At 38.3% G+C, this 121,896-nt stretch overlaps 1 protein-coding gene across 11 annotated transcripts; it reads left to right on the forward strand.

Moving 5' to 3' along the window:
• Nucleotides 1-11,996: 11,996 nt before the first annotated feature.
• On the forward strand, nucleotides 11,997-121,608 carry PEX5L (peroxisomal biogenesis factor 5 like). 11 transcript variants are annotated; one of them, XM_021293103.2, is made up of 17 exons: nucleotides 11,997-12,123; nucleotides 12,808-12,910; nucleotides 75,573-75,638; nucleotides 77,366-77,470; nucleotides 78,876-78,914; nucleotides 92,137-92,248; nucleotides 94,081-94,290; nucleotides 95,419-95,545; nucleotides 96,667-96,763; nucleotides 101,747-101,842; nucleotides 108,198-108,314; nucleotides 109,233-109,376; nucleotides 110,225-110,295; nucleotides 111,489-111,686; nucleotides 113,482-113,647; nucleotides 114,013-114,170; nucleotides 114,849-121,608. In XM_021293103.2, exons 2-17 carry the CDS (start codon nucleotides 12,890-12,892, stop codon nucleotides 115,051-115,053), a joined length of 1,932 nt encoding a protein of 643 aa, XP_021148778.1. In that variant the 5' UTR covers nucleotides 11,997-12,123; nucleotides 12,808-12,889; the 3' UTR covers nucleotides 115,054-121,608. The 11 variants fall into 11 exon arrangements, with proteins under 11 accessions (XP_021148778.1, XP_064929004.1, XP_064929006.1 ...); XM_065072932.1 differs by lacking the exon at nucleotides 75,573-75,638; XM_021293102.2 differs by lacking the exon at nucleotides 11,997-12,123 and having other exon boundaries at nucleotides 12,453-12,910.
• The last annotated feature ends 288 nt before the right edge of the window (nucleotides 121,609-121,896 follow it).

Here is a 121,896-nt window from a genome sequence, read left to right on the forward strand (position 1 = left end):
ACACCAGCTGACTTTCACATTAGTTAGCAAAGTCTTCCCTGTTAGGAATTCTTCGGAGGCCAAATCGTTCATCTTAACATCCCCACAACACAGCAGGTGAAATACTCCAATGCAGAAAGCAGTACAAGACTTATTTGCCTTCTAAGATGTTTATGTAGGATTTACTTACTAAGCCTACAACAGAGGTGGTAAACACCCTCCTGCAAAAAGTTGAATTCCCCCTCAGAAGAGGTGGAGTTTTTCAGTAAGGAGGAGCCCTTTGGCAGGTAGAAATTATCACAACTCTGTTGTCATGGAGCTGTGAGAATTTATCCCTGCTGAGGATCGGCTCCAGGATTTTGCAGCTTTTATTACTGTGTATGTATTCTAGTAGCGAAAGGTTGTCTATCATGACAAAAGTAAGCATAACACTATGATTTGTTTGTATTTATTACTCTATGTTTTTATATCTGCTACTCATTGCCTTTTTTTTTTCCTAATCACATCTGCGCCTCGTCTTCCTGAATCTGAAATCCCCCATTAAGACGAATTGTCAGTAAAAGCCTTTATCACTCTCTGCTGGCCCTGGGACATGTGCAGCTAATTACCTGCACGCATCTCTGCCCCAGTTTACACTGAGAAAACAGAAGCAGGGAGACTGCGTTAGTGACAGTTTTAAAGAGAAACAGTGCTGGGACAAGATTAGAACATACAAGTTCCTGGTCTAAGTCCTCTGCTTCCATGACGAGACAACATTTCCTGACAAACTAAGGACATGTTTCTTTTTGAAAATGATGCAAAGACATCGTTACTGAGAATTGAAAACTCAACTTTAAAGTGAAAAACAATGAATAATGAAAACTTGCAACAACAGTTAGGAATAAGACTTTTTGAAATGTTCTCTAAAGCTTTATTTTTGTGCTTTATGCAGTTGCACACCTCCACAGAACCACTTTTATATAGTTGTTTGTAATGAGCATGCACATTTTTTGGAATGAGATTTGCAGAAGCACCAAGAGATCTCTGAGCGCAAATCCCATGCCTTCCTGTGAGACTTGTGTTATTGTATCGCCTGTGTTCACTTTGAAAGGGTGACTCTTTCAAATCCAGTGGGGGTTTTATTTTGTTTTTGACAATAGGGACAGAGTTAGTTAAACTGGCCCAAAGCCAAAGTAAATTCCTGCCCCCACCCTTCCCCAACTAGAGTCTTTTCACATGAACACGAACAAAGCCTAAAATAAATGTGGTTTACCTGACACAAACTGGATTCCAGCTTTGAAAGAATCAGTTTATCAAAAGACAGACTTCAGAGCCCACCTGTGCACTTCAATAATTTGTTTCACAGGTGTGAAAATAGAGACACTTCTCACATAGGCATAAGACATAATTGGTTATTCTTGTCCTGTCTCAGCCTGTTAAACTGATGACTGCTGCTGTTGTTTCAGATCACAGGATGTGCATTCTTTAAAGAACTTTAAAATTTACGGTGAAGTTTTTCATTCTGTCTATGTCAAAGGTCCTCAATTACTTTTGTCTCTGCTACCATTAACACGTCCCAAGATTTTAAGATAGCTATTTTGTTACTAACTGAAGATAAGATGCATTTTCCCCTCTGTGCAGTTAAAATGAAACCTCTGTTACAAATATGCTTAGAACCATTAAAACATGAGCCTGAAACACAAGGTATATGTGAACAACAGAAAAGCCAAAAGGAAAGATTCAGCAGAGTTTGTTTGTGGCAGACTAACCCTACATGCCAAGTCTCACATTTAAAAAGTCTCACCATTTAAAAGTTACTTCCTTACTGTTAATCATGTCTGGCCATTTCTGTGACAGCAGAAGAAAAGGTGAACTGAAGCTGGAGTGTTCACTAAACTTGTGACTCTGTGGCTTTTCCCTTGGTAGCTCCCCCCGCCAGCCTGTGCTGGAATCAAATGGGGATCTGTTCTCTTATCAGCTGGGTGATGTACATACTGCTCTGCACAGTTGCCTTTCCTGCTGCGAAATGCTGTAAAATAGAGATCGTTCTGCTGGCTCTCCGCATGACACTATGTCAAGCATAAAGAAATAAAGAATACCAAAGGACTTAGAGCAGTGACATTGAATCACTCAGGGACTGGCCTGGTTGGATTGAAGAATTTAAGAGTACCTCTCAGAATCAGACATCTGAGCAAGGACAGGAAGGATTCGGCCAGCTGAGCGGGTGGGACACACACACACGTTCAGGATCCCACTAACTCAGGTCTCAGAAACAGTCATTCCCTATGTGTTCCCTTATGTGTTTTCTGTGTATCAGAACCAATTCCTGATCTGTGACATGAACTCTCTAACCCTTATAGATGTTTCAGACCAAAAAAAAAAAAACAACAACCAAGCCAAACAAAAACAAACAAACAAACAATCAAAACCACACCACCAACAAAAAATCACCATCATTCATAAAAAAGTATTCTTCCAGGTTTAAACAGAGCACGCATTATGAAAAAACAACATCTGAAACATGAACTTCCAGCTCAGCAGAAAAAAAGTAATGACTTTGGGAGCCAGCAGAGCAGAGGGAGGCCAAAAGCTGTAATGAAAAAAGGTTTGATGGCTCTAAGGGCACTGAGGAAAGCACATTCTCCATCTGATACAGGGTCTATGTGGGAGGCTGGCCCCAGCTTCCCAAAAGAGGCTTCCCAGGGTGACACCAACTGTCTAGAGGAATGGGACGGAGGTTCAGGTTGGCCATGTGTGGGGTTTCAGTGTTGCTGCACTCACACAACAAAAAGTACAGCTTGAGAACTGTTTCTGAGAAAGGTGCACAGATGGAAAAAAGCCTCCTTTGATCTCCCACACTGAGCATGAAAGCAGGAAAGACACATGCATGTTTGAAGAAATATATATTTAAGAAATCCCAGCCTTTCTCTTATTAGTAGGAAGTTGTGCGGTATAAAGGACAACACTGCAGCTCAGGAATCAGTAAGAGCAGGTACTGTCCTTCTGCCGGCGTCCTACTAGGCAATCTTTAGTAAATCAGTTTAGAGATTACAAAACCAGTAATCACAATGATCAATTGTTTGTTCCCTCAATACAACTATAAATCCACTCTAAATCAATTCCCACTTGAAGTAGAATATATTTTTCAGAAAAAAAAATACTCCTGATTCTAGAAATTCCAGACAGAAATTCCACAATGAAACTTTAAAAACAAATTCCACAGCTTATTACCTTTATTACAAAAATGTGCACCCAGAGTCCACTTCTGTGTAACTTCGAACTTTCCAACATTTTATTATTTTATGAGTGCTATGTTGAGAAGTTTTCCATTATCATATTCTGTGCCTTATATAGAAAAGATACAGGCTGGTAAAAATTATCTTCACTGAAACTAAATCGGTTCAAGTGCTTGAGTATCTTGCTGCACAGAATGTCCAATCCATTAATCATTCCCTAAATCTTCACCAATTCTTAATTCTTTTTTGAAACATGAATCTGAACCTTCACACGTACTCAGATATTTAGGAAGTCGTGACATCACCAGTGGCATAGAAATAGCATAAAATTCATGATTCCTGTTTGAAGTTTCTCTTTCAGCCTTTGGCCACTGTGTGACAGTGAAATCCTACGTTCAACCAATTATCTCTCGTGATCTCCCAAACACTTTTCAGTCGTTATCTCTCAGGATTGGGTCATTCAGCCTGTAAATGTAAGCTAAATTACTTGTTTGTATATATGAAAATATATACGTATATGATTTTACCTTCAAGTTTTACTGAAGCATATATGATTTATGGATCACTTCATAAGTTAACTTTATTTCCAAAGTCCCAAACTTCATTCCATCTACATAAATTTACCATTAATGATTTTTTAATATTTTTCCAGTCATTAAAAGAACTGGGAAACAGAGCAGAGCCCAACAATGCCTAAGGGATCCAATCAGATAATGATTCGAACTTTGCCTATTAAGACTACCAGATAAGTAGTTTTAGGTCCTTTTAATGTGTTGCCCAGTTGAATTTGCATTATTATTATTTCTTAATCAAAGGTTGTGTGATACCATGACAAATGCCCTAAGAAAGTCCATTACATCAGCATGGCAACATTCATCAACCAAACCTCATATATCACGAGAAAGCTATTGAGTTAGTCTGACACAATATATTTTCCATAAGCCAATGAGAACTGCCATAAATTACATTATTCTTGATTATTACTTTACTAATAATGTCCCATAACAGTCTTCCATTATTTTGTCAGGGATTGGCACCAGGCTGCAAGGCCTGTAATGACTAAGGCATCACATTTAAAATTCTGGCACAGTATTTGCCTTCCCAGTGCTGTATCAATTAATAAAATACACCATTAACAGTTCAGAGACATTCTTAAGCGGTTCCTTGAATACTCCCCGATGAACGTTATTGGAACTGCTGATCATAAAATGTCTTAACTTGAACAGTAGCTGTTTAACAACCTCCACAGTTAGCAATGAAATGAAAGTAATTTCCTAAACCCTATCTCTACCTGTACAAAAAGCAGATAACAGCACTTACTCCCAAAATGCTTTGAAATCAGTAGTTTAAACACAATTCCTAAGAGCTTGGCATTTGAATTTTTAACTCCTCTGTATTGCTGTACATCTCCAATTATTAAGAACATTCATACTGCAACAAAAATCTTTCTTTCTTCTGTATTGAATAGGATCTGAGGTACAAAGTATTCTTGTATCTTTTTCGTGCTGTCTACCCAGAATTTATACAGCAACATTAAACCTTTTGTTGCCAGGAAATCCCTTATGTAACTGCATGCAGTCACTCTCAATGGATGTTTCACTGAATCCAGTAAATTCTCAGGGTTTCTCAAGTACAGCAAATAACGAACCAAGCAATATGGTAAGAGGAATATGTCTCACCTGTATTATCAGTAATTACAAGAGCATAAGATATAATAAAAGAGTATAAGTTTTCACTTTGAGATCCGTAGAGCATTTTTGTACTCAAGAAAAAAGGATCAGAATAATATCCTTGCAAATCATTCTTTCATTTGAAGCCTTGCATATTTTAGGTACTGGTACTAGGTAAGCGTTTTTTAGCAATATTAAACCATTTAAACCTGATTTTCATTAACTCTATAGGTATTCTACATAAGTAATTTTTCCTAACTTCAGGGTAAATTGATATGTTTACATTGTACTCACTGATGCGATGACAATGTGGTGCAGACATACCAAAGCTAGCTTTAAACCAAAGCCAGCCCGGACATTGGCACCCATCTGGCCGCAGACATCACAAGCTTGGAGTAGGTAAAACACCTGCATATTCATGCAGCTTTAAAAACATGTTTTGGAGCCCACGGTGAGCTACATGGTGTAAAAATAGTACTGCTATCTGAAAAAAAAACCAACCTAGATTTAAATTACCTAAGGTGGTCAGCTGTGACCAGAAGTCTAACAGACCTAACACTAGTCTTGGGAAGACACAGGCTTGAAGGCATTTAGGCAAGTTAGTTGTTTTCAGACTAACTACACCTGATCAAATTCACCCTCAGATACTTTGAGCACATATTGAAACCATTTCAGAAGCTTTAAACACAACTTGTAAACACATACAAACTTAGCATTAAAAAGAGAGCACAGAAAGGCCAAAAAGCTTACTTTAAATTACAGCAAAAATACTATAACAATTAATCAAACAAACAATTTAAGCATCTAGAAGATAAGAGGCTGAGTAACCAGCAATGCAGACTGTTTTCTCTGTACAATAGAGGCATTACAGACAGGCAAAAAAGACTAGATACTTTCGATAAGAACTTTATGACACTGTAATAAACACCTGGGGGAAACATGGTTTAGAAAAACTGCTGTTAGGTGGCTGCTAACTCTACTCAGAAAACAGTTCTTGATCATTTACCTCCAAACTTGAGGGGTTTCCCAAATGGCATTCCATTAAACACCACATAATTCAGTGTTTTGATTAATGATTTGGCTCAAGGAATAGAAAGCATATTTGTTAAATTTGCAGGCAACATGAAGCTGGAAAAGCTTGTGAGAACAACACAAGGATGTGATCAGAATTTAAAAGCAGTTAGATAAAGTGAAGAAATAATTTTAAATAAGTAGGATACAAGTCAATAAGTATGGTGGCAAAATTTTACAGTTAGGTAGAACTAACGAACCACAAAAACCACAGTGTGTAAAGTACATGATTCAGGAACATCACTAAAGGTAACAGCAGATTCCAAGCTGAACATGACTCAACAGCATCATGGTGTTGTGACATCATATGGGGGGACATATGAACAGAAATACTGCCTGTAATACACATGAAGGAATTTTTCTAGTCAACTCAAAATAATAGATTAGAGTACTTGTCCAGTTTTGGACATTACTGAAGTAAACCAATCTAAGGCAAGTAATAAGAAAGATTATAAAGATCTAGAAAACCCAACCTATTTGACAAGGCTGACAAGGAACTGGAATTACTTTAGTCTAGAAAATAGAAACTTATGGATATGCAATAATTTTCTCGAAATATGTATGAAGAAGCTACAAAGGGAAAGGGAAAACATCCTTCTCCACATCTATTTTGGCTAAAGCAAAAAGGGCATGAAGTTCAGCAATGCGTATTTAAGTAAGGTCAACAGTAAAAACTTTCAAACAGTAGGATAGTTCAGGACCAGAGCTAATTATCCTGGGGGTTGTGCACTTTCCATATTTTGAGACTTTCGATAAGACGTTGCAGAATCAACCCTAATCCATTCATGCTACACTGCAGTCATGGTAACTGCAGTACATGTGTATGCTTGGAGATTCTACATCTTCCATAAAACATCTTTCTACCTGATAAATGAGGAATGGTGAGTTTACAAGTCTGCAGCACTTACACACACTCTGTTTCAATTGAATCAGTGAAAAGTTTGTGTTTACTTCAGCATAAGCAACCCAGGGTCCAAATTCAAGAAAACTTGAAAGCATTGGCCATTTGGCCATTGAAAAGTAGTTTTCTTGGAATGTGCAACCCGGTGCATGAGGAAGTGGAGAGACAATTTCTTCTCCTTTCTTTGTCTTTCTTTTTGTGTAAGGCACTTCTGTGTGGAGAACAGTGTTACTACACAGCCTCCCGGCAAACAAAGAAAATCTCTTCTGCTAGGAAACTGAGTATATGGCTGGACAAACAACAGTAACTATGGTGCTAACAAATACGACCACAGAGGATAAAGGCAGGACAGATTACCAGGCAGCCATTCCCCGTTGTTATGACCCGATGTGGGTGAGATGTTAATGGACAACCACGACTTGTACCCTCCTTCAAGCAGGCCACATTTGGCCATGCTGGCTGATGCCGAACTCAAACAAGTGCATGTGAAAGCCCCCTCAGAGCCCACCTTTCCCAAGGAGGTTACGATTTCTCCACAGCACTTGTGTCAGGTCTGGGCACGAGTGGCACAGGCTGTGTAGCAGCAGTAACCCTGCCCCATCACACACTGTACTACAAGTAAACCACTACTAACAGAGACACAGCTGGACTGCTCCCCCTCTGCCCATTCACAGCACTTACTCTATATACAAAATCAGGCTAACAACAGGCATACTATATGTAAATTAGGGTAACAACAACTGAAGCTTCAAATGAAATAGGACTGTGGACTTCCTAATTATGCTGGTCAAAATTTGGAATAACGCGGTATTTTTCTTCATTCTGTTAACAAGTTCTACATTGGTATTTACTGACAGAGCAGAGTTACAGGTGAACAAAACCAATGCAATTCCAACATAAAGAAGAATTACCCTGTTAGTATTCTACTCAGGGTATTTACAAACTAATTGCTCTTTGTTACTGTGACTTGTGCTTTCTACACTGAGTCTTGTTAATTAAATGTTTATATGCATCATTAGGAAAAAATTTAGCTTTTAAAAATTAATTTAGGATTGTGTGTTGCTCAAATTTATTATTCATTAAACATATAAAGCACCTCAAACACCTCTTTTATATGCATTCCCTAAACACGTACAAATCATGTCAGCATATAAAAGCAATGTGTAAATACACATAATGTAATTAGCACTTTCACTGATGTGTGGTTGCACCATTCATACCTTACAATGGCAACTAGAAAACGAAGTATCAAGTGTAATTAGAACCTGTCTGAAATAACATTATGAGTTCTTTATTCTATGTTATAAGATTTAACACTATTAATACATTAACAACTGAATTTTCACAGTATTTGCACCTCACTCCTGTCTAAAAATAAGCAAGGGTATTTTTGGTAGTTAATTTTTAATCAGTTCAATGTATTCACAAATTAGGCCAATCATCTTCAGTTAGCAGAAAATATTATTAATAAAAGTATTTGTTAGTGTTAATGTTCATAAGGATGTATTTCTTACTAAAACCCAGGCGTTAGGCCTAAATGAACCCAAAATTTTCCATGTATGCAAATTACTTAATATCTTCATGGCTACATGACCTAATAGACTGATGTTTTATATAAGGTACATACCTCACAACATGACTCTACTATTGAACAAAGCAGCAAATCTGTGTCTTTACGACCAAACAGATGCTACTATTGGATGCCTGCAATACAACCTGTTGTCATACGTGAGAAACACCAAGAGATTCAGGGCGATCTGCGCAGCACAGTGAGCAATGGAGACAACAACCTGCTGTGGCCCTGGAGGGCTGAGCTCCCCGAGGCGCTGTTTCCAGGTCTTGCTCCTGAGTGGCAGGAGTGCAGTACATCACAGGCAATGGCAGCCTCCCATGCCAACAACCACCCCCAGCTGCCACTTTAAACTCTTCCTTGGAACACTTTGTTGAGCAAAAGTTACAGCTATGGAAACTCATTTTCCTTAGAGTTATCTATTGCCCACCTTCAGAAAAGCATCCCTATCAAGGAAGAGCAATTAACTCCATGTTTCACACTGAGTATATATCCACTTTTCTGACTCGGAATGCACAGGTTTGTTCACCACTGCATGATTTCCCTAACAAAAATCATTACTTACCCTAGACATGTGGTTTCTTAGCATGGAAACCACAGACTTTGCCATTCCAATCACCTTTTTAACAAATATTATGATAACTGTTAGTAACTTGAAGTCTATATGTGTTGTCTTGAGCAGTTTCAGGGTCAGTGATTTAAAACTATTTTTTTTAAATTTGCAAGATGACATAAATATCAGTAATGCCTAAAGGAATTAAATATCTGCCTCTATTGAAAATCAATAGGCCTCCCAGTGGGAGTTAAATGTCAGGGTTTTGACAATAACTCGGTAGTTGCCAGATTCTCCAAAACACCAGTGCACCTCTGTATTTCTGAACATGCCCCTCCACTCCCATGACTACCTCTAGGCTTCCTAATAGTCCTAACTGACCCAGAAATGTATTTGAAAACAAATTCTGAGCATTTATTTGTAAAATAAAGGATTCTTATTTGACTTTTTACAAAATTTCCCCTGGCAATTTTATATTAATTAAAATCTGTTGAGCCATATGGTGACTCTTCTTTTTCTTAACAAACATTATGACTTTCATATTTTCTACCATGATTTTTTCCATTTTTGCCATAACAAACAGCATAGCTTAGAGAGCTCAGAGGACACAGACATCACTGGCTCAAACAGCAATGCAGCTACAGAGGCAGACCAAAAGAGACCACAAAAAAAGCATTTTAGGCAAGTGAACCTTGTGCAATTAGATATACTCTGTAACAAAACAGACCTTCACATTCACAAATAGAGCAGACTTACAAGCAGCATGGGCCCTGGCACACGCCTTTTGCTAAGCTGTAAAGAACTCGCCTTTATATTTATGTTACAGAATTGCACACTGATGCTTTCTGTCCCACCCACCATCACACATTTTCGAAATTGTACTATAACTGAGCAATAAATATCCTGCATTGACTCCAGAGTAGAACTAGACAGAGAAAGAAATAATCTTGCTGAAGCTTCTTCTAGTGAAGAGCTAGAGCAAAGGCAGAGTTTCCACTTGCGGAAGCACAGCGCCATGCGAGCGAGTGTGGCTTGCAGTGAAAGATATTTAAAGATCAGCTCCTTAGGAAGAAGCCACTGCCATCCATCTATCTCTGCATCCATCTCCCCACTGCACTGGTGGCTGCTTTGCAGCCTTCTTACTGATAGGGGCCAAGTGATTTAGGCTCTGCTGAGGGAAAAGGTAAAAGCTGGATCTACCTGGCTTTGCTGGATCCTACTAGATCCTGCCAAAATGTTCCTGAGTGTGCCACTGCATCAACAAATTGCAAAATGAATTCACCTTCTTCGGATGCATTAAGAAAAATTCCTATTCCAACACACACTATACTATAAAAATCTCATATCTAGCATTTGGATCTTGCCAAATTCTACCAATGTTTGTCCCTCACCCACAAATAACATGGCATGAATAATCATTCCTCCATTAACAATTCTTCTACTATAAGTGTAGCTCTTTCTATCCCATAGGAAAATTTAAGTCATTATTTAGATTTATATATATTTAGATTTATATATATTTAGATTTAGAAATATATATATATACTGCTACACGCTGGCTTTGACAAATTTACCCCAGCTTCCACTCTGAGAAAAGTAAAAGAGCACTGTACTTAAAACAACAAAAAAGAAATATTCACATGCCTTTTAAAAATTCAGCTGCTATACAAAACCTAACCCAGGAAAGGGCAATCTGGATCTACTGCAGCCAAAGTGAAAAAGTGCACCTTTAAGATTACTAAAAGCTTAAGAGTCTAATATATCTATCTCGGTTCTACCAACTGCAAAGACACCAAGGCTCCAAGCTTAAATAGGACTTGCTTTTTCTCATCTAGACCTAAACTTTCTTCTAAATTGAGCACAACAGCATCCAGATATTTATATCCCAAAAATCTGTACTCCGTATTTTATATTTTAAATGAAACCACGATAATTCAAATCTGATCTTTTCATCTATGTAAGTGCAGTCGCCGTTTGTATTACACAGTGGAGTTTTGCAGTGAGGTATGTCTAACATGTATGGACAATCCCAAAGAAGTATTTTAAGCGTATCAGCTCTTAATTGAGGTTTTCAAAGCGGCTTAAGGGATTTAGACAAAAAATATTCATTTCTTATTTCCTTTTATCACCAATACATGGCTAAACTCCTAGGCTGCTCTGAAAATCTCAGTGAGCTGGATACATATTCATCGGATGTAAGAGAACTGTCACTTTTGCTATGTATCTAAAAGATAAAATTCCCAAGCTTAAGTGAAAAAAATAATTGGCTAGATTTTGCTTGTGCCATCACTGATGTCTTTACAAACTTGTGTTCTGCAAAACTCCACTTTTTTAGCTGAGTAGGAACACTTCAAAAAGGCATATTTAGGCAGCTGTGATGATACAAATGTACCAGTTTCAGGAATAAGAAATCTGCTTTGAATTGCTCTAGTACTGGGACATGCTTAAGGTTAGATTGCTCTGATCCATGAAAAGCATCATAAAGTTTTGTGTAGTTTAATAATAAGACTTGAGAACCCAGAGCCGAGAAATTATACAATTTAGCAAATTACAGGTGCTAGATGTTTTCTGTATACTGAATATAGATACACTGGGTGGGACAGAAATTTGCAATGAAATTGAAGCAGCTGCTCCTATTAGTAGATTAGAAGTTGGTGGTGGGGGGAGGAGAAAAAAAGCTGGATCCCAGATGACGCAGGTGGCACTTGCAGGATGTAGCAGGCCTGTTGTGTCTGTTTACAAGGTCAGATTTTTGCAGGTAGAGGCTATTGTCAGATTTTTCTTCTGTATAACAGTATCTTTAGTAAAAATTACTGAGGAATACTACCAAGCCAGAACAAGAGTCTCCTAGTATTTTCTGTGAATCATGACAGACCACATGTGCCTTCATTCACAGAGCACAAGATAGAGCCCGGCACAACATATTCGTAAAATTCAGTTCTATTACAACTACAGCCTCTACACCTCTCTCGTCCTGCGATGCCAACTTTTTGAGCGCTGCAGGCAGCAGCCTCCTCAGCTGCGGCAGCGGCGGGGAGGGGCTCTGAGCCGGGTGCTCCGACCCCAGGTGCGGGGGCGAGCATTCCCCGGGATGCACCCCTGCTCCTTCCACCCCAGGAGCCAAGAGCCGCGGCCATGTGGGAGGCTGCGTGTGCCAGATCCAGGTTTTGCTGTCCTCTAGCTCTGGGACGCTCGGGGTTTTTTGTTGTTATGCTCACCATTTTATTTATTTTGTTTAATTGCTGCAGAGTGAGTCGCCAGCCGCTGGCAGGGCGGTGGGGCCGCGGTTCCCCCGGAAACTCGTCCGGGCCCCGCCCGGTGGCCGCGGCCGCTCCGCGGGACTCCGCGCGTTCCCCGGATGCCGAGCGCTGCCTCTGCGGACGGAGGGAGGGAGGAAGGCTAGAAGGAGGGAGGGAAGGAAGGAGAAAAGAGGGAGGGAAGGAGGCCGGGGCTGCCTCCGGGAGGCGGGGGAGGGCCGGCGGGGCCGCCAGGCGGGCAGGCCGGGCCAGCTGGCAGCGGGACGAGGCGCGGTGCGGGGCGGCGGGCGAGGCCCGGCAGCGGGCGGCCGCGCTCCGCCCCACGGCGCTCCCCGCCCGGCGGCCCCGCCGCCGCCTGGGTCCGGCCCGCCCCCCAGCACCCCGCGAGGAACAGCTCCTGTGCAGTTCGCAGCGCCGCATTGAAAAGGGAGCGGGAGGGAGAGGCAGAAGGGAAAAGAGAGGAGGGAAGAAAGGAGCCCGGATCTCTGGGCTATTGAAAGCAGTAAAGGAGCTTCCAGGACAAGCTGAATCTTCAGCAAAAATAGCTCTTCCAGGGTTAGGCTTTTTTTTTTTTTTTTCCCTTTCTTTTAGTCGAGTGCACAGGAGAAGTGCCCCCACCCCAGCGCACACCCAACCTCTCAGCCTGAGGGGCACCTGAACCAGCCAAAGCAGAATGTACCAGGGACACATGCAGGTAAGAGGCTGTCAGCAAGCTGGAGAAGCCCTTTGAACGGGATCTGCTGAAATGTGGTTCTGTGAAGTTCCTGTGGGTTGAGCAGAGGGGAGATGCCACCTTGGCACCATGCAACAAGTGAACTGGTGCAAGGTGGTCATGGCACTCCAGCACAGGGCTGAAGGGAAGAGCTGCCCTGGGGTTAGCACTGCTCAAGGGGGAGGATGGAAAAGGGGTTCTATCAACTTTGTAACTAGGTGAAGTTTTGTGTCAATGTATTCATTTATTATGCCTGCTTGTTCAAACAGATTCTATAGAGCATTCCAGGGCAAACATTGTTATGGCATGCTTTAAGTGACACATGTCTCCTGCCATCCTCTTGATGCATCTCTTCCTGTATGTCAAGTGAAGGGCAAACAATAAAGGAAAAGACAGAGCACTTGCTTTGCAAAATCTGCAAAGATTTCATGCCACACTAAAGCCATCGATTTGCACAGTGTGTTGTGCTTAAAGGTGATGGATTTCTTCCCTCCCAACACAGGGTAAGGATTGATTTTGCTAAGCCCTAGGATGACTTTGTAGAATGAATTCAAACACATGTCTAAGTGACTTCAACATTTTAGGCAGAAACCTTGTCTCATGATCCTATCGATCCACATCACCGTAGCAGCAAATGCCTCTGCCTGATAAAAACATACTAGTGCCTTGGACGTGATGACTTTAACCTTGACTCCCGCTCTCCTTCACATGGCTCTTCCTTGGAAAGCCAAGGATATTTTGAAGGAGGAGGAAATGCCAAAGTAGAGTAAAGGTTTACACTGATCTCCCAAATTCATTTTGCTTTTTGATCCAGTCTGGCTTGTGTTCATTGCCAGGAATGATCAAATGCTTTCATCACGTACAGTGGCACCAGCCTTGCATGTAGTGTTGTTAGTACTAAGGTTGTTTACAAAGAACCTGCAGTTTCAGTAAGTGTAAACTGACCACTTCTCGTGGGTGTGATTCTGCACAGCATTTAAAAATCTGCTGAATGGTTGTCAGGGAGAGTAAATTTAAGTCAATGTCAAACACATGGTTGTGTACAATACAATCTAATACTTGAGTTAAGCAAGGACTCTGATTCAGCACTCTCTGCTTTCCAGAACTGAACGATACCATGTTTGTGTTATCTGATCAACAATGATAAATAATGCATCATAATATTGCATGTGATAGAAGAGCAAACAGGTTTTAACAAGAAATATAATGAATGGAAGGAGTATACGTATTACTATTTACTTCTGACAACAAGGTTAAAGTATGTATTTTTTTATGGTAACACAAAAACCAATCCTGTAACTAATGACACTGAATTGGACATTGGCAAATAGGGACTTATATCCTTAAGAGAGCAGAAGTTCTTTGCTATGACTAATATATTGCAAGGTTTCAACAACTGTACAACACTTAGTAAATGTAATGGAATATTGAGGTGTCTGCAGCACTAGATTTTCTGAGTCATTAAAAGGTTGAAATCAAATTTGCAACAGAAAAATCAGGTCAAAACATACAAATATGTTGTGACTAATCTGATTTAAATCCTTTTCTTTCAAAATATTTATATTTTTCTAGCCCAAATGTAATCAAATTCTTACCAAATCCTATTAAAAGGATTGCTGAATTCATATTGAGTATACTTGACACTGTTAAAAATAAAAACCCACCTGAGTTCATCAACCAAACTTTTAAATATATTTTTGTCCTGACGGGAAGCATTAATGATCTTCAGATAATACCTAAAATGACTAAAGCATTAGGAGAGATTTTCATGTTTACTATATCCTTAATTAGAACTTCTAATTGAGTCAAAGACAATAAAGAGGTGATTTCTTTACAATAGAATAATATACTGTAATGTTTATCAAACCACATTGGAACACAAACTGTCAAAGTTACCATACAAGTACAGGATCAAACCACATCCAAACAAAAATGTAGGCACTTCCTAAGCTCTATGAGTCCTTTCTTAATATCTCCAAGACTTCTGATAAGATTTCTGCTAATTTACAGAAAACTATTTACAATTACCTGCCAATCTAAAATAAAAGTGAACCATAAAACCATCGAAATTTGTGTGGATTAAGGCAGGCACTTAAGTCAGTACCTGGGCTCCTAAACAAAACCAATCTTGTTTGAGCACTCAGAGCTTCCACTTCTTTAAGTGAAATTGGAATGTTTAGCTGGACTCTACCTGGGTACTTAAGCATGTAACTTTATACACCCAGATTCAAAATGATGTGCCAACATACAATGCCTGATCCTACAGTTTTCAAGGCAAAAGCTCTTCTGAAGTTACTGTGATCGAATGTAGGATCTGATTTAGAATGCCAGCCATCATTTCCCTTTTTCCTTGTGTTTTGTTCTCAGATGTAAAAGTAAAATCTGTAGAAATAACTCCTTAGTCCAATTCCTTTAAAAGATGTTTAGAGAGACAATGTTTTACTAATAACCTGATGTAACTCAGCTAATTCTGGGAAAACTTCTGAAATATGAGAACATTAACTGTAACAATGTAATAAGCATAATTACAGAGATTGAGAATTCACCTATCTTGAAGAGGCATCAAGCATTATCAGCTTGAGTGGGGAATTTCTGATTAAGCTCAATAAATTCTGTAAGCGTAAATGAAATCTACTTTATATTTAAGCACTGCTGAAGTCCAGCAAGCACCTAAAGTACTTTACTACATCAGGCCATAACATGTGTATCTCTTAATTTTTAGTTTATAGCATGGATTGGTTTTTATTTTTTCTGAATCCCAGAAAATCAGTTTATTCCAAAGATCTAGGTTGATTTCCCTCTTACTGGTTTATAAGTGAATCCTCACAACACAGAAATACTAGAGAGGTCCTATGCTGAAATTCCAAAGACAGTTTAAAAAAAATTCTAAAAAATAAGGTCAGTTACCAGTTCAACCTCTGCCTCTACATTTCCACATACATTTCTACAGGTCTAGCTTTTGCATTACTTGTGCACCGCATGCTTCCACATAAAATATCAGAAGAAAGGCAAAGTGGACTCCCACAGAGCCAGCACCACAAACACAAGCTCTTTCAAAGCTATTTCACCATCATAATGAGCATAAGAATTCGATTTAGCCATATTTACCAACCTACTTTTGTTTACTAAACTAAAACACACCAGGGACTGGTGTAGGTTCTAAGGCACATTGCTACCTCCTGAAGCCTGAGCCTTTAACGTGGGGCTTTTGCATGGGAAAGAAAACTTCTAATGAGGTGCACAGACTATTTGCCTACAAATGTACAACTTTGGTTATATAAGAAGTCCTGTTTAATTCAGTAAATTTAAGCTCTAACAGGATAAAACCTGATGGTTACAGGAGCACACCCTGGGATTGCACACATGTGGCAAGAGAACTGAATCTAAGTGCTCAACTACACAGGTGTAAGAGAAAGTGTTTCTCTCTTAGGACAATGTGTGCAACACAGCATGTGCCGTTTTCCATCTTCTTCAAGGAAACATTAGCAGGCCAGATGGAAGCAGAACACAAGCTGAGTTCATTCCACAGTCACTGTTCTAAAATATCTGTAATTTTGACAACCAACAATAAGATGTTTTGAAGTTTTTACAGTATATTATACACCTGGTACCAGTCTCTCCCATTGGCTTTTATGAGAGTTCTATAAATGGATAGAGGGTAAATTACAATCATGGAATAGGATTTTCAGCAGCATTTTGCTTCCTAGGAAATGTTTTAAATGTTTTCAAAACTGTTTGCCTTGATGCTGTATATAGTCAGCTTGCTCCAGCACAAATGCTTGAACACAAGTGTTTTGCCAAATGCTGGCAGGGGATTTTATGTATGGCAGTGTTATGTTTTGAGATGGCTTAATTTAGACAAAGCAGATATCTTGACCTCACATGGCTATCAGAGTTCCTCTGGCACTTTTTCACAAGAACAGGCTTATTAGTCACGATGCCTTGGCCAAGTTCCAGGTCAGATAGACTCCTAAACTTTTAATTGCATATACGATCAACTTCATGCCCTGAATTGTTGTTTTCTGTACTATTAAAGATATTTAACATTCTATCATTGGCCTTTCATGTTTACATGAAATGAGATGTATTAACCATTTAATTTTCAGTAAGATTCCAGTTGTCAAACACATGCCTAAATGATCGTAGTGGGTTTACAGAAAATAACTATGTATACATGAAAATTCTTGCAAGATGAAACCTGAAGGGCTTCATGTATTTTACTGGTCCCAAGAAGTGTTGCTAAATATTTCAGAAGTTATAAAAAACACTTCTTGCACTAATTCCCCAACACTTAAGACAGAGCTAACTCACTGGCAGAAGTGAAGCAGAACTGTCTCAAGATTAGCTGCAGATGCAAGTCCCATCTTTGCTTATTGATAACCTATTAAAAATACTGTAATGGTGCTGGTTACACTGCCAAATAATATAAACAATTATGAATTTACAAAAGCAATCTATCAGCCATGCAGTTTGTACATGAATAAAACTGGCCATAAAGAATATGCACAACAAAAAATTGGATCTTTGTTCAGCTGTTACGATCAGCATAAACAATAACTTTAAGCTACAAAATTCTAAAAATCTGGGCACATAACTGGAATACTAACTGATCCCTAGGGATGTTGATGAATCATAACTCCCAGCCTAGCTGAAAATCCATTCTAATAAACTGATAATTTTTCATTATTACAAGCCTTTTCTAAAAGTACTCACAATACTAGGACAGTGTTTATGGTGGTATGTTTTCCATTTTGTCTTGATATTTTCCAGTTTTTCACCAGCAGCTTTTCAAGTTTCAAACAGCAGATTATGAGCTGCTTATTAGTGAAACAAGCTAAAAATAATGAGCTCACTTTCATTGAAAGAAGTTCATTCAAAGAAAGTAGGCGATATACTGCTTTTGCCTAAGACACATACCGAAACTGTACAAATTGTGAGTATTTGTGAAGCTGGTATAGAGAAGCTTGAAGCTCTTAGGCAGTTTTACAAGAACCTAGCAGAAAATCTTGCAAAGGCACGCAGTGAATTTTTTGCTGGATGCAAATTAAGCGGAATTCTTACTAATTAAATAAGAATTCATCTTTATATTCTGGCATTAAATTCCTTCAAAACATAGAAAACCAGCAGTCCCTAAGACTGTCATTAATTTTTATAAATATGGTAGTCTAATTCCAGTATATAGCTTTCACAAAAAGGGCACTGTTTACTCAAGAAATCTTGCTGTGTTTTTTATTTAATCTACACTATTGCCATAATTTATGACAGCATAACGCAGTTACTGGTTCTTTAATGTGCGCATCTAGAAACCTGCATTTAACCTCTAGCTTCATCACACAGCTTCAGCAAGCCCCTTCACCTTCCCGCACATCCATTTCACCCCACTCATTACCTAGCATGTATGCTAAGCTTAAACAGCACTTTTTTTTTAATTATGTTTTCAAATATCCTAAAAATGCACCTGCACAACTCAAAAAACCAAGGGTTGATGATCAATAGCAAAACACTCAGCTGCTTGAAGACCTACAGAGAGAGAGATTCTATTTTGATCACTTAGCTTAGACTTGTTGGGAAGTTTCGGCTTATACGTGTTCAAGAACTAATTAGTTTTAATGGGACCCACTGTTAATATATCAGAGAGAAAAAGGCATCCCAGCAGTCTCGGAATGGAAGGATGTAGATGAAGCTGCTATGCAAAGGAGGCCAAAACGTTGGAAACAATGTTCGCAAGATAGATCAGTATGAAATATCCAAGTAGGACAAAGCACATGGAAGGATGGGAAAGATAAGCTAAGCACATACAGAAATTTAGAGTTACATTTAGGAAATGCAGTCTCAAACATTCATCCGTAGAAAATAATTCCTAATTTATAATCACCTTGTTTCTAAGCAAGATGATTACCCAGAAATAAAATAAATCAAAACAAAATGGGTTTGATGTCTAAACCAAGTCTTTTTAAAACCATCTGTCTGGTTTAATTTGCTGCCCTTTTTGCAATACTTAGGAATTAAAATGGTAAAGACATTGGAATAGTACTTAGAATGGACCTGCCCAGCTTTTTTGTTTACATACCCAGCATGGGAAGTATCTACAAGTTTGTCTCACAGAATGCAAGTTTGCACAGTCTATTTCTGAAAGAGCTGATACTGCAAAACTGAGGGAAGTACTTGTCTTCCAAATCAGGTGTCATGACATGTAAACTAAGAGCTGACTCTCTGTACTTATGCATTATCATCATTGTCCAATAACATTGCTAACAAAAAGCCTAAGGTTCTTAAAGACCATCTTCAGCAACTTCTTCTAACAGGTTACACTTATTATGAATAGTATGATATTTCATTGCTTTCTTCTTGGTCTTTTGAAATTGAGTCATTGAATTTGAGTCATCAGTACATGAATTTCACTACCAATGGTCTATTTGCATGTAAATCAATTAAGTGAATTCTAAAATATAATGTAATTGAAACTTATTATACTGAAAAAAAAACAAAGTCTTATCAGATTACCTATCCCTGTGAACAGAAAACACTACCCACAGTTCAACGTTAGGTCCTAAATGTGGTTTTTCCAAAGTTTACAGAGTCATAGAATGAGAGAATCATTTCAGTTGGAAGAGACCCTCAGGATCATCGAGTCCAACCATAACCTAACTCCAGCACTAAACCATGTCCCTAAGAACCTTGTCTCAACACCTTTTAAACCCCTCCAGGGCTGGTGACCCCACCACTGCCCTGGGCAGCCTGTTCCAATGCCTGACAACCTTTTTCATGAAGAAGTTTTTCCTAATATCCACTCTAAACCTCCTGCAATTCTTCCCGAACATTCTTGATTAAACTGCTATCAGGATAGCACAATAGATAGAAACCCCAGGTTTCCTTCTGCCGCTTCTCCATGGCCTGTCAAGGTGCTCAGATGGATTTGCTGGTGTTTCTTCTGTCGCTCTGTCCTAGTTGTTCATTTTCTCCTCCCTATCCAGGTTCAAAGGCTTTCTTGAAATGCTTTGCCTCCAGCCACGTTCACACTGCAGTTTCATTTGTGCTGCCCACAGCAGTGCAGCCCAGCTCACCCCTGTCATGCCTGCACGCTACGTGAGACGGGGTCTCGGTCACCTCTCAGCAGTGCTTGGTCACAAGGCAAATATGTCCCACAGCGAAGTTACTGCCACAAGTAGAAAGAAGCAAACTGATGGCTAAGGACTGCTCTGCCAGCAGAGCGCACTGCTCACAAACTACATCTAGATTAGGAGACAGTAGGGGACCACCAAGAAAAGGAAAGTAGCTAGCTCTAGAAGAGCAACCTGACTTTTTACCTACAGCCACTACAACATGTCTGTAGGTTAGATCAATGTCAGTGAACTCTCTTTTCTCACATGCTCATCTATTTGGGCAACCCCTAGGTAAAAAGAACCACGTTACAGCCTTTGTGACTTTCTCTGTAAAATATGGGAACACTCTACTACTACATGTTCACTTGTCTTACAGCAGACTACTATCTTCTGGTAACTTGCCACTGTTAATTTCATATTGATCCCTTAAAAAGCCTCTTGTCCTAAAATGGATGTTGAATATAATACAAGTCACATGAATACAAAACATCTTTGGACAGCATTTTTCAATTAACATACAAAATAACAGTTATGCATTTAGAATCTGTCAGCATAATAACAAAAGCATATATGATAAGGAAAGTATTGTGCAATGAATTCAGACAAACAATCTTTCTTGATTACATTAAGACTTTGTTTTCTGTTATGAGATCCATAAAAGAAATTCAAATACTTTTATCCACTGACATTTAGAAATGGCAGCCTCACAATGATCTTGACATGCATTTATTTTAGGGCCAGTCAAATTTTTCTTTGTATTTTCTTTTCCTTAGCTCAATCATATGGCTTTATAGACTAATTTTCAAAAGTGAAGAAACAAATTTTAAAATTTGCCTTGCCAACATTAGAGGCAGCAGTATTTATCTTTACATAAGTGAATGTAGGTGGAAATTAAAGTAATATAAATAAGACAATAATTGGCTTCCAAGCCTTTTTCACATTAATTCTCGTCTTCCTAAGGTCACCAGTTAGATTCCAAAGTTACAGTGTCAAGTGGAGACTATAACATCCCCTGAATAGGGGCAGAAAAGCTGTTACAAATTGCATTTTTTATGGCAAAATTTTCAAACATTTTAAAAGTTCATAGCTGGTATTTTTCACAGAAGAACAGATTAACATTATTTGTGTAAAGTGGGAGGATGGTCTTAGTCTTCAGTAAGGCCTTGGACACTATTGTCATAGAAATAACGATAGAACTGTCATAGAACTGATTAATTAAATAACGTCAAGTGTAGCTTGACATGTCTCAAAGTGACAAGTTATTTCTGCTGTCATTCATGAAGTTTAGCACGGAAGAGAATTTTCCAGTTATAGGCTTCAGATGTAGATGAGATCTTTCTTCTTTTGCCATTTGTTATCTAACACTCATTTCAAGAACCAGGACAATTTTAAGGCTTCAAAAAGGAATACAAGGAAGAATGATCAGCAGCAGTAATATTTTGCAGAGAAAATCTGTTAAAAGGGCAAGAAACTCATTCACAGGGAAATGAAAATTATAGTATTAAAGGAAGGACTGTCAGACTGAAGAAAGTTTAATAGGGAAGGTCCTTGTGCATGAGTATTGGAACTGATGTCTGATGTTTCATCCAGAAACCTGCTAGAAACAGGAAGATGTTGATTGCATTTGTTGATTAGTCAGTGCTGGGAAACATCATCGGTATTGGGAAACGTTGTCAGTACTGATGAGTTTCAGGTCACTATGCAGAGGGAGCTGTGTGAACTTCAACAGTACAAACATGATTAGATTTAACAGCACAATATGCTGTTGAACATCAATAACAAAAAATGCCTACCCTAAGCTGCAAAATATCATTTAGAAATGACTTTCACATAAAAGATGACTATAAGCCATTAATACGATATATCCATAAAAAAGACAGATACAGTTCTAGTTTTAGAAGATGTTTTTTCCAGAATAATCAGGAAAATAGCAATGCCAGTTTACAATGCCACTCATAAATTTTCAGTCGAGCATCTTGTACAGATCTGGTCGAGAGGCATGGAAACAGGTCCAAAGAGAGATCATCAAGGAGAAGGGAAAGCTTATCTCATGAAAAAAAGACCAAAAGATTTTGGCTTATTTTGTCAAGCAAAATGACAGATCAGCAGGAGCATAATCACAGCATGTAAATGCATCAGGGAGATAAACACCAGATACGGAAAAACCTAAATTAGCCAAGGACAAAACTGGCACAGGAACAAATGGATATTAACCGTCTGTGAATAAATTTAGGTTGGAAATTAGAAGAAGGTTTCTGATCATTAGAGCAATCAAGATTTTCAATAGTCTTCCAACTGGAATAGTGGAGGCAAAAAACCTAATTGCTTTAAAGATGAAACACGGTTTATGAAAGACTTAGCATGACATGCTCCCCTTGAGAGCTGAAGACTGAACCTCAATAAGCCAGCAACACTCTCCTTGTTTTCTGAAATTTCTCTGACTTCAGCACAAACAAACCCCAACTCTTGTTCAGTAAGACCAAAACCTTCAATGTCAAGAAGTCCAAAGTCTTCCTATTATGGCTGTGGAGGGCTTGATTGTCTTCACAGCTTCAGGAACCTTCTGCTAATAGAGCCAGACAGGAACTGACAAATGAGTGTCACCTCCTCCCACTGCCCAGCCCGAACCATCGTTCTGACTACTTGCATAGCTGAGCTCTATGGTTTGAATACTCTCTCTGCCAGCCTCCTTATCGAGTCTCCCACTCAGCTGAACTGATAGTTTTGCTATGTATAAGACCTTAATAATCAGAGGAAATGTATTGCACCCATACAGCTAAACTCAATGGTTCGTGCTAAAAACACTGGAGCTTTTCCACGTCTTGTATTCATGTTCCCACAAGCAGGCACAGAGGACTTGAAATCACCAGCTGAGTTAACAGTGTGTAACAGTAAGCTTAGATTTATTTTACTAACAGCCAAAGTGTGTGTGCATGAGGATCTAAACTAGAGCCTATTAGAACCAGTAGGGATATCTTCCCAGACCTCAGAGCTAAGATACAGCTTTTGCTCTGTATTACCACCGCTCTTCTCTCCTGAGCTACAAAAATAAATTTGATAGTCATTATTTAAAGCATATGCTCTTACATAAGAGGACTCGGTGCTCTGTCTTGCAGTCCTAGTCAGGAAAAACTACTGAACTCACTTTGGACTGTTCTCTTGGAAAGGATCATAAAATGACACCTTATAGTCCCATGTCCCTTCTAGCAGCCTGAGTCATAAGATGATTTTGGGGTTAATTCAGGCTCATAAAACTACTTCAGGATCTGATTGCTGGAGTTCCTGTCCCATTTCAGATCACGATGGCTGTGATTTACATCCCTCAGTGTATCAGACAGGCAGATGTCCATGAAAACTCCATCACAACTCGATAACATCATTACAGCCTTACAGCTCTTGGCTGCTGGCATTTGCTGCGCTGCAGTTTACCAAGCATCACTATTACTCATATTTCAGAATTGCAGGAGTCATGCCAGCAAAGAGTTTCCAAACAGGTGAGATCACTGCATAGTGACCAGTCAAAAGCATATTGCTGGATTTACTGAGCAAGGAAATAGGACAGTCATTTGATGAGTTAAGTAATTCTTCTTGCCAGTACACAAAAAAATGAACCCTTATTTCCAAAGTGTTTTATAGTTGTCAAAGAATAACAAAATTTTACTGCCCTCTTCTCAATAGTCATTGACAAATATCAGAAATAAAATTTCAAATAAAATTCCGAGTAATTAACTCAGACTCATTAATAATCATCACAGAAAAAAAAATGTACATTCAGGTTGTTGCATGTATATTTTGTGTATTTGCTAAGCACCAACCTAAGTAATTTTTTTGTGAATTTACAAATGTGAGTATTTACTATTGCTTCTTGCACACAATCCTGCTGAAGTTCCATCCCATATAAGCATCATTTGTAGAATTAGAGAGCAGGATTACATTACTGAAGTGGCCAACCAGACAAGACAGACACAGACTAGAAAGACTACGTACACCAAGACAAAGTTTGTCAAATGGCTAAACTGTGTGTAGCTAGTGTGCCCACTGAACAATTGCAATTGGCTGAAGAATTGCAAATAGAAAATATGGGAATAATAAGGTTTTTTCTAACTTTTGCACAGCTCTTCACAAGGATATAGAGTGCTTGGCTTACACTAATAAACAATCAACTTTTTTGATTTAAACAGAGTTCAATGGCTGCATGGTGCTTTCTTTCTTGCTAAATCATCAGTTCTAACAATTAAAATCCTACCTAGCATTTCAACAGACAAGAAAATAGTTGCTTCAGCTGCATAATCATTTGGACAGGGGTCAGAGGAATTGCAAAAGGAACACATTTACACTCATCTACAAGTGGAACCTGAGCACAGTTACTTTTTTCACTATGACATTTATATAACAGATGCCAGTCAATGTTTTATTTTGAAACCATTGAGATGATGGTTGAACTATCATTCCCACTTCAGCTGACAATTAAATACATACCTATCAAAGACCTGCTAATGCTTTACAGAATACTCTAAGTTTACTAGTCAGAGGCAATTATGCATCTATATTTTTGTGGGTTCTTTTGATTCTTTGTAACTGACACTTCTTGAAAAGCAATAGAGTCACTGCTTAAGGGTTCATCTACCCTTGTCATTTGTTTGTCCTCAAATAATTAAATAGTTTTCATAAAGGACAAAATAAATATATTACAGATAATAAATAAATTCTGCTCTGGCTTATATCCACAGGCTTTCACTAAATAACAGGAGAAACATTTATTTAGTGGATCTTGTTACCATTTCTTTCTCCACAGTTTCAGTTCTGGGGAAACCATTGGAATTTGTGTTTACGGACAGTAAAATAGTTTCTGGAATATGAGAAGCATAATTTCAAAACAGTAAATTCATCACAGATTTCTGTCTTATGTCACCCTCTTATCAATACTTATTATTGGCAGAGAATCGTGGCATTATGTACTCATGTACTACAAGATTAGCTTAAAAAGATGCTACTCTATGTTCATCTGCTCCTCATCCAGTGTAATCCTAGTTCCAGTAAAAATTGGTGAGAAAGATACCATTCATTTCAGTGCAATCGGCATTTTGTTTAGAATCTTTCAGTGGGAAACATTGTTCCTTGCCCCAAGGTAGTTTTAAAGGGATATCATCATTCTGTGAACACTCAGCAATAACTGATACAGAAGTAGGCTAAATTCTGCTTTGGGGACTTGTACTTGTGCCACAAACAAATGGAGTGTCAACATTATCTACTTTCTGCAGAAATAGTTGAAAGATTAAAATACCTAGTGTACAGTTTGAAGGCTTTTAAACATGATCTCCTGTCTATAAGAAAGACAGGTTGCATTGTTTGCAGATAATTTCTTCCAATAGGTTAGATAAGAAAAGCATTCAATCAATTACACAATTTTGTGAAACTGTTATTTACTGATTGGATTTGAAAGACAACATCTGGCTCAGATGTGGGGAGAAAGTTTGAAGTTTGAAGCATAATCAGCTGCTGTCAGTTCAGCGTGTGGGAAAGGTCCTGGCACGGCCATTACAGGCACTGAAGTCCATTTGCCCAGCAAAGATGGAATCCTCCCAAGTATGCATGTGCCAGCTCTTAAGTCCTTCACTGGCACTGCTCGGGGTTTTATCAGCTACTTACAAATCATTTACACTGGCAGCAGCCCCAGATGGATTGGATTTCTATTTAAAAGCAAGTGCTGTCCAAAAACATTCTGGATCCACATGCACAATGAAGTAACCTCCAGTGGTTATGGCAGTACTACACAGAGATCTGGGGTTACGTTCCTTTTTTGCCACTGCCACAGATTTTCTACATGAACTTGGGCAAGGCACTTATTGCCTATGTGCCTCTGTTCTCCATCAGTAAGACGGGAACAAAAGGACTTCCACCATCACAGAGTGTTATCCAGATGTAATAAAACATATAGAAGCACACAGTCATGCAGTTATGTACACTACTTTTTTTTAGTCTCCTTAACTAAACTCGGATAAAACACTCTAGCGAACATAGGAATTTAAGATTAACACCTTTACATCACCTGGAGCACATCCTCGGCCACATGATTCTTTGTTACAGTATCAAAAAGCAGCCATGAGAGTGGGCCAGCCAGTTAAGGTAGCTATGAGAGACACATCCCAGCCATTAGAGCACTTCTGCAGGAGAAGGAATATGCCAAAGGTGTCCTAAATATCACTGTGGTTACTGGCTGCTTTAACAGCCTTTATCTGCAGAAAGACACTAAATCTTCAGAATAGGTATAAATCTCAGTCTGCCCCATGGGTAAAGGAGGATACAGACATTCTCTCCCACCCTCATTTCTTAAGCTACACTAGGAAAGACAGTTTCAACCAAACTTGCTGTTAAGAGCCATAGCTTTTGCTTTAAGTACTTCTCAGTTTTGAATGCACTTCTTTATCATTAGACTGTGTGAGCTGTAAGCTGCTGCTTCTGGAATCGCAGACCAGCTCTCCAGGGAAGATCAGCAGCCTCTCAAAAAGATAAGATACTTGGATCTCAATTCCCTGTGGAGATTCTTGTTTAGGAGAAGAAAGCAGTCCTGAGTCCTATTCCCTCTACATGCTGCCTCTTTAGAACTATTACTACTAATGATCATACCAAAAGTTATCTGTCGTGGGTCAGAAATGGAAAACAGAACAAAATCAGATAGATCTTGAGTTGAATGAAACAGATCACTGCAAGTTTCTGAGTTATACCCCATCTCTGACATCTGCAGAGACTCTTATTTTGAGGGATGATACAGAAATAATTAAAAGAAAATCTGGTGCAAGTTATTAGAAAAAAAAAAAAAAAAACAAACAGATAAATAATGTCATGGATTAATATTTAATATTGCTATTTAGCAATAAAAGATTTTTTTCCATCAAATGCTGAAATACAGAACATACTGAAAACATCCAGAAACCACTAAACCAAATTGTTTTAAGAAGAAGCTACATGGCTTTTTAGAGAGGGAATAGGAGAAAACAAAAAAAAAAGAAGAAGAAGAGAGGGCACTGCTGCTGGCTAAGTATTTGTTAATTTTTCATGTGAATTTATTGCATATGTAAGTGATTGAATTAGTAGCACTGACAGGAACCCAGGCACAGTAAAAGCTTCCTGCTACTGACACAGCAGTGCTGGAGCTGCACAGCCCTGGCCATTAGCGATCCCGCTGCCCGAGCCCTGAGCCTGGCTCTGAAACCGAGTCTGCAGAGCAGACTGGAACCAGCCTGAGCGAGGCATCACTTCTGCGGTGGGAATTCTCAGACATCCATAACAAAGACTAGGATGAGACCACTACACTTTTTTAGGTTAATGACCTCATTTGGACTCTGAGGCCAGGCTCCAGGGAAGAAAGTCCAGTGCGAGCTAGTATCATGCTACCAAAATACTGCAAGGTAAGTTTTGGGGGAAAATGTTAAGAGGATTTTGTGTTTTATGGTGAAAAGACTCAATGCAAAAGGGTGTCAGAAACAGCCAGCTTGCAGACAGACTGTATGGTACAGAAATCAGAATGATTTCCCACTTTTGAGAAACGAGGGTCATTTCCAGACACTCAGAGGCTGAGCCGTGAAGTCTGGATCTTCTACCAGAGAGTGATAGATCGCTTCAGAACAGCGAGGCTTTGAGAGCAAACTAGGGGAATGTAAATTGCCTATCTGCTAATCTAAGCATGCAAGTCTATTGCCAAATATTACCATCTAAAAGGAATATAGGTATCATGGCTGCCATGAAGTCCTTAGGGAGGCTCATAGCCTTTTGGAAACCCTTTCGGAAACCCTTTCCTCCTTCTCTGCAAGATACTAACCTTTAGCCAATGTCGGTGCTTCAATCTATGTAAAGAAATTGTATGCACAGTAATAGTTGGGGAGTGGTAGAAACAAAACTGTGCAAAACATCAGGGATGCAGTGTGTTGTGCGAACTGTGTATGAAAACCCCATCTCCAAGAATAGATACAGATCTTAAAAAAAAAAAAGCCACACAGTATTTCAAATGCATTATGAATGTGCAGATGAGCAGCCATGGGGAAACACTCCATCGCCGTCTTATACATTCCTGTAGCGTCAGATTGTGACAACTTAGAAAAAGCTCATATTACATTCTTGTAAGAGTAACGCTGCTGGATTTAATGGTACTGCTAATGGGGTAAGATTTTTCTTTGAGTACGAGTGCATTAAACCAGCCCTCAGTCACCACTTCCTGGTTACTGCTTGTGGTTTGTTCTCTAGAGCAAACATGTATTTCTCTCACTTGAAACTTCTGCTTGTTCTGAAAAATAATAATTGCTTAATATTTTCCTTTTCACTGCATTCAGCCTCATGGAAGGAGGATTTCTTTTTAAGCAAATCATTTTACATGTGGAAGAGTGAAAAAGAATTACTGTTCTTTGATTAGCAGTGGTAGAGCTTCACTTAACGCATTCTTTTTTTCAGTAGGTCTAGACAGTCTCTTCCAAAATTTCATTTAGATATCATTTGTAATTCATTTGAACAATTTTAGCCACTTAGTAAAGTTACTTCAATATTTTTCTTTTTATTGAAAGTTATTGCACTGCTGCAAGCAAGGTATTTTGTGTGATGAATTTCTACATGGTTGATCCCAAAGGACAGGAAAAAAAACACAAAAGACCCCCAAACTAAATTCTAATCTAATTTAACAATAGCTGTAAGGGAAATGAGGAAATATTAGTTACTCTAGAGTCTCAGTCTCATGGTAACACGAAAAAATGAAGCTGATTATCCAGAAGTTTTAACTAGTGTAAGTTTTCACCTATATATACAAATGTCTGTGAGCAACTATAGACAAAACCCAGCAGAAGCTCCCATTGAATAATGACATTGTACCAATGACAAAATTCAGGAGCTAGGATTGAGATACACATTATAAATACAGACTGAGGTGCACATCTAATAGTAAAACTAGCAAATGTTTTTGACATTTGGACCATACCTGAAGTTACAAAATGTGTTCTAATACACTGACAGATTTTGAGTCTAGAAGCATCCATTTATTGTCATCTCATATGACCCATATCATAATACAGGCTGCTAAACTTCACTTACTGATTTTCAAGATCAAGACAGCTTAAATGAGAATAGCATTTACTCCGGTAAAGCATCCAGTTATAGCTTACAGACCTAAAGCAATGGGAAATCTACTATCAATTGCTCGAAGTATTCCAGTAGTGATTCTCCAGATTGTTCAAAGTATTCCTAGTGAGTATTAGCAACTTATTATAACATTTCTTTCACACTCATACAGAATACATTATAAACTATCTTACAATAATATAATAAAGCAAATAATATTTTTAGAATTCTCAGGTAAGATGAATTATAATGAGAAGGTGTTTAATTATGTTTAAAGGAATGGAGAGCACATCTGAGTCAGAACCTGTGTAAATAGGGACGTGAAAGAATCAGTTTAAAGTCTGTATCTTCTTGTTCCCAACACAACGTTTCAGTTCATTTACCGTGGACAAAAGCGGCAGTTGGAGGAGTCAGAGGAATAACACTCAAGGCAGCAGCTGCCCCTTGCTGTATAAGGCACAAAATGATCTTACAGCATCAAAGTTTCCATTGCTTTTGGAAGAACTAGGATTTCACCTCTAGTCTCGTGGGAGGGAAATGTGACCAACTTTTAGAAAACAGCTGGGTCAAGAAATAGGAAGGCTGCTTTGTAGAGTGAACTTAAAATCTAGTCACATGTGTGTGTCTGGAGTGTGTATTCCTGTACATCATAGTAAGGAAAATGTAAACTGCCTACTCTGAAGTAGTGTGAACATCCACCTATTTTAGAATATTCTCAGAAAGTCCCTGGTAATGAGATTTTTTACACTCCAATTAAGAGAATAGGATGTGATGGTCTCTAAGCCTGGAAGCAATTCCCACTAATGATAATCTGGACACGGCTACAGATAAAGAACTCCTCTCTTCCATATACATGCAAAGAAAACAAGGTTATTCAACCAGTTGCAAAAAATGGAAAACACATTTTTATCCACACTTGGAATGAAAGCAAAAGACAAAGGAGTTTGAACTTGTCAGTAAAAGAAAGATGTTAGCGTATGTCCTGATTTGGGAAGAATAATCAATATTTAAAGACACTAAATAGACTCTAGTTGGAGACAGTCATCAAGAGAATGCTAGAAGCCAAGAAAAGACCAGAGGAAAGCTGAAAGGAGAAATGACATTGTGCTGGTAAATCAAGGTAACAATAAACACAGGTTAAAATAGAAAATGTGTTGACTCTACTAATAAACTCTTCTTTCCCTATTCAGTGGAAAGGAAAAATATCACATGCATTATCACCCACCCCCACTGCTTATCATTTATGATAACCAATACCACCAGCACTTACAACACTAACTCTGTTCCGTGCTTTCCAATTACATTCACTGGATTCATTTCTATCCTGTTAACTCCATGAAGACATCAATTTCTTGTATTAATTCCCTTCTCCCCATCTATTGACATAAATAGAAGTCATTTCTGTACAGCTAATACCAAAATGAAGTGCGCTGATTTGGAAATCTACTGTGTGCGAGTGGAACAGAAATGGAGTCACCTTGCATGCAAAATACATTTTGAACATTCACCTGAACTAGTCAGTTAGGAACTACTATAGAAGCTTATATGTTTTGAACAATATGATATTCAATTTCTTTCAGAAATGTCTCTATCTCATTAACTCAAGCCAAAATACACATACCATGTATTTTTAAGGATGGATTAGGATTGAAGGGATGTTTTCACTATTCCCTCAGGACAATACAAAGGCAAAAAAACCTCTACAGGGACTCAGTAGTTGAATCAACTTGTTTATGAAGCAAAGCCTACTTGTTTTTTTTAGAACAGTCTCAGCAGACCTCAGGTAGCGCAACAAATCTCTACCTGGATGCTGTCAGCCTTAGCTAAAGCAGCTCTTTGCCTCGAATTTCTAAGAGGTTGACCAATTATTTTTTTCCTCTCCCAATTCCTTTAATTGTATCTATCCAGCAGCAACAGTTGATACTTAATAATTCACTGACAAGATTATGTGCCTGTACCTTTCCCTTGCCACTGTATTTACTCAAAACAAAGCTATTCAAATAAGCCTTAATCAAGACAGAACATTCTACCGCCCTGTGTTTGCACAAATCTGCTTGGATCCCTTCAGCTGGCAACACCACCAGTGAAGCCCCAGACTGGCGGGGCAAACCGGGTTTATTGTGATGGGGCAGTGGTGCCACATTTAGCTGACTTAAAGTCACCTGGGTTCCCTAAGTACTCAGCTACTGAACAAATAATGCAGGTGTAGGGCTTTGTCCTGCACTGTAATTGTTCAGAGCTGGTGACTGTAACTGTACATGGTGAGCAGTTCCCTGGCAGCGGTGGATGTAGAGAACGTTGTCAGTCGTTAGCTGGAAATTCCCAGGGAAAGGCACCCTTTTCTAAAGCTCACTTTATCACAATTAGGGGTTAAACTGCAGGTAAAACCACTGGAAATAGAATTACTAAAACATAAAGTAGTTAAAAGATTTATCAGTAACTACAGAGCACTGAGCCTTACTTAACTGAGGCACATCTCCTGAATACTATCTCAGCATTATTTAAATAACATTTTGACAATCCAACATATCGAGTTATACTGAAAAGTTTTCCCAGAAACGGAATGTGATGCATTAGTGACAGCATTTGAAGCATGTGCAATTCCCCCCCTTATATCAGCCTTGTGGGATCCTACCACACTAGCCCATGTAACTTAATTAAAGCTCACTCTCATGGACACATGCAGTTGTCCTTTGGAAAAAGGAGATCATTTTACTGAGTAACGGTATGTGTTCCTTTAATAACTTTTACTCCACTTTCACTCCATCATGTTCCACAAAAAATAGCATTTAAAGGGCTTTCTGCATGAAGAGTGATTATGAGTTGAAGTTAATTCAGTGCCAAAGACTTACCAATACATCAAACAGTGACAATACAGTGGAAAGAAACAAAGAATTTCAACAGCTCTAAGAAATAGCTTGAACATCCTACCATGAGACAGAATCTTCTACCCTTCGATTTGAAATTGTGGATGCTGTATATTTTATGCTCTAAGCACTAAAAAAGAATATAATGAGCAGATGCGAAAGTCAAACAACTGTTTTTAAAAACATATAATCATGAAAACATTTGGATTGGAAAAGACCTTTAAGATTGTGTCCGACCATTCACCCAGCACTGCCAAGTCCCCCTCTAAACCACATCCCTGAGAACTTCGTTGACACACCTTTTAAACACCTGCAGGGCTGGTGACTCCACCACTTCCCTGGGCAGCCTGTTCCAATCCCTGGAAACCTTTTATGTGAAGAAATTTTGACATGTAAACACTTAACAGTAAACTCTTTTAGCCAATACCTGTTTGTGGGAACTTTCTGTTAGTCAACATCAACCTGCACATCTGAGTCCATGACAGTGAGCAGGCAAGGCCACTGTGGTTCATGCTGCAGAGGTTGTACCCTTCTGGAACTTCTTAGAGTATATTTTATCAGTACAGCAACCTGAAGTTCAAGCATCTCGAACAATTTCTGGCTTTATCTAAAATGTGAAAGGTATTTAAAAATAAAGTTTTCCTGTAAAACTAGCACTTATAGCCCAATTACTGCAAAAGATAATGGGAGCCTTGTGGGAAATAAAACTATTTGTGTAAGATGATGAGGGACCTTTTCCAGACTCTATACTTTTGAACATATGCAGCTCTATAGCCATATTTACTTGAAAAAGCTGCTTTTAACTATGTCACTAGTACTCTCCAATGGTAGCTTTAAGAATGAACTATACAAATCAATCAAAATCTGATTACACATGAGTTTTAGATCATTTATATATACAAGAAATACAGATTTGAACTTTTCTAAATAAGCAACCTGTGTAACTAGTACTTCAGGCAAAGAAATTCAGAATCAGTTGGAAGGTCACAGAAAGAGACTGAAAAAAAAATTTCCATTTTGACTTCTTACCAGGCTTATAATGAACAAATATTTCATGATATTGTGAAAATGGGTAGAACTGTAACCTCTACATAATAAGAGCACTCTTGTCCCCAGAAAATCAATAGCTATGTCTTCATTAGATTTAATAACTAAGGCTAAATTTCTAAATGCATTTTGACAAAACAAGACTTTATATCTGTATTCTATATGCATAGCCAGAAAAATAAAATGAAAGGAGATACGACATTAATGCAAAACTGCCAGTAAACACCAGAATATCATATCCAATTAAAAATTCTTGCTCTGTGTCTATGGACTTCAATATTTTCTTATTAACTCCTGTACCTTGAATATGAACATTATCACCATCCTGGAAACCCTCCCATACAGATCACAAAGTCAGCAAATCAGCAATAAACATTTCACAGCAATATTTATTCATAAGTTGTCAGCCTTACACATACCAAAGATCCCTTAGTAGGATTCCAAGGTATTTGAAAAAAATGCCAGCACTCTGGAGAATATTACTGGCCACATGAGTCACTGTGCCTATAAATACGGTCCTCTGCTTTCCGAGGTTCTCTGTGCCTCAGGTTCTCTCTTTATGAAAATATTTTAGGGACGGTACCAACCTACCTTACAGAGATCTATCATGTGGTTGAATTCACTGACAGCTGTCAGGTGCTTCTAGATCCTTGGATAAAAAAACTGAAACAGGGCAATGGTACTGGAATAAGCATTTGCAAGTCAGGTGTTTTATAAGGCAGAAAACACACTAGCTTCCCAAAATGCAGGCAGGGGGAAACGGGGCTATCCTCTTGGATGCAAAGCACAAATGTATTTTTTTTCCATATGTTGACAATTAAAGTTAAAATGAGACTCCACATAGGGGCAAACGAAGTTTTTGTCATGTTTTCCGGTTTTTCTCCTTTTTGTGTCATCACCTACAACGCTTTTCTGGCATATCACAAAGCCCTTCATCTGAGAAATAACTTTCTCAGCTCCACTCTCTGCCCTCCAAACCTACGCAAAATGCAGAAATTACCTGCCTCATTCACTGTTCTAACCACATCGTTTTAGGAGTGTTTTTCTTATGACAAGCTTAACCATTCCACTTACTGCATGCATATGAAAATGAGATCAAGACAAAGCCTTAAATTGCCTGGTCAGTGAGGAATCACACTCAGAAGACCATTCAGACCTGCCATCACACATTTTGCCCATCGCTATCCTATCGTAACTATCTAATCCCTTTAGCATTGCATTTTAATACCATGGCATTTTAACGTATAGTGAAGTTTCAGGCTGCTACATTCCAGGTTTTCATTTTATATAATCAGGATCTTGAAATAGCAGGAATTGTTAAGTATTCCAATATAGCAAATTATTTATTTTTGAGGCATAAGACGGGAAAAACTAAATCTCGCACCATTAAAATTATTCTGTAAATACATAGCCTAAGTCCAAGAACAACATATATACATATACACTACAAAAAATCTATTGTTTCAGCACATCCAATGTGGGAACACAGCTCAACCTGTTAAGAAACAGCTCACATCAGCACTTTCTGCAGTATGACCCAGCTACTTCATCTTATTGAGCTTCAGCATATGTTGCTGGCTGCAAGTGGTGAGCAAAAACATACTGAGAGAGAAAAGCAAAATGATAGTTGGGGTGAGACATTAACTTGAGAAAGCTGCAAAGGGAATCTCTTTATCTAACTCTGTTTCTCCCAGAGTTGCAGACACACACCAGGAAACTGCAAAAACTTGCTTTTTTTCTACATATACATGCCAGAAAAATTAAATTGCATAAGACTTAGTGTCTTTAAAAAACACATAGAGAGTCTCAATCTAGACTCTAACTAATTAGAAAATTATTGTAAAACTTCACCTGAGCTGATAGAGTTATAGACAGAAGACTGGGCTCTACCAACGTGTGATCTCTCCAAGCTGTTTTAGGACTGGAACTCTTGAGTAATGAGAAGAAAGCCCTCACTGGTTCTGCTGTTCTGCAGATGCGTTATAAACAGGAGTTTTCCATGCCTTTAATTCTTCCATTTTTACCAGTATACCCATATAAGTTAGGAAAAAAATTACAGACACAGTTACTAAATAAGCATGTCATGTCATTCAGCTGCAGGCAGGGAAGTGCAAGCGTCACAGTGGTCACAGAGCTGTGCCCTAAAATACTCACTGGAGTAAGGGGTGAATGGCAGCAGTGGGAGCCCCGCTCTGGTCAGCGGCTGGTATCCAACCGCCCAGCCACACTGAGGTTGGAGCAGAGACAAGTGTACCTACTACCTTTCTTACATACACAGTGGCTTTGTTAGTACAATATGTACAGACTGTAATTGGAAAGTTGGGCATTAGTTTTATCTCTGTGTTGCAAACAGTGAAATGTAAAGAAAGAAGTCACTTTTCTGTGACAGGCTAGAAGTTAAAATGAAGCAGAATTTTTAAACCTAAATTTCAGTCTCTAAATTAGCTCCCCAGCTAATCAGCAGGGTCCCTGGGAGAGCAGCGTGGGCTGTCCCTGAGTTAGGCAGTTAGAACAAGTGGGTTATCTGGACGCTGGGTTATCTGAAGAACCATCCACTGACTGCAGAATCCTGCTCACTAACACCACCTTTTTTCTTCATTCGGTTCTTTCCCTCTTCCAAGAGTCAGTGCCCAAAGGAAACGCGGCATTTGCAATTCCAGTGAGCCCATGCTGTCTGTGTGTGAGGCTGATCTCCAGAAAGCTCCTCCTCCTGCAGTCCCCCATGAAGCAACAATTTGTCTGACACAAATTCGTGCTTTTAGAGCACAACTAGAACACAAACCCAATTTGCAGTCAGCAATTTTAATCAAATGAACAAGTTACATTTTCTATTGCAAATTTTAACATTGATGCCTCTTCATTCTGATGTTCCAGTATAATATAATTGTACCAGAAATCTTTATGAAACACATAGTCTGTCTGCTTTAAAACTGATCCACACCTGAGCTGTGAGGACAGGAAGTGGCACAACTTGCTGCTTTTTTCCACTCCTTACATCTAGGAAGGAGTAATATTTCAAGTAGCCTCAAAGAGCTTTCAAGTTTTGTTTCTTGAAATACCGTTTCTTTTTGGAATAACTACTCATACATTGCTAACAACCTACAGGCAGCTATGTCAAGCACAAAGTCTGAGAACTTAAGCTAAATGCTGTTATCCTACAAGTTTTGTTTATCCTCGTAAGAAGGTTGGGGAATGTTCCTGGGCACTGCACTGCAATTGTCTCTACTGCTAGATTGCTGTAATGGTCCCTGATGTGCTTTTGGCCCATGTTAACCAGTGATCTTCCAAACATTGTGTGACTCAGGATGTAGCAGAGAACAGCGAGCACTCCTAGTAGCAACCTGATTGCAGAGCATCTTTGCAGGAGGGTGAAAGTTTGTAGTATGTTCTATGTCAGTTGTTCTATGCCAGTTAGGTTCAACAACGAAGAACAGACCTAGGTATGTATAATTTCTTAGTACAAATGTAAGCAGAGGAACTAAGGAACCCTCAGTTGGTTCCACTTCTGGGTAAATCCAAACAACATGTACTCCATGAGAGGAATCACTTTTGGCTCCAAATACTCACAGCTCCCTCCTCCTACTTCAAACTGTTCTTCTGGTCTCAGCAGAAACACAGGCTTGACATGCGGGTTTTGCATGGACTGATTCCAGCCATATGGCACATGTAGCTTTTATCTGTGAGAGACCACTGTGATCATCCAGTCTGATCTCCAGCGATACAAAGCAAAGAATATGACTCTAATTCCTCAGCTGAGTCCAAGAGACTGTTTAGAATCCATCTTTTAGAAAGCCAAGCCATCTTGACAGACAGCAAAAGACAGACAGGATACTGCGTTCTTCAGTGTACTCACAGTTAAACAATATGCAGCAGTTCACTTCAAATGCACATGGCTAGTGTATTCAGCACTATTACCTGTTTTGTCTAATTAGTTTTTCCTAATTGTATAGCCCAACGCTAACTCTATGGTAATAATGACTAAGAAGCAGCTTCTTGTAGCCAAGAGAGAGAATGCATTTTGCTTAAAAAAAATCTCAAAGTTGAAAAAACATTAATAGAAATTATAGCATGCCTATTATGCAAAAATATGCAGAATTGCCTGAAAATGAGCAGTCAGCAAAGGGCAGGTAGGCTGTGCTGATGCCTCTGGGTGATATGTACATTTTGCTATCTTTGCTATTCTCAGCAGTTTCTTTTGTCAAAAAAATAGGTGATGCTTTCTGAAAAGAATCATAGGCAATCTAGTGCTTGTTGAGGATTTGCAATGAAGAATTTTTTGACATGTCTTTTCTTCAGACTAGGATACAATGAGATTTTATTCTCTACATAATTCTCATCTGGAAAACACTGATATTACATGAATATTGGAGATTTAAGACAGAGAAAGTTTACAAAAAATTGTATCTGTAATAGACTACGTTTATAAAGAATGATTGTATGTATCTAAATATCTGCATAAATTACACCATTCAACTAAAGACACTTCTTTTTTTTACTAGTCAGCATTATTTTAGCCTTTCTATGGCCAAGTCCTGTTCTAAAGGCATGTAAAACAAGCAAACACTTAGAGATTACTTCCTTGCAAGACTGAATCTCACTCTCAATGAACAGATAATCTGGACATCAACCCGGTCTTCTTTTAAAAAAGTCAAACAACAAACCAAGCAGCTGTCCAAGGGGTCCAATCTATTTAACATTGTAGGGAACATTGCTGCTCTCAAAGCTACTCCTGCCAAACTCGCTTCCCTACTGATGCAAGTGGTTGGGTTCTTTCAGTGCCAGCAGCATGAAATAATACAACTACTCTAGCGTGGAGCATGACATCAGATCTGTCATTGCAAGCCAGAAAATCCATCAAATTGAGACTTTGTTCCCTCAAACAGTCATTTACTGCAGATCATTGAGCTGCTTATTCAATATTTATGCAAACTCTTCATGATATTGTACTTGACCATGTATAAGAGGAGAATCCATGCAAAGACAACTTATCTCCTAAAGAGGTTAAAAAAAGCCCTAGATACAGAAAGGAGCATTTGCATCTACTTTGGCCATAATGCCAGCTTCAGGATACAGCTGCTTTTGAGGGTCCCACAAGTGGTATTTTCTAAAAGCCTGCGTGAACCCAAGGGCCTACCACCGTTGCTAATGTTTAGACTGGCACAGAGTGCTCCAGATCTTTGGATTCAGAATCAGTGGTCTCCTTGAGGTCCTGAGGAGTCCAAGACTAGGACATGAGCAGGTGTGTAGTCCCGAAGCCAGAGCAGACTGCACACCAAAAGATCCCTGAATGGTTCACTGCAGGCAGCGCTGCTGTGCAGCAGCTCAGGGAGGGCACAAGGAGCTGGACACAGAGTTTGAAACAGGTCGGTGCTTCAGGCTGAGCTCAATTTTTATTCCATTGACCAGTAGTATTGCAGACCAGTTCAGATGTACAGTTTTACAGAGGACAAGAAAAAGCAAAGGGAAGTCCTTTCCCTTCACATTCTCCCCAGTCCCCTTAAGGAAGGTTGTCTACAAATATACACAAAACAATCACCTAACTCTGGCTTCTCAATTAGACTTTCCTCTCCAGCACAATCCACTGGCATATTTCTAAACTGGAAGCACAGTACAAACCCAATTGCCTCCCAAATTCATCTGCTTGGTACAGCAATTAAAAAATAATTAAATAAATAAAAACAAACACCAAACAAACAAACAAAACCCACCACACAACAACTCAGATGTCACATTGTTAAGTAACCTGGTCTTTAAGCAACTATTTCAACTGTGAGCTCCGCTCTTATATAAAAGTCACAAATGCCATAATTAGTATCAGCTCATGTCATAGAAGTGGATCAAAATCTTTGTTATTTGATAATTTGATTTTGATGAGAACACAGTTTTGAGAAAGTAAGAAAGATAAAAGAAATAAAATTCACTTTGATCAGAACTTATTCTACATAATCTTGATTACAGGACTTCATTGGTATTTGCAAACTGTAACAGTGGTAGCTGATTTACAGCTTGCATCCCAAGTAATTAATAAAATAAGCATAGAGTTAAAAATCCCCTTAACTCTTGAAATTTTAAAAGTATTTGAGATATAGATAATGTTTAACTAACAGTTTCTCCCTTTGAGTTATTACATTGATTTTATCATTCCTGTCATGTTCTGTCTGTTTAATTGGATAATAACTGCAGTCATATTATTGCCTTGGAAGTATGTACAAGCACCCAACAGTGTTTATGCAAAGAACTCCGTATGCCTTGCTGGTTAAATATAACATTATATTTTGAATGTGCAGCAAAGGGTGGAAAGTTGCTTTACAAGTCCTAATCACAGAGGAATGAGCAAAACAGAAGGTGAATTAATGAGAACTCTGATATCTGCCATTGAATCATTGCTGCTAATAACACAAGCGAGGACTAATGCTCTAGCAGCACAATGTCACCTGGTTTCACCTACAGTCACTACCCATGCTCCATCTTTTCCTTTCTTCCCTTGTCCTCATTGGATTAAAATAATAGGGAAAGGAGAGGAATGAGTTATTTAAGTAATAGGCATCAATAGTGGAAGCTTTTATTCACAGCACAACAGGTTTTCCAAGTCACTTGCAAGGGAAGAAAAGTCAAGTGCAGCTTTTTGCTTCCTCGTCTGGCAGAATTCACAGAAAACAGGGAGGTGAAGTACAGTGACCTCAGGCTTTAGTCCAGCGGCTTATCATAGGTCAGATTCAAAGCTGAAATCAGTCAAAATTCTCTACAATTCCATTGATTTATGGATTTATCATTAACATCAATAATAGTAGATGATAAACCTTTCTTCTATTACCATGTCCTAGACTCCGAAGAAACAGGGTGCAGCCCAGGACAGCACTTCACTTACCATCATTTATAATGAAGTTAAGTACAATCTGAGAGCAATGTCACTGAAAGTTCTCACAGAGCAGTTATCTGATGCTCACGTTGTATAACTCAGTATAAGCTTGATAAAGTGACTTCAATGGTCAATGCAAAATGAAAGTTAGAAAAAGTCCTTGTTTGCTGATTTTAATCCTGGCTACTTACACTCAAATGGTAACCCCCATAAATGTGGGTTCTTAGGTACCAACTAGGGAAGAAAAAGTAAGAATTTCAGAATTAGAACACCATATGTAAGAAGGGTACTCTATCTCAAAATCAACACAAAATCTCAATAATAATTATAATGATGATAATAATAATAATTAGGGAGGTTCAAAAAAATCTTGAATATTTTCACTACATTGTATTAACAAATTCAAAGGAATGGTGTCTTACTACCTGCGTGAATATGGCTTAGTCAACACATCATTAAGAGATATTAAGATATATTTGCTTGAAACCCTCCAGCAAAATATGCTTCTAATCTCTTTGCCTGCCATGCATTTCATTCATTGACAGCAATACCAAAGTGTCCAGTTGAAATCAAGCACATATTAATGAGAGTAGAGCATGAGAGTAGTGCTCTCAGAAAAGGAACCACTTTTTATGCCCCCAGGGTTCAATAACTAAACACAAAGTCTTTTCTTCCTAACAATTGTCCCCCAGAAGAAATACTACTGAGCAGATACATAGCCAGATTCTTGAGGTGTTTTACATGGTATGCTTGGGAACCTTCCACAAAAACAGCCCAGTTTATTTTTAGATTCCCTTAACTTTATTTATTGATTTAGGAGGATATGAGGAATGGGCACAAGTGAGGAGAGTTTTGTAAAAATGGTACCTTTATTAGATTGGCTGATATAGCTTGAAAAGCAAGCATGCTTTTGGGCACATGGTGCTGCCTTCAGCAAAATCTAACTCAATGCAGGCTATTTCAGTTTAATCTTGTTATATCATAATAGTGTTGTCATCAATATAACTGGAACTGAGTAAGAAGAGTATGTTGAGTTTGAAATTTCAGACTTCCACATGAAGCCAAATGAAAATATCTTGGTTGAGACTGTGGGGGAAAAGAACCCACAGGATTTCTTCTAACCCACTCTTTCTTTCACCCCCATGCTCATCACTGCTCAGAAACCAGGCTCTGGTTGTTGCTGCTAATCTGAACTCTTACAAAAGCAATAGTTATCCTAAAGTTTCTGTTCAACATTAAAGATGCTATTGTCTGTAATGTTCCAAATTTACTAGATACATAAAATAAATGGTGAAATATCATCATCTTTACAGTCTTGCTCCTCTCCCAGTTCCTGTTAGAAAAAGACTATGAAAACACAATGTGGGGCACATCCGAGTGTGGATTGTTAGTGCAGCTGCAACAGACTGAGAAAAAGTGCAGTGAATAAAAGGCCACCACGTAGCTTCGCTATTTAAAGGTCTAACAATAACACAGAACCTGCAATAAAAATGAAGAGAAGGAGAGACTAGGGAGAAACTGCTGAGGCCAGCAGGGAAATGATCAGGAGAGAAAGCAAGCGTGAACATTAAGATGTGTAACAAAAACTTATAAACTGATGACCATAGAGAAAATACCAGACAGCAATCCCGTTAATAACTGGAGACTGGCCTCTGTGGTGACTCCTGGCAATGCCAGTGATAGCTTATGATTAGATTTTTTCCCCAGCAAAACCATAACTGCACAACTAAGCAAAAATACACATTTTTATAAGCAGCAGAAAAACAAGTCAGCAGTGGCAGTCAAAATTATCCTAATTAATTTACAGCTAATTAAATGTGAAAGTCCTGAAGAACCAGGCATTTATTAGATGAACTACAGCAAACAAGTTAAGTGCGGCACTGATGATTGCACCAGTGCAATGTTTTTAACTCATCTGCATCAAGACTTCACTTTCTTTTAATTCTTTCTGACTCTGCTGGAAAACTCCTTACTGAGAGCAGGACCATGAAAGCAGCATTTAGACTGAGAAAGTCCAGAGGCTTTGTAACCTATCTCAGAAAGATCAATCTAAGCACACAGAGCTACAGAAAGGAAAATGATGCAGATGGAAGAAGAAATGGTCCAGTGAGACATCAAAGCTGATGTCTGTAGGACTGCATGGGTGGAATGTGGGGACTGTCACTGTGCACAGAAAATGACGCTTGTTCTCTATTTTTTTTCCATCCTGTCCAGGCTTCAGCTTCCATCAATGTTTATTAATAGAAAATATTTTTATTCCGTATGTATTAAGCAGAAAATTAATAGGGAGAAAAGCCCCGACTGGTTTTATTCCTATCTCTGGTATTAGTGAGCTGCAGAAACTGCAAACAAGTTATTTATCACCTTTTAATAAGGCACTGCCTGAAACACGGAGGGAGAATGCCATGTATTTCAAGTATCTCTAGAGGCTACTGAGGAAAAAAGAAGAATGTCGTCTCTAGATTGAAATAGAGAGAGAGGTTGACTCACCTTAGATAGAACCAGACCTATCTGGGATTACTGTGGAATGGTACCAGAAATGGCCACACTTCACAGCTCTTCTCTGCCCTCATTGCCATACGTATACTAGGATTAATGGTAGGGGGATTAAAATCTGCCCATAAGCTAAAAGAAACAAAGGATAATGCTATATCATCTCTCTGTTTGTACTTCTTTTTGCATTGAATTATCTCACCTGTAAAACAGGATCAAAATAGTTCTCTACTGTACCTGAAAGTGTTCCTGTGGCTCTGCAGCTCAAGTGCTGGGGAAGGTCCTGGAAAGTGCTGCTTCGCAATGGAGACAAGTCACAGCTCTGCACTCGCTGCCTTTCATCACACAGTGCTGTGCTTTGCTGACCTACCTGGCATGCTCTCCTTTAGTAAGCTGTTTCGTTTGTGTTTTGACATATGCTTTTCAAATTGCATCATTAAAAACACAGCTTGTCTTTTCCACATACTACTGGCAGTAAATTTTAATCATTTGAGCAACTATTTTATTTTATTATTATGTTTATTCTGAAAGTCCTTGCTTAAGAAATGAAATGCTCAGAAAAGGCTGATTTGGCTTATTTCTGGGTGCAGAAACCCCTTCATTAGATCCCTTACCAGGAATCTGATACCAAACATTTTACTGCAAAGAAACAGAGATGGCTGAAGTCCCTCGTCCCAAAATACAGCACATGGAGGAGCAGCAGAGCCCTTTCCAGCACGCAGCACCTACTCAGGCTCCAGTGGGGAGTTAGCCCCTTCTAGAATTTGTCTGAGGAATCCAAAACAACATCTGCCATCTTCAAGGTGTCCCCAAACCAGCAGATGTAGGACAATCTGCTATATTAATGGCATTTTCATTCCTTCCTGCTGAATTTGCTCCACTGTGCATGGAATTGATTAAATATTCATAACAACAGTCAGAAAAGGGATAAAAGCAAACTTGGATATAGCCCAGCAGCCAAAGTAGTCATGCTGGAAAGAAAATAAAACACCTGAGTTTTAGACTTTCTTTTGATTATCTCTTAAAAATAAGTAGTGAAATGTTCAGTAGAGCAAGGGTCTGAAAGTCAGAGTATTCCCCTCAGTTTTCCCCACCACTTGGCTTTCTCTACATTGATAAACATAGACTGTCTCCAGCCTGCTGAAAAACATTTATTCCACACAAATTAGAGTGGCTTTGATAAAAAGGTAGCGAGAATGTCTTCCAGCTACCCCAGGATATCCTACAGTTTGGCATGTGAGTACTCTGGTGGAGTAAGAAAGCTTAAATAATTTTGAGAAACAAAGTATAGTACACAGAATGATTACTCTAATCCCGGTGTTGCTGGGTGAAAGCGGACAAGGATCCCATGGTTGTGTAGACTTGACATGCTCTGAAAAGGGCTGCCAGAATAAACCAAGCAGCCAAAATAGACATGAAAACACTTACTTAATGAATCTTAGAGATGCAGGATGAGACAGTTCAGAACTATAAAAATAGAGATGTCCAGAAGCAAAACTTCAGACAGTCAAGAAGCTGCAAGATAATTCATTTTGATGTAAGGACCCACTTCCCAACAACAACAACAACCAAAAACAAAAAACCCTCCAAAAAAAGAGCTTTTACCTTATTTGGAAGCTCTTTGGGCATGACAGCATTTGGTTAGGTAAATTAAATTTAGAACTTGCATGACGGGAGCAGAAATTGTGTATCTAAAAATCTGCCTACCTCAAGGAAGTCATCACAATAAGAAAGGCAAGGCACAGAAGAGGATATGTATATGATATATAATATGTAATTAATATTTAACAAATTTGAAAAATAACATATCCACTGACTCAATGTTTGAGATTATGTGCAGTCGTAAGGAATATGGACCATGTAAAGCCATGTAACAGGGGAGATGATCTCACAAGCACTCAGAGTCCTCCTGGACCTATTCTTCACGTCTCCTCAAGAACTGGAGGTTACTTTCACTTAATAATTCTGTTAAATACAGAAACAATAAAAACATGATAAGATATATATTCTTGGAGTCTGGGCTGAAAAGGTAAGAGGTGGGAGCTAATGCCCGCGACTATTTGTGACAAACAGCTGTACCAGGGAGATAGAAATAACCTCCCTTGGCACTGTGTGCTGTACCTTGTACACTCTGAACTTTAATATGGTATTAATTGCCCTCATTTGTCAGTGTTTAACATACAAAGTGCAGAATAAAATCACTTAGGCAATTCAGTCCAAGTAATTAGCTATTTTACGTCCTTCCTATTGTAAAATAATCTAGTGTCTCATTTTATGACTTGGAAAACCATTCACCATCAATTTAGTGATAATATATTAATAATTGTGCAATGTTCCAAAGAGTTTCAATAGATGATGTCATGTCCACAGAACAGCTTATTATCAGGAGAACAGATCTGAGATGCAAATCACAGAGAATTTAATTATGTTAAAACAGACAGATGCTCTGCCATTCACTGAGCTGTCTATTGACAACATTCAATAAAGCAGAAATTGAATGCAAGTTGTTATACACAACTGTCACTTCCTCGGTCATATAATCTGCATAAATTGCCCTTTCCATGTACACACTGTCCTGGATTAATAAACAAAATAACCACATACAACGAATTCCAGTTGACTTCAATCCAAGCAACTGCGTACCACAAAAAGGGGCTTCCATACATCTCTCTCATTGCATCATTTTCCATTTTCACCAGTTTGCTTTTCAACCTCATTCTGCTCTTTTTTAAGCAGCCAGCCCCTAGAGTTACACAGATCTAAAGCTCACTTTTTATTTTGGAAGAAATGCTTCTAGATTTTATGGTTGTTGAGAGAAACTTCAAAATGGAGACTTAAGCCAGAAAGCAGGTAAAATAATTGCTAATTTTACTTTTACCATCCCATTATTTCTAGTGGATTGTCTCATATTTCCTAAAAGAACTCAGAAATTCTTTACTTTCAGAACCACATTACGTTAACACTGAATCCCAAACATCTCCTCCTCAGAGAGGAAATTTTCAAAAGGCATAGACCTGCAAGTAGGGAAAATTCAAAAACCTGAGATTGTAAAACTCCTCAGGTTGAAAATACTTGTGTGTACAAAGTCAGTCATACACGTACTCCCAGAATACTAAATTATATCTAAAAAGGAGTTTAATTAAAACCAACTAAACAAACAACAAAACAGTCATGTTGGATTTTACTTGACCATGGGCTGAAAAAAATGTCCAAGATGGGCTTTTCCATGTCCACATCTCACTCAACTGAAAATTGCCTCCATGGAGGTGAATCCAGTTACAGCACCCTATTTCATTCTTGCCATGACACCACAGGAAAGATAATCAGATTGCCTTTTCTCCCACCCCAAATCACTTGCATTCGTGTTTTTTCCTTTAAACTCTCTGAACCCCCAATTCCAACACTGAAAAGCACCTTACAGCGAGGAGCCCTTCTGTGCTTAACTCCAAAGTAGTCAGATGTGAATCACCATTCTCGGCTTTTCTACAACTTCTCTCAGCTGCTCCAACAGTATTTGGCTTTGGAAGATGTCTCAATACACATTAGCTAAGGAAATGTCTAGGGATTGATTAGTAGTGCAGTGTAGATACTTCTTCTGATTCATCCTGTTTAGTTTATCTTCATAACCTGAAGGACTGTGCAAAAGATTAGCTACGTAAACTAATTAGCTGTTACCAAATCTGCATTCTAAAGAGGGATCTGCTTCTTATTCTTCTTATTGAAAGCTGAAAGAAGCCAGGTGACTTCTGGTTTCTCTGAACGTGCTAATTTGTACTGGCTTTAATCTAGAATTTTAAGTTCTCATCTCTTTCTTGTGATAGGTACAGAAAGCAAAGCACCCCTTGTTGAAGGGGACCATGAATGCTGATAAACACAAATTACCATGCTGAGGAAAGTTGGGTCAGATTTATTGTAATATAGGAAATATGGATGTTCAGATTTGTGTTTAATATGCAGAACAACTTTGTCTCCATAACTTCACACACAGAGTTTCTATTAGTACAGGCTGGGCACAGAGAAGTTGGTATGGCTTTGGGATATTTCTTTTTAAACATTTTCCAGCCTTTGAAGTGTTTTCTCATGATTACTTGCTGACCAGGACCCAAAGCTTCCAGCCTCTACCCTGCTTGAACATACGCACATGCACAGCAGACATCTCCTTTAGGACTGCAGTATTTGTTCTTCTCTAAGTATTTTGCTGAAATCAATAGCCAGTCTGAATGCAAATGGAAAAGACAACATCTCAGTCAAGCTCTTCTACACTAATTTGAGATCAGACAACTTCAACTAGGATTGGAAATATGCACATTTTCTCTTCTGTGGCCAGACTATTCTCTCGGTTTTGACTGAGTAACCCCACCAACCTCACTCATCAGGTACAATCCTGTATTACCAAAGTTTGCTCTGTATGTATGAACAGAATTCACGTAACAATCACTTAGCTGAAAATAAATGTAAATTAGAAACATCGGTATACTATTTATATTAATTTTTTTAGCAGAATGGATATATTTCAGTATGTAGTCTTTAGTTGGCTTAGGAAAATAAACTGGAAAATATGTATTCCTGCTATGTTTTCTCCAACATAGTAATGTGTAGTCTCAGCAATTTCTTGTCCTCTTTGGGAAAAACTGCACAGACTCAGTGTATTGTAATTTACTGTGAATTCAGCATCTGTTCATAATATTCTCAACAGGGAAAGTTGTTTCTTTTCATCATCTGCAGATGCAATTATAACAGCAAGGCCTGCAAAATATTCAGAGACGAGATGTTTAAGGCTAGTAAAAACCCTAGAATGAAATGTTACTTTTGTCATAAAAAAAGATCCCCTGGGTTATTCTGTTCAGAACCCTTTAGCTTGAGCATAAGTATCACATAACTATAATACTTTGCACCTTTGTTTCACCTTCCATCTGAGCCTCTCAGTTCATTCTGCAAACATAACTGGATTAAGTATTCCAACAGAGAGAAACATTCTGCAAAACACAAAAGCAGAAGACCCCAGAGGTCACACTTACACATTGAGCTCTGCATATCTACCGCTGTTTTCACACAAATTTGCTAGCAGTGTACATACAAAATAGAAATTTAAACTACTGAATGCTAACACGGAGATTTTCAAAATAACCATGAGAATATATTAAGATTTTGACCTGCTAATCACAAGAAGATCTGAGAGTTTGAGGGGAAGTTTCAATGCACAGTTCAGGGAGAGTTCAGAGCCATATTGTCCACAGAGAAAAGGGGGAAAACAACCAGCCAAACGACAACAAAAAACCTCACAAGCACAAAGACTTTAGGTAAATTTGTCAAGAGTAGCTATATAATTAAGGACACTGTGGGACTATGGGCTTAGATACCTGAAATCATCACTAGTTAACCATCAGATGACAAGGATTCGCTTTCCCAGCCTGCACCATTCTTCACTGATTTCACAGAATCCTGTAGTTGTTGATACTGGCAGGAACCTCTAGAGATCATTGATTCCAGCGTTCTGCTCAGAGAAGAGTTATCTAAAGCAAGTCACCAAGGACCACGTCCACTGGTATTTTGCCCAGCACGGGACACAGCACTTCAGATGTGGTGTCACCAGGGCTGAGAAGAGGGAAATAAACTCCTTCCTCAATCTCCTGGATGTGATTTTGCTAATGCAGAACAGGAGGCTGTGGGACGTGTCACAAGTGTTCATTGCTGGCTCGTGTTCAATTTGGTGTCCACCAGGAACCTCCAAGTCCTTTTCTACTAAGCTGTTTTCTAGCTGGTCAGCCCCCAGCCTGTGCCAGTGTATGGGGTTGTTCCTCCCCCAGTACAGGACTTTGCAGTTCCCTTCCCTGAACTCATGAGATTCAAATCAGCCCATTTTTCCAGCCTCTTGAGGTCCCTCTGAATGGCAACACAACCCTTTGATGAAACAGCCACTCCTTCCAATTGAGTGTCTGCAGTCTTGCTGTGGCTTGTCAACCAGGTCATCAATTATTTAACAGTATTGGGTCCACTATTGATCCCTGGGGTAAATGAGCAGATACATAGTATTTTGCTACAGCTGAAGTGATTTATTTCTGTCTGATCCTTAGTCACACTTCACTAAGTGCCTAAAGATGACACTTCACAGGATTTACAGAATCACCAGACAGAATAGGTCCCCATCTTCCATTAGGATTAGCAAAATACAACTGGATCCTTATCTATCTTTTGGCAATCAAAAGCTTGACAAAAATCTAACAGGAATCACATTTTAAATGAAACTCCAGCTCCTAAAAAATATGTCACATTTAAAACTTTTATTCTTACCCTGTAAATGTGCAATTAGCCATCACTGTCCTCTCAGAGGTGACAAATTGAAACAATAGGAGTCTGAGCAAACTTTCACAAAAAAATTGTAGGTGAGCCAGGAACTGAACCTAATCACATTGATTTAAGCACCGATCCTTTCAGAATTAAGTTCTGTAAGAATGGTTGAAGATATATGAAAGTTATGCAGAAGGAGCATAGATATCCATTCTCATTACAAATAAAGGACAAGTTGGTTTTGATTGAAATAATGTTTGTACTTTATCTTAGGACCCCTCCTTGCTGATAATTTTCTCTAACTCTGCTTTTCTGCTTCATGTTTCTCATCCCAACATTTAAGTCTAGTTCACATGTCTACTACAAGCCAGAGTAGGAGGCTGACAGAAGGAGCAATCAGAAGGTGGGCAGCAAAGCAAGAGACATTTGCTTTGTTTTTTTCCTTGTTCAGTGATAAATTGATGTGGTTCCAGCTGGGAAGTCCAGAGCAAACAAGACATCTGAGACAGTTCAGAGGCCAAGCAACTGAGAGACTTCCAAGCAGTGAATTGGTGGAAATGCCTGTGTGCAAGACAGGCGACTGCTGCACCCCTCCAGCTTATGCAACCTAAGGAAATCCTAAAATACTTTTTCTACCACTAATTAAACCTACCCAAAATTCTGCTGCCAGTTTTCAGTGGGATGATTTTGCAGAGATGAATAAGTGTGAAGTTACAGGAAGCAGCATGATTTCTGATCAGCTGGCAGTGAGTTACTCTCAAAGACAGAAGATTTATTGAAGATGACTTAATCTAATTTCTTGCCACACAGTAGTGGTCAATATTAGATAACAAACTGTACTAAGGGATTGAACTTTACTGTAAGGGTAGTAAAGCCTAGGCTTTAAGGAACCATTTATTGCAAAGGAACAAATGATTCAGGGCCAAAATCTGATCTAGTATGTCTAGATAACTATAGAGCCATGCAAACAGCAGTAGTAAAATACAAAACGGACAAAAATACCATTACTACTTCTGTTTGGTTGGTTTTTTGCTCCATATCATTGCTTTATCCAATAAATCTCAGTCCACAGTTTTCCACTGCAGCCAGAAAAAGTTCACAATTAAGGAAAATCCATGGGTAATATTTAGGGAGACTATAAATGTGTTTAAGAAAAGCAATGTCACAGCTGCTAAGCTTAAATTCCCCTTGCAGAGGTTTGTACCTCCCCTAGACATGTACAAGGGTCTACAAGCAAAAGAGATACAAAAAGAGTGTTCACGCTTCTCACCCAGGAGACAAATAACAATTCATTAATTAGAAAGAGAGCTTATGAACTGGAGAAAAATATTCAAACCCCTGCTGTGCCATGACTTCTGTGATCCACAGCAGCCTGAGTCTCTACCGGCAAACCAGGGCAGGCACAACCTGATCTCTCCAGGTTCCTCTGAGGACAGCATGACAGATGTGCCTTTCGGATGGATTACTGTCCATAGGTGTCACTAGGTGGAGGAACAACTGTTGATTGAATTATTTCAGAAACATTCATAAAAGAAGCTACCTGTAATTATCGGTGGATTCACTGGCTTTGTCACACTGTGGAAGAAAAATATTTGAAACAACATCCACTCAACTGTGTGGTCATTTATGAGACAGCTATGTACAAATGTAATATTTTTGTGACAAATATGAAAAGCAAAAGCCAGAAGTATACTTCAACTGTCATATACGAGATTAATCAAGGGATAAAAATCAGTCACTCTGCATTCCACTGCTAAAACTATTCTGTTAAACCAAAGAGCCTACAGGAAGTAAAAGAAAATCAATCAGTAGCTTAAAATTATTTGGGATATGCTCAGCCACAACATAAAAGAGTTTTCATTTTGCACTTGGAAGGAACAAAGTACTTATGTAGGAATTTGTTGGTTTACCATTTCTAGAAAGTAACGAATGACATTAAAACACCTCCCGTAACTATAAGTTTGAAGACAGAAAGCTTCCAGTATTTTAAACAGTGTCCCATGGTTGTTTCAGAGATACTGTATTTTTCTTCCTCCAGCAGATTGCTGATGCATAAAGTATCAAAAGATCTATCTCCTGTGTAATTTTGCCAATCAGTATAGAAATACATGCTCAAAAGGAGTATAAGTTGCAAGATGTTGCTGTTAGAGTTATGAGAGATAATAGCAACCAAGGATATTGTCCCTGATGTCCAAGATGAAACACACATCTACCAAGTGCACAATAATTAAAAAATAAATTAAGTACCATTTTAAAAAAAAAAGAAATCAACCCTGTAGAAGTAACATGAGGTACAAATGTTTTACAGCGCACTCTAAATAATGCTGAATATTCTGAGGGTTTTGATCAATAGAGATGCTTCAACAGTACAGCTAGTCACTGAGACATTCCAGGATGCAAAAGACTTAAATATTTGTCTTAATCTCTTTGTGACAGATCTCCTTGCCTATACTGTGATGTCAGAAACTCATGTCTGAACAGGCCACTTCAGATTCCAAAGAAAATGCTACATAGTGCAGGCTCGACCATTAAAAAAGGAAAGTTGCATGATTCACAGTGCACAGGTAGGATGATTGCCAATACCAGGCAGGGTTAGTGCTGCCTTTGTCAAGGGGTGCAAAGATAAATATTTGTGAAGCATTCCAATACTGCAGTGGTAACCAAAAATAACCTCATTCCTAAAGCATCTTTAGAAGCAATACAAATCTCACTAGGGATTTTCCCGATTTATTCAAAAAACGTGAGTGATAATACATAAGCAAACAAAATTAAAAATATCATTCAAATCTGTAAAATAGTACTGCAATATATCATATTTAGTCAGCACCTTTTATCTAAAGCCTCCGTAACAATCTTAGTTGCTCGTTGGCTTGGTGGGTACATTTCTGAAGTGGAATCATATGGGTGTTTGTAGTGAATGTTTCCTATGTGCCCTATCACTGATACAATACGTTTCTCAGAAAATGGTCTCTGCATTTTGAGCAACACACCCTATTAGTTTCCAGTTCTATTTCAAATCACATAGTATATGCTGTCTTCAGTAAGATGACAAGTCTTGGAATAACATGATTTTCTCAGTAGAAAAAAACAGGAAGAATATAAAAAGCCTGTAAAAGTAGAAGGTAATAAGGAACTTCAAATGAAGCATCTGCAAACTCCCAAAGCTGTTATAGACAATTTTGTCATTTTGAAACGGATGGTGAAACATTTTATCATTTAGGTTAGATAGCTCTCACTTTGTCTGCCACAGCATGACTGCTTTTAACGTTACACATGCAAATGGAAACACACATCTAGAAGCTACAAATGTGGTCAATCACTGCTCGTATTCAAACCAACAGAATATTTTGCCTATTTTGTCAAAATTTTAATGCATCTGAAACTCAAAAACTTCTCTAAAAGACTTTAAAGGCATAAAATGGAAAAGTTTGCTAATAAATTGCTACAAATTGCTTGAATGCTGATGGACTCAGTAACACTTGTAGTGCAATGCAATTCATAACAAATTGCATTTCGGAGTCTGCTAAGTTTCAGTAATGAAGGTAGCGATTCCTTCGCCATAGGTTTATAAGAGTAAAGTTCAGCAGCTTCACTAGGAAAAAAAAATATGAAGAATTCAATTTAAACAACGTTTATTAGTTACTTATCAGTTTCTTGAAAAAGTGTCAGTATCTGATTTCTAGTACATGTGTTTTTAAGAGTTCTGCACAACCTGGCTATGGCTACAATTAATAACCACCCTGAAAGTCTGCAAAGAAATAGGTGATCACGTGCCCGAAATGTACAACTGCCAAGATTTCAGTCTGCTACAGCCTGGACAATAATAAATACTCAACAATGTTATAAGCAGGTGAAAAAACGACCCTTAGAAACAGAAAAAGGCATGGTCTTCTTTTCAGTTAAAAGAGTCCATGTGTTCAGATGAAACCAGTTGTATCTAGACTGGGATCTCCTTACCTTCTGAACAAAGCCATCTTCAGCACCGATTTAGGAAAGAAAAAAATTGATAGCTCAGTAGAAAATCACATTAAGCAAATTAGTAAGCAAGTTTTTTCAAGAAGTTATTAAGTAGATAAATTGAAGGAGAAATTAATAGTGTACAAAACCAAGGAGAATTAGTTTTTGGCAATAAATTATAAATGTCACCAATTACATGCTAGCACATCTTTCAAGATTATCACCATATCTTATCCTGTTCCCTGGGTTTTGTCCCAAGACAGAAGGCAATGTCCATATCCAAAGTGTCTGGGCATGGAGAGCACCAGAACAATGGCAATATCTCTGACATGATATGTGAGTTATATTCATGAGTTTATTTGCTTGGCAAACTCTTTCCTCCTTCACGTATTATCACCTTTAGCTTACAATATTTGGTGATGATTAACAGAGGGCTGCAGAGGTTAATACTTAATGGATTTAACAGAAGGGCTTGAAGATATGTCCACAATGCCTGTGGCTTAAGTCCTGACACAGAAATGCATACGCATACATATGCTTTAACTTTCATCATATCAAATATTATACAGGATATTTCTCCTTGTAACAAAGCCTCTGGCAAGGTTCAGCTCAGGAAACCGAGAATAGAATATGTAAAGATCCCTTACTCAGCCAGTCTTCTTCTATCAGCTTTTAAAAAATGTTTTTAGCTCTGATTATATTTCTCAAGTCTTTGCTAGAGCTGCGTGCATCCAACCAAGAAACAGAGAGAGCCAATATCACATCCTGAAAGTCACAAATCACACAGAAGCTGAGCACTGAAAACACATCTGTAATCCTTCAGTAGACTGAAATAGGTTCACATGAGAATCCGTTCAATAATTCTGAATAAAAAGCCTGCAACTGAGAATGAAGGACTGCTCACGTGATTTCTCAACAAGAAAGGCCTGATTACTCAACCCATCTCTAGTGCCATTTGTAAAGTAGCATATGATACATTGTTTACACCAAATACTCACAGAGAAAAAGGTTTACACTCCAAGTTGTTAACCTTTTAGGCATGCTTTCTTTTGAAGATTAATTTCAGCTCAATGGTTATGTGGGTGACACACTACTACATAAAAAGATTATCCAAAATTTGCAGCTTGACACTGAAAACTGTTTAGTTTTAGATAACACTTAACAATGGATTTCAAGCAAGGATGCAAATAGAAACCAGTGGCTATATCCCAGTTAACGTGAGTGGAAAAAACATTAAGTTCAGGAGAGGCAGAGCCCGTCTGCTCCAGGGACACAGGAACTGAGAGTTCCATGTAACAGCAACAAAATTCAGAGAGTGTGGACCTGTCAGGGTGTTCGTGTGATGACTTACACTGGATGACGTGCACAAACAAAGAATTTACAGTCTAAACCAACTACAACACAGGAAGAGATGAAAATAAAGAAGTGGAAGCATGTGGCCATTTATCTTGTTAGAATTTTACCTGTGAAAAAATCAAGTTGATGTAGATGTCAGTATTCGAAGGGTTACTTGAAAATATTTTGTCTGGCAACATTTTTGTTCTCATACACATAGTAGAAATTAATTTCTTAGTTCAATGATTCTGTAAGGTACCAAGAATTTTATGGAAGCATGAAAATGAAGATGATCGTTATCTCCTAGGAGACAATAATCTTCAGTAGGATTATCCTCCTGAACATATATAGCAACTTTGTAGGGTTCAGTTGTTTTACAGGAACAATTCAGAATTTACCTGCACTTTTATCTGTTTCTGAAAGGTGGAAAATGACTGAAGCTTTTATAGAGCTTTTGAAAGACCAGTAAAGTTAAATTACTGGAGAGGGACCAATACAATTTAGAATTATATTTTGTTTATAGTCTGCTGACATAAAACAGTAGCATTATGTATTTCTTCAGAATCTGCCTTATTCCCATGGCCAGATTTAATGTTTTAGTCTTTAGAGCCCTACTGTCCACCAACTCCCTCACAAATCACGTAAGAATTTCTCTTTTCAAAACAAAGGTGCACATTCAAAACTCCCAACAGAAATCTAATGGTCAGGCATTGACATTTTCACCAGTTAGTACCTGTCCAGCAAAAGTCCCATGTGTCTATTCAGCTCAATTCCTCACTATTCTAACATTTTTTTTACCCTTTAGAGAACAGAGGGCAATATATCCTCTTGTAATGGGAATATTGGCAGAAATCAGTTATTAAACAGAGTTATTTTCTCCTAACACTGAAACAAACAGTAATTTTTCAAGTTTTGCCTCATATAATAAACACAGAACGTAACATTTCCTTCCACTGGAAATACCTTCTCTGCACAAGAGGATTGCTCATATATATCAACCTAAAAATGCGTCAGAGACTTTTTCTTCATAGACTCAGGCTAATCTTATATATCACCAGCCTTGACTGTGGAGAACATCCTTACAAAAATTAATCAAAGTGGCAGATGCAGAAAGAGGAGCAGACCAAACAGCAAACTTACCAGCAGCTATTAGAGAGAGTGACATTTGAGGGACCCTCTTCCTGCCCCGAACCAGAGCAGGGGCTGAGCAGCAGGGACAATGGACAGTCCGCCAGGGTTTGCACCTCCCTGCACCAAACACACTCAGGTTTTACATCTGAGTTCAGTAAGAGGGATGAGTTTCCACACTCTTCCCTTTCAGGCACCTAATTATTTTATCAGTTTGAGTGTTTTCACATTTCCAGCTCGTTCACATTCCTTCACAGCTGTTTTTTCATGAGTCAGGACCCAGTTTGCTGCAGTTCACATTTTGAGGATTATCACACAGATTTATGTGACGTGCTGGAGATCGAATGCTCCCACAATTTGTAAGAAAGTCATTTGCTGGATGGCATGTACAGAACAAGAACCTCAGACAACTTCATGAGCGCTGTTCCTCAGTTCTCACCCAAGGTACCAAATGATTCACAGGCAGAAATACACCTTGGGTGGCTCCGTGCTCCCTCATCTCTGGTCTTCTATTCAAATTTGAAACCTTTTTTCTTAAAGGGAAGTAAAGATTAAATTCAGGATAAGGGAATAGAATCATATAATAATTTAGTTTGGAACAGGCCTCTGGAGATCATCTGATGCAAACCCTTTTGCCCCACTGAAGTAAAGGTTTATATATATATATATATATACACACATAAAAAACAAAACTAATCTATAAATCCGCAGAAAACTATCTTATACAGAACCTCATACTACGATATCCTTCACATGGCACAAAAATTAACTGAACTTATAACGAGTGCAAACCTTTGTTCTTTTGATAGCCAGTGGCTGACATAATCAGAGGCTTTAACTAGGGAATGGATCCAGGCCCCCCTTTAGAAGCATTGACAACAGTCTTCCCAAATACAAGTGATTTCCTGCCCCACACGTGGCCCAATCTCCAAGTGTCCCACAGACAGACTGAGTCAACAGTTGCAATAAAAGAATGCATATTTTAATTTGTCTTCCTTCTGGAAAAAGGCAAGGAGGAAGCTTCGTTCAGCAACACCATAGCACAACTAAATAAACCGAGAAGCTGCATCATCTCACTCTGCCACACACAGACAGCAGCAGCCAAGTGCAAAAGACATTTAATTAAAGCTCTCAAGTTAGTTCTTTGAGTCTGGAGTGCTTCCACTGAAATACATTCTCTCACATCAAAGAAAATTATAATCAGCCAGTATTGTGGGTCCCACTGACAAGAGGATCTATGGGCTTTCTGGTGCTGCCTGCAGATTTTAATGACAGCAATACAGCAAAGTCAAAATACAAAGCAACAGACAAGCTGGTTTGGAAAAACCCATAACTCCATCATTTACCAAGAGATTTTTACTATAGTTAAAAAAATACCCTGACACATTTTTAATGCCATGAACCCAATAAGCATAATATAAAGATCAAATGCCAGGTACAGTCCAAATCATCCATTCCTTCTAGTACAAGTAAATTAAACCAGATTAAAAATAGAGATTAGGATCAGATTATAGCACTTGAGTTAACTGCAAATACTTTTTGTCATTTGTGCCTACAAACTGTAGTTGTTACACAATCAGCAATATCCATAAAACTGCTTATAAACAATTTCAGAGGAACCTTTGGAAAGCTGCACCCTGACAGCGCTGCCTGGGCCACCTCTCCAGCTGCTTTTTCTGCGAATACACACCAAGTATAATACAACATTTTGAAAAAGATTAAACTCTTTAGATGCATCCAGGGATCAAAGCTCTCTCTGTGGCAGATTTAATAACTCCTTGGAAGAAAGCTCTTGAGGAAGTTAGGGAAGCCACTGGTGTCTTATAAGTAGCACTTCCAATGACTCAATTCCAGCCTCATGCTGAGGCGCCCTTTACTTCCTCCATTTAACACGAAGCCTGAATCACAGTGTTAGCAGGCAGATCAGAGTTACATAAAGTGGGCTTAGACAGGAGGATGGAAAAAAACCTATGGATTATTTGAGCTCCTCTTGCTTGCATCAGTACCTGGAACGTTCCTAATTCAGCTCCTTCAGGAAGGGCAGAGAGAAGAGTACAACTGTACCCAAAAGGAGGATATAGGTTCCTACATACTTCAAACTCGTTTAAAAGACATCGCAACAAAAATACATTTTCCTGGCAAAGGTATATCAGGTGCATCGGAGCTACTAGCTCAAAGAAGGGAATATTAAAAATTACCAAGAGAGAATTAGGAGGAATGAGGCACCTGGACTTCCAGGTGTAGCAGATTCCCAGGGGACGTCCCTTCACACAAATAGCATGCTGAATTTTTAATATATGTAAGGCTGAAGAGCCACACCATATGATGTGCCAAGACACCCAGTTAGTTTCATAAGGTGTCCAGACATACAAAGGAAGGGGAAACAAAACAAAACAAAAAATAAAACAGAACCACACACAACAATCAAAAAAACCCACACAAAACCCACCACACACAACAATCAACTCTTCATGTTTTACTTTATTAGGTTTTTTCCCTCCAAAATTAAATTTAATCTTTGTCAATAAATTGTACTCCAAGGGAAGGAGGGAAAAAAGTTCCTAGGGCAGATTTTAGGACTTCAGGATTTTGACATTCCCCTTCAGGGTTTTTTCAGCTGCCACATACCGTCACAAAGAGCTGCTCTCAGTCACAGCTCACCTACTGCTGCCAGGCTGCACACTGGGAGCTAGAAATCTGCTGTGAGTAGGAGATTGTATAGAGTAAAACTCTACAGGCTAACTTTAAGGCTGACTTAGTCCTCTAGAGGTTAATAATTCAATTCCAGTTTTTACTGGAATTTTACTTGAAGTTTGATGATGTGATAGACCCTTAGTCTGAAAAAAAGAGGCTACATGCTCTGTGCAGCTCATCCATATTTGGTGTTTTACATCTGCAATGGGTAAAATAACATGGCAGCATGAACCCTGCAAAACTTTGAAAATGATGTGACTCCTCAGTTGGAATCTTCAGACCTATTTACATCTCTGTCTACATTTTGGAAAGCATAACATATAATGTGATTAATTGCAAATGCATGTATGTTGTTGAAATATGACCAACTAATAGAGGCTTTAAAGGTCCCGTATTCATGTTTCTGCATTTGCTGAATCTTCTTAATTGGTCTTTTAAAAAGATTTCACTCTAGAAAAATTAAACATCCCGCTTCACTAAGTCTTTTCACTAATTTAAGCATTAAAAGAAACTCCTTATACAAGGTAGATCACACGCGTTTGAAAGATAAGTTCTCTAGATTATGACTTCTAACAGGATACATGTAATTCAACTAATGCGTATCTGCAGGAAAATGTTATGCCTCAGAACACAAAGCCTTTCACAGGCAGCAGCTGGAGACAGTATTTTCTAAGCACATGCAGTGCCTGGAGATGCAGGGCTATAAGATTACTGCAGATCTTACTTGTACAATACAGTTCTGGGGTTTAAGACAATCAGTTTTCACTGTTTATTACCAACTTGAACTTCACATCTCAACGGGAAGTCCAGGTTCATTGTAGTCCAAAACTGTGCAAGGCTGGACACCAGATGGTTTTGAGACTTAGAAATCACAGCAAAGCTTCTATTGAAAATGAACTGGTGGAAGAACTTGTTAAGACACCCTTAACTAGCACATTTCTTGGATGGTCATGAACGGACACCATCCTTCCTCCTTCGTGAACAGGTCTAGGGAACTTGGTCCTGATGTGGCATGACTTCATATAGTTGCAAATGTCTCATTAGACTGTCAAAAATACAAGATCTACCTCCCTGGAGGTGCAACATCACAATTAGAAAATATATAAGAAAGACTAGAAAAGACAAAAGGTAACACAAAGACTGGGAGATAAAAACTAAATTGCACTCACATACGTCAATTACCTGCACAGTTCAATAGAATTATTACTTATTAAAAGTACATTATTAAAAAAAAAAATCAATTCATACCACTGAAACAGTGGCAGTGATGCCACCTGCACACAGAATCGCTCCCAAGCCAGCCAGTTCTATTTCACCTTCCCTCAAAATAAGTACATAGTTGCAAGTGTAAATGGTACAGTTAGAGCAACATGCTGTGCTGGTGTTCAGATTTCATGACTGCCGTGAGACTGCTCTAACTCGAGTGGAAGTCTTCTGAAATCCACAGATGTTAATCATTATCTATAAATACAAAGCACAGCAATAGCACGCTGCTGTGCTGGATCACTTCTAACGCAGCTACAGTTCCCAAGCTGGACTTGCTGCAGCTCTTGCTCGCTCCCGGGCATTTCCAGCTCTCTGTGCCACAGGAGCTGTGGCAGACGCGTTGGGAAGATGAGGCTGTCCAACTCCACAGGAGAACTGCTTTTTCCCTCTGACCCTTTAATCACAAACACACTCTAAAAATATTCAGTGCTACAGGTATGCGAGTCTATAAGCAGAGAACTTTCAGTGTATAGTATATGCTTATAATCTCATTTCATTGTGTCTAACTCCTTTGCTTTTTTTAGGTCCTGGGCTGAGCTTAGCCCATGACATACTTCATGAGAGCTCGTGATCTCCTCAGGCTTTTCCTTCTCTTTACTTCTGACATTGTTCTTGCTGCTTCTGTCTGACATCAGCACTTTCCACCTCAGCTGCTGTCTCTATTCTCCTGAAACCAATATTTCTCTCTAAGTATACTCAATCCCTGATGGCATTTGGAACAGGGAGATGTGGTGAAACTGATAATAGGATTGTGAATTTTCTCAAGAACACTTTTTTTCCCTTTTCATCTGTGCAAAGAACAGCTGATAAGGAGTAATGACCATCCTGGAGTTGTATGGATGCCTGCAGCCATGCACACTGACTGGGGTTCCTCCAGGCTCTCCCATTCCTAAGTATTCAAGATGTTTCATGATAATGTTTCCCTGTCATTCATACAATACCATATGAGCTTCATTTGCCGCTTGGAACCAAACTTAGTCTAAAGTTAGAAATTCCAAATCAGACATTTTTATGCTGACTGAATATAAACTTTAGGCTGATTTTCAGTGTTTATTTTTAATGGATTCTGAATGCTTCAGGAACTCAACTGATTACAACTAGAGAAGGAGAACTTGTTTTGCTAAATGTAATTCCTACTTATGGGATTTACTGAGTACCCCTTATAGCTGGAGAAGGAAATGGGATTGTGAGCATTTAACATCTTACAGGGTCAGGCCATAACCACTCTCTAAATTCCACCAGGTTAATGCTCTAAGGGCAGATAATGAACGCTAGCCTGTGTCACATCCCTCACTACAGACAGGGCATTATATTTAGTATCTAAATGTGTGAGATTTAGTCTTTATACATGTTAAAATAGATCGTTATATTTAGATCTTAGACAAGCCTCTATTCTTAATGCAATCATCACATATAGGTACAACTAGAATCCAGGATATAGTTTATCGTTTTATAATTGCATTACTGAGACCTTCATAAAAGTGGAGAGGACATGCAAAACGACCTGTTCCTGCTGTGAGCTACCAACACTTTGGCTTTAGGAAATACTTACAGGACACACTGTATCCACGTTCTCATGGGCTCATAATGTAGCAATACCAACAGGGATGGGCAGCAGTATAAAAACCTACAATAGGAGTATCTGTAATATTTTAAACTGGCTTCTAGCCATTTAGATAATTGCTAGTTTTACAGTACAAAAGTTAATAACTGTTTTGGATTTCTCTGAGCAAAACACAGTATTATTTTTCAATAGCTTATTTAATAGCATAAATTGCCAGCAACCTAGATGAGACAAAGCACCTGCATGATTTTTGTTGCTCTGCACTCTTATTTCAATACTTTTATACATGAAAGAAGTAAAAGACTACAGACATCATTACTGCAAGATGTTTAAGTACAGTCTCGTCTTTGATTTCACATTAATAGTTGAAACTAGTTTAGAAAACTGGACTATGGAAAATTATCTTCTCTTTAAAGTGGTGAGGGACAGCTGGGCTTCTTCATTGCCCTTCGTGCCACATTTCTTTATTTCTTTCTATTTCCCTTACACACCACTATCCTCTTAGCCAGTACGCTGCTACATGGCCTTTAGCCTTGGTTCACAATTCTGAACAACTTTTAAGAAGTTAACACTCCTTTACAGAAGTGTTTCTCACATCCACCACCCACTAGGACCCCAGGGAGAAAAACATCAAACTCAGAAGTTGTTCTGTTCTGCTACAGAGATGGCAGCTGCATTGTGAAGATTTCTTGTCAAATGCTGAGCCTTGCCAGAAAATTCTTAAATTCCTTTACAGCCCTCTAGTCCTGCTGGTTTTGTTCCACCTGCTGCTAACACCAGGTAGTTCTTACAAAACGAAGAATTAAGAAAGTACATATGATTTTTTGTTTCCTTCGGAATTCATCAGTGGAAATAGCAAGAAGAAAAACAATGTGTCTAATGCAACAAGCTCCAAAGGAAAAAACAAACACCAAAAAAAACAACACACAAAAGCCCTGTTGATTAAACATATGTAAGTTGGTTTTAAATGTCCATGTTTCTTTTCACTGTGAGAGATGGACTGAAGCGATCGAGAGTTGCATGCAGCTTTTAGAAACATGCAATGAACATACAATTTTTCAGGCAGTGAACAGTAATTTCTCAGGAAAAACATGGCACATATGGACTGGCTGGCTGGTGATGTCTGCAGGACACGTGAAATGAACGTGCAACCAGCGTAATAGTTTGGATAGGGTCAAGCCTGTCCAGCTATCTTGTTTCCAGAGACCCCCGTTCATTAACAGTGTGAATTCACCTAAACCTCACCACAGAAGATGAAACTGCATAACTTGCATAACTGAATCACAGGCTGGAGCCTGAGGAATAATATAACATTTTCTTTCTAAAAATCTTCTCTCTCAAAGGGATTAACATGTGTTAGTTACTCCTGGGTTCAGATTTTACAAAAAGGAGAAACAGTATTAGAAACATCAGCACTGCGTTCAAGGACTAGGGAATCTCTGAGGGGGCATTTACCTGCTTTGCTGAGCTCCACCGAGACCCAAACACTATCACCCCATGACAGCTGTTATATTAGTTTGTCAAAAGAGTTGTGACATATGATTCATACGTGCCACGAAACACAGTTCTGTGTTTGTTTTAACATCAAAACTATGTCATGGAAACACTTAGAAGATGAATCAGTAAGAGAATCTTTTTATAGATTCTCCAATGTAGGAAGCCTGCTGGTTTTACAAGATGCAAGTATCCTGCAGGGAGAGAACAAAAATGCTGAACTATAGTTGGGATGGAATTTCTTAGTAAATACATCATTCACTGAAAAACGTCTCAGTGTGGTCTGTCTACTCAATACGTGAGAAATAAGCTTCTTAATTCAATAATTTGTGTAGAATTTTGGATCCTCATTTTAAAATGGCATTTTGTTCCAAACAGACATGCATTTATGTTACAAATAAAGCTGGAAACACAGGAACATAGATTCACATTCATGTCCAGTCCCTCAATATAGGGACCAATAATAGGTCACCATCCTTTCTGTATGCAGAGATTCATCTTAAAAATATTTTTCTCATTTACTTCTTTTAGACAGCTTCAGGAACCTCTTATTTCCAACCTAAGTCTACTCACTATCCGTCCTTTATTCTGCTAAAAGAGACAACCATTTGAATTTCTTTCTAAAGAAAAGCTTTCTTCTTCCCAATTGGGCTTTTTGTGCACCTCTTAGTGTCAATCAACCCTTCTCAAATGTGACTACTATGGTATTTAGATGAGGACTCGGAAGTGTTAGTACAATAGAAACATTTCCTGTCTTGAACTGGAATACATATGATCAATTCAGAGCTGCATAATATTACCAGCTCGCAGTAGTTCTGTGACTGGTGTTTTTTCTTACTGGTTATTTCCAAGTGATAGGCACCCGGGTAACAGTAGAAGTTCCTTGTTATTAGAAAGACCTTTCATCCTAGATCTATTATTCTGTTAAGCCTCTGTATTAATGATGCATTCAAGCCTTGTATCATCCACAGGCTTATCAGCAATCCCAGTTTTTGGTGCCAGTGTTCAATGGAAAATATCTGGAGATATCAGTCCCAGATGTTCAGATACTGATTTCCTCTGACCTGTATTTTTTTCCGTCACCTCAGTAACTATATAGAAGATTTGGACTTAATAAAACAATCCATTAGATTCAAAGTTAAATATTTTCATAATACTGCATGGATACTCACTTTAGTTGTCAAAGAACAAGAATTTTTTTCCTTGTGACTTTTCCAGTCAGTCAATGAACCAAAAGCAATTGTTCACACACCAGAAGAGGCAGATACAATCTGGGTACAAACAGAACATTTACAAGGGTGTTCCCATAGCATGGGTGCTGCTGGTGCCAACTGAGCAGAGGTCCCAACAGTTCTCCTGATACATCTGCTTCTGGACATTGCTTTATTCAGATCATTTTGTAAGGTCCTCAGTGTTCCAGACCATTCACAGAATCACAGAATCGACTGGGTTGGAAAAGACCTCAGAGATCATCGAGTCCAACCCTTGGTCCAACTCTAGTCCGTTTACTAGATCATGGCACTAAGTGCCATGTCCAATCTCAATTTAAAAACTTCTTCTAAATAATGATATTAAATCAATATATAAACAAGTTAGGAGAAATGTCAACATAGTACAATAGCTAATGCAATATAATGTGTTCCTAAGAAGCCACAGCTCTGCTTTTATGGTCCACAGTGTAATCCCAACTTGGCAGTCTCATTAGTGAATACTTCACATCTTGCTTTATGAACACTTCCTATTGTTTCTAGGTATGATATTCAGTATAACAAACAGAATAGTGGGCAACATACAACAGAACAAGCCCCCATTAGTCAAAAAGTGAAGAGAAATATATAGTTTTAGTTCTGTAACAGCATTTCTGACTCACTGAACACATAATTCTCAGAGGACGAATTTCAAATATTGATATATTTATTGTAAAGTAAAATTAAGGGTCAAAAACTAGCCTTCATTACTATTTTATGATCATTTTCTAGGGGAGTTTATAGAAATCATAACTTGAAACTTATAACAAGTGATGATCTGAAATTCAACCGCTACATACAACAGAACCCTATTGCGATGGCAGGCTCTTCGCTGCCTTTTGGACTGTACTACAGAGAATAGGAAAGTATCTCAAAAAAGAAAAACAAAAGAGGCCAGCAGAGAATCCTAAGGCCACTGAAGGGAGATGCAAAATAGAACTGCAAATTGATTAAATCCTCTTTGCACACCTGACCTGAGGTGTGGATCCAGGAGAAGAAAGGTATCAGCTTTCCAAAGCAAAACACTACCCTCCAGATCAAGTCACGGCGCTTGAGCAGGCAGCCCAGGTCGCTGCCTGGGGAATACTCTGCACCATCACCGTGAGGCACGGACACCATGAAGTGAACAGCAGGATGGGTTTTGTGGATGCATCTCACGGGGCAGGGAACAAATCAGCCTCTCCACCAGAACTTGCTTCTTCTCTGAGCCGAGAGGTCGGGTATTCAACAAACATGAGCTTCTCACTTAAAAGCAGCACTGGAGAGCTTCACAAGAAGAATAATATAAATTCCATGAATTGACTTTTTCTATATAAAATATGTATTTGAGGATATGCCCTGTGAGATGCAAGTGATGTACAATTCAAAGGATTTTTTTTTTATATGAGTTATATATCAGGTCAGCTAAGGTGAGCACATGGAATGTTATAACCTTAAAAGCTCTGAATCACTAGGAATCCCTGCATCACATGGTATCACACAGTCCAGAAATTTAAAGCTACTTTCTTAATGGTACAAAAAATCCTTACTGCAAAACCTTGCAAAGAAAGTCCTTCTTTTCTTAGCTCCTACAGTATTTGAAACAGTTGAAATTCATCTATAATTTGCTGATCTGGTGATATCTGTAATACTTCTCGCTAGACTTTAAAAGCTGAGTTGAAATAGTCATAAACAAGTCACATCTGGTATTAGGAGTTGCAAATTGGGCAGCTAGAAGACAAACAGAAGCTGGTATTTTGTTCTTGATCCTACTCTTGTGCCCAGGAAATCAACTGTGCACACAGCCCCTGATTTACAAAGCAACAAGGAAACTTCAGACTGAAATTTCAAAATGCAGCACAGAATACAAGCACTTGCTTGCAATGTCTGCATGTGTCTGATCCACATCTACTCTCAAAAAGCTCACTTTTGCACAGAAGATATCTCATTTTTATTAACAACTGATTATCAGCTATCTATATGTATGGAAGTGAACATTTGCAAGCAGCTCTTGAAGAGAGTTTCTAAAAACTCATTCACAGCTTCTGGTATTGTCAGGATGTTTACAGAGTACAAAAATAAATAAAAATCCCATATGCAGAAGTAATACACAGTCAATACTTTTCAAGAGCAACAACTCAGCCACGTTAAAATTTAAACTATATTGTCACAAACAACAAAGAAATAAAAGGTCAGTATTTGACAAAAATGCCAACACCAAAAAAAACCCCAGCAACATATAAGGGGTTTTTTCATCGACTTGTGAGATAACGGGGGCATGAAAGAAACAGTTTGTTTGTTTTTTTTTTTGACACTTTCAGGATAACACAATAACATTTGAAAGGAGATGGTCTTTCATGTACTAGGAAATAAGAAGTTCTCAGTCTACCTTAGCCAAACTGTCTTCAATCATTACTGACCAAAGAAACTTATTCTATTGATGAAATGAGTGTGAAAAAACCTGAGGTGTAGCTGATGAGAGGACAGTGCGATTCAGAAAAGAGTGTGTGAAAACAGCTCTAAGGCTCTAAGCTACACTTCCCACTTCACTGACCATGAATCAGCTGCTTGCATTTTTTTATTGGCTGCTAATGACTCCAGGGGCACTTTATGTCAAGGTGTGAAGAGACCCCTCAGTCTCCTCCAGGCTAAAGAGAACCAGCTTCCTCAGCCTTTCCTCATAAGGGAGATGCTCCACTCCCTATCTTTGTGGCTCTGCACTCTTGAGAGAGTCCAAGCTCAGTTGCTTTTCTCACTAAGTAGGAAGGAAAGACGAGATATAGGCAGATACATACATTTGGAACTCCATCACTTATCCTCGGCACCCAACTCGCCCATGCCGGGGTGCCAGAATTAGCCCTAACCCCCTCCATGTGTTCATCAGCTGCATCCCGGTCTGTCACTACATACAAGCGGACAGACACGAGCAAGCTCCTGCTCCCCTTTCCCTCACATACTAGCTTGTTAATTCTCTGATAATAAGCACATTTATTGAGGCTGCCTGCAAGCCATTCAGAAAGTCTTAATTCATCCTGACTCTTTCACTTGATCAAGATTTATTTTGATGTTCAAGAACAGTCCATGCTAAACAAATTTGTTGTGGAAGGGGACACAAGCAGCGTATACGCAGGCTACAAGATTAATACAGATTTACTTTTTTTATAGAATCTCCAAGGAGAAATATTCCTGGCAATAGTGTCATGCTACTGTCAGGCAGCTTAACCTCCACAGCATTAGGTTACTATGCCCTCAACTACAGGGAAGATTTAGTTTAGCTTTAACTATATAGGACAGACCAGCACTAGATCTGACATCCCAGCTGAAGAGGCAGAATCCACTAATTAGTGCAACTGAACATCCAAGGGATTTTCTGTGTACCAGAAGCCAGTTTTGAAATACAAGCAGCATCATTTAAATCCCAAGAAAGTGCTAAAGAGGCTTCACAGCAAGCATAACTGATTATTTTACAATTCCTTGCATATAAAATCTGAATTAAGATGATTTGAGAATCAAGAACCTCTCTGTAAGAAGCATTTACCATTACCAGCTTCTTTTTACTGCCTTGTCAGACATCATGCTGTAGGTACTCACAGAGTTTTTATTAAGCAAAATTACTCCCCTACCAACCAAACTAAGCTGGTTTAAATATCTGTTGTAAAAGTGTGGACCTTTTCATTATACTGCAGACTTGCAGACATCCTCAAACTGAGAGTATATAACTCAGTTTTGAAATACGGTTGCATTACACACAGAGACTTTACTTCTTTAATGAAGAACCTGACAACATAAGCACATGTGGACTGAAAAACATAGTGTACTTTATATACATTATTATATAATGTTAAAGCATACGTTTTAAAAGCATGTGTAAACTGAGTGAATAAGTACCTTTCTTTTATAGATGCTTGTTACTTTATAAGTATGCCAAAAAATAAGGAGGTAAAAAATAAATTTATGAAAAATAGTGATTTTGATTACATTACCAAACTTGATATAGGAGAGGGTGAATGCCTGTTTAAACAGAATACAGAGCATATCTGATATCAGCGATGTGCTGGCTGATAGAAATAGAGCTATTGCTTTCAGTTCCTTGTAGAACTGTCCTTGTTGTAAAATGAAATTAAATCCGCTGAAGCCAAAAAGCAGACCGAATACTTGCAAATATGTATAAAAAGAGCAAATTTATACAAATGTAACTGATGTGGCCCATTATACTAAAAAATTATCTTAAACAGTAAAGATAGAAGAATTAGCTTTTAATTGCCCAAAACAGCTGAACTTCTGATTATGTCTAGAAATAATTATCTACTAGTGTGCCTACATTATTTACATTTTTGTAATTACAACATTTTTGCAGTAGTAGCTTAGAAAAGTCCATTCTCCACACTGATTGTACACCTCAAAGAATAAGGATTTTCTTTTAAGAGCACACTCATAATACCTCAATTTTAAGACCTTGCTTCCTGAAGGTTTCCAAAGTGTGCAATAAACAAGGGGCTAAATGAAGGGACAGTAGAATAATCCTCTTTAAATGTGCTTATACGATGCTGTTAATGCTGCCTTTGCAGAATTAACACACTTTGGTACTTCAGATGAGATCATCCCAAAGCTGGAACTGTGTGCAGAGGCCATCTCCAGGTCAGGGACATGAAGTTATTTTGCAGTCACGCTGTTATTCCACTGCCTCATCTACACTTGTTATTGTCTGATAAATGGTAATCTGCTATTTTCAGGGAATAAAAATAAGGGGGTAAACGTATCCTACTGTAGCGTGTTAGAAACCATTTTATTCTAGCAAGTAAGTACACTAAGATTCAGAAACCTTTGTTACCAAGAACATACAGCACAAGAGAAACAGAAAGAATTTTGGGTGAAGGATACAGCATAAAGCCCCTTTATTACTGAAGTTCTAATTTAGTCTCCATTCACTGCAGAAAGGACTCAAATCTTGAGGTTGTAGCAGAAAAATGGCACAATAAATTCCAGGGTATTGAATACATGTATTATGGTGGGAATCAAATGTTTGTATTACAGAACATGCTCAGCCTTATCCTGGCAGTACTGAGAACAGTGGCTGGAGAGAACTCAAATAGGTCAGGAAAATAAGTCCCCAAACTATTTTTCAATTATAACCTATCCTGATCTGTTGTTGCCAAACCTATCTAGTATGATTTGTTTTCATTATTTAATATGTACAGGTTTAATCACAAGCCTGATAAGAAAGAATCAACAATCTGCATCAAAACGAATCCAGTTCGCAACATTCCATCTACCAGTGTTTATTTTTTCTGTTCCATTCATTCTCTGCCTCACCATCTTTCTACCCTTTTACGTAGCAGAATTGTATTTATTGTCATGTCAGGATTAAATATATTTTAGCATTTCATGCTAAGACAAAACTCCATTCTTTCTGCACAGCCTTTGAGCAAGGCATTTAACAAAAGAGGGGAAAACAAAAATGCTAAAATGAGTTAAATCTTTTCCTGTAATCATTGTACACAAATCATGAAAGAATTTATATGAGAGACTTAAACTGAAGATATGGATTTTGATCACATGTTTACCCCGGATTTACAGAACTCAAATCCTGCGATTTTCATCCTAATCTTCAATGAGAATTAATACTGATGAAAATACATTAAACTGTCTTTTGTGTCTATGCTGTCTTCCTTCATAAACAAAATAACAAATTTCCGAAGTAACACAAGTTTAAATTGGTTCTGAAATTAGGCACCTAGCAAGAGACACATACCAATTCTTTTATTTTAATACGTATCTTATTGTTCAAAACAGGATGCAGAATTTTATCTGACTCTCAAGTAACAGGGTCCTTATTCAACATAATTCCAACTTTCCTAGATGATACCACCTTCCTAAGGACTTTCAATGCAAGAGAAAAACCATCTCTATAGCGACAATAAGGAATGTAGATTCTTTCAGGCTGGCAATGGAAAAGCCAGAGGAAAGAAACCATTATGTCCATCAGTTTTGATAAAAATTTGGTATATTCTCTGCAGGCGTGCCTGTACTTTTCTGCGCAGAAAGCCCCAGTTTTCTGACTTAAATGATCTTAAGACTCTTATAGAATTGTAACTATAGAATATGATCAGATTAATCTGGATGCAGAAACTTCTTTTAGCTCTATAAGCATTTTGTTTTTTTTTTTTTTCTTTTCAATTATGTGTTTCTTTGCTTCTCTTTTTCTCATTCTAAATGTCTGATGTACCTCTTGCCCAATCCAGAGAAAGTATCCACAAACAAGAATATTGGTCTAATGGGATCTAATTCCTTTTTTGGCTTCACAGGAATATAGCTGTAAGGTGAATGGTTTTATAATCAAATCCGAATAAAAAGAACAAAGTACTTAAGCTGGCAAACACCAGAAAAAATACACATTTCTTCCTTCTTTCAGGTAGGGAGAGCACAGATTACACCATTTTAACATCAGAACCTGCATCTTTTTGGTTTTGCTTGGGTTCTGTTTTTCGTTTGTTTCTAATGAACTTGCACGATACAGTTATACTTCTAGTTGTCTTTTGTGCATATTTAAAAGTATTGCAATACACATTTCAGAGTCTCATTTGTCACAAGGACACAAGGCCAAAACGCTTCTATGCTGCCACGTTGAAGGACATTTTTGTATTGAGAAATGTTAGTGATATCAAGATACAACAGTTAGGGCACAACGTTTTCTGGGAACAGCTGGATCTGTCTTAAAAAAATATAACAAACAGGAACATTTGCACTATGTCATGACTCATTCCACACTGCTCTGCTCAATTCTGCCTCTGCCATATTAATATCAATACTATTTCGGCTCTCGGGACACTACACCTCAGGCACAGACTCCACTGCTTTCCCACCGATATGAATTTTTGACAAACTACCACAGTTCCAGCACACGCACATAACTCAGGTGTTATTGTTTCTTTATGAGGAAGTGGAGTTTAAATTATCATTTGAAAACAGCAGATTAAATGTGATGCTCAACTGTTCATATATGTGAATAAACATCATGGGTTACTATTTTCACTGCTGTGCCATGAAAGCAAGCTCTGCATTGCACACCCAGTCCACAGCAGCTCCTGCCTGCCCCATGGCTGTTCCAGGAGCTCTCTGTGCTCCTGACTCCATCCATCGCGCCCACCGCTGCTGTGGCGCTTCATGCGACAGGAACCACGGCCCAGGACTCTCCACTAAAGATAACATGCCAAGGAGTGCACAAAACTGTAGGTCATAGCAAAAGAACTTGCTTCATCAGTAATATTATGTGAATCAAAGTGGCAAGTCAGACTCACTGGGTAGCCTTTAATCTTAGTTTGCTGCAGATGATTAGTTTGAGTTCTCTGAAGGTTTCACGAAACAAAACCATTAAAAACTGTGTAATAACTTCCAGAGGTAAGGAACGCCAGCCGCTTCAAAGAGCAATACATTATGTTCTGGGAGGAAGTATGTGAACAAAATATATAGTTTACATATAACGTGTGCAGTAAATACATTTAAACAATGGATGGTACATTAGTCACCAAATTGTTTATTTAGAAAGTGATCTGAGCTCCTTGAATTTTTCTTCAACTAGTACCAGAGGAAAACCTTGTTCTAAATCAGTACACGCCATATCATAGTAATGAACTAATTCTATTGTGATTATGTGTATGTTATCATTGAGGCTCGTTATACTGAAGTCAACATAAAATGAACCCAAATTGAGAGAAAAAATACTTGAGTATTAATTCTCTGCTAAAGACTACCAAACAAATTTGAAATTGCTAGTTGCCAAATCCAATTTCAGAATGTTCTTTGACACAGATTAAGCAGAGATTAAAGAAATTCTGCAGCTATTCCCGAAATTTTTGAAGTCACATAGCATTGTTCAGTCAAAAGTCTTGCCCCTTTGATAATGTAGTTCTAAATTATCAAGAAGTCAATCAAGTGCTACAAAAATAGTTTCTACATATTCACAATGGCCTTATTAAAAGATGAGGCTTACATAGAAAGGACTGCAAAATGTCTCGCCCAAACCTGCTATCACAAGCAGCTACATTATATAATTCGTTCATAAAAGGACCAGAACCTTAAACGACCTTTGAGTTCTCAGTTCTGTCCCAGACATCACTCTTCTTACCAGCCTCGCTCTATATTCCAGGCTGGATTTACTGCTTACAGTAAGGTCAATGTTATTGTTCCAACGTTAGAAAGCGCTACCTTGCTCAAAAGCTACACTCTCCTTGTATATTCCAAATAAAACTTTTTGACTTAACAGAAAGTGAAAACCAAACCAAACCAAAACACACCAACCTGGTTTCCTAGTTTCACTGCCTCTTCCTCCTGTTATGCTACAAGGATCATACCAGTTTATAGAGAATGAGTTAAATTTGACAGAATCGTTTATTAATTTCCAGTCATAGTATGTGTTCAGGTGCATCAAGCACAATAACTTCGCATAAGTTCTTGAGAGGAAAATGGGTCTTGCAGAGCTCTCCCCAGAGCTGCTCTGGAAGCAGACCCACCTGGCTTTCAGAATCAATCTGTGGGCATCGGAATGAGAAACTTCTCACGGGAGTACACGTGATGTAGCAGTTACTGATGGTCAACAAACAGAAACCCTAACGAAGCCATTTCAATACAAACGTTTCTTAAACTGGAATGCAATTTACCTGAAGTATTGACATGTAAGTGGACATAAGACACAACCCAGTGAAGGCAGATGTGAATGTTTGCGCTGATCACCTTTTATCAGCCATTATCTCTTTCTTTGCCAATTTTCTCATACTCACTAAAGGAAAAGTCTTCCCATGTTAATACTGAAAACTGTTATTCCACCAACATAAGAATGAAAAAAGGCATGAAAGGTGGCTAGTACACTTTGAACTCAGCCAATATGGATTTAGCTGCTTTGCTGTAAATTACTTCTTATGCAGGCTTTTCTATACCCGATTCCTTCTCTGTAGCCAGCACTTCTCTATTTCATCATAATCTTGTAAAAAGGAAATACTAAAGGTCACGAGCCAAGTGGTGTTGGACCATCACAACCACAAAGCTTGAGAGGAGGTTCCCAAGGATGCAAGTACAATATGAAAACACTCAGATACTGAAAGCTGGCTGACCTTGGCAATACTTCTTCCAATTTAGAATGTATAACTTGTTCACATATCTCCACACCACAGTCAGCTCAGTACTGCCTAAAGGTTTATGTTCCCATTCACCTCAGATAGACACATCACTTTAAGCTCACAACAAAAAGCTACCAAGAGCTTTGATGAAACAGAATTTTCTCTTTAAATATTCATCTTGCATTGGTTCATAAAACTGCTTCACCATATGGTTTCTCATTATTTTTAATGAGATATATATATATAAGATGCAAAGTATAACATCACCAGAAAACAGCAGAAAAGCACAGATGTGAAAAGACCAACATATGGAGAAAACATGAACAGAAAAGCCTGAGAATGGAAACATACAAAGTAATAAACAGATTCTATGTGAAATCGAGAGCTCACAATCATATTGTGGACACTTGAACTCTCATGGTACCATTATATAGCTATATGTGCTCATTTTGAGAGGTAAAAATGTTAGCGCTGCAGAATCTTAAACAGTTAAGCCAAGTTGGTCGCTTCATTTTTATTTCTAAATTGCACAAAACACAAAGATTTGTGATGCATAGAGCCGGCTTGAATCAGCTGCTTAATTGGTACTGTAAGTGTAATATATCAGCTGCCTGGGGATCTGGAGAGCAGCCAAGCAGCCCAGGTTCAACACGGACAGCAGCTCTGTCTGGTCTTTCTCCTAACACAGCTACTGGAATTAAAGCTACCACTAATGCATCTTTCATAAAGTTTGCTTTATAAAACCCCTCCCCAACCTATTAAAAGGTCAGGACTTCGAGATGATCTGGACTGGAAAAGTACATGGTGGGACTTTCATTGTTTTGTTTTTAAACACATTTTAATTCAATAGTCTCATGTGAAAAGTTGCGGGAAGCTGGTCACTTTGGCATTGTGCTCAGAAATACAGCAAGTTGTGTTTCTCCTCAACTAGAAAGGAGAGATGCCTCATGGAATCAATAATCATATCATACATGTACTAGCACTGTCTGCATGTCACTTTTTTCTATCAAATTTCTTTACAAAGGAAACACGTACGAAGCTTTTACAATAGCTTAAATTTGAACATGCTCACGTTAAGATGATTTTGAATGGCTCAGTGAATAGCGATGTATCGTAATGGGTCAAAGCTGAGACAGATTGGTAGGAGCTTTGGAAAATAAATGGAACAGCACAGGTTTACATAAAGGCAGAATTTCTCCATGCATACTTTTTTTTTTTTTTTTAATTTAAAAACATATCTGATCACTCAATTTCTTTCTGTTCATTTTCTCACAAGAACAGATAGTATAAATATTCCTGAAAGGTGAATTCGGGACTCCAGTACCTTAAGTATTTGTCAAAGCAAACTTCTAATTGTTATGGATTTAGATAAAATCCTTTTGTTGCAAAGACGATGACAAAGAATTTCTGTTATTAATCATAGTTTAAATACCATTGTCAAAATGTTAAGTATTTAGAAGGGACTGACCACTGGCTTTTTGTACATGAGAACAAGTTTGCAAACAACTGTAATAAAGAATTACAGAATTATATAGTATTTCACCAGACAGTAATTTTTCAAGTATGACTGTGTATTCATTCTAACTGATCTGTCCATCCTGACTTGAAGGTGATCTATTGGTCTCATGTATTTAAAGAAAAAAAGCTTTATCGTACATGAGCACGGTTACAAAGCTATAAGCATCACTGATAAAATGAACCAAAACCACACACACAACTGTATGCTGTCCTAGAAATTTACATTAATATGCTCTTACAGTAGTTTAATTAAATACTCACTGTTAAGTACCACATCTAAATAGTGTTGAATTGTTTGAAATTTAATTTGGAACTATTCAGGAACAACAACAGAGTATTTCTTTAGAAAACCTGGCCAAATCAGCATACTCCTTTGGCAATGTCTATTACTATCCATTACCTGATCCCAAAGGATAAACCTAGAGAAACCATTATTAAGTTTTGAAACCAATTCTATTATAAACACTTAGCATCATGGGAATACCCTGAACTACACTCCTTATTTTGCTCTGGAGACATCGCCTAAAGTGTATCAAGTAATGAAATACTGGCATGTTTCTCCATTTTTCTTAAGCAGTATCTTTCATGAAAACAAATAGTATCTTTTTCCTTCATCCATTCATGTTTGTCTTGCTTTGTACGCAGGTTGTCATGCTCTGGACCACAATTGTCTCCATCTATATGTTGCAGACAAATAGGGAATTATGAAATTACTAAATTATTAAACTGTTGTTTACATGAGAAAATAACTTAACTTGCAAATCTGCACTGTCAACAAACTGTTCATTTGAAAGACCTGGCAAGTGTAAAATTATAGGGTTCGCGCAATTGACTGTTGTAACAGATAAATACATACAGCAAGAGAAAACACTAAGAAACAACACTTAATATTGAAGGAGGCCTAGTAAAGAAAAAAAAGAGTCCTTCAATGGTTATAGTAAGAAATGTGCTAGGGATCATAATTTCAGCTGCAGTTCATAACAGTAACAAGGTTGTCCTGTTTTTATACCTCTCCAATTCTTCTGCCTAGTCATTTCACAGGCAAGGATCGAACACATAGTACTCATTGCAGCAAATGCAGAGACCAAGATTTTCAAGCTTACACACCTTATACTGGACAACAAAATGCATTTCTAGTCACTAGAATAAAAAGCTGGGTTTTCCAGTTAATTGGTCACCTGTGCATCTCTCCACCACAATGTCAGATTTTCAGCTATTTCACTGCAGTGCCTTTCCATTTGGTAGCCAGAGAATTGCCCACTAACCTCTGGTTTCAGAATAAGGTTTCTCATACCATAGGCGAGTAGCCAGAAGTAAATCAACCTGACTTACATGTAGTCTTTAAGGAAAGCTAAAAGAAAGACCTAATAAAAAAGTAGTATCAAAACATTTGCTCTGACTAGCAAATATACAAAGTCTGCTCATAAAAAATAGCACAGTATTCATTAGGTTACTGTTCTACTTGTACTATCACCGCTGTAAACTGCCGACACAGATTTTATATATTGTTCGACCACTCCCAGGGTTTTGCAGTTATGTTTATGAGAGGTTACCAGCAGGCACTAATATGAGTATCATGACTCTTTTCAGGCAGTAGGTGAAACCTTGAAGAAAAAGTGGCTCTGTCTTCAAAAAAGTGACCTGACCTTTGCTTTGGTGGGTTTTTACTCTGCAAGAAATAAAAAGCACTGCATGCTTTCCAATGCATCCTTTCTAGCCGATAAACTATTTAGTTCTAGCACCCAGCACAAAAGGACTACATTTTATAATGATCAAATAGCATGTTATTAGTGCAAGCTAACGAGAGCTCCATGCGCCATACTAGAAACCAGCTTCATAGACCTGGAGTGTGTCATACCAATCACGAACAGAGTAAATATGTAATTGGCCAAGAACCTTTGATATGCTTACCGATTAAAAGTAATTCTCACTGAATTAGATCTATTTAATTTTACAATGACTTGGCATCACAAATCTAGCATGCTTATCATTTCTGACACTTCTGCTCTGAGAATTTCTTGCAGCATGCAAAGAACTCTCTATAGGGTAACTGCGATGTGTTGCACAAGCAAGCTAACCTAAGATTGACCTGGTGATCAATAAAATCTGTTGAAAAACACACAATAATATGTAATGTTTTTACCTGCAATGGATGAAATGTTTCTGAAACAACCTGTAGCTCAGTATAAGCCCTAGTGATTTTTTTTTTATTGGACACAGTATACAGTGCCAGTGAAAGTAATTCTAGTATATGACATGGTAGCAAAGAATCCCTTCTGTTAATAGACTATAAAGTATTTAAATATATTACAGTCTAGTATAAAATACTGCTTTTATGGAGCCAGATCCTGCAGTCTTTGCACAGCTAAAGCTTCCATGGAAATCAATGGGAGCTTTTAAAGTATAATAGTAAGGACATGCCCAGGGTCACCAACATAATACAGTTCTGCTGCCGTGCTTTATGTGCGTGCTCAGACTTTCTCTGTCACTTGCAAGAGCATGAGAGATCAAAACACAGAAATCCACGTGAACTCAAGATGATAAATATCCTTTTTAAATAAAAAGTGTGGCTTCCAAGAGAGTATTGCACATAACGTTAGTGAATTTTTTGTTTGGCTGAAATATTAAATAATGTTAAAATATTTTATCTTGAATATTTACGATATATTAAGTGAATATTATGAAATGTTAAATTAAAAAATAATCCTTACAGTAAATTCAACAACAATGACCATTCTTGGGAGAACTCTAGCAATGCCTATGATGGCAGAATTTGGCTCCATACATTCTGTTAGCAAAAAACCCAGGCTGTTTATATGATGTAAATTGCTTTTTTAAATGTTACTAGAGCTATAAACACTGTGGGCTCAGCCCTGCAGGTTATACATTCGAATTTCACGGCGAGTTTGCCTCAGTGAACTCCAAGGATCCGTGCTCTACTTGCAAAATCAGCTTGATGCTATTTTTAAGCAAAACCCAGGTATTTCAGATGCAAACTGTTAGGTAATTAAAATTAAATCAAGGGGCTGATCCTGCAAACCACACTCCTCTGGAGATCCTATCCAGCAGAAGGTCCAAACCCTTCTGCTCACACGGGATATTATTTGCCCAGCGCCGCAGGGCCGTGTTCCCCTTGGCTTCACTGGGGCAACTCCAACGAGTCACAAGACTCTGGCCAGACCCCTCCGCGCTGTTAACCAACAGCTTCACAGATAAGTTATTATTTTACTTTTAAGACTGTGTATTCTACTTTCAACTAAGCTTTGCTTCCAGCCGTAAACGCCGTCAGTTTAAGGCCGGGATGTTCTGGGGTGTGTGTTTTTGGGGCGCGGTTGTGCCGGGCTCGCTGCTGACTCGCGCCATTGTTGATTTCGCTGTTGTAGGGGAAAGGCTCTAGGGCGGCAGATAAGGCTGTTGCCATGGTGATGAAGGAGATTCCGAGGGAGGAGTCTGCAGAAGAAAAGCCCCTCCTTACTATGACATCACAGGTGGGCGGAGCGCGGGGCTCTGAGGAGGCCGTGGACACCACGCGGGTCACGGCCACGCGGGAGTTGCCAAAGCCCCACGTGGAACGTGGCACACGAGGAGCGAGGGGAACCCCGGCCCGGCCCCTGTGTCCCCTCGGTGCCAGGGCAGCCCCAGCGCTGCTGGGGGATCCCCTCTGCCAGGGGATCCCACACCAACATCAGTGCCGGGAAAACTAGCGTGGGGTCAATAATGGAACCGCTTTGGGGTTTAGATGTTTTGACAGAAACACTTAAACACATTTTTTCCCCTAAATAAAGGGATTTGTAGAAAGTACAGTATATGTCAGTTACTAGAAAGTTATTTAAAACATCAATGTACTCCACAAATATTCTTTTGCAATGCATATATAAAATACCCATTTGCAATGCATATTTAAAATTAGAAACCACCACTTCACAGTAGTATCATTTTCAATATCTCACATCCCATCCCTAAGCTCTCACTGGGATTCTACTGGTCCAAGTAAGAATGCGCTATTTTGCTCACCCCGTCGCTTTCATTTCTACAACTTCAGCCGAAGGAAGGACATAGCGCCATCACACTAAACCTCACACCTTGCAGCACCCGTTGAGCCTTAGGTGGTTTCATTAGTTTACTGAAGGCGGTGACTGAATGCTGACACACACAGCACTTCCATCTTGTTACAGGAGTGGATTTTACTCCCTTCTGTTGCTCACATACATGAATTTGTTCCCCAAGCAAGTGCATTTCCTTTACTGTTAATCTCTAGCGCACACAAGTTATTCCTTCTCAACAGGAGGTTTAATGGAAGTAATTGTACCACAAAGTAGTTCTTATGTGAGAGCCTTCAACAGAATCCACAATCCTGTTTTATTCTATTCATATTTTAGGATAACAGCTACTGTATTTCTTTGAAGGTATTTAGGATGTACATAGCTCTCTTGGAGTGCGTCACAGATGCACTGCACTAACGTACACACGTAGAAATATCATCATCTAATTTGGAAACCAGGTCTGGCGATCTCCTCAGCCCCTGTTGAACACCATCTTTTGTTTGCGGTGGACTGCCACGTCTATGAAGTAACTACATGAAAGATGGTCTCTTTAAGGCATCATTTTCAATTTTCCGCTAAATGATTAACAAAACAATAAGCCAATATAAAACACTGACCCCTGTCCCCACACCTCCACCACCTAAAAAAGTGCAAAACTTCCACTGGCTTCAACAGGGCCAGGAGCTCAGCCTGGTTTCTTCAGTTGTGTAATGCACCATTTGTTGTGGTTGTCTGTCAGTCTACTCAGCAATAGTCTGTGATAAATTTATGAGTAAAATGCTTGTGTCTGTTAGTCAGTATAATTTCTTCCACTAAACACAAATACCTACTTCCCTGCTATGCACCAAAGGGGTGCAGAAACCAAAAGGAAGCAGAATCAAGTGAAAAAGTGAGTATTTTCCATAGCCATCTCTGCATCATGTATGTGTGACGTGCGGTTATACTACCATATTGCATACCTCATTTGTATCCTGTTCATCTGGCTGTGACATTGTTTCGAGATGCTTCCTCTTTAGCGTGTCTGTGTAAACCCCTTGTTCAGCCCATTCATTCAGAATAACACATCGCTACATTGTGATATACATTTAGCCATCACCATCCAAAGTGTTTGTCTCTGCTCTTTACATGATGAAACAGATGGATGTGGTTGCTGCTCACAGGGTGAAACATGCAGGTTCCAAATTGGCTGCAAACAAGTTTCCCAAGCCAGATTAAATTGGGTCATAAATACAAAGCCTGGTCCTTCCAGAGTTATCACCACCACCAAACCCCGTACAGGCAGCTGTGTTTCTATCGGGAAAGAACAAGATACATTAGGTGTCTATGTTGTTCCATCCCTACAGCTAACTAGACAAGAAACCTGCAAGTAAAACGCAAGGATCGAGCCCAGATAGAGTGCTTTTAGAAAAGTTAAAAAAAACATAAAAATAAAATCTCTAATTTCTAAAAACCTTTGAAGAATGAAGGATGAATCATGTCTGACTGTGGAAGCAGACTCCACAGGAAGCCTAAGTGGGATCTGATACACAAAGAACAGACTCTAAATCCTCATTTTGAAATAGTAACAATGTAGAGAAGCCCCTGCCTTTATATTTTAAGAGACGCTTTTTTTCTCTCTTCCTCTGGAAAGTATTAAAAACAGACCCAACACAGAACTAGTCAGATAAATATTCACACTTTATTGTTATGCGCTTAGCAAAGCCCTGCTTGTAAGAAATGACAATTATCTGCTGACATAAATACTGTGAATTTCATTTTGATGAAGTTTCCAATTCACAGATTATTTTATATCATCAGGTATTATTTCACATCATCAGATCTGGAGGCAAATCTCCAAATAACATGAACATGCAGACTCCAGTGAGGAGTCTGCCAATATATGGCAAAACTGGGAATCCTGACCATCGTTCCAGCAGTGATGAGTCTGCCACAATAAGCAGAGGGGTATTCTTGGTAATTGAGTAGGCCTTTCAGTATCTATTTTTTGTGATTCTATCTCAATTACTTTTAATTAAAAGCACTTTATTGTTGTGAGAAAGCATTCAGTACTTGCCAAATTTAAATTTCAAGCATCAACAGAGAGTGAGCTTTCAGCACTAACTGGATTTGGTAGAACATATCTCTATACTACGTTCTTGTCTTGCTTTATCTTTGAAAAGATAATCCAGAAGAGACTGGAATAAATTAAAAAAGAGGCTTTTTATAGTAATAGAACCCAGAAAAAGTAGAAGAAAGTTTGCTGAAGGTTCAAAGGTTGACTGGAAGTTAACTGCTAACTGAAGCAAAGAAATAAAGGAGAAAAACTGTGCATAAGGTTCGATTTGATTTCCAAAATAAAATTTCTATTTAACCTCTTCGCAGCTTCTTTGCATTTGTCAGGAGAATAAAAGCTCACTTCAGACTGATTTTCTAATGAGAAATTTAAACATAAATGTCCCCTGGAGTCAAAGTTTAATTGTACAGTCAGCTATGAAATTCCCAATTTACTACAGGTCAGTGGACTTCAAAAGATTTGGTTGAATAAAGTACTTCGATTCACACTTATACTTTAAAATATCATTAACTGCTTTACTGAGCAGTAAAAAAGTGCAGTTAAATACCTTGCCTGCCTGATTTTAAACAAACAAATCTCACACTGTCACAAGAATTATTTGTCTCAGATTCATCACACTTAATTTAGATTCCTCATTAGAGTACATAAATTGGAAAGCAAGTGCTGGTAGGATCCCTATAAAAATAATGGAAAGAAAAAAGGCCTGCAGGAGGTGATTCATTTCCAAGATGATCCTGTGGCAGATATACTCTGGTATTATATGGGACAGAAATGAGAGTCCATAAAGAATTCACCAATGAGAAAAAGAAATGCAAAGTATATATTTAAAGCTGTCCCCACTTGTGATTATAACTGAAAAAATATGGGAGCTGCCTACTTAGAATTTACATGAACTACACAGACATTGCTCAGACTACAATTTTAACATTGACTGCTTACGATTTAAAAAGTTAACCTATAAAACACTTAGTTTTAAAATTTGAACTGGAGAGGTGAAATTGAAAAAGGTGAAATTATAAGAAACATGCTGAAATTCATCCCATCCCATGAAAAAACACAGACTACAACACACAAGTTGTCAAAAAACCTGTTTCATTACTACACCCCAATTAACTCCACCAGATGCTTAAGACTCTTAAAAAGTTTCTCTGTGAAGTATTAGTTAGTATTCAGAGTAGGAATTTTTTAAAATTATTATTATTATTCTTTAAGTGAACTTAATTTGCATGGCATTTCTTGATCCAAGCCTATTTATAGTTGCTCAAGGGTGTATGAGTGAAATACTCAAACCCTTCTACTGCCTAAATTCCACTGATTTCTTTTGTCTTGGCTGGTTGGGGTTTTGTTTTGTTCTGGGGGTTGTGGGGGTGTTTTTGGTTTAGTTTGTTTTTTGGGAGGGGACGTTTCTAAAAGTCTGACAGATCTTCCAAATGCTTCATTGCAACTCTGTAAAGGAAACCAAGTAAAGATAACTGATACTCAGCTCCCAATGTTGTTAACAGATTTTTCTGATCAATTTGTTTGCATAATCACAGTTTTCCATATACAAGTTAACAGTCCCATTTGAATCAATCATGCTCATTCTAAGCTTCTTAGCATCAGACTTGCAGTGCCTTACAGCCCAGTCCAGAAATGTTTACTAAATAGCATTGTAACAGTAGAACAGAAAGTTAAAGGAATGTAATTAGCTTCTGTTCTCTTTTATACCAATCTAAATAGGAATTTACTCCAATTTAAGTAATTGATACACATCAATGTAGAAAAAGGCAAAAATCACGCCAGTTTAAGATAATAACAATAATTAAGTTTGGACTATGATAATTCACTGTACATCCCAATCATCTCTCTGAGAACAGTGGCAATCTCCTCACTGATCTTGGGACGACCTGACCTCAGATCATATTTTTATAATCTATTTCAAGGATTAATGATAAACTCATAAGTATAAGTAATGATAAACTCATAAGTATTTTCCATACATCTCAAATCTGTCTTGTTTGATTTACTGTAAAAATTTTTAGTAGTTTAACAGGGGACACTTAAGTCCTATTGATAACTCTTTTTCATCTATTATTAAAAAAGGTAGATACAAGAAGACTTAAAAAAAATACAAAATTAATAAATGTATGCTTAGCAGTACAAATATTGATTGATTCTTTACCTCCAAGTTAAATACTGTTCAACACTATTATCGCTTTCAGGGCAGTACACATAATTTCAGCAGAAATAGTCTCATGAGTATAATGAAGTTGTCTTGACAATATGCTTAGAAGTCATAAATTGGCTGCTTGCCTAAAGTTATACAGATTTCTCTGTCACATAAATTAAATACATTTCCATGAAATAACAGTCTTAATTTGAAATTGCCATGGGAATTGATGGTGTGATTTTTTTTCTTAAAACAAAAAGTTAACTGTACTGTTTCATACATTTTAAAATGCCTCGGCATTCCATAAGCACAGAACTATTTGGATAAACATTTTTTTTGTAAATAATGTCAGTTTAACCCTGTTTTGTTTGTTGTTTTTTTTTTTTTTTTACTATCATTTATGAATAGGAATTAATTTTCAGACATTTTTTGTTTGTTCATTCATGAATGCTGAGTAAAAATACATTATCTTGTGAAGGAGTTGCAAGCCATATACTACAGCTCTTCTATATTCAAAGAACTGTTTGTACAGTGAAACTGTTCTACTGAATTGCAAGTCCAAAAAACTCACAAACAGCTTTTAAGTTTCAGGCTTTTCAATCTTCAAAAACATTTCAAAGCAAATGCACACGCCTTGACAGATCCCGAGGGAGAAAGCCTGGGTAACTTAACAAGAAATTAGAACTTGCTGCCTATGACTGCCCGCAGAAATGCATCCAAAACCACAGCCTTGTTCTAGACAGGCAACAGAACTCTGTTTTAAAAGAAAAATCCATCAAAAAGACAAGATAAATCTGTGTGATTTCAAAATAATTACAGCCTATATGCAAAGCTACAGCAAAGGTACACTAAAAGATGACTTCAGTTGCATGGGAAATGAACAAAGGCTGGCTGAAGATCAGTAGGAATGGCATAAGCTTTACAAAAATTAAATTCTGTGATAATCTGTGACATATCTGATATTGTTAATTCTCTCATCTTCACAGCCATCATACTGCCATAGCATGAAGATTTGGTTGTTAAAAAGCAGTGGTTTCTTTCATCTAAGTTGACATTTGATTATGTACCAGACTCAGAATAGTGCATGAGGACCTATACAATCCATGACTGCTGACACTTGAACTTACCTGTGAGTCATTGGTGGTTCACAAAGAATTTGTACATGCAGCCTTCTTCACTTTCAGCTAATGAAAAACATTAAATAATTCTCTAATATTTTGTAAGCAATCATCATAGCTGCCCCTAGAGAAACAGCAAGGGTACAAATCTAACACCTGCAATGTGAGTGAAACAGGAGTCCTATAGTTTCTGTTCCCTGCACCTTATTAAAAGCATTTGAGAGCTGTAGTTCTCAAAGTCAGAATTCCTTTTCAGCTGTTGCCACACAAAAAGTAATTTCAATAATTAATACAGAAAACAGAATCCAGCACCATGAGTTATCATTTGGTTCCTGCAGACACTGACACTTGTGCCTTCTCCCACAGTAAAGGTTTCTTCGGAGCTTTCTCAACAGATAACCTTGGATTCTGCAGGTTTTCTGTTCTGCGAGACTTTTCCCACCTGCATTTACTCAGCGGACGTGTCAGATTTGTTACTCCCTCAGTTAACCTGCAGGCCATTTTGGCAGTACAGACTACGTACTTCCAGCAACTAACAGTACAGAAATAATTTCTTTAAAATAACATTTTGTCATTTCTTAGTGACTATATTACTTCAATGCTCTCTAAGTGGCTAGCATGATGAGTTAATTTTGTCTTTATTCAGCATTGTAGGGTAGTTTTTCAGACTGTGATATGGGTAAAGGAAGAGGCCAAAACACAAATCACAGGGTAATGCTACAAGTACAACGCACAGCCAAGTGAGGGAAAGCAAATAAATAAAATCTTATAACACCCAGGAAAGGGAGGCACTTTGGTCTAGTAAACAGCATCCTTTACTTTAAAAGTGAATAGAGCATGCTGACATTAATGCAACAGACAGATTTACAGTAAATCATGTTTTTATATGAGTGGTCAAGGCCAAATTGTCAGTCACAGTCCAAATATCACAAGAGCAAGTTTCCTCCCCTTGCTCTATGGCTCTGATCCAGCATGACTGTCAGGCACACGCTTAACCTTGAGTTTCGCTGAACAAACTTAAGTGCTTTGCTGGAATGAGGCCAAAATGCAGGAGCCAGACACAACTACAGCTCCATGTTTAGTGTCCTTTAGCCAGACCAAGAGGAACAGAGGGAAGGAGATGGTGAACTGTGAGATATTTAGTTCTGCTTTGCAACAGTGCACCATAACTTGTATGGGTTAGCACCCAAATAGGATGCTGCTGTGACACAGCCATCACAGCAAGAGTTGCCACCAAGCAATGCAACTGCTGTTTAGGAATATGCGATATAAGCACACTATCACTCACCAATTTAGGCATAAAGCATCAGTTTTCAACAACACAGCTGCCATATGAATTTAAATATCCAGTATGGTGTCCATAGTAATCCTCCCACAGCTTCTCTGACTTCACACCGGCTCCCTGTCAGTTGTTCACGTTGAGCCCCAGGGGATCACTTGGCTGGTGTGATTTCAGGTAAGAAATTGTCACCTCTGAATCACAGGCCACTCCAGACACTTCCTACCACTTAGCAACAGAGTACTGGTTACCAGCTGCTGAGCAAGAGTCCTCAGAGAGGCAGCAGCACAAAACTGCCTTCTGCAGGAGGGTGAAATGAGTTTGTCTCAGTTTGAGAGTTTCCTGCTATTCACACTTGGTGGAAGTCAATTATACCATGTGCCCTGTGAATTGGTTCTCTGCTCTTGTGAAAACAAAATATTTGGCTGGCATGTCAGTTTCGTTTGGACATAAATTCACATTAGAGTGGGGGGAACAAAGTATGACCCTGGCACAAGGATGATGCAAAAAGTGATCACACTTACTATACAATAGTAAATAAAGTGTGTGAGGTGGTAATTTTCATTGTGGAATGTTTATAAACATGCCAGAAGAGCAGATAAAAATGTAGCTCATGCAATCTGAACTTTCAGCACAAGCCTAGTGATTTTTGTTAGGAGTTCCCTTTCCAAACCTCCCTCAGTGAACATGCCAAGATAACAATCTGCAGACACAATGGTTGGGCCAACACTTCCAGTATGTTCTAGAGAACAATAACCTCAATTTCTAGTTATGGTTCCCATTTATGAGTTTTTTGAAATAGCTAATAAGGGGAAATGAATTCACTTGTTTTCTCTTACTCTAATGAATGCCACCAAAGATCACAGTGTGACAGATAGGCGCAGAGAACCTGTCCATCACAAAACTATTGCTGTGTATTATACAAATGAATTAGCGATTGATGCTTGTGCTTCAGTAGATGCCTCTGGCTAAGTTAAAAGAACAGTGTAACACTTACAAACAACTCAAATTAATCTAACTCATTCACCTATTTGTCCAGTCTCACTCAAGCAGCAAACAAGTTCCTCAGAGCAAAGTTCAAAAATACAATATATCCAATATAAAATATGAGCTAAAAGATTCCTGCTTTCTCCTGTGCTCATTACCATATGTGCATTACCACACCTCGAGCCTTCTAGGTCAGATCATTTCACCGATGCAGTCAGCAGCCCAACCACACTCTCGCCAGCACAGACCAGGCAGTACAGCAAAACATGAGTGCCCAGGAGCAGCCAGCCTGCTGAACCATACAGGGGATTATCCATCAGTAGTTTGAGGCTTCCCAAATTAGCGCCTTGAGTAATTCAGTCAACCTCAGGTGACCAAATGGGTAGAATCCAATCCAACTAACTTGGGTAGCTAATTACATCTAAATTTTAGGTGCTCATTGAACCAGTCCTGCTAAAATAAGTTCCATATATAGCCAGTGGAAAAGTGAGGTGCCTTTGAGAGCCTCCTGAGGGACAGCATAAATTAGGCAGGCAAGATCTCCCTATGGAGTTGCTTTTCTAGGCATTTATCTCTCCCTATTGAACATAGAAGGAATTTCAGCACTTAATTTAAGAGAACTAGTTCACTATGTGCTCAAAACATAGGCGCTAATTAGCTGCCTATGCCTGACTGGAATCCCCCAATTTAGATTCCAAATAGTTTATCTTAAAGACTAGCATTATGTTATGGCCTACTAACATTATTAAAAAAAAAGGCAAATGAACATGCATTGTGCATTGCAAACAGATCAACATCAGAAATGTAGTAAGACAGCATATACAATCTGATGTCAGGACTATACCTTACTGACGGCCTCGGTGGACTCCAGCACTCCCACAGTGTGAGCCCAGCACTCTGAGAAGAGAAAGCAGACAAGGCAGATGAACAAAGTCAGCTGCAATTGCGACACTGGGTAAGACACAGGTGCTCTCAGCTGTTCCCCTGAGCACCAGGTGTGCTGCAGCTCCGTCTGCCTTGAGGCCAAACTAAGCTGCTCTGGGGAAACTTTTCACAACAGAGCCCTGTCAACTGCCCATCCCTCTTTATTTATTTTTTTAAAAAACACAAACAAAACCAAACCAGCCAACACACAAAACAACAGCTACTCCCTAGGTGTTCCATAACTTTCTTACTACAACATAAGATGTAGACTAGGAGCAAACTGACACCAAAGCCACAGCAGTTGTTGTATGCAGACATAATCTCACATTGTCTCTGGCACAGTAAAACACACCACCAGCAACATCGGCATTGTAAGAGGCACCTGTATTAAAACTATGAACCAAATGCCCTGAGAATGAGCAGAAAACTTGTTTTTACAGGGTGGCAGAGCTGCCACCATGGCAGCAGCTGGGTGCCCCATGCAGGCTTCCCAGAGCAGTGCCCCCCTTGAAGAGATTCCGTGGGGCCACGGCTCCAGAAAGGTATTTTACCAGGCAGGACAACCCTAGGAGAACAAGGAGAGAAAATAAGGCTTGGGAGAGTTTAGGGGTGACTGCAGGGCAGGGGAAGAGATGCTGGGCGGGTGACTGAGGGAACCTGACACAAAGCTGGATATAATCTAGGGGCCCTCTCATGGCTGCCACTCCCTTTCAGGGGGCCAGCACGGAGCCTCTTCCACAGCAACATCTCCCCTCCTACCCCAGCACATCCATGTCCAGGCCCATTCAGGGTTTGATTTTTTTTTAGCTCCAGCACAATTAATTGGTCCCCCACCTACCCTTCAGGCCTGAGGAGCTCCCAGAGAAAGAACTGCCATAAGCTGCCACCTCCTCCTGTTTGCAGCACAGAGACCACCGGCCAAACCAAACTAAAATTCAGCAGCAAAGGCAGCTGCAAGTGATATAGTACATCAGCTAAATAAATGCAGACAGCTGGGGTGCAGAAAATGGAGAGCAGGTGATTTCCATCAGCACCCTAAGCTGTAGGACTGCCCAGCCTGTGCTGAGGGGAAGCATGGCAGACATGGCCCCAGCACAATGGCCGCTGTCTGACCCGGCCTCTGCACCTCGTCTCACTTCTCTACTAAATGATCCTCACTTTGATTTTATATTTAAGTAGCGGGGCTCGTATCAAACATCAGGTGATACTTTTGACTCTCCCAGTATCTCTCCCAAAGCCTCCACAAAAAAACACATATATGGTGTTTGGAACAACAAAAAAAACAATAGCAGTATTGGGGTGAGGGGAAAAAGAAAACCACAAAATACAAACAAACAACAACAAAACAAACAAACAAAACCACAACACGCCCCCCAGCTTTTTCTGTGGTGCTGTCCAATAGCAGAAGTCAGTCACGGAAAATTAGTTTATTTGAATTTAGGAGTATTTTATACTACGGATGGGTCTCTTCAGATGTATTAGAATTAGGGAGTATCACCCTCCGCAGATTTTAGATATCCTTCAGTTAAAGGAGTGCGTGGGTTTTTTCTTTGATTAAAATTGATTTTATAAACAAAACATAAGTTATTGGAGCCATTATGAGGATTTATGACATTCACTGGCTAAATTAGTACTCAGAAATGAAGAGTTTTCACAGGCTGAGTCTGTATCGCTTGGCGTGTGTACAAACACCGCACATGTCAATAGCAGCAGCGCCAGCCGCCTGGCTCCTGCTCCAGCGCTGGGTGATGCTGGGCAACTTGCTTAATTTCACTTTGCTGCTCTCCTCTGCAACGTAGAGATAATAGTTCTCAGCTCTGCGGTGGTGCCAGGCTTGATTCATGAATGTTTTAAAGCATTCTGTGATATTCACCCTGAAAAGTGCTTGAGAACCATAAATTATTACTTTAATATAGATAATAGTTTTCATCTCATGAATGTTTTATAGCACTACTCCAAATTCATGCCTGATATAACTCTAATAACTTGAGCAGAGTTAAACTAGGGATAAATTTGGTACAACATATGAGGCAGCAAAATGAAATTCCAAGTGTGAGACCGAGGATTTACCGAGTGGCATTGCATACACAGCCATGACACACACTACCCCACTGCCCGCTCACCTACAGCAAAAATATCAGCTCATGGCACTCTTTAGCATTGAGGTTTGATTCATCATGAAATATCTGCTTCATGACAAAAACATATTTTTTCCTTTATGTTCTACTGCTATATATATGTAGTTTGTATTTTTTGATAATTAGTAGACTTTATCAACTATTTGTTATCTGTTTTGATCCAGATATTTCAGTTGAAAGCAGATTATTCTTTTGTAGGAATAATCATTTTAACAAGACACTCCTACAGCTTCCAGTCATTAGTCATGGGAGCTTAGGACACAGCACTGGGAGGGATGCTCTGGGCCACAGTCCACTTCACAAAAGCAATCACATCATAAACAGACATGTAAAAAGCTTCTCAAAAGCCATTTAAAATAGTCGTTTTGTCCCCCTGCTGTAAAAACAAAAACCAACCACAAACGAACAAAACAGAGCAAAACAAAAAAAACCCCACAGTGCTCATACAATTCACTGCTGTGATAGCTAGAAAGATTCTTTTAATTCTCAGACCAGATTTATTCATGTGCAGTTTAGATCTCTTTGTTGTGGTGCAACCCTTTCTCAACAGCTGAAATAACTTTCCTCCTCCAAAGTCATCTAACTGCTCTTCCTTTATGTAAACATGAAGAATAATTATATTCCTACTCAATCTTCATTTTGTTTGCATAAGCAAATCAAACTCTTTTAGTCTCCCTGTCAAATGCATTCTTTATTCCTCTGATCATTTGGGTGGCCAATCTCTGATGAATTTAGTGTATATGTTCACAAAGTAAGGGAGAGAAGAGGAATCTATTTGTCTTCTAATTGAACTTGCTGCAAATGCAGCAGAAAGAAGACACAACAAAATTAAATTTTGGTGTTTGCCGGCAAAATTGATGAAGTGGCTGCTACCACCAATCTTCTTTCATTTTAATGGTAGAATTTTATCAAGGGACTTTGAACAATAACCTGCCGGTACAAACTAATGAAAGCCTGTTGTTGAGCAGGTCTTCTTTATATAAACAACATAATAAAGAAATTTCTAGGGATGTGATAACCAGCTTTGAAAAGAAAAAAAATATTTACCAGACATCTGCTACTTCATACTTCACTTGAACCCTTGAGAAATTCACATCATTGTTGATTCTGGTTTCCCTCCTCTCCACAATTCTGATTCTCAGCATTATTGCTGCTCTTCCCAGAGTTTATCCCCATACCCCTGGAACAGCTTCAGACAATAAATTGCCTTTCAGTTGGTCTTCAGATTTTATATTCTTCACTGTCTCCAGTGAGTGATTTTGGCTGCCTGGGTTCTCATAACCCTTCTTCATTCCCTCCTTCTCCCACCTATTAAAGAACATTTCCACGGAATGTAAGGGGAAACTTCAAATCATACAAATCTTATGAAATAATGTACACTATTGATACACTCTTATAGATACAGAAACAAAATATTTTCTATGAAGATTTTACTTTTACAGTGATTGCTATAGAACCTCTCCTTTCCTCCCTCATGTCCGCCTGCAAATGGTGCAGGACTTTCCTTTGTGCTGTTAGTATATCACAGAATAGATCACTGATCATCCAGCTGATCCAGAGGCTTTCCCAATCTTTCTGCTGAATGCTATGTTCACCCAAATATGCAACTTGTTGCAGAAGTGCAGCAGCTGTTAGTGATGCTAGTTCCTAGGATGGGATGTGTAAATGCAAAAAGAAAAATGCATTCAAGAATTTTTGCTGATGTCTGGATTTGATCACAAAGAAACTTTAAAAATAATTAAAGTAATTTGCACAAGAAATAACTAGGCATCCACCTTCATTTTTTCACCAACAGAAATGAGTAAGGACTGACACCAAATAATAAATAGCAAAATAAGGTCCTCTTAAGTCTTGAATATCAATATTAGGCAAAAATACAGACCTGGAGGCACCTTTAATGGCAATCAAAGGTGTGCAGATGGTATAAATGCAATTTCCAGTCAAGTGTTGAGATTTATGAAATTAAGCAAGGAACTTCTGTGCATTGAATGAGACAGCAACCTGGACAATCAATTTGGAGACTTAAAAACCCACATGATTAAGTCACCTGTAAGGTGCACCTGCATTCTGAGTTTAGCATATGCTGAATTACAGGCTGGGACAGTATCATTGCCAGATTTCTAAATGAAGTGCCCACATTTGCATGTTCTACTGCACACGATTGGGCAGGCAATCACTCATCTGTCTTCCGTGTTACTCATGTAAATTGGTATTTTGGTGCAAAACTGCGAGGTCCTGGGTAAATGAATAAATGCGCGTATTATACAGTCAGTCAGCACTAGGTGCCAGCTTAAATGTTTGATCCATCAAAATAATGGACTTTTTATTTAAATAGCTCCAGTATTTTCTTGCAACTTTGTAATATAGACATGAAGTACTGAACAACGGCAAATCTAAGCTGTTTTGCTGTAATAACTTCAGAGGCAGTCTTGCTACTGGAGTAGTTAAATGCCAGTAATTAGCACATATAAAATGAGGAGGAGTAAATACCTTTTTTGCCAGTTTTAATCTGTGTTAGCATCCTAAATTTAAAAGCTAAAATTTGAAAATTCAACAACGGAAAAACAGTGAGAACAGAATGGAGAGAAGAGCAGAGGGGACAAAAGTGAAGCTGAAATAGCTCCTGGTGAAAGAAAAAGAGGAATACATTATTAAAGGTAAAGTAAATGCAGGCCACACCATCCAGCACAGCTCAGGTCTTGACCCTCCAATCAGAGATAGATTGCAGAGAGAAGACTTATTTATGAGACTGTTTTACTGTTTTGTCTTTTTAATCCCTAATACATGAAATAGCCTATAATACAAAGTTTCTTTTAGGTAACCAAAAACCTATACATTCATGCAATTCCAATAAAAAGGGAAAATTGCTCATAAATAAAACCTGGATCATGAGTCTTCACAGAGTCAGAACCCAGGCAGGAAGCTCATACATTCACCAGGATCCCTCCACCGCCATTCATACGTCTTTGTGTTGCAGAGAAGTGTTTTCTGTCTCGGCAGGTTATTGTTTAATGGGCTAATCCATATTTGATAGATGAAATGGTAACGTGCACGTTCTGTGGGGAGGCACGTTACTGGTGAAAAATGGACCACTTTCGAATACTAAATAAGCCCTGCTTAGTCTCCTGGTGATAGAGAAAGCCAAATTCACCCATTGATTTGAAAGGAGTTACACTAGGCCCTGTATACTTTAGCCCTGTAAGCAATATTATGCAATAATTGCTATGGAAAAATCACCTTGCTGCTTTATTTTTGTGCAATTTATAGAACTGGAATATAATTTTGCCCCAAAAGAGTGGCTAATTTTTTAATTTTATGCCCAGAGCTATATGTGCATCTTCTAATTGCAATATCTTACTCTCTCACAACCAAAAATAAAGCACATGATATTGCAAGAATGTTTTATTTCTTTAAATTCTGCATCCCAACAACACTCTGTGACCCTGGGTTGTTTCATTGCTAGCTGGTGAATGAGCAACAAGAAAGCAGACCCCTTCTGAGCCCCTCCATTGATGACTTTCTCTGCGAAACTAAACCAGAAGCTGTTGCAAGGCCTGTAACATCAAATACTGCAGGTAAACAAGATTCTTTACTATCCCTCACTACAGAGAGATAATTTTAGTGTTATCTTAGTTTCAGTACATTTTTGTCAAGTGATTTCTTGATTTTTTACTATTTGTGCAAAATTACAAGCTGGTATTAAGTTATAATTGCCTGATCTATTAGTAGAAAAAACTTTATCCAGTACATTTGAGGGCAAATCTGATGTGATGCAAATCACATGTATTCTAGCAGATATCCGGGGTTGAATTAAAGGGAACTTGTTTTAGTTCAGCAGGAAGTACTTATCATTTGACCAATTCTCAATCTTTGCTTTTGCAACATTTCAATTTACGAGTAAGCCACAATTAGTCTGGTTTTAACCAAACCCATTCCTTACTCTAGAAAGGCTTCTTTAGTAACAACTTGTATGGATGCTGGAGAAAAGGGAGGAGATATCAAACAGTTCGTCCAGGCTGAGTTTGGACACTTTATTAGTGAAAGTATATAACACATTCCTGAGCTCCTTTGTGTTGCAGTAAAATAGTAGAGCAGGTAATGAAAAGTGAGAGTGAATCCTGAGAGCCTTTTGAATTATACTCAATCATGTTTGGAGTATATTGTCCTTTGGAAGCGTTTTTAGAAACTGGCCTCTTCCTATTGAGTATTTGTGCATAGGTGATCAAAGCGGTTGAGCAGATCAGCTGAGATGCACTAAAATCAGTGCAGCACTACCAGCTTCTATTGCTGCCTCATAAAATGACTTGGCTTGTTAGAAGGGATTTAACTGAAATCTATGTACATGCAAATTATTAAGTTGAATAATTGACAGCTGGGTGACCATCTTCATATGTAACTAATATGTGTCTAAAGCAATATGCAGCTTCTAATAGCAAAAACTGGAACACTGAATTAAATAACGATTGTAAATAATATTTTTTCCTTTTGTATATGGCTGAAGATATTACAGGGATGAATAGAAACATTTCAGGTTGTTTAAGAGTTGTGTTCATTGTAAAAAAGTAAGTATCTGTAGATCCTATATCTGCCTTGAATATCTATGAGATTGGAAGGGTTAATTAGATTTATTTAATAACAAAATAAATCTTATTCTATGAAGACTGATGAAATTCAGTGTTTTACCAAGAACACAGATAAGGCACTGCAAGAGATAATACATATTGTTCTGTCAAAAGCACCTGCCCTGTAAAAAGATGATAAAGAGTGAGTTTTTCTATCTTTTATGCACTAAAGAATTTGAAATGTTACTCTTTAAGCAACTTCCAAATGAAGAACTCCAACTGAACATGCCTTTTATACTGAGGTAGTCCTTAATAGAAATAGCAGTAGAATTTATAATTATATTCAGTATTTATACCCCAGAACACAAAAAACAAGAAGAGTAAAAATGATTACTAAACATACCATTATTCCTTTATGACCTGAGAGGTCCAACCAAGAAGCTGTCCACTCTTCAGCTTTTTCCATAATGGCACAACAGCAGTGCCCTAAGCAGCTGGTACCAGGACTTGCTTTTAGATTATATTTGGTTTAATCTTATGACACATCTCGATTATATAGGCAACCATCACAACATAAGAAAAACTGTGGAGTAAGGCCACAGCCTTAGTCCTTTTCAGAGGAAAAGCCTTTTATACAAATCAGGCTTTTCTAAACTGCATCCAGTTAAGCACCTGAAATCCATAGTCATATTTGAATAGGCTGGTCATCATCTTTAGCCAGAAAATATACATCCACTCTAGTCAAATGCAAACACACTAGTAATTTTTTTTCCAAATAAAATACATTTTTAAAAGAGAGCTATTTGAATTAAAACTACATTGAATTCTAACATTTTGTCTCTAAGTATTATCAACAGGTCTGGATCTCTTGGATCTCAGTGAACCTGTCTTACAAAACCAAAACAAAGCAAAGAAATCAGAGAATCCATCAAGAAGTGAAGGCTTAAAAGCTTCAACCCACAGAAAGAAGACAGACAATTCTGACCTTATCAGTGTGGATACTGAGCAGAAGGTCCAGACTGTCAGAGTTTCAGACAAGTCTTCACTAGATTTAGGTAAGAGTGTAGCTGTTTCAGCAGTGCTACAGACCCTTGCTTAGCACAAGTTTCTCCTTGCTACTATCACAAAGTAATGAGCAACACCAGGATTTGTGTTGCACCACACTTCTGCAGGGGGTGTAACCTTTGCTCCACATTATAAACTACCTGAAATACTTGTCACTGTAAACACTCTTGCCTTTGCCATTACAACTATTAAGTTGTCATTAAATGGGCAACTAAAGTTTTGGAAAGATTCTTAAAAAATAATTTAGTTAGGGTCAGTAAAATGATAGAAAAATCTGTAGGGGTATCATGAGAAATTGGTAAAAGACACAAATCAGAGGCAACCCATACTGGATGTCCTTTTCAGAACTGCAGATGTCAGAAATACACATTATATTTGTAAATATTGCTTTATCTATGCATACAAGAGAAAAAAAAAAATCCATTCTTGACAAAAGAGCCATATTTATACAGACTGACAAAAATCCTAAACACAACTCAATATCCTGCCAAGCGTGATCTATAGATGAGCTTTAGAAAAGGTGAATTTAATTTAGTTCCATCCAAACTAAATTACTTGCACCACAACTGAGAAATTTGCAAGGTAAATGTAATTTATACCAAGGTAGCAAGATTTCCATTCATCAGCACAGAAATTCTTTTCGAGAACTTTATCTTCAAACAGGAGATGAACTTTTGATTTTTGCAAAGCAAGTCCAACATATGACTGAATATATTATTCAGTTGCCTATGCAGGCATTTTTAAATGGTAGTCACTAAAAGAAGTTGTATTTTTATGATTTGACTACAATTAGGAAATTAAAGATATTCAAAACTATTAAATACTTAATATAATTTTATCAACAGGTCTAAATTACATACAAACACAGATTTTAAGTCCTGAGTTCCACTGACATTCTGACCATGAATGCTAATAGACTTAGAAAAATGTTATGAATTCCCAAATATTTTCACAGAATATCAACTAAAAAGGAGCACAACATTTCTATATTTTGGACCTTAACTAACATACAGTGTCTGATGGCACCATTTTCTCTATAACCTATATTTAACAAAAGAGAGATAGTTTTCTGCAGTACTTTCTTTAGAAGATTCATATTTCCTTTTCTTATTTTTCAGTTGATATTCACACACAGCTAGAGAAATGGGATGACGTCAGTTTTCATGGAGATAGGAGTAGCAAGGTCCACCCTTCTACGGAGCGAACATCATCATCATCTAGAGCTCCATCAAAAGAACTTTTATGGTACAACTTTTTGCTTTCCTCTTAAAAATACTTTCAGTCCAGCTCTCTTAATTCACAGAAAGCTCCCTTGATGACAAGTCATATTATTAAATCTGTTATGAGTACATTAAATGTGTTCAAGCAGACGTTTTGGACAATGTATCATAAGCTAGTGCACTATAAAATGGCACTTTGCCAGCAATTTTTAATGTTGTGAAAAGTAGGAGGTGCAATTACTGAATAAATGGTGGTGAGAATTCTACAGAGATACATAGTGATCCAAAACCAATTACAAACACGGGAGTAACATGAGTAAAAAAGGATACTTGGCAGAGATTTGACAGTCATTGGATGACTTCTGTGTATAACTGGAAGAGGCAAGAAAAAATACCCAAGCCAAGCACTACCTCTTTCATGCAGCTCAACTGAAATTGCAGGGAACATAAACGCGGAAGAATTGGACTTTTCCTTTGGGAACAGTTCACGTAGATTAATTCTCCTGCCTTCCTGATTTGTAAGCAACATTCATTCACTACGTTATGCATGACCATAATTAGCATTTTCATATACTGGAAGCAGTTTTCTGACCAAATGATGCTTATCCTGTAGCTTAACCTGCCGTTTATCTGAGTGTTTCATTCACTCAGAGCTTTTCACAAGTTTTGCTCTGTTACCTCGATTTTGGTCTACAGGACTTCACTTTCTAGGAAGAAACAATATTAGGATATCGTGGCACAAAAATGCACACATGCCAAGGTGAAGTCCTGTAACATGCTGGTTGATTCTTAGACACTGACTGCAGGTACAGTCTTGTGTCATTGCCTGAGCTCGTTTTGCCTGGCTATGAAATAGAAGCCCAGTGGTAAAGGCAAAGTCTTCATTCCTTTATACTGTAATAGTTTCATGCCAATATACACCCAGGGCTCTACTGATGAATCAGGCCTGACTCTTCCCTGTCTCTGTGCAACTGAAAAGTGTAAGAGTTGGAACACTGAGAAGGGCCCAAGCATGTTTGATAACTGCAAGACAAACAATGTGGTTAAAACAAATAACCTGATGAATCAGTATGTGCTAATGAAGCTGAAAGACAAGGCAGCATGTCTTAGTGTGCAGTGATGAGAATACAAATGCATTATTTCTAGGTCCACAGAAAACAGATCACAGTCTGAGCTGACTAATGTCAAGAGTGCCTTGGACTCTGATTCGACATCAGAATTAGAACTTGCACCCGCAATACAGGTAAGAGGATTCGGTAGATTTATTAACAATAAAAAGACAAATAGGAATTGGCCCACTGGCTAATGGTTCACATTCTGGAAGAACTTTTTAAGCAATATTTTCAAGATCATCCATTAAAAGACTCATACAGCCCAATCTTCAGACAGCTTCCAAATTAGTATGTTATGAAACTAACTGAACTATTTCAGCATCTCAAACATTCAGAGCTTAATACTGCCGTGAACTGTGACCTTCCTGTACAGAGAGAAAAGCGTCAAACTAAAATTTACAACATCACATTTTTTCCCTTCCTCCAGTTCTGAAATTCAAACTTCTATGATTCCATTTCCCTGTAATTTATCTATTCTCAAGGGCTCTTGGTCAACCCAGAGTCCCCGAAACTAGGAGATGGCTCAGGAATACAGGAAGGATTCATTAGACCAACGTTCATTAGCAGTTTACCTCCACAGGTGGGAGAGCCACAGTGTGGTCAAAGGACTTTTTCCTGATGGAAAAGGAGCTCTGGGAGAGATCTGGGCTGAAAGTCTGTAGATTGGCCCAGTTCCACTGTCATATTGTATAATGGACAGGATCTTATAGAAATTACTATTTAGAGTTGGATGGCTTTAGACAAGCGTGTATGCATATATATGTGCAAACATGCATTTATATAAGCATTCACACAGATGAGGTTGCTTACACACCTTCTTTCCTGCTTCTTATTTTTTATCTGAAAAATTTCAAGATGAGCCAGTGCTGCAGGCAGGAGAAAGACAGAGTTGTTTGGTGGATTAACTTTTAGTTGAAAATAATTTTCTGCTCTTCCACAGCTATTTTTCTGCCTGGACTTCAAAACCTTTCTGTCAGATGGAAAATCTGGAAATTAATGGAAAATAATAGCCTCATTTGAAAATGGAAAGATGAGACACTAAAATTCCAACTGTCTTTCCTGAGACCGTGCATTTTTTTTTTTCAGAAAGTAGAAACAGAACCCACTTATTGGGATCCATTCTTGTTTTTTGGTCAGAAAAAAAGTCTCCTTTATTTCCCTGCCACATCTACATTGCAAAGAGGATTTTTTTTTCCCTTTGGAAAGCCTAACACTAGTTGTAGTGCAGAATATCTTTCCTTTCTGTACCATAGATTTCTACATCTTAGTAATGGAAAAGATCTATTGCATAATATCATCCACTTGATATAGACCGTGTGTTTGCACGTGCTTTGTCCAGTTTAAGTACCTCTAACCCCTTTCCAGGAGGTTGGCTGTTCTGCAGCCTAATAAATCTAAATGCCAGCAAGGTTGTGCTCAGCCGACATGTGCGTAAATCATGTAAACAGTCACGGAATTTAAGCGATGTGGTTTTTGTAAAAGCAGTTACAAATTTAGCATATAACATCTCTACTTTATATGGTCTATTTCCTGTTCATCTTCCACTAGAACAACTGCAGAAGCAAAAATCTGCATTTTTAATTCATTGTACGTACAGTCAGTTGAGGCTCCATACTGTTCCGTAAAATGACTGATATTTCAAAATTTTAAAATGCAAAGTTGTATCACCCAACTTGAAAAAGAAGCTGAGTATGGAATTCTTCTCTGTTCTGTTCTATTCCATGTTTGGTTTGGTTGTTTGGGGTTTTTGTTTGTTTTTATCATAAACTGCTTTTTTTCAAACTTCTGATCCATTCAAGCTAGGAAGTGTTGTTAAACTGGTACTTAGTGGTGCAGAGAACTGACCTGAAGTGAGATTATGTTCTTATTCTAGGTAATTTCCTTAGAAATATAGTATTTTCATTCACTGCCCGCTTCATTCATCCTGTTTATACTTGGATTGTCAAAGTCATCAGGTCCCAACAAACAGGCTCATCTGTCTTGACCGAGTACTTAATCTGCTCGTAAAAGAAATCACATTAGAGCTTTTATCAAAGCATATGTTTTTCATATTTTGTCCTCTATAGATCTTGCCTGTCTTATTTAAGAGTAACCTTTGCATATGCAACAGATTCTGCCATACCCTAAAGATTTAATCTTGTCAAACTTGCTGCAGTTTTCCATCAGCAATTTCTCAGACAATCATCAGTCATTTTGACATGTTAGATTTAGTCCACCAAAGTGAAATACTAAGTAACTAGGTCATATTTTCATTAAAATTACGCAGTCGTCTTAACAAAGTCCTGTGTTTACCAGCATTTCTGCCAATACAAAAGCACAAAGGCAAGCTTTGAACTAATAAGGAATAAATGTGTTTGAAGGCTGGAATGGACAATAACAAGGTGGCTATGATCGGATGTGGCAGTCTTGCTTCTCAGTATTCTACTCACATCATATATTGCATATTATTAACTCTTAAGCTGCATTGACCCAAAGTATCTTTGTTCTTTCTTTTATCTGCCATTCTGGAAAGTTCGTTGCTTCACTTTTATTAGTACTGAGATATCCTACAGTGGTTGGGGTTGAGGGCAGGTGGGCATTTAATAGAGGAGAAGGTATATTTCTGTGGGGATTGTGTGGGAACACCATGTGTACTCTGACATGTGGCAAAGGAAGAGGCTTCTATGCTTGTCCTGTTCCCGCTCGCCACTCTAATGCCCCAACAAGCTCACGCTCCCCTTCTGCAGCGCTACTCAGCCTCAACATCACCATTTACAGTATTTGATTCTTCAGTCAGATTACAGGTGGCTGTGTGATATTCTTCAAGATGTTTGAATTAACATACCATATTTTGATTTTTAAAATTAGGATCATACAATGTGAATAGAGCAGCTCTTAAACAGATTAAAACTGGCTAACTTAAGTTCTCAAGTTCAGTAGTTATTTACTAGGAGCTGTAATTGTATGGGCGTTCTTTTGTGATGCCGAAGAGAAACCATACTCTTCAGTATTATTGATCTGAAGATAAATATGCAAGCCATTCCTGACAAAATCTGTATGTGGTGGCACAGTGGAATGAAAAAGAATGGAATAAAAGCTTCATAAAAATGAGCTGGTGACAAAGATGTCTGTATAAATGCATATTCCAATACAGTTGTTTCAAAAATCATACATTTCAGAAGAAGAATGCAGACTCTACTTACACCATGATGCAATTTGAAAGGCATCTTTGGCTCTGAGTGTACGAGGATGTCAACACGAGTGCTCCCTGTGCAGCGCTGTGGCAAGAAGAGCATGTGGAATCAGACATAACTAGTGGGAGACAGGAGATCACCTGGTTTCTGTACAGAAAAACAGCAACACGTACTGGAATATAGAGTTCGGTTGTCTGTATGTCTATAAAGAAAATAAAGCTATAAAAACATAAAGAGGGAGAGTAAAAGAGACACAAACCAGGTTGAAATCTGAATAAAATGCCTCATAATGAGGTAATTTAAGATCTCAATCTCTTTATATCATTTAAAAGATAATTAAAACCTGATTAAAGTCATCATTATCTTTCCATAGAGAAAATAAGGAGTACTAAAAAACTGCATTAAAGTAATGGAAAAAGAATAAGAACTGATAGTCGGAAACTGAAATTAAAATTAATAAAGGGAAACAAGGAGGGCAATTAAACAAATTTGCAAACAAAGTTATATGATTAAGGTCTCTTGATAGCTTTAAATTAAATCCAAGCACCTTCCTCAAAGACATATTCCAGACAACCTCAATTTATTCTCTGCAGAATGTCAGTCTCATCCTGCAGATGCTGAGCGACAGACACCGTCATGTGATATATAGGCAATGGGGTGATTTGAACCAGTTCTCTCTTCTGCCTACACTCCCTTAATCAGGAAAATAACCGGTTTGTGTATTGGATTGGGTTTGTTATGTTTTCAATGACAAACTGAAACGTCTTCTTGGCCTCATCAAAGAAAAATGTATTTTCCAAACAACGTAGATCTGAGGTAGTAGATGTGAAAACAGAACGGACAGCTCCTCCGTGTAGTCCTTCCCTCACACCCTGTGTCCTGACGCAGCAAAGTCCAGAAGCCAACACAGAATAATGCACAGAGTGTCCCCCCATCACGCGCTTCTCACAGGAATTGTGCTGTATTGTTCTTTTCTAACTGCATGTATATCATCGACCCCATATACATTTCACTGATCAGTATCTACCTGAGGGACCAAAGACTGAGGAACAAACCAGAAATTTTAGGGCTGGATTGACATAAAAATGCCATCTTTCTAGGTAAAAAAAAAACCTGTGTGCACACACATGGACATACATGTTGGACTGTGCATTGCACATTACTTATATGAACACCCAGGAATGTATTAATATAAATTAACGCAATTGGGACCATGGCCAGGCAAATGGCTAATGAGTTTAGATTCTGACAAACATGAGGGAAGGGATTAGCAGGCAGAGCTCTTGTTTAGCAATATTAGACCACTTTGTGCTTTTCTGTGCCATCATTGAGTATTGCTTGGTTTTGTACTGTGCCTTTTGTGCAAAAAATATATGTTTTTAATAAAAGATCAGGGAGAAACTTGTTACGTACTTCCAAAGGGGTTGCCTGATGGTAGGGCACAGGAGAGCTGCTGCTTGTAAAAAACATTTGTCCTTCCAATAAAATCCATAGCACACCTGGCTCTCCAGTGTGATCCCAAAACAGAACCTGAAAAAAACACAAAATGTACAGGGAAAATGAGATGCTTTCTTCCTGGAGCACATGAGTGGGATGAACTGCCACAGTCACACACGAGAAGGAACAAGGAAGGTAAAAGTCTTATACAAACTGTCAGCTCTTCCCTTTGTAGCCCAACTCTTACATTGTCTTGTCTTAGATACCTCTTTATCTTTCACACGCTTTGACTGAAAAGAATGGTCTGGAAAAGATAAATTACTCTACTTCCCATGAGGATTGATCTCTGCAATCGTGTAAGAGAATTCAGAGGAATTCATGCAGGGACACAACTAGTTTTGCCCAAGAAAAAGGCCATTTGGGGCTCTAGGCAATTAAGGAAGTGACTCAGAAATGTGGCAGAGAGTATATCATCCCTCTCTGATTTATTCTTTTATTTTTTAGGCACGATCAACTAAGGAGCAGCGTTGGGGAGGGCCTCTTCTCTCCAGAAATCACTCCTTGGAGGAGGAATTTGAAAGAGCAAAGGCAGCTGTTGAGGTATTACTTCATTTACTGTTTTCATTTTCAGCTAATGTTCTAAGGATTTCTTATTCATCTTGCAGCACAAGTATAGGAGAAATTGCAAACTGGAATATTTAAGGCAGAGAAAATATACATTTCCTGGAGTTACTCATTTAAAATAGCAGTTTCTCTCTTAAAAAAAAAAAAAAAAAAAATAATAATAACCTTAGCTATAAATGAAGATTAGACAGAACCAACTCTTCAAGCTCAACTTTTATTGCTATAGCAAGTGGGTCAAGAAAGATTCCCCATAAATCCAAGTACTCTTAAGCTTAAAGTATAAGAGTGAAACATTTTTCCCCAGCAACTGAATATGTGTGCAGTGAAAGGTGCAGGTATTTGGATAGTTCTCCTATTGCACTTCTGATTTCTTCACTAACTACTACTTCTCCAACATGAAAAATGCTTCTTGAGTGTTGTCCTATACCACTATCCCAACTGAAATCCTGATCCTGTCTAGAAAAATGATGGCATACAGTTTTTTAACAGAATTCAATAAAAAATTAGATACAAGCATCAGTCTTGAGCATCGTATCTTCTCAGGGATTCAGTCGGTAACCATTCAAAATTCCATCGCCACAAAGAGCCCAGACGAATGCATCCCACCGAGGACAAAAGTTCAGCCTGAACTGAAAGGAGTTGTTAGGGTAGAAAGGATTAGGCTGTGAAACTGATTCCTCAAAAATTATTATTTTTAGCATGAACTGCAGTCTCATTAGTCTCCAAACATCTAGAACACCTTAGGGATATTTGGGGTTAAATTTAAATTTTAGTGCCTGTGTTTTAATACTCCTTTAACTTGAGTTTTATAGCATTGTAATTTCAGTGTTGGAAGTTGAACAATTCTGGGCTGATATTGGCTAATTACAAACAAAACCAGGCCTAAATCATACGTTGGCTTCTAGCTAGAAACAGAATTTCTCATTTAAGAAATTAATTTGATTTGTAGGTTTTTTCATGATATGCTAAGGTAAGACTGCATGGTTTCTCCCATGGTTTCTAACGATCTTATCGGACAGAAAAAAAATCCTGTCTCAACATACAAGGCTAAAATGGACACAACCAGTAAGTTTATAAACTATAAACTGAATGCATCTTTCTTGTATTTTCTGAGGGCATTGTGTTCTCCTGATCAAATAGATTATTTGCGAACAACTGCTTGTAACGCACAATAGGGGTTTTGCTGTCACACATCATACACGTTTGCCTCTGGCAGGACAGGAGGGACTTGCTTTGAAATTACCACTGCTTAAAGTGCTCTAGATGTTCCTAATTGCACTGCAGAGTGATCCTTCAGGTGGGACATGCGCTGTATTCTGTGATCGCAACACAGGGAATCTGATGTTCCCAGACATTCAGCCAAAAGAAAAATGAGTTGAGGCCAACAACAGATTACAAGACATTATTGAATTACATTACAGAGTAAAGCAAGGAGGAGAATATATTGAAAAAAAACCTCCTGCACATTAAAGGTCATTCTAGAGGAAAAAAAAAAAAAAGATACGTTGTTAAAATGCCTTACTATAGTCTCAAAAAACAAGTATTAAAAAGAATCTAATTAAATGTTTCTATAACTGTGTAGCTGGCAGTCTCAAGTTATTCGTTCTGCTTTAAATAGAAACTTGAACCAGGTAGTTAAAATGTAAGGGAAAGGATTCTTCAAGACCTTATAGAGCAGTTATCATTTGCATATGAAAAGAGATGAATTTTCATCCTAGTTAAAATGAAGTGGTAAGAAAGCTAGAGTGATTGAAATAAATTGCAGCCCATCTCAGAAAGATTAGTGCTTTCTATAAGCACAGAATAGATACAGTTCAAAATTTCACCTTTTAGGCTTTGGATGTTTCTGTAATATTCTTCAACTGGGACAGCTCCAAGTGGTAAGATTAGCCAGAAAACTGATCAGGAAAAGGAAGAAAATCTCAGGTCCTTTGTGGCCTAGTTTGAAAGGAATTAATTAACAATTCAGTAGATGAAGACACCAAATTTTATCCTCTACCCAGTATTCACTTTAGAGCTTTGGGAATGGTTTTAAGATGTCAAATTTAAGATTAATGAAGATCTGTGAGGTAATTCTTTCTTAAGAAGGTTTAAAGATGTCTATGCCATTGGGGAATCCTTTAAGAATAAAGAGGTAAGTAAATTAACTTTTTTACTAGAGAGGGTCCAGATTCACTTGCAGTGGTTGGGTGCTTGCAGACTTGGCTACTTTCATCTGACATTCTGGAAACTGGATGTGAGTTTTGCTTCATCCATTTGCTCTGCATGTGAGGGAAGCACGAATACCCTAAGGCCTTCATGATTTCCAAGTGCTGTACAAATATGCTTTAACGTAATCTTTCTAATAATTAGCTGTGTTTTACCAAAAATTGGTAGTTTTGACTTTTTAAAAAATGCCAGCATGGGGATTCAGATCCATCCTGTACCTATATTCTGTTAAAACAATTGTTCTATCACACACTATCCTATTGGTAATAAGCTGGAATAAATAAAAACAAAACCAAGAAAGTGCAAAAACTTCCAACTGAGAAAAGTCTCAGAGATGGAAAAAAAAAAGCAGTTTTGGTATTTTCTTATTCCATGGTTCCCTGATGTAGAGATTAAACTGCAGATGGAAAAGAAATTTTGAGCTGTCCTTCTCAGCATTTTATTTATACCATGTCACATGAGCTGTCTGCCGTATGATATACTGTTATGAAGCATCATAACATATGACAGCTAAATTATGTGACAATAGTGGGAAGAAGATGGGAATGATTTATTCTAACCTAGGAAAACATAGTCTAGAATAATCAGTTTTATAGTACCCACGAATACCAGTTAGAATCCTTTCTGTACCCATGGTTTTCCCGTCTCACTATTTCAACATCCCTTTTGGATGTGCTGAGACTGCCTAAACCACATTTTAAATTGGGATCTAGGATGAATTCTGATGCATTTTATTTGGTCCTCTCTCACATCACAATGGAAATCTTTGCCTTGAAATATATTTTTTTTTTCCTCTAGACTTTACTAAAAAGGCATACTTTGTTTTGAGAACGTATCAGCTAAAGAAATCATATGTTATTTAGCACATAAGTTTAACTTACTGTGTCTTCCACATTGAGGAGTATGTTGACGCAGTAATTCAAAGAAAGAAGCATCACAGAATGTTTCTTTCTTATGCATTGGTCAAGAAGGAGCACTACAAATTAATTTTTGGCAGTGCAGGACAAGCAAAATTCTACAGTTAAAGTTAGGAAAATAGGTAAGTTTAGAAATTAGCCAGCAATATTCAGAAAATATACCCCATCCTCCAAACCCCTCCACTGTATCGTATGAAGTAAAGAGCCTGGAATTAATTTTGCTTCCCATTTGTTTAACTGCTTCAGCATATTTTTAAATACTAAGAGTAAAAAATAGCCTCTTTGACAAAATGCAGAATATTCTGCTTGGAAGTAGCAAGATGGTATAAACATTTTTCCTGGTTGTCATTCCACTTAACTGCTGCAGATGATCTGACAACATGTTAAATGTGTTCAACTGGTCTGAAAACTTCTGGTACATCAAAAGTAATTCGCCAGCATTAAGGCAGCAAAAACATTGAAAGTAAGTAATTGGCACCAGTCACATAGCAAATACAGTTAAAATTAGATGTAGGAGTCTTGAGCCAGAGCCAGATTTTCAAAAGCACTCAATGTTAATTTAACCCTCCTGCCACTAAAGTCAGTGATAAAATTGCTACTAACAACAGCTGAAACAGACCTAGGCCTTTAACCAAGACTATTTAATATTTGTAGGTCTCTTCCTCAAGGACATTAAGCTACTCTGCCATTGACATTTTTATTTGTCACAGCAATATTACAGCATTTTATCAGGTGCTGTACTTGTGCATGATCCAGTTGCTCAGTGCGACTCTGCCGTACCAGCTTCAGAAACCCCACGTGCTGGTCGCGCTTAGAAAGCTGTAGCTGGGACTTAAACCCATTTGTCCCAAACAAGCAAATCTTTGCTTCTAGTTCAAAAGAACAGTTGGGTCCTGGCTCGTGTCCAAGTAGCAAATGATGAGTTGAGAGATGTTATAGCAAAACAGGTCTTCTCCCCGTGACGTCTTTCCTCTGCCTTTGACACCCTATAGATAGACATGAAGCATGGCTACTTGAATGCATAGTAATTCACCAGCTTGCTGAGTGGAGTATGCACAGGGTGAACTTCTATGTGAATTTTAAATACGTAATTGAGCAGCAGAATTTGAACTTAAGACCTAAACCCACTTCTATGCTTGCTCACAACCCACAGAAATGTTATTTGATGTGTTTCCAAATCATTGATTCATGACGGACTTTTGTGGGAAAAATACAAGAAACTATTCTAATATAAACTCATATATACGTATGTATCTATATATGATTACTTCTTTAAGCTGATCTGTTTAAAAAGACATTACTAATTACTTTTCAGTAGTTTTATTAATCTGTAGGAAATGGAAATTTCCACTCTTTTTACCTCACCCTGAATCTAAAAATTAGTGCTAGTAAAAACATGGTCAAGTAATTTTTTTCTTCAGTGCAGTGGAGGTTTGCTCTGAATGCAAAATAGCTGATAGAGGCATCTGTTGAATGGGATACTTTAAGGAATTCAGGTGCCTCTGGTCTTGGCTGATAAAAGAAAGAGCGATCTGATTCATTATCCCAGCCTTTTCAAACCCTAAGTGGACACTTCAGCACAATCTTACAAGTATCTAAAATATGGTATTTCCATCAAATTTGGAATGAAAGCAAATTTTGAAACCTCAGAAATTGTTGTGTAAGAGTTGTCATGTTCTGTTCGCTTCTATTACAAAGAGTTGAAAGAATGATTGACGTTTGTTTCCTAGTCCACAGAGGGATATAGCAGGTACCTTCACAGATCAAATAATTGCATAATTCAGACAATTCTGAGTCTCCTGGAAGAAGGTGCTGGATAAGAGCGAAAGGGAAATTCCTGTTAGATTTCTGGACAGGGAATGCACCTTGCGAGTTGTGAAGAGCCTCGCGACTTACAGCAACCACACCTACTTAGCCAGTGCAGGTCCTCCTAACCCTTCCCACCTCATCTCAAAGGTTCTCCCTGCTGACTCACTCTAGATGTTCACAGTCTGTGTTTGTCTTTCTTCCAGTGCCTGAGGAGGGTTGTAGCAGGCCAGGCAATCCCAGACTAACTAAGCTCTATTTTTGCACATCATGCCTGGCTGTGGAGCAGTAGCAAAGCGGTCAGTCTTGTAATGAAGACTGAGACAAAACTGTCTGGGCCAGTTTATAATACCTTCAAATAATTTGAGTTAGCACCTCACGCTCAAATAGTTCTGTCTAAACCTCAGTAGAATTATCTGTACTGTCGTCTTTGACATAAATAAGGTGAGAGACTGTGCTCTCAGTAGTGTCAGTTCACTGAAGTTATGGCCATGACCTTGTAGGAACTGGAAAACTTTGCAAAGGCTCATAGTGCTGAGCATATGTTCTTCTATAGAACTGCTTTTCAGGGTTTATGAGTAATGTGTGGAGGCTGAAAAAATAGCACCTTAACTTGGATTCTCCCCTCTTTTTTTCCCCAATTCTATTTCTGGTTTTTGGCATCATTTTCTAGTAGCCACAGTGGTTCCCTCGTTATGGTTGTTACACATCCTAAATCTCATTCTGTTTTCATCATTTCTGTTTCTCTTGCATATGCATTTTTCTGTCTTGACTTTGAGCTGAATATTAATCTTACTGTACAATTTTATAACCTCTTATCGATTACTCCCACCAGTACCATACACCATGCAATATTAGGATTTCTCCACTATATCAAAAGCCCCATTTGTATTAACTGTCTTGTGTAAACACCCTCTAAGTTTTGCTCTTACTCTTTTACATAATTGAAAATGATGCTGAAACTACCAAAGGGGGATGCTTGTTCCCTTTTACACAGTTTTATCTATTGTTATTCTTTAGCATCTATGCCTGGTTGACTTTTTTTCTTTTTTTCTTTTTTTTTTGGTCAGGGAACAGCAGCATTTATTTCCTTCAAATTTTATGTAACAATTTGTTGTTAACATCAATAAGATGCAGTGTAAGCTGCTGCAAATCCTGCTTCAAATAAAACATATGCTGCCTCTGAGATAGAGAGTTTTCTGTTGACAAAATGCATTCCAATATAAGAGATTAAATTTAATTATATATAATTCCAAATTTGTGCTGTAGTATTTCAGTCAGTATGATTATTAAGAGAATTAATACTGCTCAGCCAAAAATTACCAGAAAGAAATTAAAAGCTTACCAGTTTAAAGTTTTGTTGCTCATTTTCTTCCCTTTTTTCCTCTTTTTTCTTCTAGTCAGACACAGAGTTTTGGGATAAAATGCAAGCAGAATGGGAAGAAATGGCTCGCAGAAACTGGATTTCAGAGAACCAGGAAGCACCAGGGCAAGTCACCATCTCAACCATTGAGAAGGTAACACCAAGTTTTTTTAACACAGAACGTTCTTCCTGTGAAGAGATGAGATATGAGCCTCAGCTGTTCAAGGGAACCCAAGAAAACTGGACACAGTAAATAATTTCACCCCAAAGAGTTCTTCCTCTTTAAGTGCCTGTGAGTGAGGTAGATTTAAAAGACCTTACCATAGTGAGAACACATTTAGACTTGCAGACTGCCTGAATTCAGCTGAAAGGATCATGAAACAAACTGCTGGATTATGGACACTTAAGGAAGAGCACCAAATAAGAAAATCTGGGCTTGCACATTCAAACACTGTTGAGGATAGAAATGATGGAGATTCTGTCTCTCTTCTTCATTCCCTCCCTTGTAGGTTTTAATTTGATTTATATTATGTAGCTGATATTAGCATGTACCCTTTAAATTGCACTGGCAAGAGAGAAAAAGGCAGAATTTAAAGAAATTCTGAAATAACCCGAGGCGCTTGCAACACTGTTCTCCCTCGAAGGTTAATTGAAGATTTCAGGGTATTAACTGCACAGACACCAGGTTACAGGCACTGCAGGGGGTCAACCACTTGATGTGTGCTCTGTACCATTACATCGGATGCGCTGGGCTCACGCCAGGTTCAGTTCTGCTGTTATTGCAGTCAGTGTGAGTTGTTGCCATTACCTTTGATGGGAGCACGAGAGCCCAACACAAGTACTGGGAAGTATATCTTCAGAGCTAAAGTAAAAATAAAGAGCAGAAACCTAACTGTCTGGCAATGCTGACTTTTTACACTTTTTGTCATTGAAATTTCACGGAGGAGCTCACAGTGTTTTCATAGCAGAAAGGATGTTTACATCCAGTTGGAAAATAGTGAGTCATTCCATTTTATTGAGTTGCCGTTCCTTGCTACAATGCTTCATCACAGGTCCATTGTTCCTTCTCCAGGGTTATTATTTCCATACTGAGAATCCCTTCAAAGACTGGCCTGGTGCTTTTGAGGAAGGACTGAAAAAAATGAAAGAAGGTGACCTGCCAGTTACAATCTTATACCTGGAGGCTGCTATTCTGCAAGAACCCAATGATGCAGAGGTACGTGCTCACGTGCCTTTTACTGATAAAGGAAAAGGGACTCCCTTTAGCGTGCGGTGATGGAATGATTACCTTTGCTAGTCATGACTGACTGAAACAGACTGAACCTTAGTGGTCATTTTGGAATAGTGCGTGACTTGAAATAAATAAAGGTGAGCTTTTCATAAGATGAGAATCTATTTTTGAAATGATAGCATTTCCAAGCTGTCATTTAAAAGCATTTGAAAGAGACAATATTTCAAATGTTTCCTCCTTTTCTTGAAGTTTTCAAACAATCTTTTAAAACTGCTATTGAAAATGTGAACATTTTTGATTTAACAAGAACGATGACAATTTTTTAGAAGTTATATCAATTTCTGGAATATTAATGTTTTCAGTGAGTATATATTTGAAGTCTGTTTTCTGTGAAACATGAAAAATATTTACAGTGTAAGTATCTATGTTTTTTTGAATGTGTTGCTACATTAAATTAGGCAGCAGTGTTTTGAAAAGCAGAGAGAATTCCCAGACCCTGTAGGATCCCTTTACCTTCTACAACTTTAAAATTGTTCTTCACTGTTATCCATAAAATTCTAGTAAGATTTAAAATGTACAGTAATTCATATTTAAGAAATCATCATGTGATCACACACTCACAGAATACCTTTGCATTAATTGATTATAAGTATTATCAGACCCACAGATATTCAAAACCACATTGATTTGTAGTGTTGGTATGCACACCGTAGAAAAACCTGTAGTCAGTGCTGGACAGATCTGCTATTTTTATTTATCCCGCTGCTTACAGTGATATCAGTTGTAACTGCTTACTATATAACAAAATAACACAATAATCATTATTTTTACAGGCCTGGCAGTTCCTTGGCATAACACAGGCAGAGAATGAAAATGAGCAGGCAGCCATTGTCGCCCTCCAAAGGTAGATGAAGATAATTGCTAATTAAGGGGTATGATGAGTATTAGCTAATGGAAGCCTAGGTATATTTAACGTCATATTTATCTTGTAGCATGAAGCATCTATTTAACTAAATGAAGCATTAGCATAGATATAGAAATCTTCCCAGTGATTTCAGAGGCATGACTAGTGGTTAATATTTCTGAATTATTAAATAAGTGCAATATTTAATCTAGTAAACCAAGTAGTTGCACAAAAGAAAAGTTACATGGCCAGATAAACATGAATTAGGCATAATGCAAATAAAGTGCCTTTTTGATATTCTAGCCACTTGGCATACTTTCTGTAGTTTGTCGTTTAATTAAGAGGTTTTCTTAATTGTAATGAGTTCCCTTCATCTGCTGAATACTAAACTGACAACATTTCTAGGTTGATAGGGATGCGAAGATCCCAGTATGATTGTATGTAAAACATCAGTTCCAAAATATCAGCATTAATACTATCTTTCTGTAGTGGGTTTTCATGTTTCCATTTGAAGCAAGTACCGTCTCCACTTTCAATTGCATTTGTAATGTTAACTATGCAGTCATTTCACTGGAGGATACTCTAACTAATTTACATGTCACTTATTAGCTTACCTGGAGAGAAATCCAAGGGGTTGCCTGATTTAGGGAGCTTGCTCATCCCCACAGTTTTGAAACAAGCAACAGTGATATTCACCAAATAGACTAGATTCTGGTTTCAGTTAATGGCATATAACTGTAGAAAGGCTACTCGATAGGCTCCAGCTTTACTGAAGAAAAACTAAGAATTCAGGATGACTGAGAAGATTCATAAAGGTGGAAGAAATACCTCTTTGTATACCTGCAAACCATATTGAACTGTTTGCTTGAATTTACATAAAGCTTCTCTTTGTTTACTAGACAGGTAACTAAAAAAATGAATCTACCTACGCTTACTCATAACCAGAAGAATGAAAACAAAGCTTGTATGGATACATTTCTGTACATATGTGTGTGTGTATATGCATGTGTCTCTGTACACATATGCAAAATGCACTTATCACAGAAAATAAGACAAAGTCCCTTCTTTAAAAATATAATTGGGTAGATCTTACTTGTGTGACTAATTTTTTTTTAATACAGATTATTTTGGAATAATTAAAGAATTGTGTTTGGCTAAAAAGATACCTCAATACATTTTTGTTTTCTGCCTAGGTGCCTGGAACTACAGCCAAACAACCTAAAAGCTCTGATGGCCCTGGCTGTAAGTTATACTAACACTGGCCACCAACAAGAAGCCTATCAAGCTCTAAGAAACTGGATAAAGCAAAATCCAAAATACAAATATATAGCGAAAAGCAAAAAAGGGTCCCCAGCACTTACCAGGAGAATGTCTAAGACATCAGATGAAAGGTAAATGCAGTGTAAATCCTAATGGCAGAAATTTTAATGAAGTCACTAGAAATGGTGGTGCATGCTGTGCCCCCTTACTCTGTAGAAGTCCAGCCTGTTCCCTCTGATGGAAGACTCAGTGTCTCCAGTGGCAAGAGTGGGAACCCAACACAGGACATTTGGTTTAGCAAATGAAGGCTTGATCTTATGTCATCCCTGGAAGTTTAAACAAACAAACAACCCAAACAAACAAAACCACAAAAACAAACAAACACCTAAAAAGAGATGCTTCCCCATTACTCCCATCACCTTCCTCTGACCTTGTCTGCTGTCTCTATATTCCCACATCCTCATTCTTCAGCTGTTTCCAAACCCAGGCCTGTATCCAGCTCTTACATGTGTGTGTTCTTCCTACTGCTCAGCGTATTTACTATATCCCAACCAAGCCACCAGAAGCCAGGAATGACAGGCATTTTGCAGTGGGACATGGCTTCAGTTCACTGAAAATATTGGAAGGTAGCATCTCTTTGTTTAACAGCCATTTCAGTTCTAAGCAAAGAGACACTCTTGTAATTTGTTATAATCAGACTCCAGCCTTGCAGAGGAGCAATAATAGTAGGAGGTAGCAGCCATTTTCAGTAACAAAAAAAGAAATCATGAGTTGGCAGCCCTTCATCAGGATTTCATGAGGTCGGTAAGTAAGTATTTCAGAATTGTGAGATGCATGATAAAGTTATTAAAGGCATAAACATGATTATAGAACCAAAACACTAGGGCTATCCACAGCCTGTCATGTTGAACACAGGCCTTCTGGTTTACACTTACCACTTACAAGCCCTAGGTTGACAAGATAATTTAGTATAACCAAAAATAAAATATGCAAGTTCGACTTAATTGCTAAGCATGTTATTCTACCGCTGACATCTGGTGTTGCCAGTGCAAAGATTTTATGAAGCCTACAGTGGGTACCAAGGTCTTAAATTTTGGCATCTTTCTTCAGGGGTCTTGGCTAGTCACTTGATCTGTTCCTCTTCAGAATGACCACTCTCTTTGCCAGTAAGGAGCTCTTTTATGTCTGAGAAACTCAGCCAATTTTAATAGTTTTAATAAGCTTTCACATTATCTCACTTGGGTTCATAGCTGCACTTTGGCTTCATACAATCATAGAATAATTTAGGTTGGAAAAGACCTTTAAGATCATTGAGTCCAACCATTAGCCTAAGACCGACAAGTCCACCACTAAACCATGTCCCTAAGAACCTTATCTACACATCTTTTAAACACCTCCAGGCATGGTGGCTCAACCACTTCCCTCGGCAGCCTGTTCCAATGCCTGACAACCCTTTTCATGAAGAAATTTTTCATAATATCCAATCTAAACCCCCCGAGATGCAACTTGAGGCCATTTTCTTTTGTACTGTCACTTGCCACTTTGGAGAAGAGACTGACCTGCACCTTGCTACAACCTCCTTTCAGGTAGTTGCAGATGGCGATAAGGTCTCCCCTCAGCCTCCTTTTGTCCAGGCTGAACAGCTCCAGCTCCCTCAGCTGCTTCTCATAAGACTTGTTCTCTTCTTTATATAGGTGAACTTCATTACACAGGTGAAATTTTTATTCCAGACATGAGTTTACAACAGCACCTGGAAGTAAATCTTTGCCATGATGAAGCTGAAGAAGCTTATTTTCACATTCTAGGAGTATATCACTTCTGATACATCCACTACAAGGATTTTAATTTCTGGCTATGCAATCACTATTGCAATTTTTGTAAAGAACTGTAAGATGAAACTTTAAGGTATTTTTCACCCTTGTCTAGCTCATTACTTGAAGAAGTAAAGGACTTGTACCTGGAGGCTGCTCACCAGAATGGTGATATGATAGACCCTGACTTGCAGACGGGACTTGGAGTTCTTTTCCACCTGAATGGAGAATTTAACAGAGCAATAGATGCATTTAGTGCTGCTTTAACTGTTCGGCCAGAGGTACATTTTATGTTTTTAAGATTTTTAGCTTTACAAGCCATTTTCTTTCTCCCCTCTTGATCAGGCTAATATTTATGAGATGTCACTCCAGCCATTAAAATTTTAATACCTGAAATAGAAATGTTAATTACAAGACAGTCCCATTTAGAAGCAAATTTATACATGTCCAGTTTCTAGCTGTGTGCTGATTAATTGTCCTAGTTATATAAAGTTGCCTATAATCATGAGTTAGAACCTCACATTCCACGTCAATTAAGAGAAGCTTCGATACTGTTATTTTCTGCAGTCCTCCTTACTTTGCTAGCAAAAATGAGCTATCACATCACTTTTTGACACCCACAGTGGAAAACTAATTTTCTCACCAGGACTACACATTATGGAACCGCCTTGGAGCAACATTGGCAAATGGGGATCGAAGTGAAGAAGCTGTCGAGGCTTACACACGTGCTTTAGAAATACAACCTGGCTTCATTAGGTCCAGGTACAATTTAGGGATAAGCTGCATCAACCTAGGCGCATACAGGTAAGTTACAAAAATGTGTAAACAAAAAGCTCAGGGTCATAACTACTAAGTGAAAATTCATTTTCTAGCTGGAGTTATCCAAGAAACAAAGTAAAAATTATAATCAGAATATAGCTACATAATCTCAGCTATTGAAAATTTGGTAATTATTTTTCACCAAGTATTAACAAAGCAATGATGCTTTTCTTCTTTTCACAAATTCTACATAACAGAACTACTGATCTATTAAAAGAAAATTTGACATTCTCATTCAGCAAGCTGCTTAAGCATTTTTTTATGTCTAAGTGCAAGTACTCATTATAATCAGTGGGATTGCTCTCACATGTAAACTTAGTCCTGTGCTTAATAGCTTTTCTAAAAGAAAACATAAGAGCGTGTCTTTAGAAAGGAAACTTCAGTTAAATTGCTTTAAATAACTAATGCCATCAAAACCAGTTTCAGTACATCCTTCAGGAATCAAGGGTGATATTTCAGGGTCCCAACTGTCAGCTTAGGACAGTTAAGATGACGAGGAGCTTTGCAGCAATGGAGACAATATCCCCAGATGTATGAATAGAGTGAGCTCTGCATTACTACAAGCTATATCCACTTGTTGAAAGAAAATCAAGCAAGAATAACAGAAAGAGACTGATGAACTGCAAATTATATTGCTTGTTTCTTTTTTCTTCTCCCCTACAGAGAGGCTGTCAGTAATTTTCTCACTGCTCTCAGTTTGCAAAGGAAGAGCAGGAATCAACAACAGGTTCCCCATCCTGCTCTATCGGGCAATATTTGGGCAGCACTTCGAATTGCTCTGTCTATGATGGACCAGCCAGAACTATTTCAAGCAGCGAATGTGGGTGATCTAGACATTCTGTTAAGAGCTTTTAATCTAGAGCCGTAATGAAAAGTATCCACAAATTGATTAAATTGTATTTGGAAACAGAGAACTCTTTTATTACTCATCTCAAAATGACCACATTTTCCAAAAGATCATGGCTGTAGATCAGTAGGGGAATTACCTTGGACATTATTCAAAAAGAAAAGTTCAAAAGCACAAAATATTGTACATAAATTCAAACTCAAAGGACTGAAATGGGCTTGTGGCTAATCTGACAAAGCCCTGAACTAGATGAAATAGCCATTTCTGAAGAATCTTCATCCCACGCAAGTTATATCTCTCTCCATACACACAGCTATACAAAGCAAAGTATATTAAGAACAAACCTAGATAGTCATTATTGCACATTAGAATGGCAAGCAATGCATCCAAGGAACCTACTTAGTAGCTCATCGCACTGTGCTGACAGCACTTTGCCCTCCAACATGGATTCCCCATCCTTGTTTCTTTGTCGAAAAGTCTTCTCAAGGTCTGTTTTTAACATAGCTCTGAAAATAGATGCATGTAAAATGGATGAACTTTATGTTGAATATATTTATTAGTTTGCAGCCAAGAAAATTTTTGTTTCCAAAAGCACCTTGATTAATTTGGGCCAAATTCTGCAGGCTCACAGAGTTGTGAATCGTGCAATATTAAGAGGAACATTGTACAAGGAAGTCTATGAAATTAGGCCACGTACACATGGAAGGCCAAGTGTTGCCAGCAGAAGTGGTAATTTGCACTAGAACTGTTGCTGTTTAAACCAGCTATCCCTGATCTTGGACAGAGTGTGTCTGCTTCAATGGAGCTCAGCAGGATCTGCGCCTATCTATGTACTTATGCACTTTAATCTTCCTTTTTGTAAAACAGTGCTATGCTGTTATTTTAGTTACTAACAACAGAATGTATGGGATAGCCTTATCGGCATAAAGGACCAAATATCATTTCCTGAAATGTGATGAGAAGGGTTTCAATATTCTTATGTTTTAAAAATGCAAATACAGTGTAAACTGCAATATCTATTAGAAAGATTATTCTATTATGCATCTGTCAGGTACTACACACATACATGCATGTGCATGCACATACATGTTGTATGTGAATTATGTCATTTCAGAACATAATAAGCCACAGATCTTTATTGCAAATAAAGAAAAGTCTTCATAGGAGTTAATGCCTGCAGACCACGCTCAAGGGAAAATTTTCCCTGAAAAAAATGGATCTATATAATGCTTGTAGGATTGAGACTAAGATTTGATCCTGGTGTTACGGCAAGCAGTAGCAAAAAAGTCTCAGTGATTTCCATGATAGCAGACTAAATCCTTAGGTAACATCAGTATTCGTAGCTGCTTTAAAATGTATATATATGTACACCATCTTAATTTTCCACAACTGGATGAATGGGGAACAGCACTGGGGGCAGCACGCTGCCACGTGGTAAATGGATTGATTTGGCTACAGTGCACATTTAGCTCAAGGTGAAGGGATCAAAGACAGGAACAGAAATTTTTAAGGAGGCAATTTTCAGTTGCTGATATTTTTAATATCTTTCCCTAAATAGTGAAAGATAAAAAGTGCAATTAGATGGCTACTGTGTTGATCTGTGGTCAGGAATTCAATGTACAGGGTAGCTATTGAAATGTGTTAAAATGGGACAAATAGCACATTTTCTATAAACACCATTAAAAGAAAAATCCAGCTCAATCAGTTGTAATAAAACAAAATCCAGCTGCACAGATCACAGAGAAAGAAGCTCTGTGGAAACTGGACAGTTTCACCAGTAAACTTGAAGTTGCTTGCAGCTGTCTGTTTTTTTGTGCAACCTCTTAAAGAAAATTCCATGTAAAATGGTGTAACGACTGCATCACTAACTATAGTTTGTTAAATAAAAACAACCAATTCTGATTAAATAAAAAGCTCACCCCATACTCTCTCCCACAGAACAGAGATACTGAAATGGCTATAGGAATTTTTTTAATAGTGCTTTATCATTGTTTTTATAGCTATTCCTATTTATCTATGAAGCATTCCAAAACTGACTCTTGCAACTTTCTCTAAAGACTGGTTATCAAGGACTCAATGGGAATGTCATTTTAGCTAAGTGGGCTGCTGTATGCATATCTGCTGACAACAGTTTGCTCTTTTGCTTTGACAGCAATGTGTGATGACAGCTCTTTATTGATAAGGCAGAGCAGAAGGTGCAGTGCAGTTGAATCTGGAAAGTGATAAGAGAGAAGGGAGACAGCTTTGAGATGAGCCTGTAAAGCAAAGCCATATGTGCTTAGATCTTGCTTGATGCCCTGCCATCACACAAGTTGCTCTAGAATATCCTCTGTGCTGGGCCGTACGATAATCAGAGCCTATCCAGACCAGTTAGCTGTTCAGAAGATTTATTTTTATAGCTTTCAAATAAAAAGAGAAAAACTTAACTGCTTGATTTCTCAGAGTCTGAACGACAAGGGGCATTTGATGCTCACATCAGTCCACTAAACCTCTTCTCTTCTAGCATGTGGACGAGTAACATAGCAATTCTGTTAGGAAAACCTAACGCAACTCTCCTAGCCTCCTCCAAAAGAACAGACAAAATATGTAGCTTTTGATTTACCCTGGGACAGACTGCTCAAAATTGCATTCAGCTGCTGATACGTGTCCACATCCATGTGACTGGTATGAGGAAAACTGTGTAAACATAGAGACAAATCACTGGGGCCGTACTCTTCCTCCTGAGGGGGTACTCAGGCCTCCAGTTCATCACAAGCACTGCAGTTCTGCTACACGGGACACAGGCTAAGGAGCCTATTAAAAGGGATTGTGCACACTCTTGGAGATTATCTCGACCTTTCTCTCCTGTTCTAGATAGCCTATGGCCCGTTAACCACATACCACTGACTAAGACACTCAGTGAGGGAAAGACTAAAGCAGATAGATTTACAGGGAACAGTGGCACATCTCCTCACACCAGACACCAGTTCTGGCCTGCTCTGTGTGGGAGAATGGCTGGTGACTGCGCTCACTGACAGGTCAGGCTCAGCAGCTCCTGGCACTTGTGGAGACTTCATCTTTCTTTAGCCCCCACTACCAAGCACTGTCAGTGCAGAGACAGGATTAGATACAGCTTTTATCTGACCTCCTCATGGTGTTTCTTGGATATTCAGTGGTGAGCACGTATATCTGCCTGAAACAGCAAGAGGATACGTGAGGAGGCTGCAGCATATTAAAGTGAAGAGGAAATTCATCTACTTATACTTCTAACCAGGCATAAGGTAGGATAAATCAGGTGGCTGCTTAACACTGGCAGATTGAGCCTGGGAGTGACAGACAGGAAACCTGGGTCCTAAGTGCTCCCTGTGAGCTCGACCAAGTCAAACCTGTTGCCACCCCTGACTTGCCCAGGTGTGCAAGGAAGGCTGAAAGGCAGTGAACAGCCATTGCATGTGACAGCACCACACAGAGCAGGGAAGCACTGCTGTTTCACAGGCTGCACGGGTGAGGTCACCACTCACATAAATGGAAAGATAACACACAAACACAATGATGCTCACGTCTCAGTAAGGAAGCAGTTTTACACCAACACTAGCAATTTCAACAAGGAGACTCAGAAGCATTTCAGAACAACTGTACAGCATTTATGGGGTGATGCCAACTTAGGGTGCTGCAGTAGTTTACCATCATCTCCCACCCATTTCCCCTTCTTGTTACTCCTCTCTTTCTCCAGACGTGACTAATCACTGCCAGGTAATTGATTCTAATTTTTTAAGTCTTTCTTCTATTTTATATTTCACGCAGTTAAAAAATGTTTTCCTTAACCCCAGCTTGTGACTGTCCCTCTCCTCTGCAAAGCTTTCTGAATATTTATGACCTATACGTCCAACCCATCAAGCTGCTGAACACTGAAAGTCTGTGTTCTTCAGAGGAGCGCTCAGCACTTTGCATGATGAGCTGGTGTGCAGGTATTCAGTTCCTGGACCAGGGCTGGCCTCTGGTACCGCTGAACAGGCACCAAAATCAAAGGGATTACTTATTGAATGAGGATTTGTGACGAAACAACTAGGGTCATTCTTGCTGATCTCTTTAAACTGTAAGAACTCAAGAAACCTTGTTGCAATAGACTGGTTTATGTCAGTTTGGAGAACTGTTTGATCTTTAGGGAAACACATATACATATCTGTATCTAACAGTATTTTCTTATGATCTGATAAACTAAAGCACTTGTAAAAAATACTGAGGGGGAGGTTCAAAAGACACAAAACCTCACAGGACAATATTGCATGTAACTACATTAACAAATAGTCACTGAAATGTTAACACAAAGCATGCAGCAATCCTACTTGCGTACATGTTTACAGAATGCACGCACAAGGCCCACACACAGGGTATTTTTAAACTATTGATTAGTATTGTCTAGGAGATATTTTTAAAAGTACTTTGCATCTGCCAAGCTCAAAACTGAGTTGTTCATCTTATTTGGAACAGGTTAGACCAAACGCAGAACCCTTTTTAAATTCCATCCTTAGAAATCACTTTGTGTTGTGGATTTCATGTTTGCATCAAGTATTTAATTAACAACAGACATCTGTAGTAACAGCTTTTGTAGAAATGTTTTAGTACCCTCTTAAGAATTTAAAAGCTAAATATGCACAGCTATTCAGTGAAACTGGGCGTTTGGATTTTCACATTTTCATCTCTACTGTAAACCATATAGCACCAAAACAGATTGCCAGAACCAGTGGAAAAACAATTGTTTGTGTCTACTCTTACCATGAGTCAGGCTTTTCAAACTTGCCCACTAGCTCTGAAGACAGCCCAGTGTCTGACTGTCCTGTTTAAAACACAGAGATGTAAAACTTCACAGGATCTGAGTATCTGCTGCATCCTCCAATTTCAGCTGCAGACAATTAGCTCTTCCTGCTTAACCTGATGTGCTGAGCTTTCAGCTGAGTTAAAGAGCCAATTTAGACAACTTGGGCCTGTCTGTCAGCCAAAATTAAGGACCCTGACAACACCAATAGACCAGCCAGGTGATCCAATGAGCATCCATAGAGCACAGGCCTCCATAACACCAAACCCACCATGACAGACATAATAACTGATAACATTACTGGTAGCCACCGAGGCCTAAATGATTGCCTGTTGGAGCCAGTGAGAACTGGAGTGAAACACAGATTGGTTGCAGATCTCTTTACCCAAACATGTGTCTGCAGAATGAGATATATTAATACTTCGCATGAATAAACTGCACAGATGAAAAACTGAGATTTCTGGTCACCAATGTTGCCAGCTTAGCAGTCTGTACAGTGAATTTATGTAATAAATATTTATAAAATACTGAGTATTCACAGACAGAAGTGAGAGACAAAATGCACCGCACATTGCGAAAAAAATGGTGGGTATGCAATACAGTATCATCTAATATTCAAACCTCATCTAGGCTAGAAATCAGATTCCTCTGCTATAGTTCTACTATTTTTGGAATGGTGAAATAAATCAGAGAAAAGCAGTGCCATGCATGAAGAGATCATGAATGCTCTGAACAAAGCTAGGCAAAATGAAAAGTGAGCATGTCACAGAATCCACAGAAAGTTTCAGAGCCTCAGCCCACAAAACAATAGGTATTAGGCATGGGAAAGAGACAGAAGGAATATAAAGTTTCCCAAAATGAGCTGTAAATTTACAAATGCTTGCATATGTGACAGCCCATTGAGCAAACTTGCATGGTCGAGACTTTATGTGCTTTGATCTTTTTTCCCCTTCCACATTTACTGAATGCAATCGACATTGGCTAAAACTTTAAGAGCCTTTTTAATATCAGTAATCTATTGTAAATTCAGAAAAATCTAAACATTTATAAATATATTTTATATATCAGAGTATAACGTATCTAGAGTGAAATAAAACTATATAGTTTTGAGAGGCATTCTGTGCGGCTTCTTCTATATGCTGTAAACTGTTTGAAGACCTCTGCAATCTTGCATCAGTTTTTTTGGCTTTATTTTTAAGCCAACATACAAGAAAGAAGAGATTCTAGGGTTGGCAGATACTTTCGCCTGGGCCACCTGAAGAGCCCTGCTGCTGGAAAGCCCGACACTTCAGTGGGGCTGCAAGGTTTGGCAGTGAGGTGGGAGTTCAGCCCTACACCTGAATGTTTACATTTCGTTACAAAGGTTCATATTGACCCAGGTTAAGAATCTGAGTCTGTAAGGACACACGGAGTAAAAGATTAATTTCTTACTACAGGTAACTTTGCCTCTGTATACTTAGTGCATTATCAGCTGTGTATAATACTAAACACAGACCTGCAGTTTACTGATGCTTTAATTTGATGTTTCCTTGCACTGCTCTTTAAAAGAACCTATTTCCTCAAAAATGAACGATGTGCATATTGGATGTGTTAAATTTATTAAGGTCATAGATGACTATTTGCAGAGCACCACATTTAATGTAGTATTTTTGTACTGTAATGGAAGCATGCCTTCCTTGAGTTCTTTTCCACATATTAAATTGTATTTATTTACCTGTATTTATAACTGTGCAATTTTTAAATATGTTTTAAAAATAAACTTTGTCTGTGGCTTCAAATATTTCCAAATCTCTTTTCAATTTGAAAATGGTCTTGACTATAATTATTTGAACCGAAAGGCAGGATAGGACCCACTTCTCCAAGAGAAATAAAGGATTATTTTTAAATGAGGTCTTCTAACCTATTGTTATAATTTTTAAGCAGAGAAGCATGTTCACATTAAGCCCAGAAGAGGCTTTTTTCACAACCAAACATTTTTTTTTCCATAAACTCATCTTTACTCTGAGGTGGAGTTATTTTTATAAATTATTTTAGTTCAACATGTTGATCAATTATACTTACAAGTGGAA

This window comes from Columba livia, chromosome 9 (genome assembly GCF_036013475.1).
Source record: "Columba livia isolate bColLiv1 breed racing homer chromosome 9, bColLiv1.pat.W.v2, whole genome shotgun sequence".
Classification (NCBI taxonomy): domain Eukaryota; kingdom Metazoa; phylum Chordata; class Aves; order Columbiformes; family Columbidae; genus Columba; species Columba livia.

Bases quoted from the DNA above. Each gene is read 5' to 3' on its own strand.
- PEX5L (XM_021293103.2), top strand. From the start codon at position 12,890: ATGTACCAGGGACACATGCAG. The intron at 77,471-78,875 runs GTGGGCGGAGCG...TATGCACCAAAG, and splicing joins TCCTTACTATGACATCACAG to GGGTGCAGAAACCAAAAGGA. The intron at 109,377-110,224 runs GTACGTGCTCAC...TTATTTTTACAG, and splicing joins AAGAACCCAATGATGCAGAG to GCCTGGCAGTTCCTTGGCAT.